Source organism: Pseudorca crassidens, chromosome 2 (assembly GCF_039906515.1).
Source record: "Pseudorca crassidens isolate mPseCra1 chromosome 2, mPseCra1.hap1, whole genome shotgun sequence".
In the NCBI taxonomy this organism is placed as follows: Eukaryota; Metazoa; Chordata; class Mammalia; order Artiodactyla; family Delphinidae; genus Pseudorca; species Pseudorca crassidens.
This window is the reverse complement of record NC_090297.1, coordinates 20,364,404-20,504,524: the sequence shown is the minus strand read 5'-3', so window position 1 is coordinate 20,504,524 and position 140,121 is coordinate 20,364,404. Positions and strand designations below refer to the sequence as shown.

Genomic DNA, 140,121 nt, shown 5'->3' with positions numbered 1-140,121 from the left:
CCTGAATGAACACGTCAAGAATTCCTATGAGTTTCACGAACTCATCTCCAATGCATAAATGCATTGTTTCATTTCAACAAATATTTTCGCTTCCATGTGAATGTATTCACCAACCACATATTAAGTTGCTGTCAAGACATTTGATCATTTTACTATGTCTTGCAACTTGTCTCATAATTTCAGCTTGTGACTGTGATACTCAGTGCTTACTGTCTATTCAAAATAGGAATCAATTTTTGATCATTTCTTGTAGCAGTTAATTTGACACCTCTGCTGTTTTGTTAGAGACTGGGCTGTCTCCTTTAATCTGGAGGTCATGACCTCCTGGTAGTGTTCTGCTAAAATATCCTTACTTTATAAGTGTTCCATGGGAAACTTTGGGAAGAGCTGGCCAGAACCCGTCTTGAATGAGCGTAACTTCTCAGCTCCTGATGCTGCTCCGGGCAATGGACTTTACACAGCTCCTTCTGGCTGAGGGCAGAGCAGAGTCTGGTATTGCCATAATCCACAGGGAACAGTCTTCCAGAATCTGTGCCTGCCCACCCTGTCCAGAAAGGAGGACACTCAGTTTTGTAAGCCACCTCTTGTTGACCCCTTTGGTCTCCCTTGATGTCTTAAGAGTGACCAGATCTAGAGGTGATATTATCATTGGATTCCTTGAGCGTTTTGATCAAGATGAGGAAAATATTTTCAAGTTAACTCAAATGGTGTCTTTAATTTACTACGAATGGTGTCTTTAATTTCTCTTGTATGCTTTCCAAAGTGTTTTTACAAGTTGCTCATTTAGTTTTTAAAATGACTCTGTGGTTCTTAGAGCACAGGCTCTGGGGTTGGGTCTGGGTTCAAATTCTAGCTTGTTTTGTGACCTTGAGCAAATCATTTAAAATCTCTGAGCCTCATTTCTTTTTCTGTGAAATAAAGCTGCAGGATGAAGTGAGGTCACATACACTTTGTGGTGGCCTGGGCAGGGGCTGTATCAGATAAGGCCTCATAGGCTAAACTGGGGATCTGAGGAGCCATGGAAGCATTTTGAGTCGTTAGTGACACAGTGAGATTGCCTTCCCTGGTCCAGACAGGAAAAAAAAAAGACTCCCTGCTCTGTGCTCCTGCAACAGTTTCTCTCTTTGTCTCTTAAAGGCTTTCATCATTATCACTTATTGGAGTCTTTTCTACCCAGTCTGGGAGATTTTGTGTGGCCAGAAGCAGGTGTGGAGTCTGCTGAAGTTCAGACATTAGGGGCTGACATGGACCCCTGAGGCCCACGGGTGCGAGGGCTGAGGAGTTCCCTGGGCAATGAAATGGCCGTGATGCTGAGCCAGAGCCACGGGGTCTGGATGATCAACAAGCCCATTTGTCAGAGTCCCAGGAGCTGCTACCATGATGGGCTCTGATGTATGGGAGAGCAAGAGGTGCCTTTTCAGCTCCCTCACCCTCTGCTGACAAAGCGGGATCTGGGGCATGAGTGGGACACCCTTCTCATCACTGAGAGCAGAACACGTCCTAAGAGTGACTTGCTGGCCCAGTGCTGGAGGAGCTCCGGAGGCAGCATCCTTGGCTTACCATGGAGGCAGTTGCTAGTATCCCTCAGGTGGCATGATTGAGAGCCCACCAAGCCGCCCCCAGAACCTCTCAGAAAAATCCTCTTGGCAGCTCCATTCATCCTGCCCTTACTCTGGGCGAGGTGCTGGGTTAAGAACTTTCCATGCACTGTCTGCTACCATCTTCCTAACATCCCAAGACCTCGGTCTGTTACAATTCCTATTTTGTAAGTAGGTAAGCAAACAAACAGAGGCATGTCACAGAACTTGCTCAAGGTGCAAGCTAGAGTGGCAGAGACAGGATTTGAACTTAGTCTGGTTGACTTTAGGGTCTTGGTCTGTTCACCAAAATACTCAACTGCCACAGGAGAAATAATTGAGGGCGGTTTCAAGGTTGGGTTGGAGTGAAATTTAAGTCGTTTCTATTAACATGCCCTCATTTATTCCCAATAAATGGGGAAGCCTGGGTGTTTGGGTTACATTTACATCCCAGCTGTGCTTGGCACCTAGGCATCTGTAAGTGTCTGTTGTGTGACAGCTATGGCAGCAGGAGAAGCTCTGTGTCAGAACCGTGGGCCTTCCCGGTACCGAAAGCCCTAGACTCTGCTGCCAGGAGAAAGCTGTCTGACCTTGGCAGTGCCTCCTGGCCAGGGCTCTGAGGTCCTCCTGGCCCCCAGCATGAATACAGCATCATAGCATCACACCTGTCCTATATCCTTTGCCCTTTGTAGATGAGCAAAGATGGTAAAAAGCTCAACAGACTTGGCTTATGATTCAACTCTACGACTTACTGGTTGTATGGCCTCAAACAAGTTAATTAATCTTTCTGAGCTCAGTTTTTTATCTGTTAAATAGGGGGAAGAATACCCACCTCACAGGGTTGCGGTGAGGAATAAATGAAAGAATAGTTGTCTAGCACTGAACTTACTAAAACAAAATGTATCATAACAATAGAAAAGTTCTACTTCTCCTCCTCCTCTTCATCATTACTATTATTATACCGTCTCCATTCTCAGGACCATGATCTTCCTCTACTGCCTGCTGAGGTCCCCTCTCTGGGTTTGAAGGTTGCGACACCGAGCTCAGCTGAGCACCGCAGCTTGCACTGAGTCCTGCCCTCGGGGAAGCAGGTTAGAGCCAGGTTTCAGAGCCAGGAGACCTGAGTTCTCCTCTCAGCAAGGCCACCAATTTGCCATGGGACCGTGAGCCAATCACTTTTTCTCTCCAAAGATCAGTTTCCCCATCGGTGAGTAGGGAGAGTTGTATCTGCCCTGCTCACCTCACTGGGCTATTGTGAAATGGACACAGGGATATGAGAGCCTTTGAGAGGAGCAGAGCCCTGTATGGGGTTATGGTGTCCCTTGAAAAAAGAGCAAGTGATGCAGGAGTCCAGAGGAGCCAAGCAGTCTCCTGCCTCCGAGCCTCTGAGCAAAACTCTTCTTCTTTGCCTGTTTCATGCATTCATTCACATGTACTGATCAAGCATCTGCTAGGTACCAGGTAGTCTTTCAGGTGCTGGGGACACAGCAGGGAACAAAACAAAAATCTCTGCCTCCATGGTACTTCCATTCTAATGGCTGGAGAGACACAGATACTAAATGAAGTCAGACAAGGCCCCACCTCCTCCAGGAAACTTCCCCTGACAACTTTGTCCCCACCTCCCCAGGTTAGACATTCCCCACTGGATGCCCCCAGCTCAGTGATCACACTGGACTATAATATCACGCATGTCTGTTTTATCATAGCCTGTGGGCCCCTCGGGTTTTATATCCTTGGCACCAAGCACAGGGCTTGGCACCTGGTTAAGACTCAAGACACTTCTGTTCAACAAACGAATGAATGAAACAAATGGAGTGGTGTAGACCATAAGCTTCTAGTTGTTGACTCATTTAACAGGTTTTGTCAGGCAACATCTGGGTGCGGGTGTGGCTGTGGATAAAGAGATAATAAGGTCCTGCCTCTGCCCTGAAGGATGGTGTAATCTGAAAGGAAATAGCAGGAGAGGGGCCAGGAGGAAGGAACGACCATCTACTGAACAGGAGCCCCAGTACATGCTTACCTCTCTTTACCTCTCCAGCAAAGTAGGTATTAGTAACCTTGTTTTACACGTGAAGAAAGAGGTTCATAGAAGCTCAGTAACAGGCCAAGGCTACACAAGTACAGTGGGACTGATGTAGGTTTGAGGTCAGCCCAGACCCCCTATTCTTCCCACTGTAATCATGACACAGGGCAGGATTTGTTGTGTCCCTGAGGAGCGGTCTGCCTGAAATGAGGGCTGCAGACCCTCAGAGGTGGGATAGGTTGCTGAACTGGGGTCCGGTCTTAGAGGAGGAAGTTGCCCACTGAACCTTAAAGGTGGGCAGTTGGCGGGATGGGGGTTGGGGGCCCTCTCTGGAGGTGTGAAAGTCCTGGGGCCCTGGGAACGGTGTCCTTGAGAAGGTCTGAGGCCTGCTGATGGGCAGGCAACTAACAGACCCTGCCTGGGCTCCCTGCTACAGCACACGCTCCCACAGCCACCGTGGCACCTCACACATAGCACATTTTAGGTCGACGTCAGCCTAGTGACTAGATCTTTCTCTCCTGACTCCTTGGGTGAGCACTTAGAGTTGTCATCTCAACTAGATCCTAGCGAAGGACCTGCTGCCTCCTGAATGCTCTTCGTGGTACCCAAATTGCCCCAGTTTCCTGGAGTCGTGTCCTTGCCCACAGGGGGCCGTCTCTCGAGGTAATTTCTCATTGAAATGAGGTTGCCACCTCCTTTCCTCAAACACAGTGGGGAGTGGATCACGTGCCAAAAGTAACAGGTCTGTGTAGTGTGCTGCACAAAGGCCTCACACTGCAGTCCGACAAAAGTGCCTTCAGATCCATCCTCTGCCTCTGTGGCTTGTTGATCTTAAGCAAGTCCTTTATCTTCCCTAAATGTCAGCCTTCTCATCTGTAAAAGAAGGCTACTGGCACCTACATGGTCCAAGCCCCAATCTGGTGGTCTCTCCCCTGCCCTACTCTCTCATACCTGACACAACGGGACCTACACCACTTGGCTCTGAGTTTTAAGGATGCAGAGATAGGAAATGTCGGGGTGAACTTCTGGGAGGAAGGAGGGTGTAGCCTGAGTCTGTTTGTTACCTCACAGGAGTCCAAGCTACAAGGACCCCTGAACTGAACCAGAGAGCTTCAGTTCATGAAACTGTTGTCAAGTAATATGCTACTTAAAATACTTCATATTTAAGCCTCAGTGGGGTATTCTTACTTCCATTCTAAAGATGAGGATACAGAGGCTCAGAATGATTACATGTCTTCATGCAAGACAACATGGGTGAAGCCGGGGTATTCCTTAAGGCTAAGCTGCAAATAAATAAACTGCTATCGGGACTTTCCTGGCGGTGCAATGGTTAAGAATCCGCCTGCCAATGCAGGGGACACAGGTTCGATCCCTGGTCCGGGAAGATCCCACGTGCCACGGAGCAACAAAGCCCATGCGCCTCAACTACTGAACCTGCCCTCTAGAGCCCACAAGCCACAACTACTGAGCCCGCATGCCACAACTACTGAACCCCGTGCACCTAGAGCCTGTGCTCTGCAACAAGAGAAGCCACTGGAATGAGAAGCCTGCACACCACAATAAAGAGTAGGCCCCGCTCGCCGCAACTAGAGAAAGCCCGCGCGCAGCAACGAAGAAGCAAAGAAGCCAAAAATAAATAAATTTATTTTTTAAAAAAAGCATATGATGGTTTAAATAAATAAATAAATAAACTGCTATTGCCAATTGGAAAGGGGTGTCATACAGGGCATTAAATCTTCCAAAATAACAAGAAGGGACTGGGAGCTGGTTCTAGACTAGGCCTCCAGGAGTAATTCCAGAACAACTTTACGGAACTGACCAGGCTGGGGGGCTGCTCCCTTTGCTTCACTCAGAAAGGTGGAGACTCTGTAAGGGCTGTCTCCAGACCTATGCCAGATCCACAAGGAAAAAGAAAACAAAAGATGCTCCAAACTTTGACTCTGGTCCTGCTGCTGATACTGTTGTAAAAGAGGCTGACCTAGAGCCTTTGACCTCTTCACTTTCACCTTCCAAATCTCATCCAAATGTGTCTGGATTAGCACAACCATATTCATAATCAGTGTCCTAGCTGCAAGGGAGTTAGGGAAATGTAGTTTTTTCACGTTCCTCCTGTGCAGTACAGGAAGGCATGCTAGGAGGGAGCAAGGGATGTTGAGTGCCAAGCCGCCATGTCCATCACCATTTCTGCCAAAGCAGAGCTTGTGTGTGGAAATACTCTGCTCTGGGCCTGCTCCTGTTCACATACCATTAAGTTGAAGGTGTGGGGAGCCTGACATACAGGGTCTGTTGGGGTTTTTTTTGAATTTTTATTGAAGTATGGTTGCTTTACAATGTTGTGTTAGCCTCCACTGCACAACAAAATGAATCAGCCATACACATACAGATAACCCTTCCCTTTTGGACTTCCCTCCCATTTAGGCTACTGTAGTGTATTCGGTAGAGTTTCCTGTGCTATACAGTACGTTCCCATCAGTTGTCTATTTTATACATAGTATCAAAAATATCAGTCCCAGTCTCCCAGTTCCTCTCACCCCATCCCTTTCCCCCTTCGTATCCATACATTTTGTTCTCTACGTCTGTGCCTCTATTTCTGCTTTGCATATAATATCACTATACCATTTTTCTAGATTCCGCATATATGCTATTTTTAAAAAATATTTATTTATTTATTTTTGGCTGTGTTGGGTCTTCGTTGCTGCGCGTGGGCTTTCTCTAGTTGCGGCGAGCGGGGGCTACTCTTCATTGCGGTGTGCGGGCTTCTCACTTGAGGTGGCTTCTCTTGTAGATCACGGGCTCTAGGTGCACGGGCTTCAGTAGTTGTGGCTCGCGGGCTCTAGAGCGCAAGCTCAGTAGTTGTGGCGCACGGGCTTATTTCCTCTGTGGCATGTGGGATATTCCAGGACCAGGGCTTGAACCCATGTCCCCTGCATTGGCAGGCAGATTCTTTTTTTTTTTTTTTAACATCTTTATTGGGCTATAATTGCTGTACAATGGTGTGTTAGTTTCTGCTTTATAACAAAGTGAATCAGTTATACATATACACATGTTCCCATATGTCTTCCCTCTTGCGTCTCCCTCCCTCCCACCCTCCCTATCCCACCCCTCCAGGCTGTCACAAAGCACCAAGCCAATATCCCTGTGCCATGCGGCTGCTTCCCACTAGCTCTCTACCTTACTACGTTTGTTAGTGTGTATATGTCCATGACTCTCTCTCGCCCTGTCACAGCTCACCCTTCCCCCTCCCCATAACCTCAAGTCCGTTCTCTAGTAGGTCTGCGTCTTTATTCCTGCCTTACCCCTAGGTTCTTCATGACATTTTTTTTCTTAAATTCCATATATATGTGTTAGCATACGGTATTTGTCTTTTTCTTTCTGACTTACTTCACTCTGTATGACAGACTCTAGGTCTATCCACCTCATTACAAATAGCTCAATTTCGTTTCTTTTTATGGCTGAGTAATAGGCAGGCAGATTCTTAACCACTGCGCCACCAGGCAAGTCCCTAGATTCCACATATATACGTTACTATATGATATTTGCTTTTCTTTTTCTGACTTACTTCACTCTGTATGACACTCTCTAGGTCCATCCAGGTCTCTACAAATGACCCAATTTCATTCCTTTTTATGGCTGAGTAATATTCCATTGTATATATGTACCACATCTTCTTTATCCATTCATCTGTTGACGGACATTGCTTCCATGTCCTGGCTATTGTAAATAGTGCTGCTATGGACATTGGGGTGCATGTGTTTTTTTGAATTATGGTTTCCTCTGGGTATATGCCCAGTAGTGTGATTGTTGGGTCATATGGTAGTTCTATTTTTTTTTAGTTTTTTAAGGAACCTCCATACTGTTCTCCATAGTGGCTGTATCAATTTACATTCCCACCAACAGTGTAGGAGGGTTCCCTTTTATCCACACCCTCTCCAGCATTTACTGTTTGTAGATTTTTATTTATTTCTTTCTTTATTTTGCGGTACACGGGCCTCTCACTGCTGTGGCCTATCCCGTTGCGGAGCACAGGCTCCGGACGCGCAGGCTCAGCAGCCATGGATCACAGGCCCAGCCGCTCGGCGGCATGTGGGATCTCCCCGGACCGGGGCACGAACCCGTGTCCCCTGCATCAGCAGGCGGACTCTCAACCACTGCGCCACCAGGGAAGCCCTGTCATTGTAGTTTTGATTTGCATTTCTCTAATAATTAGTGGTGTTGAGCATCTTTTCATGTGTTTGTTGGCCATCTGTATGTCTTCTCTGGAGAAATGACATGTAGGTTTTGATGGATACTTCACTAGAGCCCTCATTTCATGGAGCTCCCATTCTAGCAGGAGGCATTTATGGAAACCCCAGGAAGGCATTCTAGTGTTAAGAAAGCAAGAATAGGGGCTTCCCTGGTGGTGCAGTGGTTGAGAGTCCACCTGCTCATGCAGGGGACACGGGTTCGTGCCCCGGTCCAGGAAGATCCCACATGCCGCTGAGCAGCTGGGCCCGTGAGCCATGGCCGCTGAGCCTGCGCGTCCAGAGCCTGTGCTCCACAACAGGAGAGGCCACAACAGTGAGAGGCCCGCATACCGCAAAACAAAAAAAAAGAGAAGGTGGCAAGAATATACTTATCTCTCTCTTTTTAAGAGCTTTAATATATAATACAGTGTATACTGTACTATTCATCCATTTAAAGTGGGCAATTCAGTGGTTTTTAGTATATTCAGAGTTGTGCAACCACCATGATCATATTATTTTTTAACCATGTCCTATTTTATTTTTAAATTTTTCTAAATTTATTTATTTTATTTATTTATTTTTGACTGTGTTGGCTCTTCATTGCTGCGTGCGGGCCTTCTCCAGTTGCGGCGAGCGGGGCTACTCTTCGTTGCGGTGCACAGGCCCCTCATTGTGGTGGCTTCTTTTGTTGCGGAGCACCGGCTCTAGGCAGGTGGGCTTCAGTAGTTGCAGCATGTAGGCTCAGTAGTTGTGGCTCATGGGCTCTAGAGCACAGACTCAACAGTCGTGGTGCATGGGCTTGGTTGCTCCACAGCATGTAGGATCTTCCAGCACCAGGGATCGAACCCATGTCCCCTGCATTGGCAGGCGGATTCTTAACCACTGTGCCACCAGGGAAGGCCAACAATGACCTGTTTTAGAATATCTTCATCACACTAAAAGCAGACACTCCCAATTTCCCCCACCCAACCCCCAGCTCTAGGCAACCACTAATCAAATTTCTGTCTCCGTATATTTGCCTATTCTGGACATTTCATATAAATGGAATCATACAATATATCATCTTTGTGACTGGCTTCTTTCATTTAACATCATGTTTTAAATGTTTACATTGTAGCATGTATTAGTACTTCATTTTTATAGATGAAGACTATCCCATTGTATGGATATACCACATTTTGTTTATCCATTCATCAACTGATGGACATTTGGGTTGTTTCTTTTTTTTTTTAATTGAAGTATATTAGATTTGTGTGTTGTTTCCACTTTTCAGCTATCGCAACTAAAGCTGTTATGAACATTCATATAAAAGTTTGTATATGAGCATATGTTTTCAATTCTCTGGAGTATATATTATCTAAGAATAGAATTGCTGAGTCATACGGTAACTGTTCAAATTTTTGAAGAACCACCAAATTATTTTCCACAGTGGCTGCAGCATTTTGCTTTCCTGCCCACAACGTATAAGGGTTCCAATTTCTCCATATTGTTACCAACACTTGTCTTTTATCATATTTTTAAAAAAATTATAACCATCCTAGTGGGTGTGAAATAGTAATTCATTGTGGTTTTGATTTGCATTTCTCTAATGACTTTTAATGTTGAGCTTTTTTTGCTGTTGTTGAGAATTTTTATATGTTTATTGTCCATTTATATGTCTTCTTTGGAGAAATGTCTGTTCATACCCTTTGCCAATTTTTTGATTTGGTTATTTGTTCTTTATTATTGAGTTGTAAGAGTTGTTTATATATTCTGGATACAAGTTCCTTATCAGATAAATGCTTTGAAAATATTTTCTCCCATTCTGCGAGTTGTTTTTACCTTAATAATTTATTAAGGTAAAATTCACGTAACATAAAATTAACCTTTTTTTTTTTTTTTGCCATATGCGGGCCTCTCACTGCTGTGGCCTCTCCCGTTGTGGAGCACAGGCTCCAGACGCGCAGGCCCAGCGGCCATGGCTCACAGGCTTAGCCGCTCCGCGGCATGTGGGATATTCCCGGACCGGGGCACGAACCCGTGTCCCCTGCATCGGCAGGCAGACTCTCAACCACTGCACCACCAGGGAAGCCCAAAATTAACCATTTTAAAGTGAACAATTCACTGTCACCAGAACGCTGTACAACCACCACCTGTATCTAGTTCCAAAAGACTTCCATAACTCCCAAGTAAAATCCCTTACCCTTTAAGCAATTTCTCTTCATTCCCTCTTCCCCTCAGCCCCTGGCAATGACCAATCTGCTATCTCTATGAATTTATCTATTCTAGACATTCATATAAATGGAATCATATAATATGTGACCTTTTGTGTCTGATTTCTTTCACTTAGCATAGTGGTTTGGAGGTTCATCCACATTGTATAATATTCCATTGCATATATATATAATATATATATATATATATAATTTATTTATCCATTCATCTGTTGATGGACATTTGGACTATTTCTACCTTTTAGCTACCATTAACAGTGCTACTATGAACATGCGTGTACATGTACTTGCTTGAATACCTGTTTTCAATTCTTTTGGTATATGGCTAGGAGTGAGATTCCCGGCTCATGTGGTAATTCTGTAACTTTTTGAGGAATCACGAAACTGTTTTCCACAGCAGCTGAACCATTTTGTATCCCTATCAACAATGGATGAGTGTTCCAATTTCTCTACAACTTTGCCAACACTTCTTTTTTTAAATTACAGCCATCCTAGCCTTTTCATTTCTTGATGGAATCCTTTAAAGCACACAAGTTTTAAAGTCTAATTTACCTTTCTTTCCCATTTTTTGGCCTATGTTTTTGATGTTGTATCTAAGAAGGCTTTGACTAACCAAGGTCGCGAAGATTTGTTCCTAGATTTTCTTCCAAGAATTTTATGGTTTTAGCTCTTATCTTTAGGTCTATAACTCATTCTGAGTCAGTTTTGTACACAGTGTGAGAATTTTGTGTGCACACAGATATCCAGTTTTCTCAGCACCATTGGTTGATCTTGTGTCCTGCAACCTTGCTGAACTCATTTACTAATTCCAATACGTTTTTGTGGATTCCTTAGGATTTTCTATATATAAGATCATGTCATGTGTGTATAGAAATAGTTTTACTTTTTCTTTCTAATCTGGATGACTTTTACTTCTTTTTCTTGCCTAAAATTGCCCTGGCTAGGGCCTCCAGGACAATGTTGAATAGAAGTCGTGAGAGTAGACATCCTTGTCTTGTTCCTGATCTGAGAGGGAAAGCAACAAGACTTTCACCATTAAGTGTAATGTCGGTCACTTGCTTTTTGTAGACGTTCTTTGTTGGGATGGGGAAGTCCCTTATTCCTAGTTGAGTGAGTGTTTTTATCATGAAAGAGTGTTGGATTTTGTCAAGTGCTTTCTTTGCGTCTACTGAGATGATTGTGTGGTTTTTATCCTTTATTTTATCGATATAGTGTGTTACATTAATCAATTTTTGGATGTCAAACCACTTCTGGTATAAATCTTACTTGGTCATGGTGTACAATCATTCTCTTGTGGTGCTGGATTCTGTTTGCTTATATTTTGTTGTGATGTTTGCATATATATCCATAAGAGATATTTCTCTGTAGTTGCGATGTCTTTGGTTTTGGTATCAGGGTAATATTAGCCTCATACAACGAGTTGGGAAGTATTCCCTCCTTTTCTATTTTTTAGGAGATTTTGTCAAGAATTGATATTCTTTGAATGTTTGATGGAATGTGGGTCATATCCTTTGGAGACAGGAAAGAGCTAGGGCTCTGGGACCTTGGACAGAGGCAGCTGAATCTGACACACAGATCTGTTCTGATTGGTGGGCCCATTATTTTAAAACACTTGAACCAACTTTTAAAAAAAAAATCTAGAGATTTCACGTAAGAATCCTGATTTTCAGATTCTCTAGAGAAGTCAGAGCCTTTGGCAGCACTGGCCTCTAATATGCTGAGTCATGATGAATGGCCTAAGCTCTCTGGTTTACCTCAGTCTCCACCTTTCCTTGTTAATCCTGACACCAAGGCTGTGTGTCAGGTACCATTTGCATCATACTTATTCCTGGACCACTCTTTGTTAACTGCATGGCCACTGTAGGTATTTGAGTGGATGCTACCTGGTTTACCCTTGTTGAATCTTTGTTTGCTTGTCTATAAAATGGAGACATTAGAGTTCTTACCTTGGAAGATTTCAAGGAGGATTAAATGAGATGACTATAAAGAGGTTTACCACACAGGAGGCACTTAGTAGATTTACCCTTTGCTTTTTGCTGGCTGCATAGTATTCCATTGCATGTATGTACATAATAGGTACAATTCTTCTAATGGCGGGCATATAGGTAGACTTCAATTTTTCTCTGTTTCACACAAGGCTGGATAGGACATCCGTGTATATGGTAGGCAGTGCTATATGGTGGTTAAGAGTATATTAGCGCTACTGGATTTGAATCTCAGCTGTGTGACCTCTTTTTGTCTCCTATCCTCTTGAAATGGTTGAGATAAGGGGATGGGTGGGATGATCTCAGATGTCATTTGAAGATATATCTACAGTTTTGTCCACAGAAGGACTGGAAGTTTACGGGTGGGTGCAGGGGAAGATGCAAGAATCTCGAGGCCCTTTCTGCAAATGTGAGAGCTGACGAGCCCTATCTCAGGATCTCCCCGCCCTGGGGTGTGAAGCCAAAGGCCAACTCGTTGCGTCTGACTGACAGCTGGGCTGTCTCGGGAGATGAGATAAGTGGGTGTCAGGCAGAGGGAGGGAGGTGTCAACAACAGAGCGGGGGCAGGTGAGTGCACTGTGGACTAGGCTGAGCTCTCCACCCTCAACCCTGTCAGAGTCACAGAGCTGCTTAACCCTCTGAAGCAATGATGGTCCCACACCCCCCTCCTGACCTGGCTGATCTGGTGCCCCCTCAAAATTATGCATGCAACAGAGTTCCAGGACCCTGGCACTGAGCCAGCCAGGAGCTCAGCTGACTGACCTCAAGGTGGGAGGTGGCAGTGGTTATGGACTGAAGAAGTTTTTGAGGATTTTGAAGAGGAAGTGGGGCTTTTGCTTGTGGTTCCACTGTGTTTCTCTTTGTACTGCACAAGCTAGCCCAACACTCCTGGCTCTACTTTGCTTCCCAAACTGTTTAATGATAATAAGCTTTGACAGTTGCATACAACTTTTTATTTCAGCAACATCCTGCAAGCCTTCTGATAAGTGGGCTGTAAATTGCAAGGTCTGTGTCATGTTCCTATGGGCTTTATTCCCAGCAACTAGTCCAATGCCTGATACATAGTTCACAATTAATAAATATGTGAATGAATATGTGAGTGAATGAATGAATGACAGGTTCTTGGGGAACTTGCACGGTGCCAGATGCTAATTCTGCAGCACACTTCCCCAGTCCTTTACTTGGGTCTCTATCCATCTTTACTTTTCCGAGGGTCCTTTGGCCTCTGGAGGGAATCCAGACTCTACTGCACCACATTTGTGGCCCTTTTTGTCTGGTCATAGGTGCCCCTGAATTGCCCCAGGAATTCTTCCCTGAGGTCTCCTTCTCTTCTGGGACATCGCAGCCCCAACTTGGGTCACGTGATCTTGGGCCAGTCACTTTCCTTCTCTGAGTTTCAGTTTTCTTGTCTGTAAAACAGAAATAATAGCATGCATCTTACCATTGTGTTGATGGAGTTAGATAAAGCTGGTCAAAGTGCTCTGCAGGGTTCCTGGCACATGGGGAGGGCTCGAATGCCAGGAGCTACTGTTGCTGTGGTATGTGGACTGGTGTGAGGGCAAGACTGCATTGGAGGAGAGCAATGGTCTCCAACCAGGGCTTAATGAATAAAGCAATAAAACTGAATGTAGTTCATGTCTCCAAGTGTGCTGCCCAAATTCTGGTCTTCCGAAGTGAGCCAGGAACATTCATCATCAGCTTTTAGGAAGCTGACTTGCAGATACTTGCCTAACTAGGCAAAGATTGATATACAATATTAACAGTAACCCACATTTGTCAGGTGCTTGCATTGGGCCCGGCACTGTCCTTAGGGCTTTACATAAATTATCTTGAGGAATCATTGAAAGAACGCTGTGAGGCAAGTGCTATTATTATCCCCATTTGACAGATGAGGAAAGAGGGACAGAGGTTAAGTGACTTGCCCTAACGTCACAGAGCTGGGATTAAATCCAGCAGAGTTAACATTCTTTAAAAAAAAAAAAAAAAATATATATATATATATATATATATATATATATATATATATATTCCAATTCGTTTCCATTGTAGGTTATTACAAGATACTGAATACAGTTCCCTGTGCTATATGGTAAATCCTTGTTTATCTATTTGATATATAGTGGTGTGTATCTTTTAATCCTATACTCCTAATTTATCCCTCCCCCTCCTCTTTCACGTTTCCTAACCGTAAGTTTGTTTTCTATGTCTGTGAGTCTGTTTCTGTTTTGTAAATAAGTTCGTTTGTATTATTTTTAGATTCCACATATAAGTGATATCATATAATATTTGTTTTTCTGTGTCTGAGAGCTAATATTCTTAAACACTCTGCATATTACCTCTGCATGGAGATTCTTTCCAGCCTTGTGTGGAACAGGGAAAAATTGGAGTGCACCAACAGAGAAATGCTACATATTATGTCCATCAGAGGACATATAGGTGGTCCTCTGCAATGGAACACTATACGGTCAGGAAAAAAACAGGAGGCAAATGATGTGTACATTCTGGCATGAAATGATGGCCACAGTAGGTTGTTGATAGACAGAGCTTCAGAACAGTACTATCATATAATTCATTTGTGTATAAAAACAAAATTTTAAAGTCCATTTACTTATTTGTAGGTTCATGGATAAATGTCTGGAAGGATGAACACCAAACAATTCACACTCACCACTGGGAAACCATGAAGGAGGGGAGCTTCCATTTTTTGTCTTTATATTCTATGTTGCTTGAATCGTTGACCACTCATCTGTATTATTTTGTAATTAACAGAAAGAAGAAGAAAGCAACTGCACAGTGAGCCAGGAGCCTGAAGACCCCTGTCCACCCCTCCCGCCTTTCTGCTCCAGACGCTGATTCTTTTCTGAGGCCTCCCTGGTGTTTTCCGCTCAGCACTGAAGGCTCCTCAACCCTGCTTCCCCTCCACGATCATTTCTCAAGCCCCCTCTGGTCTCCAAGGACTTGCCTTGGCCTGGGTCTCTCATCTGGGTCCAGGCATTGGTCCAGGTTTCCCAGGAGGCCATGGTCCTACCCCTTGTGCTACCCCTCAGGGAGATGTGGGACATGGTGACATCACAGTTAAGCTGGTGACATCACAGTGGACCTGGAGGCTGACAAGACAGAGGACCTGGCAAGGCCCAAGAGAAAGGAGCAAGGAAGGGATTGGCAGGTAGAGGCTGTTTCCAGTGGGAACTTGAGGGATTGTGTCCCCAGCCCTCCTCCTGGGACACTCCTAACCAGGTCTTTCCGGGATTGGAGATCTGGAAATCTCCAAGGCCATTTTCCTTTTTGTTCCTAACCAAGAGGTTGTACACTTTTCTGTGAGCTGGAAGCAGAGTGTGATGCCAGGAGGGGGCGGAGTTGGCAGATGGAAGCCAAAGGTGTGTGTGAATCCGCCTTCGAGATGTGGGTGGGGCCTTCCACAGGTACCCAGTGAGGCTTTTGCACCCTTAGATTCCAGGCAAGGCTGGAGGGGAGGCAGGCTGTGTCCTGGGAGGCTGGGAGAGCTCCAGCTTTGGGGAGTGGAGTTCTGGTTGACCAAGATGGCAAGGAGTGCCATGGGAAGGGCTGCCCGCTAATCTGAAGGATGCTGAGAGGGCAACTGGTATGTGCAGGGTTGGTTGGGGGAGAGGATGGGGAGGGTGGTCTGGGCCTTGGGAATGGCACTTCGGAAGAGAGTATGGGGGGCACAAATGAAGCAGTGGGGGTGGCACTGGGGGTGGGCTGACATTGCCAAGAGACAGTGGAATCTGAGGGTTGGCACTAGAGAGCTCTTGGCTATTTGCTGTGTGACTCTGAGTGAGTTGCTTACTCTCTCTGAGCTTCTGTTCCGTCATCATGGGGATAATAAAACCAACTGCACAGGCTTATTGTGAAGATTAAATAAGATAATGTTTACGAAGCCCCTAGCACAGTGCCAGGCACATAGTAACCGTAAAGGTAGCTATCTACTCTCTAACCCTCGGAGTATTCCAACCTGAGCCTGGTGCTTCATCTATTCTGGACATGTATAGTGCAGGATTCTTGGTTGTAACCTACAGAAACCATTTCAGGAGGATTTAAGGAGAGAAGGAGGGAATTCCCTGTTGGTCCAGTAGTTAGGATTCTGTGCTCTCACTGCTGAGAGCCCAGGTTCAATCCCTGGTCAAGGAACACAAACCACGCAGTGTGGGCAAAGGAAAAAAAAAAGAAGAAGAGAGAGTGAAAGGAAGAATTCACTTAAAAGATGCTGGGGGGGCTTCCCTGGTGGTGCAGTGGTTGAGAGTCCGCCTGTCGATGCAGGGGACACGGGTTCGTGCCCCGGTATGGGAAGATCCCACATGCCGCGGAGCGGCTGGGCCCATGAGCCATGGCCGCTGAGCCTGCGCGTGCGGAGCCTGTGCTCCGCAACGGGAGAGGCCACAGCAGTGAGAGGCCCGCGTACCGCAAAAGAAAAAAAGATGCTGGGGAAGCTCAGAGAAGGTTTGGGAAGGCTGCAGAGCCAGGCTTGGAAAGCAGGGCCAGGACCACACCCCCAGTACCAGCCCTGAGAGGACTGGTGACACCCTCTGAACCCCTTTCTTCCCTCTGCTGTCCTGGAGGCTGGGGCATCACCATCTACGTACAGAGTGGGCTCCACCGACCTGCCACCTCAAGGCCACTGGCTTCTTTTCCTTTTTCTTTAATTAAAACAAATTTTTTTATTTATTTAGTTTATTTTTGGCTGCACTGGGTCTTTGTTGCTGTGCGCGGGCTTTCTCTAGTTGCGGCGAGTGGGGGCTACTCTTCGTTGCGGTGCGCGGGCTTCCCATTGCAGTGGCTTCGCTTGTTGCAGAGCACGGGCTCTAGGCGGGCGGGCTTCAGTAGTTGTGGCACACAGGCTCAGTAGTCGTGGCTTGCAGGCTCTAGAGCGTAGGCTCAGTAGTTGTGGTGCTCGGGCTTAGTTGCTCCACGGCATGTGGGATCTTCTCTGACCAGGGCTCGAACTCATGTCCCCTGCATTGGCAGGCGGATTCTTAACCACTGCACCAGCAGGGAAGCCCCAGGGCCACTGGCTTCTGATCACAGTCTGGATGGGCACATCTGGTCGGTCTGGTCCATGCCATGTGCCCGCACCACGCGCTGGAGCAAGGAGGTAGGAATTCAGCATGCGGCCATTTTGGCTTTTATAGTGGAATGTGCCTTCTGCCTCCCTCCAGACTCATGTGGGAGAAAGTTCCAGATGCTGGGCATCCAAAAAACCTGGCAAATATCTACATGGGAAACAAGAATGAGTAAAGAGTGGTCCCTGACCTTGAGATACACACAGACACGTAGGGGTCAGTTTTATGGGCAAATGATTATTACAGGAAGCGATGGGGGCCAGAGTGGAAGTGAGTACTGACCAGGGGCTGAGCTGGCAGAGTAATATGTCCCTTGCCTACAATGGAGAGTTCGAGATGTCCCTGTGCATTCCATGCCACCTGGGTGGCATGGCCAGGTGGAGTTTGAGGCCTGGATGGGGCTGCCACACTGGGCCAGACACTGCGGACACACCCACCGGGCAGAATTTGTGTGAGGCCGGGGGGTGATGCACCTTCTGCTCACAGGAACGATGAAATTGCTCAGCCTAAAGCTGTTTCTGGCCTAAAGGGTCTCCCTTTTGATATCTAGTCATGCCTTACAAGCATTTTGCTGTGTCTTTGAATTATCTCTTGCCGGTGGGGGCGGGGCCCTCAGCATTCTATCTAAATTAGAGAAAGGATTCCCCAGAACCGAGAAATCAGAGATGGGACAAAGAGGAGGAAGATGTACTCGTTGCCTCCTAGGCGCCTGCTGTGTGAGATCGGATTCCTGCTTTCTCCCCTGCCTCACCCTACGTTGCCTGCTCTTGTCTCTGCCTGTTTCTGTCCCTGCCACCACCGTCACTGTCTTCCCTCTCAACATCATTGCCCGTCTCTGTCCCCGTTGGGCCTGCATCCCTGGAAGGACCCCAGCTCCAGCCTCTGAGCCCTGCTCTGTCCCCCTCCTGCTCAGCCATCTGAGTTCTCTGAGAACCAGAGTTAACCACACCCCACTCCATCCCAGCCCGCACACTGAAATCCCAGTAGCTCCAGTTTACTGTGGCCCCAAGCTCTGGCAGTGTTGTCTCAGGTAGGTAAAGGCAGGTGGGCGGCTCGCCCTTGTCAGGTCCCATAGGGCCCCCGCCTGCCTGCCTGCCCCCCCTTCCTATTTGTGGCAACTTCAAATGTAGCGCCTTCCTGTCACCTCTCACACCCACGGGGGCTGCAAACACAGACAGAGGCTGGCGGCCCACCTGCCCACCTGCTTCCTTCCCCAGCCAGAGGGGACTTCTGCCGAGCCAGGTGAAGAGCCTCACCCAGGCCGCCTCTCCTTCTAGGGTGTTCTGAGACCCGGGGCAGGTTGGGAGGAGTCAGGGAAGAGGGAGAGGAGACCAGGTTTTGGAGGAATGAGACACCCGCGTGAGGGTGCCAGGCTCCGAGGGGCACTGGGGGTTAAGGAGGGTTACGGGGGGGGGAAGGGAAGGGCCTCGGGACACTTGCCGAGCTGCATGGTCCCTGGGCTGCGTGGGCCTCAGTGAAAGCAGCAGAGAAGTGAGGCGCTAGCCGAGTGGCAGGACATTGGGGCTTCCTCAGAGGCCCAGAAAAGTTGTGTGGATGAGCTGGGGGACAGGGGCGCCCCTCAGTGAGGAGCCTGTGTTTGGTAGAGTCTTGGAATAGCTTCTCAATTCCCTGTGGCCCTGAGGAGGTCTGGAATGTTTCCTCAGATCTCTGAGCTTACCTGGAAGTACCTCCATGAGGACCTTCCTCTCTCCTCTCTTCCCCAGAGATGGGATTCAGGCCAGCTGTGCTCTTTGCCTCTGATTGGCCAGTCTCCATTCAATCCTCTTCTTGCCCCTACCAGGAAAGCATCATTGGCTTTCATGTCATCGCTGAGACAGTCCTTTCACATCAGCCAGTCCAACCCTCCCAGTTTGCAGATGGGGAAACTGAGGCCAGGAGGGGCAGTGACTGACTCAAGGTCACACAGTGGTTTCCTGGGAGAGCCAGTCCTCGAAGACAGGCTCTTATTTGGAGGACCTTCACTGCTCACCTGTGACTGACCTGTCTTCCCAGCAGGTAGTGGGGGCATGAAGGGGGAACCCGCTCCAGAGTTGGGTTGTTGCCACAAGACTAAGCCCCTGGGGAGCACAGGAGACTCCCTGTCCCCCCACTCGGACTCCCAGCTCTGCCAAGGCGATCAGGTAAGATGCGGTCCCATCCCCAATTTTGAGGCCAGGCTGCTTCTGGAAGGAGGGGATGTTAGGAAGAAGTAGGGGGAAAATCTGAAGGGACCTAGATTCCCCTGGTCCTGAGCACCCGCACCCCGGCACATCATGGGAATGTGCCTTTGGAAGCGCCAGAGACCCTCTCCCGTGCCCCAGGGGCCCAACTCTCCTGTGAGGCATGAGAAGGGACAGGGCCATGCAGGAAGCTTGGCTGTGTGACCGTGGCCTGGGCCTTAGAGGGAGGAAGCTCAGGGCCCTCCTGCGGGGTACACAGTCTTTGATGAGGATTTTCTCTAAGTTCACCTTGGCTCCATCCAGGTAGTTAGTCTGAGGGTGGTCAGGAAGGAAGGGGAGGAGGAAGAGCAGGGCTGAGTGAGGGGTTCTGGGGCAGGGGGAGGGTAACCCTGGGGGTGGACATGTGAGTCCCTTGGGAACGCGGATGAGGGAAGGGGAAGCCATTTGAGTGACAGACAGGGTGGAGGCAGGTGTAGGTTGGGGGTTGGTCTTAGCTTCTCCTCCCCCTTTGGAACCCAAACTAGGGGTGGAACCATCCCAAGGGACTACCCCAGGGGGCTCCCAGTCCCTGGCCCCCAAGCCCCTTCCCCCTGCCTTCCAGGTCTTGCCAGGCTCCAGGCCACTTCCAGACACAGTGGATGCCCATGGCCCGTCCTGTGCCAGCTGGCTGTACCCCTTGCCACTGGCACTGGCCAGGTCTTCCCTGCTGGCCTGCCCTCAGGGCCCGGACGTATACCTGTGCACCCTGAAGTCGGCACCCCCGGGCACAGCCCCGCAGGGTCTCAGAGAGGATGCCTCGAGCACAAGTAAGCCCAGGGCACGGGGCTGCACCTTGGTGGAGGCTGGAGGTGGGAAGCACTGTTAGGTTTGGGGATGAGAGACATTGCGGACCCAGTGTCACTCGTGAGGACAGTGCCTCAAGCACGTGTTACTGCCACATTCTGAGCTGGAGCTCTGCCTGGGGGTGCGAGGGGCTCTCAGGTGGTGACACGTGAGCAGAGGTGAGCAGAGGAAGTGGCCAGTGGTTCTCTCAGGCGTGGGTATGGGATCTGGTGTAGGCGTAGCTATTCCCGGCGGTTGAGAGTGGCGCTTTGTCTGCCTAGAGTGTTTGAGCTAGAGGGGCCTATTTTATAAGACAGGAGCCCTGACTGGGAGTCAGGGAGTCGTGGGTGGAGTCCTGGTTCTGCCCTTTCTGGCTCTATGACATCATGGAGGCCAGTTTCTTCTTCCACAAAAGTACAATCTCACTAACCTATGTTCTACGTTTATTGCTTACGATACCCCATTTCCTTATGCAACTCGACCTGGAGGGCAGGGACCATGCTGCTGTGTCCTTTATTTCCCCAGCACAGAGTAAAGCAGCTCAGTAAAGCTGGTTGAGTGAATAAATGAGGATCCAAGCAGACAATCTACTTTTTAATCTTTATACATATTTAATAGTTTACTTTCTATCACTCCCAGTTTAACTCCTACCTCACTGGCTGTTGCACCTCAGTCTCCCTTGCTTGCTCTCCACTACGTACCTCCTAAGTCTCCCCCTGCTCAGGAACTCAGTCCAGAGCCGCCGCCTCATCCCTCCCCTCCCCTCTCCTCCCATGTTCCCATCTCCTCTCTTCTCCTCTCCTCTCTCTTCTTTCCCCCCTTCTCTCCTGTTCTCTTTATCTAGAGTAGCAGTTTGATAGAACTTCCTGCAGTAATGGAAATGCTCTGTACTTGTGCTGTCTGATACCGTACCTACTGAGCCTTTTAAGTGTGGCTAGTGCAAGTGAGGAACTGAAGTTTTTACTGTACTTACTTTAATCAATTTAAATGTGCCTGGTGGCTACCACTTTGGACACAGCAGATCTAGGACCACCTTTTATGGGATCTCATTTGGGCCCATGGCACCCAGATTTATGTCTCCAGCTCGGGCTGCTCTGTTAATCTCCAAACCAATTCACCCAACTGCCCACTTGACTTCTCCACCTGTACGTCTAATAGGTTTCTTGAATCGCTTTCACTCTCTGAAATTATTATGCGCTGCACAAATTCTAGCCTCTTTTATTGGCAAGGGCAATTGCAGACCAGGAAAGCCCAGAGAGGGGAGGCGCCGCGCAGGCTAGAGCCCTCTCTCAGCTCTGAGCCAGGCAGGTTGATGAAGAGCAGAACTTTACCCAAGTCTGTGCGGCCCTGACCGTCTTCCCTTTCCTGCTCAGGGCACCAGCCACCAAGGCGGCCCGCCGGCTCCTCCAATGGCGAGAAACTCACAGCCAAGTACCCTCTGAGCAGGGACAAGATGGGAAGCCAGCGGGAAAGAGCTGGCGAGGGGTCCCCCAGCCCATCCTTCTCTCCTCACAACAGCTCTTTCCCAAACCCGTGGCAAGATAAAAAGAGCCCCAGCCCCTTGGCTTTCTGCTCCTGGCCCCCACCCACCCCCATTTCCAAAGAACTCCCATCCCACCTCTGCCCGTTCTATCCTGTGTACCCACTTCTCCTGCCCTCACCTTACCTGGTCACATGTGGGGGCCTACCTTCTGTGCAGTGTCCCCCCCTCTTCCTGCTGCACCAGAACACCTCCTGCACCACCATGGCTGTGCCCACCTTGCTGATGAATGTCTATGAGGCCGGGCACTCCAGCACTCAGGGGGAGACCCTGCACCCCTACGCAGGGGCCTCTCAAGCCTCTGGCCAAACCCAACCCTCCCAGGCCCGGAATCCAGGCTCTGCAGCTGCCAGGACCGACTCCACAGGGCTGGAGCATGCTGGCCGGGTGGTTCCAGCAAAGTCGGCCCCACCGGGCTCCCAGGCGGGCTCTTCGGCGCTGCCTTATCCGCTGAAGAAAAAGAATGGCAAAATCCTGTACGAGTGCAACGTGTGCAGCAAGAGCTTTGGGCAGCTCTCCAACCTCAAGGTATCTGCCTCTGCGCTCCGTGGCTCCCCTCGGCATCCTTCAATGACCCCCCTCCCATCCTGCTTCTAGAATCAAGGACCTTACAGCCAGAAGGAACTCCTGGGCAACCTCTAGGGCCTATGACCTTGGCTGGTTCATTTGGCCCCTCAGTTTCACATCCGTAGAGAGGAGTCCTCTCCACACTAAAAGACTGGTTATGAGATCGTCTCATTTAAGTTAAAAATAGGGAAACTGAGAAAAGATTTGCCCAAGGTTGCCTTGATTTCATGGTGCAGTCAGGTCTTGATCTCAGTCTCTCAACATCTAGGGCAAAGCCCTTTCTGGAACAACCATCCTCTCTGATTCCCAGTTAAGCCTCCTCTTGTTTACTTATTTGAAGTTCAGGTGGGGGAACAGGTAGATTTTAGTGAGTCTAGACCACAGACCTGACAACCAGCCTTTTTCATGTGGGATCCTGCACATCAGCGCCGTGCTGTAAGCATCATTATAGGCATCGTCCAGCAGGGGGCAACCATGGGCACATCTCTGTGTATCAGCAAAGACCGGAAGCTAGGCGCCAGTTGGCACCTGCTGAAGTTGAGGAAAAGTTACGGTTATTGGAGAACAGCCCTTCTGCATCCTCTAGGGCATGAATTCTTAAACTTTAACGAGCCTCAAACCACCTGGAGAGCTAGTAAACATGCATATTCCTAGGCTCAGCCCCAGAGAATTTAATTCAGCTGGTCTGGGGTGGGGCCTGAGAATCTGCATTTCTAACACCCTCCCAGGTGATGCTGATGCTGCGGGACAATACTTCGAGAAGCACTGCACAAGATACACACACACACACACACACACACACACACACACACACACACACGGGGTACCCCTCACCTGGCCCGCTAACCACAGCCATCTCCCCTCTTGCAGGGCAGCAGAGAGAGAGAGGGGATCCTGGGGAATGGTAGATTGGCCTTCAGGGAGGTGATACAGATGCAGGGGGATTGAGAGGCCTTGATGCCAAAAGGGGGCCCTATGGGGATGTGGGTAGAGATTTGAAGAGGATCCCCGGCTCTGCTGGAGGGCTCTGGGCAGTTGGCAGCATTTCTCCCACACCTGGCTCAGGTCCATCTGCGTGTGCACAGCGGGGAGCGCCCGTTCCAGTGTGCCCTGTGCCAGAAGAGCTTCACCCAGCTCGCCCACCTGCAGAAGCACCACCTGGTGCATACTGGGAAGCGGCCCCACAAGTGCCCGGTGAGACCATCCTCCCCCTCCCCTGTACTCCTGCAGGCTGCGGAAGAATTCTAGGCCCCTGGGGGATGGCACCCGTGGCCTCCATTCCCCAACCATCCTGAGCAAGTGGAGACAGGACAGGAGGCAAGGGTTGGGGGAAAGAGGGAGGAGGAAGGGAAGGGCCAGGACGTGATATTGGAGGTCACCTCCTGGGCCTGGAGGGGAGAAAAGAGATGTATGTCTGTGGGGGGAGAAGAATGAAGTTAGGAGTCCTGGGGATACCCATTGCCTACTTCCCAGCATAGTTGGAGGAGTTAATGCTATAGTGTGTGCAAAGTATATAAACACTACTTATAACATCAGCTCAATGTTAGCTCCCTCCCTCTTTGAGCCTCACCATGTCCCTTGGGAGGTCAGAAGGGCCCAGACTCTTTCCCTGTTTTAAAGAGGCAGAAATAAAAGCAGCATAGTGGTTATAGTCCGGGCTACCTGGGTTCAAATCCTAGCTCTGCCTCCAACTTGCTGTGTGAGCTTTGGCTAGTGGCTTCACTTCTCTGAGCCTCTGCGTTTTCACTGTAATATAGGAGTAGTACTTAGTCCTGCTTCTCCAGAGTCCTGGAGAAGACTAGTACACGAGACCAGTTCCTGGCATGTAGCAGCTCCCAGTAAATGTTAATTACGCCCACTGAAGCTTCAGCCCCACGCATAAGGGTTCTATGTGATTATCTCATTCAGTCCACCATACCTATGAGGTTAGGTATTAATACTCTCATGTTACCAGTAAGGAGAGCAAGGATCAGAGAGGGGAAGTCACCTATACAAGGTCATGCAGGGAGTAAAAGAACCAAGATACCAACCCAGTCTGACTGGCTACAATCTGCCAGACACTGTGGGTCCCAGGGAGGAATCATGGGGGGACAGCTTCCAGGCTTGCATTACAGGGAGGTGGTAGGGGGTATTTTCAAGATGGGGAGAGGGAGCAGAGATCCTGGGTCAACCAGGTGGGCAGAGCTGACGCCAGTGCCCATTCCCATCAGATGTGCCACAAACGCTTCAGCAGCTCCAGCAACCTCGACTCACCTGCGCCTGCACTCAGGGGCCCGGCCCTTCCAGTGCAGTGTCTGCCCAAGTCGCTTCACGCAGCACGTTCACCTGAAGCTGCACCATCGGCTGCACGCACCACGGCCCTGCAGCCTTGCTCACACCCACCTGCCCCTGGCGTCTCTTGCCTGCCTTGCCCGATGGCTCCAGGGGGCACTAGATCTTGTGGTGGCCCCATCAGAGAGGCAGATAGACTGGGACGTGGACAAGGTCAAGGTGTCCTCAGCATCCCGGGGAAAGCAAGGGCAACCAGCCTGAGCAGTGGTGCCAGGACTGCCCTGGGGAGGGGGCAGGGGCAGAGCAATTAAAGGATTTTCTCTATGATGAGTTGAGGCCTCCTGAGCTTCAATAGTGGAGGGGGAGGTCACCATGTATTTGCCAGACTTCACACCCCACTCCACCTGGCAGTTCAGGGAACACAGCCAGGAAGAGACTATGCTGCCCACCGCGTGGGGTGGGTGCCTGCGGCCATCTACTCTGGCTGGGTTTGAGTTCCACTCTGTTTGGGACCTATCTGGGACCAGCCCCACCATCTCAGCTCGCCGATGGACAGTCCAGCCTTCCAGGTCGCTGCAAGGTGCAGACCGTGCTGCCAAGTACAGGACACACTGCCCTCTTTTCTGAACAGATGTTCCAGCACCTGCCCAGATGCCTGTCTGCTGCTTGCCGCAACATTCTTGTCTCACAGTTCCTACGTGCTCCCTCAGCTGGTACTCCCTGCCGTGGTCAGGTGCAGCATACTCCTCCCTCTGTACATGCCAGGATCTGAGCTCCCTGTGGGAGAGGCAGGAACACAAGGATATCAGTGTCCACTCATGACCCACAAGCAAGATGTCCCCCTGTGTGTCAGGACCAGTCATCACAGAGGACAAATGGTTAAGGAGGCACCAAGCTCGGTGAAGGGGTGGAGGTCCTACAAGGACTGCCGGCAGGGAAGAACTGGCAGAGAGCCTGGGGAACTGGGACCCTCTGATGGTCTTTCTTCCTGCAGTCCCAGAGGATCCCCCAATGTGCAAGGTACCCCCCCCGAGAGTTAAGAGAGGTAGCATCAGGTGGGAAAGGGTACTGCCCTTTGGGGGTACAGGAGGCCCAGGTTATAGTCACAACAGTAGTAGTATTAGTAAATCATAATAGTTGGCCAACTTCCAGCAGGAGTCGCCGTTCCCATCCCTGTGGGTTTCGGATAGGCTTCCCCACCAGGGGAAGATTCCCCCACAGGCGAGATTCCCGCTGTGTCATAGGGTCTCCAGGACCGAGAGAGAGAACTCTCATAAGGGCCCACCATGGCAGGGTAAGGGCAGGGTCGGCGTCGGTCCCCACCAGTATCGAGGTCTAGGTTCCAAGCCCACCCTGTCACCCTTTTGGCTCCGCCCAACATGCCAACCAATCAGGCTAGCCCCCAATCACGCCCATTCCCGCCCCTGGCTCCGCCCCTGCGTTCTAGCCCCTCCTTCTCCGGGGGGGCGGGAAAGACGCTTGGCTCAGTCCAGCCTCTCGGCCCCTTCTAGCCCCAGGACCCTCCTCTCCGCCCTACTTTGTGCAGGCCCAGCTTGAAGGCTTCCAGCACCGGGACCCGGTGGGCCCCTGGCGCTTCCGGGGGCCTAAAGAAGTAGCGCAGACAGGGCCGAGAGCTGGAGCGGGGCGGGGGTGGGGTGGGGAAAGCGGGGGGGGGGGTGGCCCGGGTGGGGACGACCCCTGCAGAGCGCACCCCCTGCCCTGGGGCTTGGGCAGCATCTGGATCGGTCCTCACCCCGCGCCCGCACTGCGGGCCGGGCGCTGTTTGCTCAGGGGGGCGGGCCGGAGGAGGCGTTTCTCTGCAAATGAGCTGGATCCGGGAGGTCCCCGCGGCCCGGGACCGGTCAGGTGTTCTGACGCCCCGAGCCTGGAACCTTGCCCTTGCCATCGCCGAGCGGCGCGGGGTCCTGGGGGCCCGCCTGGCTCGCCGCCTGGCCGGGCTAGGGGTCCGGAGGGAGTGCAAGGGGAAGCCGATCCCGGAGGAGGCCAGATCCCGGGATAGGTGAGGGGTTTGGAGGAGGGCCGCTTGGGGCGCCCCTGGGCCCAAGGGTGTGGGTGTGCGTCTTGGAGTGTACCTGATGTTCAAATAAGCCTGTATGAGTGTCTGGGAGCATAAAAATATACCTGTCGGTGTACCACGATTTTGGTTATGTGGACTTTATATTATAAAGTTCCTGTGCTTTTATAAAACTTTACAACAAATTTGCAATTTCCTAAGTCTGGCAGGTGGCATGCCAGGGATCTCCTGATTTTTCTCTCCAGAGATAGTTGAAAGGCAAATATGGGGATAGGCAGTCCTCCTGCCCCTGTGGACTTTGATTCTCTCATCACAGGACAGTTTAGCTCTGGTCTTCACGTCCCTTTGTCATGAGTATGACAGGTTCCTGAGTCGGCTTAGACTGCACTGCATTCGCCCTTAAATGCCATGGAGAGGTTTCCCCCTGTCATCTCAGATTGTAATAACATTAAACTTTTATTTGTCACTTGCTTGGTGCTGTACCTGGATTATCTCATTTAATCCTCACAGCAGCCAGACAAGGTGGGTATTTTGTGTGAGTCAGTTAAGGAAATGGAGGTCCAGAGAGGTGAAGTCACCGCCCCAGTCACACAGCTGGGAAGTGGTGGGGCTGGGACACAGGCTTAAGCAGTCTGACTCCAGGGCCCGCGTCCTGAAGTACTGGGCTGCTCTGTTTCTGGAGAGATTTCGGGACTGCAAGCCAGGGGGCCGGAGCTCTGTCCTAACCCTAGATGCCTCTGGCCACGTGACCCTGAACAAATTGCTACATGTCTCCCAGCTGGTTCACTCTTACCTGATGTCTGAGAGAAAGGGAAAAGGCTCTGTGGGTGGCCAGGCTGAATGGCTGGGACGGGCATAGCGAAGAGGACCCCAGTAGCTCACAGGCCCTATATCTGCAAAGAACATGGCGTGTGCTCTCAGGCACGGGGTGTTTGTGTCTCTGTGCAGTGACTGGGCACTTTGTTCTGATCTTATCATGACAGGGCTGTCTCCAGCCTACCCTGGGAGGAGTGGAGGCGGTCGTGGTGGGGCCAGAGTGAGGGGAGGAGTTTGTGCTGCTCTCTCACACCAAAGAGAGAAGGGAGGGGAGGGCCTAGTCACCCTATACCTGGAAGCCTGGGTGGCCGCCGGGGGTGCCCACACCCTGCCAGTGCCCTCTCTGGAAGTCACATCCCCTCCCTTTACCCTGTCTGGCAGGAACCTGCCCTATAGGCCCAGATGGAACTGCTCCTCCCTTTCTTTCCCCACTTGAGAGGAGGCAGGGCTGCGGGTGAGTCAGGGACAGGAAGGGCAGGGTAGGGACTTCACATGCTCCTGGGCCAGCGTGATGATACATCCCATGTGTGCACTTGGACTTGGTTCTCACTGGCTGTGGGAATGGGACTCTGGCCCTGAGGCACAGGCCTCCGCTCCCTGCTGATTGCCTGGGTGGGGGGCAGAGTGTACGGAGAGGGCAGCCAAGGCACTTCCTCATCTTGCCCCCATTAGCGTGGTGATGCCCAACCAACCTTTGGAGTGATACCATCCTAGTGTCTTAACTCCAAGGCTCACTAGCTGTGTGACTCCAGGCAAGTCACTTTACCACTCTGGACCTCAGTTCCTTACCTGAAAAATGAGGACAATAATATCTACCTTTTAGGATTATTTGTGAGGCTTAAAGGAGATTATGTAGGCCTGATACCTAGTGCTAAACCTGGCATAGGGTGGGCCTCAGCAAATGGCAAGCTTTTGAATTATTAGGGTACTGTCCTTTTTCTGTATTCTGGCCCTGATACAGGCCTAGTCCCCATTTTGGTCCCAGGCCCATCCCATCCCTGTCTCTCTGTCTCTGGAGGTGGAGTGGACAGCTGGGGGAGGGAGCAGAGAGGAGTCTGCTGCATAGACCTCCCCTGCCCCGGCCCCCCGCCCCCCAAGATTTCAGGTGCTCATCCTGCCTGTGTGGGCCCTGAGAGAAGAGGGGGGAGAGCCACCAGGTCCAGTCTGGGGGTGGGAGAGGAGGAGGCTACTTCATTCCTTTCCCTGTGCTTCCTTCCCAGGCCCTGGGGTGGCCAGAGCTGCCCTGACCTGGCCCAGGGCCAGGGCAGCACCAGCAGAGTCAGCCTCAAGGTAGGAGAGAATACAAGGGTGGGGGAGTGTAGGGGAGCAGAAGCTCTGGGAGGGGCTGGGCCGGCCCTGAGAACCCTGACTTACAAGTTAGGCAACTGGAGTTCTCTCATCCCTCCTCTGCCACGGATTCACTGTGTGACCCTGAGCAGATCACTTCCCACTTCTGAACCTCAGCTTCCCCATCTGCAAAATGGGAACAGTAATGCCTCTTAGGGCTGTTGTGAGAAATAACGTCACAGACGTAGAACCTCCAGTGCAGGGCCTAGATGCTCAGAAAACAGCTTCCTAATGTCGGGGCCCCTGGGGGAGGCATGTAGGGGCAGTACCTGTTCTCAGGACCCCTTTCCACACTCCCTCCTTTAGCTTGACCTTCCCCATCTTTGACCCCTTTTCCCCACTTCCTGGCATTGCCCCCAGGGGTGACGCTGGGCCAGTGCCTTAACCTTCTGCCTGCAGTTTCCCCATCATCAGTGGGAACCTGAGCCATGGATTGGACAGAGACAAGGTCCCCCACTCCCCACCCCCTGGAGGAGCAGACGGCTTCCTCTGGAGGTGGCTCAAGCAGCCATGTGTCTCTCTGTGATCCTGAATGCTATCGATCGTTACTAGCATTTAACTGAGCACTGCTGGTACTCTGCATGGATTATCTCATACAATCTTCACAGCACTCCCAGGAAGCAATAGTTTTATTATCACGCCCATTTACACATGGGGAAACTAAGATGCAAGAGGTATTGCAGCTAGAAAGTAACAGAGCTGAGAATCAAGCCCAGCTTGCCTTGCTCCGGGCCCCCAGATGAATCATCCAACCCTCCTGTTTCTTGAGATGTTCAGCCTCTGGGGAGTGAGAGGCTGCATCGATTTCATAGATGAGTAAATGAAGGCATTTGGGATCAAGGGCCCCTGCTAGGAGGAATTTGACCCCAGACTTGCCTCCTCTGTTGCCAGGGACACAAACCCATCCCTGAAAACTGGTGTTTTGGATGGCAGTGTCCATTTGGGTCTGTGGTCCTGAACCCTCTCCCCTCACACACACAGCTAGGCTGGGCCCCAGGGGAAGACAGTGGACAGAAGTCAGTGTTGCCCCACTTAGGCGAAACCTCTTTCCAGGCTCGCTCTTGTCCCAAGAACATCTCTATGCCCAAGTACCTCCTCCCAAGTGTGTTTGGGAATCTTGGGCTGGGAGGGTACTGGGGAGTTGGCTGCAGGCTCTCTGGAAGCCAGGAGCGGGCAGAGGCCACAGGCATTTGTGGCAGGCATGCCCACAATGCCCTTAAGGCCCAGGGCAGCTGGTGCCAAAGGGCTGGAGGCCAGAGGATTCCTGGGAAATCAGCAGTTGGCCTGAGAATCAGGAGCCCTCACTGTGTGACTTAAGTCATGTCAGTGTCCACTCTGGGCCTCACTTTCCTCGTGTGTAGAATGGGAAGGGGTGAGTTAAATGCTGAAGGGCCTTTCCAGAGCTCTGCCTCTTGGTCCAGATCTTGTGGCTTAAGAGGCAGTCTCTCCTTAAGGCAGCTCTGCTTGGTGTCAGAGCTCTGCTCAGCTTCTTCTGTGACCAGGAGGGCAGCCGGGGTGTCAGGGGTACCCAGAAGGCAGGGGAGTGATGCTGTCACCCGGTCTCTGCCTCTGCTTTCCCTCAGGCACAAGCCCAGAGCCTCTCAGAGTTGGACCTTTGGGCAGGGAGCCGTGGCTCCTGGCTTTGGAAGCGACGACACAGCTCAGGGCGGTCTGCTGAGCCACCGGGGCGCCTACAGAGGCCAGCAGTGGGCAGCGCCTCTGACCTGGCCAACTCTGCCTCTGTGGGGCCAGAGAGCCTGGCACTGGCGGTGACCTCAGCAGAGCCTGCTGGGACCAGGTGTCCCTCATGCCCACCACCAGCTCCTGGATGTTTGGAACAAGGATCTCCAGGCTGCACCTGCCTGCAACCCCCGTACACAGCCCAGGAGATTCCTCTGAGGCCTGAGCCACCCAGCAACCCGGAAGACGTGCGGCCCCGCCCAGCATCCTCCCCCAGGGCAGAGGGGGCAAAAGGGTGAGCCTACCAGCGCAGGGCCAGCCCTGCCCGAGCCAGCCCAGACTCTACGTGAGTGTCCCTCTGCTACCACATCACCAGCACCCTGCAGGGGCGTGGGCAAGCACCTGGGGAGGAGACTCAGGAGCCCAAACTGGCCCAACCAGCTCCCCACGCCTGCGGCCCTGAGGAATCCAGGGGCTGGCAGGAGCCTCCCCAGGGCCCCCGCCCCATCACAGGGTGCCTGGTGGACCTGCCTCAGGAGCCCCGGCTGAGAGCCCCACCACATCAGGGGAGCACGGCCCAGCGGCAGGAGCTCCAGGCTGGCCAGATGCCTGGGTCTCCGCATAGATGGTGAGTCCGACTTCGCCCCACGTGAGGCAACGCGGAGAGGGGAAACCGGCCTGGCTGACCCCTCTTGGGTCTCTATCTTGTCTCCGGGCTTCTCCAACTCAAGGCCCATTCATTCAGTTCCCTGGGGGTGAGCTGACTCTGCCATCCCCTCCCCTTCCCAATTCTGCCCTCCTTTCCCTCCCCTCATCCAAAGGCTACATCCTGGGGCCCAGTGCTTCCCTATTCCTCTGTCCGACTGAGGAGGGGGATATCCTGTCATGGAGAGGATGGGGGAGGGGTCACCTTATCCTCAGCAACACACCCTCATTCCCTCGTTCTGTTCCGGAGACCACATTCCCGGCCTGAGAAGAGGCTCTCAGCCAAAGTGCTGTATGTCCTGGGGCAAGTTGCTTAACTTCTCTGGGCCTTGAGTTGTCAGGTAGATTTGGTAGCTGGAGATGAGGAAGGAGGAGGTGGTTACAGGAAAATACTTTGAACTCTAGAGAGTTGGGCTGCTGAAATAGCACGGATGATTTTTTTTTATAAATTTATTTACTTATTTATTTTTGGTTGCTTTGGGTCTTTGTTGCTGCACGCGGACTTTCTCTAGTTGCGGCGAGCGGGGGCTACTCTTCGTTGCGGTGCGCGGGCTTCTCACTGTCGTGGCTTCTCTTGTTGCGGAGCACGGGCTCTAGGAGCGCAGGCTTCAGTAATTGTGGCATGTGGGCTCAGTAGTTGTGGCTTGCAGGCTCTAGAGCTCAGGCTCAGTAGTTGTGGCGCACGGGCTTAGTTGCTCCGCGGCATGTGGGATCTTCCCGGGCCAGGGCTCGAACCTGTGTCCCTTGCATTGGCAGGCAGATTCTTAACCACTTCGCCACCAGGGAAGCTCAGGGCTGCTTATTAATAAAGCTTCAGTCGCAGCAATAATTACCCCACATGGTTCTGTGTTGGCAGCCACGGAAACAGGCACTGAGTTTCCCAAGCCTCCGTTTTTAATTTGTGTTGAAATTACTCTCCTGAATCTGCCTGGTGGGCTCAGAGGTGGAAGGATGTGTCCCCTAAAACTCACTGAAGAGGGGATGAACATGGGATCTCTCTAGAACCACCAGGAAGGGCACTGGGCCTCAAACAGGGCTCTGAAAATTTCCTAACGATGATGGTGGCGGCTGTCACTTATGGTTCGTTTTCTAAGCATAATTCTGTTTAATCCTCACAACAGCCCCATGAAGTTGGACTAATCCTGCTCTCCACCTTTCCGCCCCAATTACAATAGGGAAACTAAGGCTCAGAGAGGTTTCATCACCTGCTCAAAGTCAACTAGAAAGTGAAGGGGCCAAAATTTGAACCCGGGTACCTGTGTTCTAACTACTTCTCTCTCCTGCCTCTAACGGAGGCCTCAGTGGCCCTGTGCAAGCAGTGGAGTGTTGAGTGTGGACTGCAGAGCTTTCTGTAACCTCGTGGAGCAGATTTGGCAGTACTGTGTCAGCAGAGGCAGCATCAGGGATGACCAGGCTTCTGGGCAGGAGTCAGGGTAATGATTCTGTGACAAGGAAGAGGGACATGTGCGACCCAGGCTGGCTCAGAGACCTGCTGCCGGGGGAGGTTGTGCTCCAGCTGGGGGAGAAGGGCTGCAGAGAGAGGGAGGGTGAGTGGGAGGGGCAGTCCTTGGAGAGGGGAAAGGAAGGAGCAGGCGGTTCATCTGGGGGACTTGGGCTCCATCTTCTACTCCGACTATTTTGGGCACAGGTGGATAATGACAGACTCGCAGGAGGCAAGCGCTCACTTAGAAAGGAAGGAAGAGGACCTCCAGGGCTGTCATCCTTCTCTGTTCCCTTTCTGGGGGAGGGTTCTCTGGGCCAGGATTGGCAAATGTGGGGGGTGGGGAGGCACAACGCAGTTGGGTCTGGAAATGTAAGATGTGTATGCATCCAAGTGTGTGCATCTGTTCAAATAAGGGTGAATTTCAAGGGGAGGAGGGCTGGGGGCTGTGAATAGACTCTGTGTGTGTGTGTGTGTGTGTGTGTGTGTGTGTGTACTGTTAATGTGTGTGCATGTGTCACTGTGTTTGTGTGTTTCTGTGTATGTCTTGTGTGTCTGCTGTGTCCCTGTGTGTGTATCCCCGAGTGTCTGTGACTGACTCTGTTTGTGTGTCTGACTGCGTACGTTGGGGTAAGCATCTATGTGCGTTTTTGTGCCTGTGTGACTCTGTGCGTCTGTGCCGTGTGTGTCTGCGTGTGACGCAGCACGAGCTTGTACGCCTGTGGGCTGGTTTGACCTAGTTTGTGGGTGACTCACAGGTAAGCAGGGAGAATCCAGGACGTGTCGGGTTAGATGAGGCTCTTTCCCACACTCCCCTCGCCCCCTCCTCAGCCTCTCCCTTTCCCAGCCCCACACACCTGATTTGGAAGGCACAGGTTAACCTGTGACAAATCCACCTATGGTCCTGGGCCCTGAAGAAGAGAGGGCTCTGGAAATGGGCATCTCTGCTGGCCTGGGAGAGGCATCCTGGGTCATTGGGGTGTGTCTTCAGAGGAAGGACAATATGGGGGAGGGCTATAGGCAGGCAGATTCCTGCATAGTTTGAAGAACATTCTAGCCATCACAACTATTCAGGGATGGGACAGGTCAGCTGTCAAATTGCGACCTCCCTGTCGCTGGCTAGAGGTATGCAAGCAGAAACAAATGATCACATGCTTGTGGAATGAATGACTATCGGGGGTGTTGTCCAGGGGTTGGGTTGAGAGAAGCATAGAATCATAGGTCACTGATATATCTGATCTGATTACCAGTGGCTTCCTCTGAAGCTGCTCTCCTGTTGCTTTGCCAAAGCCTATGGAGGCTTTCCAAATGTGGTTCCTGTTTTTATGTCTAATTCTTTGACTTCTGGACTCCTAGGATACCACCTCCAAGAGAAAATTGGCTTTGGATGAACCTAACCAGGGCCTAGCGCATCACGTGTCACGATTAGTGCTGAATGAATGAATGAATAAATGACTTAGACCCCAGGCTTTGACCCTTACTATCTGCCGTCACGGACAGGGAATCTCAGCGAATGGTAGTTGTTATTGTTCTTCAGAAATGGAGATTAGACTTGGGACAGGGGCTCGTCAAGGGGTGAAGCTCCATGTGTGGGGGAGTCTCAGCAAGGAGGACAGGGGAGAGGGTCAGGCCTCAGGGAAGGGCTGCAATTCAGGGCCTCAGGTGTCTGAGTGTGTCGCTCTCAGGAATTCTGGCCCGGGGAAAGGATTGGGCATCCATCTCAGCCCCTCACCTCCCCCATACACAAGGCTTTTCTGGGGCCACTCAGACCCCGTCCTGGGCCAGGCCACATGTTGTCACGGCCACCAGTGGTCCCCAAGTCAGGTCAGGCTTCCCTGGGCCTCATCCCCATTCATCTCTGCCCATCATAAAACCTGAGTCACTGATGGGGCCACAAGACAGGGCCAAAGTTCTGGGTTCTACCAGCCTCTCAGGAGGGAGGAAAATAGAGAGGGAGGAGGGAAGTTGGGGGCATGGGTCCATTTCTGGCCTTAACTGCCCTTATAATGGTCTGGGGGCTGCCTCACAGAAAGGAGGAGCTGAAGACAGGCTGGTACTGAGGCTGATGTGGAACAAGCTGACCTTTTGGGTCCTTGAGGCCTGAGAATAGGATTGCCCTGCTCAGTGCAGCCTGGAAGTCTTAGTAGCTGACTGGCCCCTCCAGTCACTGTATGGCCTCCTTTAAAAGTAAACCCCCAGGGGCTTCCCTGGTGGCGCAGTGGTTGAGAGTCCGCCTGCCGATGCAGGGGACACGGGTTTGTGCCCCGGTCCGGGAGGATCCCACATGCCACGGAGCAGCTGGGCCCGTGGGTCATGGTCGCTGAGCCTGGGCATCCGGAGCCTATGCTCCGCAACAGGAGAGGCCACAACAGTGAGAGGCCTGCGTACTGCAAAAAAAAAAAAAAAAGAGGTGAAATAAAAGTAAACCCCCAAACCACAGAGTCTAAGTTTACCAGATACATCAGGGAATTTGATTTGGTGGTTAAGCACTTAGGATTGGGTTTAACTCTTGCCTCTGCTACTGTGTGACTCTGGGCAAGTTTCCTAACCTCTCTGAGCCTTCCCCCCCTTCATGTGCAAAGTGGGAATGTTTGTTTATAACTTTTTAAATTATTTATTTATTTGGCTGCGCTGGGTCTTAGTTGTGGCACGTGGGATCTTTTAGTTGCAGCATGCACATGGGATCTTGTTCCCTGACCAGGGATCAAATCCAGGCCCCTGGAATTGGGAGCACAGAGTCTTAACCACCAGACCACCAGGGAAGTCCCTTGTTTATAATTTATAAATAATTTATTCTGTTTTTTTAAATTGAAGTGTAGTTAATTAATAACAATTTATAATTGTTAGTTTCAGGTGTACAGCAAAGTGATTCAGTTATATGTATCTTCAGATTATTTTCCACTATAGGTTATTACAAGATATTGAATATAGTTCCCTTTGCTATACAGTAAATCTTTGTTGCTTATCTGATTTTTTTTTTTTTGCTTATCTATTTTATATATAGTAGTTTGTATCTGTTAATACCATACTCCTAATTTATCCCCTCCCCTTCCCCTTTGGTAACCATAAGTTTGTTTTCGATGTATGTGAGTCTGTTTTGCATATAGATTCATTTGTATTATTTATTTATTTATGTATTTATTTATGGCTGCATTGGACCTTCGTTGCTGTGCACGGGCTTTCTCTAGTGGCGAGCAGGGGCTACTCTCCATTGCGGTGTGTGGGCTTCTCATTGCGGTGGCTTCTCTTGTTGCGGAGCACAGGCTCTAGGTGCATGGGCTTCAGTAGTTGTGGCTCATGGGCTCAGTAGTTGTGGCACACGGGCTTAGTTGCTCCGCGGCATGTGGGATCTTCCCCGGCCAGGGCTTGAACCTGTGTCCCCTGCATTGGCAGGCGGATTCTTAACCCCTGTGCCACCAGGGAAGCCCCTGTATTATTTTTTAGATTTCATATTCAAGTGATATCATATAATGTTTGTCTTTCTCTGTCTGACTTACTTCACTAAGTATAATACTCCATGTTGCTGCAAATGGCAATATTTCATTCTTTTTTACGGTTGAGTAATATTCCATTGTATTTACATACCACATCTTCTTAAGCCAGTCATCTGTTGCTAGGCAATTGGGTTGCTTCCATGTCTTGGCTATCGTTAAGAGTGCTGCTATGAACATTGGGATGCATGTATCTTTTTGAATTAGAGTTTTCGTCTTTTCTGAGTGGGATTGCTGGATCATATGGTAGCTCTATTTTTAGTTTTTTAAGAAACCTCCATACTGTTTTCCATAGTGAATAATTTGTTCTTTATGAGGAAGCTTATGAGCCAGTGTTTTAGTTTATAAAGTGAGTTTTTTTCTTTTAACATCCATTTCTTTTTTTAAAATTTTAATTGGGGTATAGTTGCTTTACAATGTTGTGACAGTTTCTGCTGTACAACAAAGTGAATCAGCTATATGTATACATATATCCCCTCCTTCTTAGACCTCCGTCCCTGCCATCCCACCCATCTAGGTCACCACAGAGCACTGAGCTGAGCTCCCTGTGCTATATAGCAGTTTCCCACTAGCTATCTATTTTACACTCGGCAGTGTATATATGTCAATCCCAATCTCCCAATTCATCCCACTTCCCCTTCCCCCCTCCACCGTGTCCACACGTCCGTTCTCTACGTCTGTGTCTCTATTCTTGCCCTGCAAATAGGTTCATCTGTACCATTTTTCTAGATTCCACATATATGCGTTAATATACGATATCTGTTTTTCTCATAGAGTGAGTTTTTATTCTTTCTCTCTTACTGGATGCTGACAATAACCCTGTGAACCCAGCACATACTCTTGTTATTCCAGTTTTGTGGCTGGGGGCCCTGAAGCTTGCCGGAGAGAAGTGGCTGCCCAAGGTCATCCTGCTAGTGAGTGACAGGGCCAGGGGGAACCCAACTTTGCTGGAGGCCAAAGCTGTCTTTCCTTACCTTCCTTCCTTTCCTTCCTTACCTTTCCTTACCTACCTTCCTTTATAGTGATCAGAAACACGGTCAGACGTCACTTGCCTAATTCTCAGTTTTTCGGTTTTCTAGTTTTCAGCTCCTGGAGGACTAGCCCCAGGGCTCCTTGGGCAGAGTCCCAGCCCCATCCACAGACCAGTGGGTCAGACCCATATGCCTTTCTGCTCTCTCCCTTCTCTCTCCTTCTAGGCTTAGCCCTTAGCTTCACCCCTTGAAGGACCCTGGCAAAGGAGAACACCTGAAAGTAGGGAGAGGGGTGGGAGATCTGAGAGTATCGTGCCCAGTTTACAGATGAAGAAACAAAGGCTCCAAAGCTCACATGATTTGCCTGCGGTTACTCAGCCTGACCTTGGCAGGGGGAGTGATTCTGCACTGCAGACAGCCACCCTGACCACGCCCGACCCTGTCTCTCCTCTTCCCGGCACCCTCTGCAGTGAGCTGGACCACAGTGAGCCAAGGACACCTCAGGATCCGTTGCTGGGGCCCAACAAGGAGGAGGCCAGTGGGCCCCCAGCTCGGGCCAAGGCCCGAGTGGTGAGTACCACACTGACATGGCGGCAGCGGCCCCCTGCCCAGGAAGAGAGCAAACACCGTTTTCACAAGGTGTCCCTGGTATCAGGGCCCCAGCTGGAAGTCCGCCAGGAGGAGATGTCTGAGTATGGCCACCGTCGGGAGGAAGTCAATGGCTTTGCTGCGCTGGAAGAAGAGACTATGAATCACCGGGGTCCCGGGGATGGGGTTGGCTCCAAAAGCCTCCAGAGCCATGGGCCCATCTTTTCCAAAAAGTACACGCTGCCCCCCAAGGAGAAAAGGCCAGTGGGAAGGCCAAAGGAGGCTGTGGACCAGGGTGATGGCAGTCCCCAGGACCCCAGGACTGAGCCACTGAGCCCAGGAGCCACGGCCAAGACTGAGTTTTTGGCGCCGGTGCATGGGCCCCATGAGCCCAGGCCCAGCCCGGGTGTGAGTCTCACCGGCGGGAGCTCCCGGAGCCTCAAGGAACGGCAGGTGACACGCACTGTGCGGGCTACCATGGTGGTGGGAGGACACGTGCACCGACAGGTGAACAGCTCTGTGACGAACTCTGTGGGGCCAACGCTCCCGAGCAAGGCCCTGCCCAGGGGCCGCAATGCTGCCCGCATGGTGCAGGCAGCGGTGGTGAGCCCCCGAGCCGAGGACTCACCCAGCCGCAGCCAGGCCCTGGAGCTGCTAAGTAGCCTTGTGCCTGCTGGGTGGAGCCCACCCGCCAGCCGGCTTCCCAGGCCCCTGGCTGCTGTGACAAGGAGTCCAGGTCTGGGCAGCACAGAGGGTGCAGCCCCGGGGCAGCCGCCTGAGACGGGGACAGCAGAGCCAGAGGACGGATCTGTCCTGGCTCCCGCAGGCTTCCCGGACTACGCCCACCCGCCTCAGAACCAGGATGTCCCTGCAACCCAACCGGACCGAGACCAGGACAAAGCCCCAGATGCCAGGGTCCATGAGGTCCCAAGCGTGCAGAGAGCGTCCAGCCCCACCCAGCTCCCTCTCCAGACCTCTCAGGGTCACACACCAGTACCCTCTTCTCCCAGACTCCAGACCCAAACCCCCTCCCTGGGCCTAGGTCACCCCCCAGAGCAGCCAGAAGTACCTACTCATGCTAGGGCCCAGCTGACTCTCGAGCCCAGGGGACCCCAGGCCTGGCCCTCCGTCGAAAGGGAAGGGCATCCAGATCCCCCTGCTGCCACCAGCCTGCCCACGGTGAAGCCTGAGGTTCTTATAGTCCCTGGACAATCTCTTGCTCCATCCTCTACAAGAAGGAAGGCTGTCACCAGCCCAGGAGGTCTTTCTGCTCCATCCTCCCCAAGGAATAATGTTGTTCAGGACTCTGAAAATGTCCCTGTCTTCTCCCTTACCCAGAAAGAGGTAGTGCAGAGCCCTGGGGTTCCTGCTGACTCATCCCCTAAAGCAACCAAGGTTGCCCAGGCCCCAGAAGGCAGCCCTAGCACCCAAAGAGAGGTTGTCCAGAGTACTGAAGGCAGCCTTGCCCTTCCTCTCACCAAGGAGGAGGCTGGTCAAGGCCTGACAGCTCCTGCTGTCCCACCCCCGAAAGAGGAAGGGGAGGTTCAGGAATCTGAGGAGAGCCCCATCTCATCTCCTACCCAAAAAGAGGTTGTCCAGGGCCCTGGTGCTTCTACTGTCCCATATTCCACCCAGAAAGCAGTTGTCCAGGGCCCTACTGCTTTCATTGCCCCCTCCTCCTCAGGGGGCAAGGTATCCCTCAGCCCAGGAGGCCCCCCTGCCCCAAGGCTGATAGGAGCAGAGGCCAGCCTGGAGTCCCAGCTTGTCCCTGACTCCACCGAGGGCAAGACGTTCCCGGAGCCATCAAGGGAGGAGGAGGAGGTGGCCCTGACCGCTGACCTGGAGATTTTCCTGGACACCCTGCGGAGTATGGAGCCCCCCGAGATCCTCCGCACTCACCGGCTGCCACGATCCCCCCGCTCCTCCTCCCTGGCCATATACGCCACGCTGCCTGCCATCGAGGAGGACCAGCCTGGGCCGTGGGTGCTGGGACCCAGCCCCCAGGGGGTGCCCGCACTGGAAGCAAATGAAGAGGAAAAGGGAGAGGAGGAGGAGGAGGAACCACAGAACCCCTACCTGAGCGACAGTGAAAATCTCCAGCGCAGGCAGGAGAAAGCCAGGCCCGGCCCCTCCTGGGACTCCCACCCTGCCCGACCCCCCCAGGTCTCTTGCTCTCTTCTGGAGATGATGAAGAAGCACACAGCAAGTGCCAAGGACGCCCACCCAGAAGTCGGGCCAGAGTGGCAGGCAGGCAGCCGGCCCACTTCCCGTCTTGGAGGCAGCCTTCTCTTTGGGGGCCTGGTGCCTGCCCTCAAGGAGGCCCCCACTTTGGAACCACTGGACACAAAACCACCCGCTCTACCATCCCACAGGGCACCAGGGCTCAAGAAGGTGCCAGGACAGCTGCCCCTGCTCTACAGGGAAAGGCCACCTCCAGAGAAGCCCGCATGTGCCCAGTCCCCGGAGGGGTGGGTAAGTGAGGCCTTGGGTGGGCAATGGAGGGGGCCTGGCCTCATCTGGGCCAGGGTTTGGATGGTGTGAAGACCATGATACTGGGGGCAGAGTCTCCAGGGGCCAGGGGCATGGGTCTGAGGTCTAGTTCAGTGTGACCACATTTCTCTGGGCCTCCGTCTCCCTATCCAAACAGCAGATTTGCACTGTAGATTCCAAAGGGCTTGATATCTTGGAAGCTGGGGAAGGGGACAGCTTCCAGGGACAGAGTGATGAAGGCACCTGGGGGTTGGGAGCAAGTGTAGCATCCTTTGTGGGCCAGCTCTTTGGGGGTGGAGGGCCATAGAGAGGATATGGGGTTCCTGGAATGGCAGGTTGGGGGAGACAGTAAGGAGGCAACCCCATAAGATCTATCACCGCTCTCCATTCCAGAGCTCAGCATTGAAGACCCAGGGCAAACTGAACACCAGGCCTGGAAAGGTAGGGAGTGGGGGGCAAATGGGTGGGGCAGCAGGAGGTGGGGGATCTGTGGACAGGGCCTGAGGACCCCCTCTGTGCCTTCCAGATGACGCTCTTCTCGGAGCCTGGCTGCCAAGGCAGCAGCAGGGAGGTTTGGGAAGACACTGCTGATGCTTCCGGCTGGGCCCGCGTGGCTTCCATACGGGTGGTACGAGGCTGGTGAGTCCGGAGTTCCTGGCGGGGTCCTGCGTGTGAACCTGGGGGATGTGAGGGCAGTGGGAAGTGCCCAGTGAGAAGTGCCTGGCAGAAACCCCCTCAGCTACCCAGAGACCCTGTCTCGTGGGTACATTGTCTCCCCACTCAGTGACCCTAGGTCTTTGTGCCTGCAGCTGGGTGCTATACGAAGAGCCGGCATTCCGGGGCCAGAAGCTGGTCCTGCCTGAAGGAGATGTGGAACTTGGAGCTCTGGGGCCAGCATGGAGTACCCAAGGCATTGGCTCCCTGAGGAGGGTTGTCCGGGTGAGTGGCTGGGTGTGGGGGACCAGGTTTTGCCCATCTACCCTAAGCCCCAGGCCCTGAGGAGGGAGACAGCCTCAGGTACCTAGAGTTGGAATTTCTGGGAGAGATCATATGGGATCGGTGCCTGGACAGGGTTTATCATGTTCTCCCCTGTAAAGTCCCGACCTCGGAGCCAGTGGGGAAGAAAAGGATTCTGGGTGTGCTCAGCCTGGCTTGGGGAGGCAGGGGCCAGGCAGAGGCCAAGCTCCAGTAGCTCCAGCTAGTGCTGGAGAAGGATTCAGTTAGGGCAACAGAAATGGGTAGGGGTGAGCACTCACCTCCCCACCCCGGCCCAAGCTTTCAAGCCCACGGCCAGAACCAAGGTGCCATGGATGTATGTCGATTCATGTGCTCACAGATGCTCTTTCATGTCAGCTGTGTGCCGGGCACCGCGCCAGGCAATGAGTAGGTTGGGAGATCTGCTCTCTGCCCTGTAGGACTCACGGTCAAGCTAGGGTGTGAGGGCTGGGTTTGAAGCAGAAAAGCCATATAAACAGATTAGAGATTTAGAAACATCCCCCTGGTTGCCAGGAGGAGAAAAGACAGGGATTCTGGAGACAGGAAGACCAGGAAGGGCTGTGATTTCCAGCCAAGGGGAGCCTCTGAATTTTGAGGGAGGGGTATGTGGTTTGAAAAGACATAGTCTTATTATAGTTACACATCTGTAAAGTGGGGAAAAATAATATTGTTTTCATAACACAAATTTACAAACTGCTAAAATTAAGCTTGACAAAGCCGTCCTGGCCACTAGGGAGACCCAGATGAGAACACAAAGATCTAAAAGCAGGGTCTAGCCGACGTTTTGGTTTTTTTTTTTTAATTTGTTTTTTTTTGTTGTTGTTTTTAATGGAAGGACAAATAACCCTGAGTTCAGAGCTGTTGAAATCCTCCCGGTAAGAGAGGATGAGAATCTTAACTAGGGCAGTGGCCCAGCCACGCAAAGGAGGGGACAAGAATTTTCAGGGCCTCTCCAGAAACACACAAATATTTGTGGACAATTTACTGTGGGCTTCTCACAATAAAGTCATCTTCACGTGGGAGGTAATGAGGTACAAGAGAAAAACAAGGGCTTTGAAGTCCAGTGGACCTGGGTACCTTTGATTCATTCAGCACTGATTGGGTGCCTAGTGTGTATCAGGCACCTGGGACGTGCTGGGTTGCAACGGTGAAGAAAAACTGCAGTGCTCTGTTTTTGGTCTTGCTACTTACAGGCTGTGTGCCCTGGGGCGGCCCACTTAACTTCACTGAGCCTCACTTTCCTAGCCTGCGAATGGCGCGTAATAACTCTCGTTGGGAAGACCAAATGAGAAGGGGTAGGACAGCCCCTTATATATGTCCTGCACCCAGTAGGTGCTTCATAAACATTTGATGGAGTGAGTGAATGAAAATGGCCCTAGTGAGGAAGAAACACCCAGAATGCTGAGAGGACCTGCAGCTTCCTGGGATGAGGTGCAGCTTCCTGGGTTAAGGAGGCCAGTCTGGACAGGCATAGAGATTTGTGTGCAGTCTGGAATTGTATACAAAAGAAGGGTCAAAGTGAGACCTCAGGAAGTGGCTGTCTATCCCGCCCCTCCCGCCACCATTGCCTTTCAAGGCAAAGGGCATGGCACTTGGCAGGCTCCTACTGGGAATTTTGGCCTCAGGTCCCAAAGGGCCAGTGCGGGACCAGTGAGGGCTTTGGTCCCAGGCTTGTCTGGCTGACCTTCAGAGAACACTCTAGTCATTTCTGGCTTCTGGGGAGAAGTCCCCAGCTGGACAGACTTGGGAAGAAGGTGTGGGTGTGGCTGGTCTCTGAGGACTGTTGTTTTATACTTCACTTTTCCACCCCTTTCCTTCCGTAGGACTACATTACCCCAGAGATCAGCCTGTACTCTGAGGAGGGCCTCAAGGGGGAGCAAGTGAAGCTAAGCAAGGCCTTGGAGGACCCCCAGGGCCTGGAGAGGCCTCTGCAGGTGGCATCTGCCACTGTCTCCGCAGGACTGTGAGTCTGGGCTGTTCTGGGAACCCTACATTTAACATTCACTGTGCTGGGTGCTGGGGACACAGAGGTGATAGGACATGGTTCCTGCCCTCGAGAAGTGCTCAGTCTACTGGTGGGGCCAGGCAAGCAAGCAGACAGTGGCAATCCAGAGTTCCAGGATGGAGAGACACGGGGCTGTGGGAGTACAGAACAGCACCAAACCGGCCTGAGGTCAGAGAAGCCTTCCTGGAGGAGGAGACTCCTCAGCTGGGACGAGTCAGCCCCAGAAGAATCTAAGCTCCATGAGGGCAGGGACTTTGTATGTTTTGTTCACTACTGTATCTCTGATGCCTGAAACAGGGCCTGGCATGGGGTAGATGCCCCTAAATATTTGTTAATTGAATGAATGGGGAAAAGAGTATACTAGCATCTGCAAAGGCCCAGAAGTGAGAGACTGACTTTGAAAGTTCACTCTGGCCAAAGAAAGCAGCAAGTGGGGAGACGTGAGGTCCAGGAGGAAGGCAGGGGGACAGGACAAAAGGCCTCTTTGTGTAGCTGGACTGTATTGTGAGGCTAATGGGGAATTACCAGGAGTTTTTAAGCAGGTCCGGCTGCTGGAAAGAACTCTCAGCCGCTGTGTGCAATTAGAGAGGGCCAGGTCGGAGGAGGGGAGATCAATGGAGTGGCTGCTGCAGGAAATTATGGGGGCCTGAAATGTCCTCCAGAGTCCCCTTGATGGGGGCCTCTCCCTCAAAACTTCTTTCCCCCCTCTACCCCTTCCACCCCATCCACTAATCTGTGTTCCCAGGAGTCTGGGGTGCAGCTGCCTCTCTGCCTCCCCTCAGGTGGCTTCTATACCCCAAGCCCTTCTTTGAAGACACTCCCTGCATCCTGGAGCCTGGAGAGTACCCCACCCCAGAGGCCTGGGGTGCATCAGATCCCAGTGTGGGCTCCCTGAAGCCCATGAGATTGGTAAGGAGCAGGTGGTCCCAAACAGGCTTGTCCTGTAGTCTGGGTGAAGAGGCTGGGCCTGGGAGCTCCTATTGGGAATGGGATTGGAGGAGAGGGAGGATTAGTCCAAGGGTTGGGGGAGAGGGAGGACATGGGGTTGGCCATTTTTAGGGGCTCCAGGAACAAGTAAACCCTAGGTCACCAGCCCCATCTGTCTTCCCGCACCTCTGGGCTGGTGTCTCAGCTCTGTCTCCTCTGCAGGGATGCCCAAGTGTGGAGAAGCCAGGGGAGCCCAAGGTAGGCATCTGGGCCTCAGGGTCAAAGAGGACCTTTGGGTGGGGTGTTTGTATGTGTGTGGCTATCACGGCCTGGACTAGAAGGTGGGAGAGGTGGGAGCTGGGGGCTAGAGGCTGGGCTGGGGAGGGGCGGGGTGGAAACCCGATGGGCTAACTGGGAACTGGCTTTTGATGTGTAAGGACCAGGTCAGAGGTCAGAGAAGAGACAGGAGTTAGGTAAGGGCTTGGGGCTCAGTGAGGGAGTGGGAGGGCTTAGCTCTGGGTTGATGCTGGGTAGAGTCATCCTGGGGTGGCTGGGTGGGTCTGGGTCCAGATCACTCCCCACCAACCTCACACAGCCCCTCTCCCCCGCAGGCTGTAGTGTATGAGGCCCCAGGCTTTCAGGGCCAGAGCTGGGAAGTGAGCCGAGACATCTACAACCTGCAGCAGCCAGAGGACGGCCAGAGCCCCAGCTTGGCCTCTGTGGGGTCCCTGCAAGTTCTTGGGGGCTGGTGAGGACTCAGTACCCTTCCTTCTACCTCATCCTCCCCACTAGCCTCTACCCTCCGGGATGGGAAGTGACCTGGTCTGCCTAGGGGTGGGGTCAGCTCTCTTACACATCCATGGGCTTCCTGTAACTGAGTCTGTTTGTCTGCCTCCCCCTTCCCCCAGCTGGGTGGGCTACGAGAAGGAGGGTTTCCGGGGTCACCAGTATCTGCTGGAGGAGGGAAAATACGCTGATTGGTCACATTGGGGAGGCTATAACAAGGCGCTGACCTCCCTGCGAGTCATCCGGACGGTAAGCAAGAGCAACTGGGACATCCCTCTGCCTCTGGCCGCAGCCATACTTACCCCAGCACAATCTGTTGAGGGAAGAATTTGCGCCTCCTCTCCCTGTTCTCGAGAGCACCTGGAAGTGTTCCCTGAGGTCTAGCCTCTCTCCCTCCTAATGCCTTTCCCGAGCCCACACTGATCACCTCACCGCAAAGTCCCTTGGTGGACTGCGTCCTTGGGGTCTGGGCACTCCCAGGGGTTTCCGTCGGTGGGCGGGAGCAACCTGACTGTCCCTGGGGCCCAGGACTTCGGGGACCCGGAGGTGGTGCTGTTTGACGCCATGGACTTTGAGGGGCATGGCGTGGAGGTGAGCGAGGCATTGCCGGATGTGCAGCTGGCGGGACACGGCCCCAGAACGCAGGCCATCCACGTGCTCAGCGGCGTGTGAGTGACGGAAGCTCCGGGAGCTGGGCCGGCCGGGGGCGGTTCCAGCAGAGGTACTGGCTCCTCCACGCTGACCCGCGCCCCGCCCTTCCTGCAGGTGGGTGGCCTATGAGGAAGTGGGTTTCTCCGGGGAGCAGTACGTGCTGGAGAAAGGCGTGTACCGCAACTGCGACGACTGGGGCGCAAGCAACAGCGCCCTCGCCTCTCTGCAGCCGGTCCTGCAGGTGTGTGCCCGCCGCAGGAGCGGGGCCTCTTAGAGGGGAGGGGCTTGGCGTCCCCCAGCAGTGGTGGGCGGGACTGGAACAACAGGGCTTGGAGCTCCTGGGGGCGGGGCCTCCTGGAAGGGGCGGGGCTAATACGGACCTGGAGGGTGAGGGACCTGCGGAAAGGGTCGGGAATACTGAAACCAGAGGAATTGAGGCTGGGGGCTAGCACACCCCTTAAATCTCGAAACTTCGGTCCCTCCTTTCAGGTCGGGGAGCACAGTCTGCACTTTGTCTCAAAGGTAAGGAGCTGGTGGGGGGGCCTATGTCTCCTCTTCCCTCATTTCAAATCTCTCCCCCACTTCCCCATTCTCTCTGTCCCACTCCATCACCCTCCTTCACTCTCATCTCTTTCCGTGTCTGCCGCCAGATTCAGCTTTTCTCCGGTCCGGACTTCCTGGGCGACCACATCTCCTTTGAGGATGACCAGACCTCTCTTCCCCCTTCCTTCCAGCCCCAATCTTGCCGGGTCCACGGCGGCAGGTGAGAAAGTGGGGAAGGGGAGACGGGGGCGGGGGGCACCTGCACAGAAGCACTTAGCTCAGCTTGGAAATCGAGGCTGTAATTAGAGGTCTTTGTTGCAAATGATTTCCCTCCTTTGGCTTTCTTGAGATTAGCTATTCTATCCCAAATCATTCAATCTTAAAGCAAACAAAGCAAAATAAAGTTTTAGTAGAAAATGTAAAAACTGTAGACAGTATAGTGTAAATTAACAATAATTTATTATTACCTAATACCCAGTCCATGTTCGAATTCCTCCCATTATCTCAAAAAATGCCTTTGTGAAATTGGTTTGTTTTTCTCAGGATCTAGACAAGGTCCACACATTGCATGTGGTCCATTTGATCTATAATGTGTAACAGTACCTTTCCCTTCTTTTTATTTTATACCATTTACTCGTTTAAAGAACCCAATAATTTGCCCTGTAAGTTTCCCATCTTCTGTATTTACCTGATTGCTTCCTGGTGGTGTTTTAATTTTGTTCCTCTGTGCCCCATACTTCCTGTAAACTGGTAGTTAGATCTAGAGGCTTGATGAGATCCAGGGTTTTTTGTTTTGTTTTGCTGGCAAGAAGACTATGAGAGGTGGTATGTATACTTCCCACTGCATCACATCAGGAGGCGCATGTCTAGCTGTCCCATTTTTAATGATATGAAGATCCCTACATTATAAGATTCCTCTCTGACCTTTCACCTAAAGATTTTTAGCATCCATTGATGATAATTGCCTAGACCCATTATTTCTTTAGAGGTTACAAAATGATTTTCTAAGTTTTGTTATTCCCTATACATATATTGGCTGGAATACTTCTATAAAGAAGAACTTTCCCTTTTCAACTATTTGTTTACCTGAAATAGTTTATACAAAAAAGGCCGTTTGATCTTTTCCCAAGAATCAGTGTTTGCCCCTTTCTATCAATTTTCAGAATAATTTCTGAATTGGTGCCCTAGCAACCTCCAGAGCTGACCAATGAAGATTTTTTAAAGTATTGTTATGAACTCACAGGTTTTTTATGTATATGAATTGCTCCAGGCCCTTGGAGTCACTTGTTCTTTTGTGTACTCAAATTGTTTCATCTTTGGCAAATGGGAGCACCTCCAAATTGCTTCCTGGGTATTTTTTATATGACCCCAATAGTTTTTTTTATAACTTCCTTGTTTTTCTGGTGCAGTAAGATGTTCCAGGATCATTTTGTACATTTTTTGCCTCAAACCGGGAATCATTTCCCAAAGAATCCTGGTTGCTTTTAATGCATAATGCTCTTTGGAGACCAAAATCTGCACGCTAGGTGTTTCAAAATTATAATACTGATATTACTACTAACAGTAAAAACCAGTGAAAGCTGTTTGAGGTCTCTCTGTTGTTCTTTTTGTCCTCAGAACATTCACCTACATCCCATTAGGTATGTACAGTTCAAACTATTGTGTTTTTAAGACATTTGAAATAATACTTTTTCTCTGTGCAGTTATGCCACCAACCTGATACACAGTTAGGTTCATTTATTTTGTTTATTTTAATTTTTATGAATACTTCTCATTTTTACTTAATTCTGTTTTCTAATTACATAAAATATTTGTAGTGTTCCTGTCTTAGTCAGCTTGAGCTACTGTAACAAAATATCATACATTGGGTGGCTTAAACAACAGGAATTTATTTTCTCACAGATCTGGAGGCTGGAAGTCCAAGATCAAGGTGTTGGTTGATTTGGTTCCCTGGTGAGGGCTCTCTTCCTGGCTGGCAGATGGCCGCCTCCTTGCTGTGTCCTCACATGGCTGAGAAAGAAAGCTCCTATCTCTTCCTCTTCCTATAAGGACACTAATCCCATCATGGGGTCTCTAACCTTTTGATCTCATCTAAACCTAATTACCTCCCAAAGACCATCACATTGGAGGTTAGGACTTCAACATTGGAATTCTGGGGAGATACAAACATTCAGTCCATAATATTTCCAAAGTCAAGACTTAAAAAAACAATAGCTTTCATCTCTGTCCCTGCTACCTTTTCCACTCCCTTCCCCTATAGGTAATCTTTTGTGCGTGTGTGTGTGTGTGTGTATGTGTGTGTGTGTGTGTGTTTAGTTTATTCATCCATTGTTTCTTTTTGAAGATATGAGCAAATATGCACTCATAAATTTACATATAATTATAGAAACCAAATATGTTTGGTTTTCCTCCTCCTCCATTTTCTTACACAAAAAGAAGCATACTACAACCTGGTGAATATACTAAAGACCACTGAATTGTACACTTTAAAAGAGTGAATTTTATGGTTTGTGAATTATATCTCAATTTTTTTAAAAGGAAGCATACTGTAAACACTGTTATGCACCTTGATTTTTTTTTTTTTTTTGCGGTATGTGGGCCTCTCACCACTGTGGCCCCTCCCGCTGCAGAGCACAGGCTCCGGATGCGCAAGCTCAGCGGCCACGACCCACGGGCCCAGCCGCTCCGCGGCACGTGGGATCCTCCCGGACCGGGGCACGAACCCGCGTCCCCCACACTGGCAGGCGGACCCTCACCCACTGCACCACCAGGGAAGCCCCACCTTGATTTTTTTACTTAACAGTTTGGATATCACTTTATATCCCTTTAAGAACTCTTCCTCATTCTTTTTGACTGCTATGGTACACTCCAGATTCTTAGTTTATTCAACTAATCCCCAACTGATGGACATGTGGCTGCTCCCACTCTGCCACTGCAAACAGTGTGTAATCAATAGCCTTATGTATGTGTCATTTCATGTTTTTGAAGGGTTAGATTCTGACCCTTGGGATAGATTCTGAGAAATGGGATTGCTGAGTAATTGTGCATGGAGTTTTGCTTGATGTTGCCAAATTTCCCCCGAAGGGCGGTATGATTTCATTCAGTCCTTTTTTAAGTCTGACCTTAGTCCCTGCTGCTGCAATGCCCATTTATCCTTGGCCTCCCCTGGACCGGGGGATCCCCGTCAAGTCTGCATCCACTCTGCTGTATCTCAGGGGGGCCTGGGCAGGCCAAGGAGAGGGTGGGCTCAAATATCTACTCACATCCCCCCACTCTTCCCCTTCCTTCCCCAGCTGGATCCTGTTTGATGAGAAGAACTTTGAGGGTGAGCAGCACATTCTCTCTGAGGGCGAGTTCCCCACTCTCACAGCCATGGGCTGCCTGGCCTCCACGGTCCTGGGCTCTCTCCAGAAGGTGCCCCTGGTAAGTGCCCTGCTCCAGTTCCAGGCACCCCTGAGGCAGGGGTTGCTGCTGGGGGAGCCCACACAAAGAGCCTCTTCTCCCTGCTGAGTGGGCTTTGGGGCTTAAACCCAGTCTTCAGAACCACCCCAGGTCCCCTTGACCCCAGGGCTTCAAAGCCAGGTCAGCTTACTAGGGATTTATTGAGCCCCTGCTGAGATAGGTCCTGGAGCCCTGCAATATATCAGACATAGCCCTGCCTTCAAGGAACCCAGAAAGATTACAGCTCAGAGTGCTGTGTCCTGAAACTGAGGTGGGACAGGGCCAGGAGGGACTAGCACTCAGGGGTGGGCTGGGAGCAGGGGCGACCGATGAGGTGGTGATTCTGGGCAGGGAGGAGTGGAACAGCAAGGTGGCTTTGCTGCGTGGGGGGAACGGTGGGCGGGAGGAAGGCAGTGGGGCTGCTGCTACAGTGATCCAGGACAAATGATGATGTCCTGGACTAGGAAGATGTGGAGAGAAGTGACATGGGCTGATGAAGGACCTGGAGTCTGTAGGACTTGGTTATGGACTGGGTGGCCAGTGGAAGTGACACAAGCAGAACAGCTGGTGTTTGCTGTACCATGCTCCGGGCAGTGTGTAAAAGGCTTCCCATGCACTAAGGCATTTAATCCTCACCACAGCCCTATGAGCCATATAACTATTATCTTCTCCCTTTTTCTGACGTGAAAACTGAGGCACAGAGAGGTCACGTGACTTGCTTCAGGTCACGCAGCTGATAATAGACAGAGCCAGGTTCTGTACAACTACATGCTGGGCTCTGAAGACAAACAGACCTGGTTCTGAAGCCTGGCCTTAGGGCCTTGAGCAAGTGATTTACCTTCTCTAGCCTCAGTTTCCCTCTAAGTGGGGATAATAATATCACCTGTTTATAGGGCAGTTGAGAAGTTATAATAAGATCAGGTAAAGCACTTGGCACAGAACCTGGCGTGTAGTAAGCCCTGAATACATGAGAACTGCTATAATGACCAGTATTATTCTTGGCACTCATCTTAGAAGCGCCATTTGCTGGGGAGGAGGTTTGAGGGGCAATGAGGGTTCTATCTGGCACATGCTACATCTGAGAACCCGGGGGCCACCCAGCTGGAGGCATCCAGGAGTCAGGGGCCCTGTGGGGTGGAGCTCAGGAGGGAAGAGAACCTGAAAGACCATTCTGGGAGTTGGGGTGTCTGGAACTAGAGGGACTGAGTCGGGGACTCTCGTGGCCTCACCCCTTCTCTGTGCCCCCGGCCGCAGCACTTTTCAGAGCCATCCATTTTCCTGTATGGCCTGGAGTGCTTCGAGGGGAAGGAGATCGAGCTCAGTGGGGAGCTGCGGAGCCTGCAAGCCGAGGGCTTCAACAACCACGTGCTGTCTGTACGGATCAAGGGGGGCTTGTGAGTGTGCCGCGGGGCTGCGGGGGCTGCGAGGGAGGGAGGGAGGTCGGGGGCCTCCAGGTCTTCCCCCACTTCTACTGCACTCCCCTCCACGCCAGGAGGGAGAGGGGGGAAGGGTCACTGGCCCTCAGGGCTTGGACCCCAGCCCGAGGTGCTCTCCAGGACCCTCCTCTGCCCTGCAAACCCCAGAGCTCCCTCCCAGCCTCCCTCTCTACCCCCTTCCGGGACCTGAACCCCAGGCAGAGGAGTCCGGGCATGAGAGAGGAGGAGGTGGAGAATGTTCTGACGGCTGCCTCTCCTCTTCTGCCTGCCTGTCTGCCTGTCTGTCTTCCTCGCTGTGTCTGCGGCACTTGCGGGGCCCAGCTGGGTGCTGTGCCAGCACAGTGACTTCCGGGGCCGCCAGTGGCTGGTGGGCAGCTGCGAGATCACCAACTGGCTGACGTACAGTGGGACCCAGAGGGTGGGCTCCCTCTACCCCATCAAGCAGGTAGGTAGCATGTCGGGTTGAGCACGTCTGGGCCAGTCTGTCTGGCTGTTTGTCTGTCTGTGCGTTTCTCATGTTTCCCAGACTCAGCCTTTGTGTACTTTTGTCACAATTTTTGTCACACCATCATTCCTTCTGAACCATTGTCTCCTTAATATTTTCCTCTAAACCAACTCACTTTTTTTTTTTACTTTATCCTACCCTAAGGAGTCATGTCTATAAGATCATGGGTTTGATGTGTATGTATGATTTTTCCTTAATAGACATTGTGATAAATTCATTACCGTTAAATTTTTAACAATAAGGCTTATCCACATAAGCCTGAAAATTATCTCCTGTACCACCCACCAGTGGTAAGCACACTTCACTTTGAAACACTGTGTCTGTACTTGTGTTTCCGTATGTCTGTGAGTGCATGTCTGGACATGTGTCTCATTTATGTGCATGTGCATTTATGTGGAGGCATGGCCACAGAGGGGGGTGTGTGTGTGTGCGCGCGCACACGCGTGCCCATCTGAGGGCGTTTCTGCGTCTGTGATATCACTTGTATGCATGTGTCCTCTGGAGGTGATCTGTGGGGGGATGTTTGTCATCCCCTCACCCTGTACATCTGTGAGAGTATATTTATGACTGCACGTGCCTGTACTTGTGACACCGTTGAAAGTGTGTGTCTTTGTGTGAGGAAACTTGTGTGGTCCCTATTTCAGACTCTTATAACATCATTGCTAGAAGGAATCTTGGAGATTATCTCCAACCTTCACATTTTACAGATGGGGAAATAAAGGCCCAGAGAAGTGGACAAGAATTTGCTCTGCAATCTTCACAAGTATTTCACCTCCATGGGCCTCAGTTTCCTCATCTTTAAAATGGGGGTGCTGTGTACGATAGAGTTGTTTAGAGGATTGAAGATAATAATGATGTAAAGCCCTTAGAACAGTGCTTGAATGGTTAGGCAGTCAACAAACGTTAGCCGTGATTATTATTATTACTATTATTACTGTCACCACCATCCGAGACCCCCAGGTGATTTGGGGCCGAGCCAGGTCTGATGTCTGACAGCCCAGTGTCCGCCCTGCTGTGGTACCTCTTCAGCATGGGTAGTGCGTGCATTTCTCTCTGTAAGTGTGTGTGCACATCTGTATTCCTATACACATCCAAACTTTTGGCAAACATAAGCGCCTGGCATGGAGTCGGCTGGGGGAGCAAATAGTGTGAGCGTACATTTCGATGTGTATCCATGTGTTTGTATCTGCGGCACTCTTGTACAACCATGTGGATCTTGGGTGTATCTGCCAGTGTTTCTGTGTGTCTCTCTACAGATGTGGAACTGTGTGCGTGTGCACTGTGTATGTGCCCCCGGCATATGTGTGAGAAAGAAGGGGTGACTTAGAAGCAGGGTCGAGGATGGTTTGGGGCAGGAGGGAGAGCTTGGGAGCTTGGGATACTGGAGGGTCCAGAGTTGAGGGCCTTGGGGGCCCAAGTGGGAGCATCCCTGCCCAGAGACCTCTGACTCTCAGCTCCCCCCACTCACCAGCGCCGGGCTTATTTCCACCTCTGGAATGCGGCCCTGGGGGGATTCCTGGCAGTGCCGGACCACGTGGAGGACATGAAGGCGGGCCGCGTGGTGGTCTCTGAGCCCCAAGCTGGAGGCAGCTGTATCTGGTACTATGAGGATGGGCTGCTGAAGAACCAGGTACCAGTTTAGGGACTGGGACAGGGTCACCAGGGCCCCAGACCCTCACAAGCTTACCTTTGGGACTCCCAGCCTGTTCCCAGTCAGGAACAGGCCCCAGCCTTTGGCCAGAGAGACAGAGAGATACACAAACACCAGGACCCTGGTGGAGGTGGAGAATGCAGGCTGTGTACCCCTGGGCACTTTGGGCTCTTCTCTGGGCCTGTCTCCCGTCTGCAAAACAAGAGCGTTGAACCAGATGCTTCTAAGGGACCACTCAGCTCTGATATCCTGTGACAGATTTGGATCCTATTAATAATGATAGATCTACTCCACAAGCATTTCCTGAGCACCTGCTACGTGCCAGGCCCTGTTCTAGGTGCTGGGAATATAACAGTGAGAAGACAGAAACAACTCCTGCCCTCCTGAAGCTTGCATCCTAGTGGGGAGAGAAAGAAACACATGAGTAGAATATCTTAGTACCTTAGGTGTTAAAAAATGCAATAGAGGAAAAATACAATAAGAAAGGAAAATAGGAAGTATCAGTAGCTCTGACAAGGGGAGCCCTTCCCGAGAAGGTGGCATTGGAGGGAGGCACCTTGCAGGTTTCTTCATGTGAATGCCTCATGTAATCCCTAGAGGGCACTAGGGAGCAAGTTCTATTATACTTCCCATTTTATAGGTGAGGAAACGAGCACAGAGAAGTTAAGTAACTGGCTGAAAGTCACATAGCCAGTAAGTATGTGGAAGCTTGTCTGCTGCTAAAGCCTGTGCTTCAGGAGTCAGTCATGGAAGACTTCCTGGAGGAGCTCATATTTTTCCAGCCCCTTTATGGTTTCTCACATTAAACCCTCACAACAGCCGTCCCCAAGGAAACCAGTGCTCAGAAGGATTAGGAGATTTGCCCAGAGTCACAGTCCATACAAGCCAGGGTTCAAAGCTGGGTGTGTCAATGGTGTCTTGGGTTTGGTGGAGTCTCTGTGGGGAAGGCCAGTGCCTGACGACCTCCTGGGGCCTCAGGTGGCCCCCACCATGAGCCTGCAGGTGATTGGCACCCCCAGCACCGGCTCCAAGGTAGTGCTGTGGGCTGAGAGCCGCCTTCCCCGCCAGACGTGGAGCATCAGTGAATCAGGCCATATCTGCAGCCAGATGTTTGAAGGCCGGATCCTAGATGTGAAGGGTAAGTTGGGCATGTGTGTGGGAGAAGGCCCCTGCAGGCAGCAGAGTCCCCAGCTCTCTCTGACCATCTCCCCATCTCTTACCCCCTCCCCCAGGTGGCCAGGGCTACGACCGGGACCACGCAGTGCTGTGGGAGCTGGCCAAGGACAGGGCGTCCCAGATCTGGACTGTCCGTGTGCTTTGAACCTCCCCCCAACCCCCAGCCCTGGAGGCTCTCCCTGGGATGAAATGTTTTTATAGGGTTTTTTGTTGTAACATAAACTTTTATAATATGCTCCCAGGTGTCCTCATCTCTGTGCGCCTTGGTATTTGGGGGTGGGAGTGAGGATTTGTTCACCTGCCTTCTTACTTGCCTGCACTCAGGTGGGCTTCTTCCCTCCCAGCTCCAGTTCTGGGGCCCAGGTAAGGCCCCCGTCTGCCACAGAGGGAACAGTGGGACCAGGCTAACCGCTGAGTGTGGTCTTGTATGCAGTCACCCCAAATGATGTGTTCTCAGGTCCTGCTCTGAGCCAGGTTTGGCACTGGGCTGTGGGGACACAAATATGAACCAAGCCCCTTGGTCCCCACCCTCAAGCCACTCAGAGTCCAGTGGAGGATCCCGATGGGAACGGTGATACACTCAGTGACTGGGTGAGAATGGAAGTGGAGGGATGCACAGGGGAGGAACCTAAACCTTTTAGGGGCACAGGGCAGGGAACACTGCTCGAAGGAGGGAACCCTCAGCTAAGATGTGGAGGATGAGAAGGAGTCAGCCAGGCTAGAGGGTGGCAGAGGGATGCAGACAAGTCCAGGGGTGGAAACTGGGAAGTGCAGTGCGGTGGGGACTCAGTGGGTGGGGTGGGAAAGGCAAGTGGGAGCCACAGCTCAAAGGGCCTTGCCCACCCGGGCTCCTCTCAATTTCCCCAACTCTGGTCTCAAGTCCTAAAGGTTTGGCCCCCAAGAAGCCAGAACAGGGGGTCTTGGTCCCTAACCCAGCTCAGAGAGGGCAGGACATAGTCTTTCAATCTGGTAGACACTTGTCCCCTTGGCCAACGCCCTCCAGGAAGAGGCAGATGGTCGAGGCCCTTGGGGGCTTCTCCAGAGTTCCCTTCCTACTCTTCAGCTCCCAGTTCCACTAGCCCGCACCCAGGAGGGTTGTCCTTCCTGCCTTCCCAGCCCATGGGTAGGCAGGGAAGAAATGGACAGTGGCCTCTTCGTCTTTTTCAGTCCCCAGTGGTTGGGGACTTGAAGACAGGAGGATGGCTGTGAGGCTGGGAACCCCTATAGGCTGGTGGGGGAGGGGGGCTTCTCTCTGAATCTGTCATTCTGAGGACACTGAGGCAGTGGAGTGGGGGGCTCTCTGAGCCTCCGCAACTGGGGATGTCCAGGGTCTGGGAGGGGGTGGGGGTGGGGTCCTGTGGGACCATCATTCCCAAACTCGCAGGGACAGGTAAGCAAATGCAACTAAAGGGAGGGTGAAGATGGCAGGTTCTGCGTCGTGTCCCTGCAAGGGGATTCGAAGGGGAAGGGCCTCCGCATTTGGACTTTGGCGCAAGGCAGGTGAGGTGCGAGCTCGCTGGTGCCACCTCGCCTGCTGATGGGGCTATAGGTGGCCCCTTGGTGCTGCTGCAGACCTGGCTCTTTGGGCCTGGTGACGTCCAGTGACCACACACGGGACCCCACTCCAAGTACATGACAAGTTTATTGAACCCCGGCTGGGTGGTGCTTGCCCCTCCATGTCAGTGTCTCGCTGTGTCGGCCATGGCCCCCCAGGCTCTACGTGTCAGTTCCCACAACCTGCTCATCTCTAGCATCAGCCCCTCCCAAGGATGGGGCAGGGAGGGGCTTCTCTTGCTAGTGATGGTGGCAGCTGTCCTGAGGGCACGGGGCTAGGGCTGGGCTGGGGCATGTCACCTCATCTGAGGTGGAAGAGCTGGATGACGATGTTAGTCAAGAAGACAAGGGTGCTGCCGCCGCCCAGGCTGCCGAGGGCTGGGGCCCCATTCCTGGGTTTCTGGGGGGTGGTCTGGTTTCCCAAGACTCCAGTTTGTATCTGCAAGAGAAGTGTGGCAAGCTCATGGGGGGTTGAAGTTCGTGTTCGTTGTTTAGAGACAGTGCCCCCACCCCAAGTAGTTCTCAGTTCCCTGCCCCAGTGACCACAACTTCTACCACAAGGTCCCGTGAGGATGGTTGGCTGCTTCCTGCCTCAACACAGGCAGGGTCAGAGGCGGTTACTGGTCCACGTCCCACAGAACCTTCCTTTCACGTCCACCAGACCACCAGCTCCTCCAGCATGTAGGAGATAGGGGAGCCTGTGCCCCCAGCCCTTGACCGTCCAGGGCCTGAGCCTCCCTGAACCTCAGTTTCTTCATCTTGTGAATGGGGAGAAGAGCCCGTCACAGTCATGGGGGTCACATGAGACAGGGCTGGCGAGAAGGCACCTGGCAAAGTGTAGGTGGGTGGGGAGGGTGTGGCTTCTCCCCTGAGGAGGTAGCAGATGGTGATCAAGCTGTTCTCAATGCTTGATCAGGCTGCAACCAGAACTGCCCCTCATGGAGATTAAGCTGTTCTCGACGCTTGATCAGGCTGTTCCTGATCGAAAACTGGATGGTTCCCATGCCCCGCACCGACTAACGTGTGAGATGCCGCCAAGCTGCCTCTTGGAATAGCAGTTGGTCTCGAGCCTCTACCTGTTTCCGGAGTGGGAGATTTCTATCTTAGCATTGCCGAACGCGCGGGCTCCTCTCCCGGGGGGTTTCCTGCCACCTCCAGAACCGGATCAGGCTCCATTTGAACGTTTCCCGGCCCCCTCCCATAGGACCGTTTCCCCAGGTTCCCTGTGGGTTGATGCCATCCTCTCTTAGGGCCGTCTTCCCAAGCCTCTTAATCCCCTGTTATTCCATAGCACCCCTTGGGTGCCTCAGTATGCCTGGCACCCTGTAAGTGCTCCCCAGCCTCGGGTACAGAAGACAGTCCTGCTCAGGGGCAGCCCTCAAACGGGCTGCTCCCAACCAGAAGGATTGGAAGGCTGGGAGTCAGGCCCCCTGAGCCCATGGTTCCCCTGCTGGAGCCTCTGCTCCCGTGGAAGAAGGCTGGGTGCCCAGGAGCCTGCATGCCTTCTCCCCCATGCCGGGCAGATCTGGGGAGTCCTGGGTGATGGTGCCGGGGGCTCTGGGGTGCTGCTCTTACCTGAATCATAATCAAGAGGCTGACGGTGAATAGGAGGAAGAGGAAGCCTTTCATCTTGGGAGTCTCTCAATGGCCCTCTTTGTAGCAGCTTTTGGAGATGAACGCAGGGCTGTCTGCAGGCCTCTTCTGGCTTGGCTGCTTTTGAACGAGAAGGAGGCAGGGAGGCGGGGTGGAGGGAGAGGAAGGAGGGCCTACAGGGTGGGGTGGGGTGCTACTGCTTTTCTACAGACCTTGGGGTGGAGCGTGCCAGGCCCTAGGCTCTACAGCCCTGGCAGATGGTGGGTTCTGGAGAGGGACTGAGGCACATCCCAGGGGATGGGAGGTAGGCATCCACGAGGCACCTGTGGGGCAGTAAATAGAACCCTGGGCTTGGAGTCATGCATAGCGGGGATTGAATCTTGGTTTAATCACATATCAACTCCGAGACCCTGGGCCAGAAACTGTCCGTCTCTGAGCCTTTAACGAAAGAGCTGCCAGAGAATTAAATACAGTATAATTAAAAGGAGATTGGGGCCGGGGATAGGCGCTGAAAGAGGAAAGGCTGCGATAAATTTAGGTTTCAGGATAAGGTTGTAGACTGTTCCACAGGTTCAGAATGAAGGCTTGGGGAGCATGAAAATTTGGGGTGGTGGGGGAGGAGAGTCCTGTGAAAACAAAGGAGCACTGTGTTAGGAATCCAGAAACCTAGCTTCTAGGTAAGCCCATTCCCCCTGGGCCTCAGGTTTCTCATTTCAAGTGAGAGGACTGAAGCGGATTATTTCTGAAGTTTATTAAGACCTAGCATCTTGTGATTTGGATGAAGAAAATAACAGATTGTGTATGTCAATCTCAGATGGATAGGAGGAGGGCTAGTGGAGGGTCGAGAAGTTAATAAACTGCTGGGGAAGGGGTTTGGGGTGGGGTGGCTGTGAAGTTCTAGCCAGGGGTGGGGGGTGAGGTGAATCACAAAGGTGCCTGGACAGTGCTCCATTCTTTATACATTTTATTCTCTCAGTGGGGTTCTGCAGTAGGTTTCATAATTATCCCCATTTTCCTGATGAAGAAACTGAGGCTTGGATATTAAGTGACTTGTCCAAGGTAATAAAAGGTGGAGCCAGTTTCATGTGTAATTGAATCCAGGTATGTCTGAAGCTGCAGCCATGTATGTAACCTCTGGGGCTTTCCTAGAAGTCACCAATTAAATCTTGGTTCCCTGACTGGCTCCCTCCTGGAGGACCCAGGGATTGGCTCTACAGCCCAGCTCCAGCCCCACTTACTCTCCCTTCCTTAGTCTATTCTATGTCTCATTTGCATGCCAGATAGTGAAAAAAATAAAACCTTTCACTTCCCTTCTGTGCTTTTGTGTCTCATGTATCAAGCCTCAGAAAAACCTGTGTGGGCCTTTAGGGCCTCCAGCCCCGGCTAAAAAGAAACAGAAAAGAACTGAAAGTCAAGGCTGGAGAGAGAAAGCCAGGAAATGGCGAGAGAGAGAGAGGGGTAGGAATCTCGCCCCGGGGAGGTGGGTAGGGAAGGAAGTGGGTGGAGCCCTCAACTACCTGTCACTGCCCACCCCCATCAGCTCCTTCACCAGAGGCCTTTCCTGACCCTCTGTTCAAGTCTCAGCTGCCTTTGGTGCACCTGTTGGGGTGGGTGATTCTGGGGGTTCATGAGAGTCTGTGAGGCAGGGATACCAGAAGGGCACTGGCCCAGGAGACAAGAGGCCCATGTTGAAGTCCAAGATTGCTCTGCTGAAAATTGACGCCATCATACTGGGCAGTCTTCTCCCTTCTGACAAAGAGGCAGGTAAGGTGGGCTAAACCCTGGGGCCAGCCAGGATGCCCTTTCTCCAGGCTGTGGATTCTTGTGAGGATACTTAAGTGCCAAGCTCATATTTGCAAAAATATTCTTAGAAACCTGAGAAATTTCTTTTCCACGTCCTGGGTCTCTGCTGTCATTTGAGCTTGAGCTGCTAGTCGTGGGGGGATCTGGGTGCTGGAAGGGTTTTTAAGGTCATCAGGACTTGGGGCATGAAGGGATATCTGGAGTCTGTCAGTACCTGAAAGAAGTGTGGCTTCAAACCTTTTCCTCTCCTGCCCTCTGAGCAGTTTGATTCTGTCTTGACACCATCTGGATAGACAGAACCCTGGTCGCAAAGCTTAAAGAGTTTAGAGAGACCCCCATTTTACAGATGGGAAAGTTGAGGGCCCAAGAAGGGCAGGTTAATGGCAGAGCTGGAGATAGAACCTAGTCTATTTCTTGACTTCCCTGTCCTACTGTACACCTTCTCCAAACCTGACTTGATGGGAAATCTCAATCCACACCCCCTCAACGCCTTCAAAGAGAGCGAGTTCCTCAGTGTTCCAAGAGCTCCTTCTCTTGGTCACTGCACTAAAGGTTGTGCCTGCTAAGAATATGGTCTAGTAGTTTGACCCAACACCAGGTCCCTCTAGGTCTCATCACCTCTTTAACTCAGCAGAAAACAGAATATGGGACTTCCCTGGTGGCGCGGTGGTTAAGGATCCGCCTGCCAATGCAGGGAACACGGGTTCGAGCCCTGGTCTGGGAAGATCCCACATGCCGCCGAGCAACTAAGCCCGTGCGCCACAACTACTGAGCCTGCACTCTAGAGCCCACGAGCCACAACTACTGAACCCGCATGGCACAGCTACTGAAGCCCGTGCGCCTAGAGCCCATGCTTGGCAAGAAAGAGAAGCCACCAAAATGAGAAGCCCGCGCACCTCAACGAAGAGTAGCCCCCACTCACTGCAACTAAAGAAAGTCCAACACAGCGAAAAATAGATAAATAAATGAATAAAACAAAACAAAAAAACAGAATATGGCAGTTAGGCTAGCTGAATGAATGGGTGAATATAAGGTGATCACTCCCACCTCCAAGCTGTGCATACCTGTATTCATGCAGTCAATAAATGCTTATTATGGGCCAATAGCAGACTAAGTACTGGGGAGTTACCAACGAAGAAAAGAATTAAGGGGAACAAAGAGGTGAGCCCTTTGGGGCTGCTTTTCCCCTAAAAGTATTTGCCACTTCCAGAAGAGACAGCTGAGAAACTGAGCAGAGCTTTCTACAGATTTATGGGGCTGGGGGAGAAAAACTGTAGTTCAAGACCTACTAAGAAATGGGGGCCCTGGTAAACTCCCCCACCCTCCACTAGGCTTTGGGTTGGGACCATGAAAGGTTACACCTGAGGAGTAAGAGTAAACAGGAAACAACAGCCCAGCCCGTCATAGAAACTGAAGACAACGTGATCAAAAAACAAAAAACACCTCGAAAAAAACAAAGAGGAACAACAGATAATAGAAACAATTACACAGAAGATCCAGATAATGGCATTATCAACCAAACTTTTAAATAACAATGCTTAGTGTATTCAAAGACATATAAGACAAGACCACAAACTAGAAATTATAGAAAAGAACCAAATGGAGGGGCTTCCCTGGTGGCGCAGTGGTTGAGAATCCGCCTGCCAATGCAGGGGACACGGGTTCAATCCCTGGTCTGGGAAGATCCCACATGCCACGGAGCAACTAAGCCCGTGCGCCTCAACTATTGAGCCTGTGCTCTAGAGCCCGTGAGCCACAACTACTGAGCCCGCGTGCCACAACTACTGAAGCCCACACACCTAGACCTCGTGCTCCACAATGAGAAGCCACAGCAATGAGAAGCCTGTGCACTGCAACGAAGAGTAGCCCCCACTCACCGCAACTAGAGAAAGCCCACACGCAGCAATGAAGACCCAACACAGCCAAAAATAAATAAAATAAATTTATTAAAAAAAAAAAGAACCAAATGGAAATTCTAGAACTTAAAAATACAATAATAGAGGGCTTCCCTGGTGGCGCAGTGGTTGAGAATCTGCCTGCTAATGCAAGGGAAACGGGTTCGAGCCCTGGTCTGGGAGGACCCCACATGCCACGGAGCGGCTGGGCCCGTGAGCCACAACTACTGAGCCTGCGCATCTGGAGCCTGTGCTCCACAACAAGAGAGGCTGCGATAGTGAGAGGCCCGCGCACCGCGATGAAGAGTGGCCCCCGCTTGCCACAACTAGAGAAAGCCCTCGCACAGAAACGAAGACCCAACACAGCCAAAAATAAATTAATAAATTTTAAAAGATACAATAATAGAAATTAAGAACTCAGTGGATAGTTTTAACATCAGATTAGACACAAATGAAGAGAGAGTTAGAGAAGTAGAAAATGATACTAAAATATTACAGCATAATATAGTTGTTAAGTATGTGCTGTGTGCCAGGTACTGCACACACTGGGGCTACAGAAGTGAAAAAAAAGGACATAGTCCCTGTTATTATGGAACTGACATTTGAATGGGGGAAAACATTAAAGATTATGGTAATTTAAGATTTCAGTAAATGCTGTGAGGAAGTCAAAAGGGTGGTGTGAGAAAAGAGAAATGGGAAGAGGACATATTATAGGTTAGTGTTCAGGGAAGACCACTCAAAGGGAATGTTTGTGCAGAACGAGAGGGACCTGGGTGAGCAAAACACCTCAGGCCACTCCCTGTCCCAGTTTCACAGTGTTCTTTAATGACTGTTCCCAGGGCCTTGCACAGTCTCACACTGGGCAAGTGCTCAATATGTACTTGAGCTCAGTGACAGAACGGAACACAGCAAGGATGGGAAGAAAGGAAGGGGGTTGCAGCACATATTACAGTATGATCTGCCCTGAGGCTTTCACCCCCACTGAGAGAGGGCTGTGATCCAACAGCGCCACAGAACATTCCAAGGGAAATCTTCATCTGTTTGTTCATCCATCCATCCATCCATCCATCCATTCATTTCAGACAATTTATTGACACCTACTGTGTATCAGGTAAGATGAATGAGTAAAGATCCCTTCCCTTGAGGAGTTCATAGTCCAAGAAGGAGACACATACAGAAAAAAATCACAAAAAGGAATAAGGAATGTGACAATGGCAGCAGGCCTACTAGAATGTAGAGTGTAATTCTATTTGGGGGGAGTGGGGGTATTCATGGAGGAGGGGACATTTGAACTAGTTCTTGAAGGATGGAGGGGGATTTTCCCAGGGGGAAAAGGCAAAGGAGGATGTTCCCATTGGAAGGAGAGGCCTCAACATAGGAGAGAACATGATAGTTTCTGGAACACTGAGAAGGGTGAAGGGCAGGACACATAATATGAAGGTCCTAAATGTCAACAGGATATAGGGAGGGCTTGACCCAAGGCGCCTGTGATGTGGGTGGAGAAGAGGGGGAAGGTGGGAGAGATAGCCAGGTTTTTATTCTGAAGGAATGCTTGGACTGAGAGGACCTCTTTCTCCATTATTATTTACCTCTCCCTCCTGAGCTGCTAGGAGTTGATAAACTCTTTAGCCCCAAAGGGGTCATAACTGATAAGGGTTTTTCAGGAAATGACCTAGAAGCAAAGTGGACTCCATTCTCAAGAACAGAGGCCTCCAGAACCCTCTAACACTCTAACCCTGTAACCCTCTACTTCCTCATCCCACAGGTGAGGAGCAGACCCAGAAAGAGCCTCCCTCCTCCCATTCCAGGGCCTTTGCACCATTGTCAGGCAATGAGCATCCACCCCAGGATGGAATCAAGAAGAGGCCAAGTGGCCCCCACCCCAGAAGTCCAGAGGGAGTCCTGGGTGAGCTTGGAAGCTGGACAAATTTTCCTCCAATGTCCTTCTAACATTAAATCTTTTTTTTTTTTTTTGGCTGCACTGGGCAGCACGCGGGATCTTAGTTCCCTGACCAGGGATCAAACCCGTGCCCCCTCTAGTACAAGCGCAAAGTCTTAACCACTGGACGGCCAGGGAAGTCCCTAACACTCAAATCTTATGTAAGTCTGGAGACCTTGGAAAGATTTCCAGAACCATCTAAGATGGGAGATAGAAAAATATAAGTCAGAAAAATAACTATTAGGCGAGCTTAGACTCTTGTTTCATTTTCATAACTTTGTTTTTGGAAAACATCTTTTTAAAAACAATATGACAATATTATGAGAAATTTAATTTGCATGATAAGGGTTATCATGCAAGGTGGGTTCTATTAGAATCTCTATTTTCCAGATATGGAAACTGAGGCTCAGTGGAGTAGCTGGAGCAGAAACAGCCAGCTAGTAAGTGACAGAGCCCAGCCCCACAGACTTGTTAAGTATTGGTGGCCCATAATATTTCCTCAATAAATGATGGCCATCACTATTTTCCAAGTTTCTATGATGAAAATGTATATTTTTATAATAAGGCCCTGACTTCCCCCAATAAATGTTTTTTAAAAAATAATAAACTGGGGACTTCCCTGGTAGTGCAGTGGTTAAGAATGTGCCTGCCAATGCAGGGGACACAGGTTCGATCCCTGGTCCGGGAAGATCCCACATGCCGTGGAGCAACTAAGCCCATGCGCCACAACTATTGAGCCCACGTGCCGCAACTAACAAAGCCCGTGTGCTCTGGGATCCGTGTGCCGCAACTACTGAGCCTGCGTGCTGCAACTGCCGAAGCCCAGGCACCTAGATCCCGTGCTCCACAGCAAGAGAAGCCACTGCAATGAGAAGCCCACATACCGCAACGAAGAGTAGCCCCCGTTTGCCGCAACTAGAGAAAGCCTGTGCTCAGCAATGAAGACCCAACGCAGCCCAAATAAAATATATATATATACATATAATAATAATAAACTGCCCGCCAGGTTAGAGGGCTCCCACCTCCCTCACAGGAACGAGATATTTGCTGAATGTCTGCCTACTGCAGAGTCTCAGGCCATGCTTCCGGCCCTGGGTAGGAGGGAGGTACGTTGTAAACTCTGATGCTTGGGTAAATGCCAGTTCACTCCCCAGTCTTGCTGAGGTGGGAGGCAGCGGGCACACCAGGACCCATGAGGCCAGAGCCCCCTGCCTCCCATTGCTGTTGGTCCTTGCTTATCTTTAAGAGCAGAAGGAACATGAGCAAGGTGACAGTAAAAGGTTGCTAGTCCCCTGACTATGGCTCCAACCCCCCAAAACACTTGGCCCCAGCATGACCTCGAACTTTCTCATCTATCTCAAGCCTCTGAGAACTTTCTGGGAGCAGCTTAGTGGCAAGAGAGCTCTCCCACCTCCAACTTCCAATCACACTTTCCACCTGAACCCTTCGCTTGGCCATAGACCTGTACCACCTGCACCTTGGCTTACCTTTGCCTGCCTGTTTTACTAAAGTGGGAGCTTCTGGAAAGAGCACAGATTCTGGAGGCAGACAGTTCTGGGTTTGAATCCACTTTTCTGCTTTCTACCTGCATAGTCTTGAGTAAGTCACTTTACTTCTCTGAGCTTCAGTTTTCTCATCTGTAAAGCTCATAATTTTGGCATCTGGCACTTGCAAGACACTCATTAATTGGTAGCTTCCTTCAGTCTTCAATTGGTGCGTAAAGAATGCCTCAAGGAGCCTGCCCTCCCCTAAATGCAGAGGAGAAGGTCAAATGGAAAATATTAGTAAGTGCAGTTTGAGACACGCAGAGAAAGGGCTTTGGTGGTTAAGCCGAGGCATAAGGAAGTGGGTGCCAGAAATCATAGACACCCAGATCACAGCTGGAAGACTGAGATAATGATAATGCTAGTTAAAAGCAGGAAATGTTTTGAAAACTTATTCTGTATGGGTATTGTGACAGGTACTCTGTATGCATTATCTCATTTAATTCTCATGGCAACTCTGTGGGGGTGGGTATTATCCCCATTTTACAGAAGAAGAAATTAAGGTGAGGAACTTGCCCAAGGACGCACAAGTCAGGATCCACGACTCCAGAGGCCTAAGTCCATGCTCTTAACTAAACTATCTCTAGTTTTGTTTGTTTGTTTTCGGTACGCGGGCCTCTCACTGTTGTGGCTTCTCCGGTTGCGGAGCAAAGGCTCGGAACGCACAGGCTCAGCGGCCATGGCTCACGGGCCCAGCCGTTCTGCGACATGTGGGATCTTCCCAGACCAGGGCATGAACCCGTGTCCCCTGCATCGGCAGGCGGACTCTCAACCACTGCGCCACCAGGGAAGCCCACTCTAGTTGCTTTAATCCAACACCTTATTTTTTCATGTGAGGCTCAGGAGGGGAAATGTTTCACCCAAAATCACACAAAGTGTCTTATCCAAAGGCAGGGGGAGTCTCACCCAAATTTTAACACAAAGGAAATAGAATATGAGCGTCCCTTCAGGGCGCCGTTTGGTCAGAAGTTAGCAGAGAAATTCAGATTTAAGAAACATTTATTAAGTACTTGCATCATTTCCACTCATGCTTAAAAGAACTGCCCCCTTAGTACTGTACTGATCAGATGAAAAAACAGGCTCAGAGGGATAAATGTAATTTCTCCCAAAATCATTGGGAGGATTGGCATTGTCGGGATTACAGATTCAGGTCCAGAGGCTTCCAGCAGCTTTGTGAATCTTATCCCAGGTTCTCCGCTTTCTGTGCCTTGGGTTGACATGAACGGGCCCTCCATTTCTCCAGACCCCGAGTCCGCTCAGAGCGGTGGATTCTGGGACTTGCAGTATCCAGCGATGAATTGAGACTCCGTGGGCCAATAGAATTCGAGCACAGACGGCTGTACCCGCCTCCGCTGCCTGCTGGTTGCTCAGGGACACCCCTCGAATTAGCCAATGAGAAGCGCACGGGTCCTGGTCGCCTGGGAAACCGTGTAACAACAAGATGGCGGCGCCGCAGGCGGCTCTGCAACCCTGTGTGGTGAGTCACGGCCCTAGACCTTTCTGCCCATGGAACCACACACACAGGCTGGGGCCCTCACCCCGAGAACCTCGAGGACATGCGAGACCCGCGGCCCGGCTCCCCCAGCAGACCCCCCCGCGCCCTGGGAGCAGATTCGGGCCCCCGCCTACCGTGGCTACGCGTGGAGGCAGGGGGGCAGTGACGCGGCTCCTAGGGCGGGACTGGTGGTAGAAGTCACGTGGTGAGCGCTTCCAGCTGGGGATTTAGGGGTTGAAGGTGTACAGCCTGCTGGTCCTTGTCGGCGCTGGAGAGCACTGGGACCTGTGGGGGGATAAATCTGACTCCCAAAGATGTAGAGGCATAAGACAGAACTTTCCTTTCAAAACTTGAGTCTGAAGGGGCAGACAGCCTTTTAGCCGCCTCCGGCTTGAGGCGGAAGACACAGTCCTCCCAGGAGGACCCCAAAGTGAAGGGAGTAGACGTGGCTTTGTCCTCAGGGTCCCCGGTCTGAGGGAGGAGACACAGCCCTGCGCTCAGGAGTCCCCAGGCTGATAGGAAGATACAATCGTCGTCCTCACGGACGACGATAATCCTATAATCCATGGGAAAATGGATCTGGAGACAGTGTGTTGGATTGGCCTGGAGTGAGACTGGAATGGGGAAGTCGGTTTGGGGCCATTTGACAGCCCCAAAGAAGGGCAGTGAGAGTCCCACTAGGATGGCCAACAATGGTCATGGAGAGGAGGAGCTATGTGTGAGAGACTTGCAGAGTTTAACCTGCAGGATTTAGTAACTGATGGGATTAAGAGGGAAAGAAGGAGGGAAAATTTTTGTGTTTGCATGATGGGGTCCCATTAAGAAGGGGGAAGTGGGAGGAGCTTATTTTGAGGGAAGATGTTGGTTTTGGTTTGGAGACCAGGTCCTTTTCTTTCCTGTGATAGCTTTATTGAGATAAAATTCATATACTATACACTTCACCCCTTTAAAATGTAAATTTCAATTGTTTTTAGTATTCATAGAGTTGTGCAGCCCTCACCACAATCAGTTTTAGAACATTTTCATCAGCCCAAAAGGAAACGCTATACCCTTTAGCAGTCCACCCACACCCTCCCCGTCTCCCTTTAGCACCTCCTACCCTAGGCAACCACTAACCTACTTTGTCTCTATGGATTTGACCATTCTGGACATTTCATATAAATGGAATCATAACAATTGGTGGTCTTTTGTGACTGACTTCTTTCCCTTGGCATAATGTTTTCAAGGTCCATTCACATTGTAGTATGTATTTCATTCCTTTTTTGTTGCCAAATAATATTCCATTGTAAGGATATACCATATTCGTTTATCCATTCACTGGTTGATGAACACTTGGGTTGTTTCCATTTTTTGGCTATTATGAGTAATGCTGCTTATGAACAGATATACAAACTTTTGTGTGGATGTAAGTTTTCATTTCTCTTGGGTATATAACTAGGCATGGAGGCCATAAGATAACTCTGTTTAACCTTTAGAGGTACTGCTAGACTGTTTTCTACAGCAGCTGCACCATTTTACATTCCAACAAAGGTTCCAGTTTCCCCTCATCCTTGCCAATGCTTATTAATTTCTGTCTTTTTGACCAGTTTCTTTTGAGGGGTCATTATGGTGATGAGAATTTGGAGAAAGGAGGGATAATCAGGTCTGGTGGGAGTTCATGCAGGGTAGTTTTCACTACTAAAGGCACAGTGCCTGGGGCTTTTTAGTGTGATGAAAATGTTCCAAAACTGATTGTGATGGTGGTTTCATAACTCTGAATTTATGAATATACTAAGAACCAGTGAATTGTATACTTTAAAAGAGTTAAGTGTGTGAATTATACTTCAATAAAGCTGTGTTTTTTTTAAAAAAAGGTCACATGCTATTTGATTCCATTTATATAACATTCTTGAAGTAAGAAAATTATAGAGATGGGAAACAGAGTAGTGGTTGCCAGGGGTTAGGGACAGTGGTGAGGAAGAGGATGAGTGTGATGCTAAAGGAGTAGCACAAGGGAGATCTTTGTGGTGATGGAATAGTTCTGTACATATCGTTTTTTAATATAAATTTTTTTATTTTTGGCTGCGTTGGGTCTTTGTTGCTGTGTGCGGGCCTTCTCTAGTTGCGGCGAGTGGGGGCTACTCTTCGTTGCGGCACGTGGGCTTCTCATTGCCGTGGCTTCTCTTTGTTGCGGAGCATGGGCTCTAGGCACGCAGGCTTCGGTAGTTGTGGCACGTGGGCTCAGTAGTTGTGGCTCACGGGCTCTAGAGCACAGGCTCAGTAGTTGTGGCGCATGGGCTTATTTGTTTCACAGCATGTGGGATCTTCCCGGACCAGGGCTTGAACCTGTGTCCCCTGTATTGGCAGGCAGATTCTTAACCACTGCACCACCAGGGAAGTCCTCTGTACATATATTGATTGCAGTGGTGGTTACACAGAGTCTATACAGGGGATGAAATGGCATAGAATGACACACACAGATTATACAATGTCAATTTCCTGATTTTGTTACTGTGTACAATAGTCATGTAAAATGTGACTATTGGGGAAAACTGTGAAGGATACACCAGACCTCTCTACTATTGTCCTAATTTCCTGTGAATCTATAATAATTTTAAAGTAAAAAGTTAAAATATAACTAAATAAAAGCAAAAAAAAAAAAAAAGAAAAAGAAAAGGAGTTAGCCAGCCAAGGGAAGGGTGTGGGTAGGAGTAGGGAGACCATTTTGGGGGATCGGGTTCCAGGCCCGAGGAGCCATGTGTGCAAAGAAAGCCCTGGTGCATTTCAGGGCCGACAGTTCAGAGTGGCTCAAGTGGAGGGTGGGATGTGGGGGGACCGTGGGTGATGATGGGTGAGGTCCAGAGACACAGGCAGCGACCAGATCATCCATGATTTTTTTTTCTGTGGGTGAGAAGGAGCCACTGGGAGTATTGAGCAGGGAAGTGACATGTCAGCTTTGGGTTTAAGAAGATTCCTCTGGCAGTGTGTGGAGACTGGTGAAGGGAGCCACAGGGGCCGTCACACTTGGCCACACATACCCTGAGGATGCCCGGACAAGACGGCAGGAACCAGGCAGGCTGGGGGCAGGTTTGGGAGGCTGGATGCCGGATGATGGAGATCAGGAAACTCTGGACCTTGTCCTTGGAGGGCACCTCTGAGAAAGGGGCGGGGCATGAGTCCCAAACTCCAGAATTAAGACCAAGGGAGCTGCCTCCTGGTGATGCAGGTCCCCTTGCTGGGCAGATTCAGGGGCTGGTGGAGGCCAGTGCCACACATCTCCAAAGTGGAACGGAAGACTTGATTCAGGCCCTGATGGAGGTCGTTTGATTCTTTGATTTCTAGACATTAGCCACGTGATATTTAATTCACTGAATAGTGACCGTTAATTGCATCCCTGATGTTCATTCATCTTTCCAGAAGGAAGAGGAAAGGAAGGGAAATCAGCATTTATGAGGGTCTTCTGTGTGCCAATAACAGCGGCAGCCACAATTCACATTTTTGAGTAATTCCTTCGAGCGTTTCACTGGGCTAGGTGCTTTACGTGTGTTACCCCTACCTGGCTGGTACTATTACCATCCCCACTTCACGCTAAAGGAAACTGAGGCACAGGCTATACTGGAATGGCAGAACCTATCCAGGGTCTGGGCTCTTGACCTCCCTGCCATGCAGGTGGTGTCTTGGTAGAATCCTGCCTTGGGGTTGCCCCTCTCTGGCTCTGAGAAGTTGGAGGTGGCCCCTGGTTCTGGTAGGAGGGGAGGGGACACCTGGGCATGATGACCAGCTCCTTGGTAGATAGACAGAAGCCCCAGGCCTGCTGGGTAGTCTTGTGCCAGGCTTGAAGTCTGGGGAAGTCCCAGGCTTCCGGCCCACCTCTGCACCCCATCCTACCCCCATCGCCCTTTCCCAAGCACTGCTAGGCCAGAGACCTCCAAGAGCAGAGCAGAGAGCTGGATATCCAGCGGAGCAGGTGGACATCAAGCATAGGGATCCTGAGGCCAGGCCGCCTCCAGAAACTTCTGCAGAGGCAGTAGGAAGAAGTGAGGGGTGCCACTCCCTGGACAGTGCTCCCTCCTGGGAAAAGTAGCCAGGGCAGAGGAAGTTTCAGGCCACTCCCTGGTCCTGAGTGACTGTCCCCAAGGGCTAACTTCTTTCTTCTCAGGGAGTTCCTGACAGCTAGAGACTAGAAGTAGAATTATGAGCTCACCTTTGGCCTCCCTTGGCAAGACCCGGCGAGTGCCTCTGCATTCGGAGCCTGTGAATCCGGGGTAAGGAGCTGGCCTCGTGGGATCTTTGTGTCCGTGCCCCTGCCTCCTCCCGGCTCCTCCCGTGGACTAGGAGATTGACTCCTAGTGTCCTGAGGAAAACGATAAGAAGTTATGTATCTCTCTCTGATCACCTTATCTTTCTCGAACCTTCTTCTGGGAGGCTCTCCATGTGTCTAAGCACACACTGGGCTGTGCCATTTAGCGAGGTGGCGGCATCCGTCTGTTTATTCACTGGTCATGAATTAGTTCTTCAAACACTGCTGGCCCACCTGTTCCAGGCCCCGCCGCATGCTGGGCTCTCAGTGAAGAGAATCCTGTTTGTTCATCTATCAGTTTCATCTTTTCAAAGCATTTTTTTACCTCTCTCCTTGCTCTTCTGAAGCCCACTTTGAGTCATTTGCATCATGGCCAAGGAAGTCCAGAGAGGTTAAGTGACAGGCCTGGGGTCCTGCAGCCATTTCAGAGCAGAGCTGGGGCTGGGCTCCTGGGCTTGGGGACTCTTGTAATCTTCTCTCCAAGGCTCTGCCCTTCAGCTCTTCACCATCCTTCTTTGTTGGGAGGAGTCGGACACCCTGAAGCCTGCCCCTTGGCTCACCCCTGGGCCGGGATGGGATTTGGGGGTGGATGTCCTCAGGAGACACCTTCTTTAGGATTGATGGGGGACCTGGTGCCAGAGCCTCCCCTGAGGGCAATCCAGGGGGTCCTAACTTGTCTGTCTTCCTTCTCCTTCCTGCCCCATTCCCAGGAGGCGAGATATAAAAATGTACGGAAATGGTAAGTGTGGGCTCTGCCCTTGTGTCCTCCTCATGTCCTTGCACTTGGGCAGATGGAGAGAAAGAGCGTGATGAGCTCCCGTCAGCCAGAGTGGCTGGCCAACTGCAGTGCTATCTGCAGCTCTCGGATTTGGACACCCCACACCCTTAGTGGAGATGTCCTCACTAACATTTGAACCCCTCCACTCACCATGGGGTGGGCCATGAGGGGGGCAGACCCCAGCCCTCCTTCTCCGACAGCCACCTGCAGCCCATTACAGCCTTTTCTCCCTGAAGCCCAGTCCTCACGTTGCTGCCCTGCCTCCCGCAGGCTCAGACCTTTGCATCCCAGCCCTCCTTTAGCCCCCACCGTGGTGCTGGCATTGGCCACCCAGGTCCCCTCAGGGAGCCGGGTTGGGAGAAATCCAAGAAGAGGCCTGTTCTGGTTGGATCCTTGCTCTCCAGCGTCCCAAGTTTTCTATCCTCATATGCTGGGGGACAGAGAACAGGCTGCTTCATCTTGACCAGGGCCCAGGGCCCCCATTTCGCCTGGGCTTCAGCCCCAGAGCAGTGACCTGGGCATCCCTGTCTGCAGAAGATGAGGTGGACGTGCTGAATGACGCGCACGGCTCAGAAGAAAGGATCTCTGTTCCTTCCTGCTATGGTGGCATAGGTGCCCCTGTGAGTAGGCAAGGTGAGTGCAGAGGCCCGAAGGGGTCTGTGTCCCTGGCAGCAGGAGAGGCCCCGGGGAAAGGGAGGCCCTGAGAGGCATGGCACCTTCTCCCACCTGCTGGGTCAGAGGAGCTGCTTCTACTCCTGGCTGACTGTGGCCCTGGGCCTGCACCCCAGACCTGTTCAGAGCCTGGCTTGGCGTGAAGCCACACGCAGGTCCGGCCGTTAGCTCAGGAGGTCTGGCAAAGCCCCAGGGCGGGCTGTGGCTGGCACCTCTGGAGTACACCTGGCTGGAATCCCCATCAAGAGTGATGTCAGTGGCTCTAGGATTCAGGGTCCAAGAGGAATGAAGGGCCTGAGTGGGAAGCTCAGCCGCCGGGCATCTGCTTCCTCCTTCCGCAGGGCTCTGGACAAGGCCCAAGTCCCCTAGACAGTCCCCCTAGCCTGACGCACACCATCCGCCAAGGGCTGTGGCAACACTGCAATCGTGGAGGTGCGCAAAGTAGGATGGGGCTCACTGGGGCGGCTTCCCAGAGGAGGTAGGACTGAGCAGTCCTGCGCACAGGACTGCTCATGGGCTGGCAGGGTGAGCTGTGTGGTGCACTGGGCAGGGGCAGGGTCTGAGCTGGGAGTCTGGGGGAGCTGGGGATGAGGTGAGAGTTTTCCACTAGCTGTGATATCTTGGGTAAGCAGCTTCCTGTCTCTCTGTCTCCGTTTCTGTCTCTGATCCTCCACCGAATGCCCCCTCCCCTGTACAGGTAGGGAGGGGTTGAGGTGGAAAAGGAGACCGGAAGAGCCCGGCCCCACAGCCATTCGGTCACAAAGCCAGGATCTCCATCACCCCAGGGGGGATGCTTTCAACAGCAACCACAGAAACTGGCTGTTCCCCAGGTCTCTCTGCCTCTCCCCCGCCACCACCCCTCAGCCCGCTCTCAGCCAGGGGTTGCCCCTGCCAAGCTCACAGTCAAGGTCTTGCCTGTCCTGTCTCACTTCTCTGCAGGGAAACATTCCACACAGTTCCCTGATCCCTCTTCTCAGGACACCCCGGGCTCTTGGCCTCCATAACACGGCCTCCCTGCCATCCTCCTGCCTCCTAGGCTCTTCCCTCTCGGCTCCCTGCCAGCTCCAGCTTTTCCATGTGATGTTCCTCCTGCCTGGGATCTCCTCTCTCTCTCCACTCTGCCTCAAACATGTGCCGTCATCCGTGTGCTGACAGTTCCCAAATGTCTATATATCAGTTAAGAAGCTTTTGACTAAAGTCAACGAAAACCCTGATTCAACCAAGGAACATCAGGGGGCTTTATTATCCCACATACTAAGAAGTCCTAGGGAGACAACAGCTCAAAGACATTGTCAGAAGTTCAGGTTTCTCCAGCTTTGCACTGAACCATCCTTGGGCCTGTCAGCTCCACATGGTCACGTGGTTACAGCTACACTTCCGGCTTCACACAGAGAGAGACAACATCCAGGGGAAGAAGGGGGCCTGTTTCTTCCCATGTGTCTCTCTTGTTTTCTTTCACAAATGTTTTAATTTGAAAATTTGTCAGCAAACAGAAAAGTTGAAATAATAGTACAGCAAACACCCATACGTCCTCAGCCTAGGTTCAACAGTTAGTGACATCTTGCCATATTTGCTTTCTATCCATGTACACATATGTTATGAACACAAGTGTATTTTTTGGATGAGCCATTTAGAAATCAGTTGCAGATATCATGACATTTCAGCTCTAAATACTTCCCTTTGCATCTTCTAGGAGTAAGGAAGTACACAACCACGATGCTGTGATCTCACCTAAGAATATGAACAATCCAGTAACCCTCTCTAACATCCCAGTGTTCCAAAATATCTCTCATAGCTTCCCCCCCCGCCACGATTTAGGTTCTGATTGAGGGTCATGCACTGCATTTGATTGTTATACTTCTTTAGAGCAGAATCCCTGCCTCTTTAAAAAAATGACACTTTTTTGAAGCGTCTGGGCTACTTGTCCCGCAGGATGTCCCCCATAGTGATTTGTCCGGTGCTGTTTAACTTGCTCCTCTATCCACCGTATTTCCTGTGAATTAGGGGCGAGATTAGAGGAGTGATTCAACTGAGAGTGAACTTTTTTTTTTTTAATATTTATTGGAGTATAGTTGCTCTAAGGGTGAACTTTTTGACAGCGTTTCAAGGTGATGTAACCCGTATGTTGTACCACTCCCTCGTATATACATCTTCGGTGCATTACAGAATCTCTGTGCCTCAGTTTCCCCAAACAGTTCATTTCCTCAGAAAAGCTGACATATGAAAAGTGTAGAACTGTCCCCATTATCTCGGTGGCAGCAGTTGTTACCACCCTTATTTCTGCTGCTGGGGAGCCCGCTACCTCTCCCCTCCCCTGGACCCCCCTTCCTCTCCCCTCCCCTGGACCCCCATACCTCAGCCTCAGCTCAAGGCCCAGGCTCTAGGACTTTGTCTGGTTGGCAGTCCCTGGGTACCACAACTCGGAGTTGATGGCCACCATGGCGAGGAAAGTGCAGGATCTGGAGCGGCAGGTGAAGGCCCAGGCGGATGAGATGCTCTCCAAGGTGGGGCCCCAGGGGGGAGAGGGCCAGGGTCTGGTCTGAGGGGTGGAAGGGCCTGGGCTGGGGAGGCCAGTGAGGCTACTATTGCAATAGACCATGGTGGATGCGTTCTAGAACCATCTCCCTGAGCAAACCGCCCAACTCGAGGGCCAGGTCTGGCCCGGGACTGACCTGGGTCCCTGTGACCTGAGCAGAGAGGTTAGGGGTCTTCTCCACACCTGAGCAAGGCCCGTAGACCTCAGATTGGGTGGCAGCGGTGGCTGCTGAGTGCTGGGCACTTGGGGGTGCCCACCCCCTGCCCCCACCTCAGTGGGACCACAAGGGCCATCTGAGCACCGGAGCAGTGCCAGAGCGGGGCAGGGGCTTTAAGCTGGGTCTTCCCATCTGGAAGGGGCTCCCTTGGGCTCTGGGAACCACCAGGTCTGCTCCCCTCCTGTCTCGTTGCTGCAGGATCAGAAGATACGGGCCTTAGAGGAGCTGGTGGAGACCCTCCAGGAGCACCAGGGTAAGAGGCCCTCTGTGGGCTGGTCAGCCCCCCTTTGTACCCCCTGGGCCGGCGACCTCTGGGTATCAGGGCTTCGAGAGCATCAAGCTGAGTCCTGTGGTGGAGTCTGGGCAATGGAGCCCAGAGAGGAGCAGTGACACCCAGGGCAGTGCCCTTCTGTGTGGGACTGAGTCCCCCGAGCGCAGCCCTAGCCCAGCCCTGAGCACAGGGCCTGCCAGCCAAAGCCTGGAGGAAAGGCAGCCCCGTCAGGAGCCTTGCTCGGTGGGCTGGTGGCCTCCCGAGAGTCAGGGCCTCCCCTCTCAAGGTCAGGGCGAGAGGCCAAGAGGTGCTTCTCCGGGGATCCCTCGAGTTCTCGTGGAGCAGCTTCTCCAGATGACCCTCGGGCCAAAGCTCTTGTCATGGCCAGAAGTGGCCTGGCAGCCTCCATGCGGGGGGCACAGGAACCCCTCCCCGTCTTTTCCTGAAGGCACGGTGACCCTGCAGCGGCAGGAGGAGCTGGAGACCACGTGCGCGCAGCTGCAGCGGCAGGTCGGGGAGATGGAGGTGAGGGAGGTGCCGGCCCAGGGCTGTCTGCCCCCAGGGACTGGGTCAGAGCCCACCTCTCTGGGGTCTCCTCACCGCACATCCCACACAGGGGCCCGGGGCACCCCCCATCCCATTTCAGGCTTGGGCTAGCCCCTCCCCCTTCCTCAGTGTCGGCTTGAACTACTCTCCCCTCCAGCCACGGGGACCTGCCTCTGCTTCTTTGACCACATCAAGCTCTTTCCCACCTCAGGACCTTGGTCCGTGTTGTTCCTTCCACCTGAAATTTCTTTTTCTACCTTCCCCTGGCGAGTTTTCACTGATCCTCAGTCTCAAGTCAAGGTGGGAGCCCTTTCCCAGGGGACCCCCTTCACATGTGACCAGGGCAGGTGCTCCACTCTCTCTTCCTCTGGGGACCGTGGACCCCACGAGGGAACGAGGGAGGGAGCACTTTTCTCCTGCTCGTTGCTGCGCGCCCAGGACCTGGCAGGGGCCTGGCTGTGCGTGTTTACTGCGTTGGTCATGGCCATTCCCTGCCTCTGGACGTGGCATCTCACTCACCCAGTGTCACCTTTGTTGCCATCGTTCACACAGCAAGGCTTGAGCTGGAGGGACCCCAGGCTCAAGGGAGGGTCCTAGGCATGCATACATCCTCAGGGCCCCCCACTGCCTCACCGGCCCCACCAGGGGTTCTAGCCTCCTGGGGTTCTAGCCTCTCCCTCTCCACACCGAGTTGCTTTCCAAAGCCCCAACCTAATTTAAGACCACAGACGCAAACCCCCAAGCAGCAGCTGCAGCTGAGGGCCCTTCCCACCCAGGCCTGTGCATACCCCAGGGCTGTGGGTAAACAGCTGCTCCCTGAGTGGCCTGCTAGGACTGCCGGCAGCCCGTGGGGCTTCTCTGAGCAGCTGCCACAGGAGTCAGGGCTGCCCCCTCAGGGCAGAGGGCATTGGGGCTCCCACGTTCACGTTGTTCACATGTTTATTGCTTCGTTAATTTAGCAAACTCAGACAAAGTACCTCCTGTGCGCCCGGCACCCTGCCAGACACTGGGATGCAGAGAGGGTCCCTGCCCTCATGGCACTGACAGTCTAGAGGGGACACACATAAACAAGTACACAGGAAGACACACAAGTACGGAATATGGTGAAATATTTAAAAGGGTAACACATTAGAGACTAGCTGGGACGTGGGCCACTCCCCGCCTTGGGAGGTGGGAGCAGGGAGGCATGACTGTTTGGGCCAAGTTCATTTTGAGGTGCCTGTTGGACATCTAAGTGTAGATGGCTAGAAATTTGAAACTGGAAAAGAAGAACATATGTTGCAAGAGATGAAGGCAGAAGTGTGCCCGCTGGGTTAGGCAGCAGGCAGGTTGCGGTGGCTGCTTGTTAGCCGTTGTAGTCAGTTGTGGAGATGGAAGCCGGGCTGGAGTGGGTTGAGGGAAGGAGTGGAGGTGAGGAAGCAGCAACAGGAAGCATAGACAACTCAGAAGTTTTCCTGTGGCAAAGGCGCTGGGCGGCCAGCCCTAGAGAGGCCACGTGTGGGACATGTGGGGGGACATGTCCTCTCAGACCTGCAGAGCAGGTGTCCCTTCCTCTCCTCCCACTCGGGCCAGACCCACATGGCTCCCCGCCGCCATAATGGCTGACTTACGCGAGTTCCTACTTGTGCCAGGCCCTGTGCTAAGGACATGACGTGAATTACCTTAGTGAGTCCTCACGAGCTTCATTTTACAAGGAGAAGCCTGAGGCTCTGGGAGGTGAGGTGGCTTCCCAAGGCCACAGCCAGGAAGTGGCCAAGACCCCCGGGCCCATCGCCCCATCCAGTGGGCTGGGAGCGGAGGCCTGAGGCTGGGGGCTGGGCTGATGCCGCCTTTTCCCCTGGTAGGGGCTGAGCTGACAGTGCCCCCGACATCTCCCTCTTCTCTCCCCACAGCGGTTCCTCGGTGACTACGGCCTGCAGTGGGTGGGTGAGCCCATGCATGAGGAGGACTCGGAGGATGGCGAGAGGGACTGGATGACAGCCAAGAAGTTCTGGAAGCCAGGTAAAGTCGGGGTCCACCCTGGACCCTCCTGCAAAGGGAATTCCCCTACAGCTCCCGATGGCCCACAGCTGTCCAGAGGCCAGCTCATTCATGCCCCTTCTCCCAGCACAAGGTGCCCCAAGGCCTCCCACAGCTTGCCACTGACACGGGAGCAGGAGGGAAAGGCCTCAGCCTCCATCCCTGACCACCTAACCCTAGACTCTGCCTGCTCATCTTTCTAAGGCTCCAGGGACCCAGGGATACAAAACGTAACAAGACTTCATTTGTCTCAGGCACCATAGTTTACAAAATGTCACCCATTTAAAAGCTGTGGCCTTTAGAAGCAATCCCCCTGCTTTGGAAGCTGGCCCTCAGGCCAGGGGCTTGGTCCCCTCTGTGGACTCCCTTTCCAGGTTCATTTGTAGCAAACTATTGAAATCTACCTGCGTCTCTGGGCCTCCACCACGTTTTATTTTTAACTCAACTGCTAATATCCCGAGGGATGCACTCCAGAGATTTGGGGCCATAGAACTGGCTACTTCCTTTATATATATATATATATATATATATATATATATATATATATATATATATATATATATATATACTTTTTTTTTTTTTTTTTGGCTGCATTGGGTCTTCGTTGCTGTGTGCGGGCTTTCTCTAGTTGCGTTGCGGCGAGTGGGGGCTACTCTTCGATGCGGTGCGTGGGCTTCTGATTGTGGTGGCTTCTCTTGTTGCAGAGCACGGGCTCTGTGGCGGGCGGGCTTCAGTAGTGGCTCGTGGGCTCAGTAGTTGTGGCTCGCAGATTTTAGAGCACAGGCTCAGTTGTGGCACATGGGTTTAGTTGCTCCGCGGCACGTGGGATCTTCCCAGACCAGGGATCGAACCCATGTCCTCTGCATTGGCAGGCAGATTCTTAACCACTGCGCCACCAGGGAAGTCCCAGCACTGGCCACTTCTGAAAGCTGGGTCCATTCCCTTCAAAGAATGGAGGTCATTGCCTGGAAGGTAGTTCTCCAGGCTCTGTTGGTCACACCTGGGTCCTGATCACCACCGCCTAACCCAGGTGTGACTTGGGTACTCAAGTTCCGTTCTCTGAGCCTTCAGTTCCTCGTCAGTAGATCAGTAGCTCCTCATCAGTGTATTCTTTCCCATGGAGTTACTACGAGTCAGTGGGTTGGACGCAACACCTAGCACTCACCTCGCATGTCATCAGCCCCGCAAGTGGGAGCTCTCATTGTTTTCCATGGTCAGAAGGCAGTGGCAGTCTCAGGGGAACATGAGCTTGGCTCCCAGGGGACTGTTTGGAAGACAACTGTACTTTCTTAATTTCGTAAGTTTCCTGCTGGGTAAAAACCCAGCCTGGAAACATGAGAGTCCCACCTGCTGCACATTGGCTAGCTCCCCCTAAATCTCAGGGGAAAACCCCCTCACCCTTGTTTCAAAAACATCACTTTCCATTTGCACCAAATTTGCCACTTTTAAAGCATTTTCACAAATAGCCTTGGCACAGGCCAGGGGTTATTCCATTTTACAGATGGGGAAACTGAGGCACTTAAGCAGTCTGTTGAGTGAAGGGGGCAAGACTTAAGGCTGGGAGCCCACTGGGAGATGGTTACAGTCATCCAGGCCAAAGATGAGATGATGCCCAGCATAAGGGTGATACTGGTGGGGCTGGTGAGAAGGGACAGAGCAGAGAAATTTAGGAGGGGAATCCATGGCCTTGGCGATTGCTCGAACATTGGGGGGGCGGTGGGAGGAACCTGGGATGACCCTGGGGAGCACAGCTGTCAGGGAAGATGTCCCATTTAGGACACGGCAAAGCTGGGGAGCTGTATGGCACCTGGGCCATGCCAGGAGCTGAACCCTGGGCTGAGTGCTATGGGAAGTTCTCCCTGGGTGAGAGGCGAGACCCTGCTAGGCAACTGCCAGAAGCTGTAAGGATGTCCCTTCCTGGGGTCCAGGGCCAGAGGCCTGCCAGCACTATGGACACACGCATGCACGCACTCACACACACACACACTCACACACACACACACACACTGCCCCTGTGCGGTGAGCTGGGCTCAGGCCTCATGTGGCCTTGCTGACTAGTTGGAGGGCAGACTTTCTTCTGGCCAGTGGGGCCCTCCCTGCTCCTTTGGGGAAGGGGTGAGACCAGACAGCTGGTTTCTGGACCTGGTTCTGTGGATTCCACCCCCTCCTCCCAAAAAGAGAGCAGCCCCCAACTGCTCTGTGTTGTTTGTTTTTGCTCAGAGTACGGCTGTTCTCAAGCCCCTTGTTCTAAAGCCTGGCCACAAGTTCCTGATTTGTGTCTTTTTCTTCTTTTGCCTTTTGATTCTTCAACATGGAGGGGGCTCAGTTTAGCTCTTCTGACAGATGAACAACATGTTTTTCATTTCTAGCAGCTTTTCCTCCTGGGACTGCCCGCCCCCCTTTCCTGGCTTTTTCCCTTCCTCTCCCTATGGCCTTGTCCCCACGTGCCAACCTGCCCCTGCCCCAAGGGCCCTTGGGTCCATGAAGCCAGCCTCTGGCTGACCCTGATGCTCTGGCTTGTTTCTCTGGATCTCCCTCTGTTGGGTACCACTCCCCACAGGCCCTGGGGCAGCAGGCCAGTGGGTTGGTGAGCTGGGGCATCTGTATTAGGCAGACTGGGGCTGATTCAAACATTCTAGAGCCTGGGACTCTTAGGGAGGAGGGTCAGTTGGGCCCATGAAGGGGCTCAGGGGAGAGGAAGCCTTGCAAGGGCTTGGCCTCAGGCCAGATCATTCACCCCTTCCCACCAGTATGTTGAGTAGCAAACAGGATGCCGTGCCAGGTGCTTCAGGGTATGCGGAGACATGAAAGGGACAGTTCCGGCTCTGGTCCTACCACCTTCGGGTCAGGTGTTGAGCCTCAGGGCTGAGAGCTCCAGCCAACTCTGAGCTCCCCCCACCCTTCACCTCTGAGCTCCTCACCCCCCCCACCCCTCATCAAGTCCCTGCCCTCTCTCTACATCTCCCCTTCCCACTCCCAGCGCCCACCTCCCCAACCCTTTTCCCCAAGCCCAGGCTCCGGCATCTGTGTGGGAGCCTCTTCCCTCCCCTGCTCAGGAAGCCAGGCTGACTCCTCCATGGGCTGTCCCTGGGCTGCCCTTGGGCCCCTGGAACTGGCCTGGCCTAGACCCCAGGCAGGCTGGACTCCTGCCACCCACCCTCCCACTAGCTCGGTCCTGTGCTGTGTCCCCCAAGTGCCTTGCCCCCTTTTCTCCCCTCCTGTGAAGCTCAGCTCAAACCCCACCTGCTCTAGCACATGTGCGTGGAGTGCCTTCTCGGCGCCAGGCACTGTGCCGCCCTGCAGCTGCCCCGGGCGCGTAGTTAGGGGCTCTGCGTTGCAGTGAAAGCCTTAAAGGCTCTGGCTGAAGAGGGGGGCCTGGGTCAGATCGTACCCTGTGTGGGGAACCTGCCTCACCTCTGAGTCCACATCCTCCTCTGTGAGGTGAGGAGATGGTACGATTGACCCCTAGGCCCTGAACTGAGAGCACTGAATACCACAGTGTAGAGTACGTGGAGTGTTCTCTCAGGCGGACATGCGGTCGGTGAATGATGACCATGTCCATTTACTGCTCCGCCCCTGCTGCGCTCCAGAGTGCCAGCACAGGGCGCGACCCGAAGGCCAGGGCACGTGCACATGCAGGCGATTCGCAGGCATTGCCTGGGTGCCCTTGGCCTGGATGGTCAGAGCCCCCTGGGACGACCCTCTACAGGATGAGGTGGGGAAAAGCAGCGTGATGATCAAAGCAAGGGCCAGAGAAGTCAGCTCCTGCCGAGTCACAGGCTGGCTGTGGCCCTGGCGGTGACCAGACTCTCGGAGCCCGTTTTCTCCCCGCCGGCTCCTCTGAAGAGCAGAGTGAATGTAGGTGAAGTCCCCAGAGCAGGGCCCGGCGTGCAGGTGGGTGGAAATAGCAGGCCTGTTTCCTTTCAACAGCATTCGCCTGCGGTGCTGGGACGGGCCAGCTGGGGCACGTCGGACACTGCCAGGATTTCACGGCAGCAGGTTGTCCTCCCGGTGAGGGTGCGAGGGGCCAGCCCAGGGCAGGCTCACCACTCAGCTGCGCTAGGGGCAGGGTCTGGCCCTCCTCTGGGCCCTGCAACCCCACAGTGGCACTTAACACATGCCACTGTCACTCTTTGTCACCCTGTCTCCTTCATTCAAGTATGAGCCTGAGGAGGGCAGGACTCTGGGCATGGGCGTGGCCATGCCGCTCAGAGCCTGGCAGGGCACGGGCGCTGCGGACGTACTTGCTGGATGGCGGGGTGGTGGGGTGGAGGGACGGATCCAGTGCGTCTTGAGCACCCACTGTGGGCCAGGCCCAGGGCTGGCTGCTCTTGCCTGTGTTCAAGGAGTGACCGGTGTAGCTGGAAAGACCAATAAGCAAACAAAATGACAGCAGCCTGTGATGCGGGCCAGGAGTGGGCCCAAGGGCTCCAGAAACCCAGGAGGAACAGAGGCCCAGGCTCAGGGGCAGGGGCTCCGGGCAAGGCTTCTCCACGGAGGTGGTGAGAGGGCACCTGAGCCCTGTGATGATCAAGAGGGTGGGGTGTTAGTGACAACAACAGCTCTGTCTGCCAGGCACTTCCTGTGAGCCTCACAGCAACCCTGTAAAGTGGGGCTGTTATTGTCTTCATTTTATAGAAGAGGAAGCTGAGGCCCAGAGATGTTGGCCCATGTGCCCGGGGTCACACAGCTTGGAAGTGGTAGCCCGGGCTGTATGGCTTCAGAGTGTGAGTGGGGGAGCTTGTTGAGGGCAGGCTGGGGAGCCAGGGCTCTGAGGGTCTTGGGAGTTGGGCCAAGGAGCTTGGACTTGATCTCCATGCCTGTTCACTCCCCTTTTAAATAAAATCATGGGCTCTCAAAAGTTGGATGAGGCCTCAGAGATGATCTCCCTGCACTGTACTCCTCCTTGGAAAGGAACCCCAGTGAGCAGTATCTGAAGAACCAACACTGAGAGGCAAGCCTGCATGGTCACTGAGGACAGAGGCTTAGAGTCACCTGGGCCCTGCAAGCTGCGTGACCCGGGGCATGTCACCTTACAAGGCCCAGTTTCCTCATCTGTAAAATGGGAGAAGACGACCTGCCTCTTGGTGCTTGGCATAGTAAATGCTGAGTCATCATCACAGTCAGTTCACCCCTGGATCTTGCGGGCAGGATGAAGATTTCTGTTATCTACCCATTCCCTGGAAAAGAAAGCTGCAGCTCAGAGAGGAAATGCCTCACTTGACCTCTGACCTGCCTCATCCCATGTGACGTGGCTGCACGGGGCCAGGCTTCTGTTGAGCACTCCTGGCTGTGAGGTGGCGATGCCAGGCTCTTCCTGCCTTATTCTCTTAGCCCTGGTTTGTCCAGAGCGGCGGTTCCTTCTCCCGGGCCCCTTGTGTCACCTCCATTCTGCTGCATCTGATACCTGCCAGGCCCACCCTGCTTTCACTTCTCCACCCCCGAGCCCTGGCTGAGAGCCTTCCGGGCTGATTTTCTCCGCCAACTTTCCTTTTCTCTTTCATTGCTTCTTGGCATCCTCCCCTGGGTTTCCACCTGCCCCTTCCCCTGTCGACACCTCAGCTCCCTGAAAAGCCCAGTCCCCAGGAGGCAGCTGGATTAGCAGTCCGCGCGCCTCTGAGTCGTCCTGTTGGCCGTGCTGTGTGGCCTGCCTTGGCCGAGTCATGTGACTTTCTAGGCCTCACTTTCCCATCTGTAAGAATATAGCGATGGGGGCAGATGTTGACAGTGATGAGCTTTTCTGCTGTTATTTTCAGGTTTACCTGGGTGTTCTGAAAGTACTTAGTTAGCTGTTAAAGGAAAATAGTGTCTCGATACTGTTCTGGCTCATATCAGGGATATCCAGGATGTTCTGTGAGTTTTTCTTGGGACTCTCAGGGACTCCAGGGGACCCCAGGAAGAGGGGGGCGCAGGTGCAGCCCCTGCAGCAGTAGGAGATGTAGGGGAGAAGGGAAGGCCAGCTGGGGCCTACCGTTTCAGCAGCCACAAAGGCAACAGGAAACAGGGCCGCCCACATCTGTACTTCCCCGGTACAGCCATTGCACCACTGTGGGGAAAGGAATTGGGTCCCCAGAGTCCTGACCCACATCCTGCCTCAGCCTGGCTGTCCTGGTGAAAAACAGCTTCCAAGAAGGCCCAGAAAGTCACCAGTGTTTTATAGGGTTACACCCTAGTAGATGACTTAGTTCGGGGCAAGATCCCTTCAGGACTGAGAACAAGCTCCTGGCCTGTCCCCCGGCAGCACCCCACCTGCCCTGTATCCTTTCTGCTCTGGCATCTGTCTTGGCTGCCTCATCACCCCACCTGCACCCCGTGAACCTTATGAGCAGCTCTATGGACAACACATTTGTCAGAAGAGGAGGCCAAATACATGTGCAACCCAAGGTCTCCCATGTCCTGTCCAGCAGGTGTCCCGACCCTCACCTCTGTCTCCTGATGGTGCAGATGGGTGGAAAGAACAGACTCCAGGGTCAGTCCCCTCTTCTAACTTGCCAAGTGGCCTGAGGCAAATCATTTTTCATCTCTGTGGGCCTGTTTCCTCATGTATAAAATGGAGATAAATAACCCCTGCTGCGTGGCCTCTGGGTTGGCCTGAGGTCCATTTGTGCACAGTAGAGCTGGCAACAATAACTAACACAGACAGATGCTTGTTGGAATTCTTACGTGGTCATCTTGGACCCTCACAGCCATCCTGGTCCTATCATCGTCACCTTCTAGAAGAGAATGCTGTGGTGCGGAGCGTTAAATGACGTGACCAAAGTCACACAGGTAGAAGTGGAGGAGCTGGAATTTGAGCCCAGACCGCTGGGAACTCTGCACTGTGCCTTTCAGCTGCTAACACAGTGCCTGGCACATCTGATCTGGGATCTGATCCCGCTCTTGCCACTTACTGTGTGTGTCCCTAGGCCAGCCATTAACCTCTAACCCTTAGTTTCCTAATATGGAAAATGGGGATGTTTATAGTCCCTACAGCATAGGGTTGGTATGAAGAAATGGGATAATAGATGTTAAAACCCTAGCACAAAGTAAATGCTCACTAAAAGACAGCTATTATTATTATCTAGTGTTAGCTGTCCTTCCTCCTCCCCAGGTGGTCACTTAAAGAGATGCTAAGGCCCCTGCCCAGCATAGGAGGGGGCTGTGGAAGCCAGGGATCTGGAGCACACAGCAGCCATGAAGAGAGGCTCATGGGTGTCAATCCTCTTTGCCAGGAGACTCACTGGTACCCCCCGAGGTAGACTTTGACAGGCTGCTGGCTAGCCTGAAGGATCTCAGTGAGCTGGCGGTAGACAGTGACACCCAGCTGACACCAATGCCCAGCAGAGTGCCACACTGTGTCCTTGAGCCCATCCCACTGAAGCTCTACCGGAATGGCATCGTGATGTTCGATGGGCCCTTCCGGCCCTTCCACGATCCCTCCACACAGGTAGGAGTGATGGGGAGGAGAGACAGGCCTGTGCACCCTCAAGCCACTGTGGTGGCCCACCCCCTGCTCACCATTAGTTGGAGATGATGGGCCCAGCTCACCCCCAGCACCCAGGCTTATGCAGAACCTCCAGAACCGCCCCCCCCAGCCATGTCCTGGGACTCTGTTTCCAGAGTCTGATCCAGAGAGTAATTGGCCCCACGATCCCGGGGCCCAGAGCCTGCCATCTAGACAGGAAGCAGGGTGTAGGGCACTGCACAGGGCCAGCCAGGCCTCACCCTACCTCTCCCCCTGCAGCGCTGCCTCCGAGACATATTGGATGGCTTCTTCCCGTCAGAGCTCCAGCGGCTGTACCCTGACGGGGTCCCCTTTAAGGTGATGGGCTCTCCTCAAACCACTCACTCTCAGTGTGGGGATTTTGGAGGGGGTGGGAATGCTTCCTCAGGCATCACCTAGGGGCACTGCCCCACCTCAGAGACCCCAGTCTGATGACCTCCAGAAGGAGGGTGAGCCTGAAACGGGGCTGGGAAGGGAGCGGGAAGGCTGCCGTAGCCATACTTGCCGCATCAGCAGTGGGGAAGGTATGTAGCTGAACAGCAGGCAGCGCCCCCTTCTGGCATCCTGAAAGCAGAGCCCTCAGCTGCGTGGCACCACTGCCCCTCCTCCCCAGCATTCAGGACACCTGGACAGCCTGGGGAACATGAGGAGTCCACGTAAAACTGTCCTGGCTCCCCCCAGAGGCTCCTGGAGCCTCCTGGTTAGGGTGGAAGGTAGTGCCATTGGGGGGCAAACGTTGGGACTAAAGGACTTGAGATGGAGCCGGCCCCCTGCTGTGGGGGCAGTCGGCAGTGAGATGAGGGTGCTGTGATGGGAGCACATGAGGCTGTGTCCCAGAGGGTGGTGCGTTAGTTCCACAGTGAGAGCGTGTGAGGGGGAAAATAGCGTGAGTCACGACCAGGGGTGTTTGAGGTAGTTCATGCCAAGGAGGGCTTTGCCCTCTCCTAACACCCTCATCCCTCCCCTCCTGGTCTGCTCCCGAGAGGGACTCTGTGAGGAGGATGTCAGTACTGTGGCTGCAGCTGGAGTGATGAGGGGAGCTTGCAGGAAGAGCAGGGCTCAGGTGGGTGGGAGCAGCATGAACTGCAGCTCTCCTGCTCTTTCCCAGGGCCTCGGTTTCCTCATCTGTAAAATGGGGATTGCATCAGACCATCCCTTGGGCCTATTCCTCTGTTTGGGCAAGTAGGGGTGGGCATGGAGCTCAGGGCTGAAGAGCTGTGCCAGCCGCTGTTTCCCTTCCTTCTTGACAGGTGAGTGACCTGCGCAATCAGGTCTACCCAGAGAATGGGCTGGACCCGTTCCCTGGCGAGGGCCGAGTGGTAGGCTGGCAGAGGATTCGAAAGCCCTTGGACAGGATGGAGCACCCAGGTGAGCTCGGCCCTGAGGCTGAGCCAGGTGGTGGGGGCACTGTGCAGGACAAGCTCCAGGTAGCCTCCTCCACCATCACACACAGTCTCTGCCCCGGCCAAGGCTCCCAATGCCCTCTCTGCAGGCTCCAGGATGACCGCCGAGAAGTTTCTGAACAGGCTGCCCAAATTAGTGATCCGACAAGGCGAGGTGATTGACATTCGAGGCCCCATCCGGGACACCCTGAAGGTGAGTCCAGCCCTGGCTCCCCCAGCCTTATTGGCGGGGTAGGGGGGCGGGGGGGCGGCTTTACCATCAACCCTGGCCCAGCCTACCGGAGCAGCGGCTTACCTGGAGGCTCAGGCTTGAGGGCCCCTGAGGATGGCCTGGATGGAGAGATGAGTTCCTCAGAGCTGTTCCCCTGTCTCCTGGAAACGATGGAGCTGGTGAGCTCTCAAGACTGTCTCCTGGTCTCTCTGAGCTGGGACCAGAGAGCAACTGGCCAACGCAGGAGTGTGGCTGTAAGAGTGGGAAAGTCGGGAGTCTAGGTTGGGGGTGAGCCCAAGTTCAGGCCACCCTCTTGAGGTCCAGACCGAAATACACCTTCCTGGCCTTCACAGGTCTCATCATCCTCTCTCCTCACTCACTATCCTGCTACTCCTCCCTCGTCTCCACCTGTGAAAGATACCAAACCCCTTTCCCAGGACTCTGCCTTCACCACAAGTGGCCAAGTCCTGTCAGATCTGTCTATCCCCAGAACTGCTCCCGAATCCATCTCTTCTCTCCATTCCCCCCGCCCACCATCCTAGCCTAGGCCCCAGAGTGTCTCCCAGACAACTGCAGTGGCCCCTCACTGGCCTCCCACTTCCACTCCCGCCCTGCCAGCCATCCTCCCCCAGCAGCCTCTGTGCTCTTTTAAAAATGCAAATTGGATCCTGGCTCTTCCCTGTTGAAACCCTCCAGTGGTTCTTAGGTAAGGCCTGTCATTCCTTTCTGGTCCTCTTGCCACCTCTAACCTTTTCTTTTTTCCAGTCCAACCTGGTTTCCAGCTTCAGCCACATGAATGCTGACACTTTCTCAAATATATCACCTCTTCTCAGAAGTCTTCCCTGACCTATGCTCTCTGGAATATCCTTGCCCCCCATCCCATTTCTAAGGACTCCTCTTCATCCTTCAGTCACAGCTCAAGTGTCATTTCCCCAGGGAAGCCTTCCCTGGGGAAGCCTTCCTAGGTTAGGCACCCAGCCTGGTCACTGTGTGGGGTTCTGTCTCCCCCACTAGAATGAGGGAAGGGAACGATGGGGCTACCTCCCAAAGCTTCCCTTCTATTTCCTCTCCTTGGGCCCCCATTTACACAGAATACCCCCTCCCGCTTTGGCTCACTGGTCTCATCCATCCCTGGTCAGGAGAAGTCCCCTGTAGGGGTTGGGGGGAGAGTGTGACCGGCAGGGCCCAGGGCTCTGTCCACTCCATCGATGCTGCCCATTGTGTGTCCAGATCCAGGAGATCGTGGTGGAGACGCCTGCCTTGGCTGCTGAGCGTGAGAGGTGAGGGCAGAGTGGAGAGGTGAGGACCCTGGGACTGGGCTACCAGGGGGTATAGACGGCCTCTGGGTCCACAGGAGCCAGGAGTCTCCGGAGTCACCCGTGCCCGCGCTCTCCACGCTGCGCATCAAGTCTGAGAATGGCGAGCAGGCCTTCCTGCTGCTGATGCGGCCGGAGGACACAGTCGGTGATGTGCGCACCCTGCTTGCACAGGCCAGGTGGGCGCGGGGCTCAGCTGGCGTCCGCAGCGGGGCTCTGGCCCCACGACCCGGCCTGATTCGTTCTTCCCTGTCCCCAGGGCCGTGGAGGCCACCACCTTCGAGATCTTCAGTACGTTCCCGCCCACAGTCTACCACAATGACGCTCTCACGCTGCAGGCCGCGGGCCTGGTGCCCAACGCCACGCTGCTGCTTCGGGCGCGCCGGGCTCCGCTGCCCGCCCCCGGCCCCGAATAAAGCGCCCACCCCAACGCCGGCTGCTCTGCGAGGCTCTCTTGGCAGGGCAGCCCAGCAGCACTAGCTCCGCCGAGGAGGGGGCGGCACCGCCCCTCTGTAACTCGAGCCCCAGCTGGCGGGCCTGGCCGCTGGGTCTTTGTCTTCTAGGTTCCTCTTTCTGCCCAGAAGGGCTAAGCTGCTCCAGGGGAGAGAGGGCCCGCCCCAGCCCAGCGCCTCTTGTACCAGTGTGCAGATCCCTGCGCACAGACACGCGCAGGGCCACAAGCACGTGGGGACACTTCAACACTATGCATCAAAGCCACTGCCCCAACGCTGACAGAACTGCATCTGGGCACCCACTTCCATGACACACCCACACCTAGCCGAGCTGTTGGGACACAGGCAGGTGGCCACGAGGCACAGCCGCGTTACTGACTGGCATGCAAACGTGCAGTATACACCAAGGTAATGGACACCATCACGTGCATGTGCACTGGAGGGTGACCCACCCACACTCTCTAGAAACCGTTGGTCCACACAGGTATGTGTGTGCTGGACATATATCCAAACACACGCACTGTCAATCGCACACAGAGGTGCCACACGGGAGCACAGCCTCAGCACAATCACATCTACCAGACTTGCTCAGAGCAGGGACCCAGGATGTCCACGCCACACCAAAGACACGATGCCAATGGAATGGAACATTTAATTGTTTCTGCGGTGCTCCCGGATGGGGATTGCGGGGCCTTTGGCAGAGCCCTGGCTAATGGAACCAAGAAAGGTGCCTATCAATCAGCCAGTGCCAGGCAGGGTGGCAGCCTCAGGGCCAGGCTGAGGACAACCAGCACTTGGGCTGTTGCTTAAGACAATTTCTGAGACTAGTGGGTAAGGAATGTTGCCTTTGAGACTAGTGGGTAAGGAATGTTGCCTTTGAATAGAGAAGAGGGAGCTACAGTTAGGGGAGGCGGTAGGTCTTGGGTTGGGGGGAGGGGCTCCAAGGTCGGAAGGTTAGGAATAACGGAGTTGTCACAAGGTCCTTCATGGGTGATGGCTGGGGGGAACGTGGTGATGGAGTCCAGGGGGCTGACTCGGCTCAGGCCAGTTTCAGGAACTCCTGCAGTGTGTTTTGCTCCACAGCCTCCACGAAGAGCTCATAGTCCTGGGGGAGGGGACAAGAGGTGGTCACCTGAGTACTGGTGCTTTGTCTCAGGTCTGACTCTGGCTGGTATCCTCCTACAACACTCCCTCCATCCCCAACCCCCAGGCCCATACCCCACAGTACTGGTCCCCGTTGACAATCTGGGGTGGGGTGGCCTTGGGGTTGCCCGCCAGGGCTCGCATCTCATCCCGCAGGGCGTTGTCTTGGGAGATGTCCACTAGCTGGTACTGGATGCGCTTCCCATCCAGGATGCGGGTCACCTCGCTCTGCTGGGACTTGATCTGGGGGCAAAGGGCGGGCAGGGGTTAGTGAGCAGACTAGAGGGTTTATGGGGGGAACCCTGGGCAGAAAAAAAGAAAGTGTGGCCAGGAGCTTTTGTCCCCCTGTCGCGCTCCACGCCCTAGGGGAGGGTTCTGGCCACTAGGAGTTGGGAGGAGGAGTCAGGATTGTGGTGGTGTGGAAGGAGAGAGGGACCACCAACCATGAGGAGGGGAGTCAGAGTGAACATAAGAGATAAATTAAGGGTGGGGAGAGCCAGGAGCTCGGCAAAGAGAAAGCAGGGCAGGCCTGGGTGGAGACGGGTAAGGCGCCACCTCCGCCCCCAGGTACACACACACACACACACAGTGGAGGAGAGGAAGGGCAAGATAAGGACATGGTCAAGGCTCAGCCTGATAGTGGGTGTGCAGACGACCCAGGATGCCCGAAGGTGGTGTTCAGGATGGGGCCGCGGAGCCTGCCCCCACCCAACTCAGGAGGCCGTGTCCAGCACCTCGCCGCCCCCGCCCTGGGGGCGGGTCCCAGGCGCCGGGTCCAGAGCAACAGGACCACCACCAGCGCTCTACCCCAGGGCGCGCACTCACTTCGCGGGAGCCGGTGACCGACGTGCTGTAAACGCGCAGGCCGCTCATGCTGCGGATGGGCCGACGGGCCGACAGGCAGACGGGGTAGTGGTGGCAGCAGCTGCACGGCCTGGAGACGAGGCCGCCGCGCTCGGGAGCGGTTTCCTTCCTGCTCAGCCCGCGAGTCATAGCTCTCGGGACCAATGGGCGGCACGGACAGGCGCGCGGCCGGGGCGGGGCCTGCGCGACCCCGCCCCACGCAGCGCCGGGCCCCCTCCCGCCCCCCTTGGGGACCGGGCGCACCGAGGACCCCTGTCCCACGCAGGGCCGCCCTTTTCAGCCCTCCGAGCTGGGGCTGACAGTGTGAGGCTGGGGAGCGAGCTGACGGCAGGAAGGGCCGGGGAGGGCGTGGGTGAGGGTTTGGCAGAGGCCTCCCCTTCAGCCTCGCGCGGGTTTGCTGCACCCAACTAACTACCCACCCCCGGTGCCACGACAGCGCTGCTCCGCTCCGGGCTTTGAAGTCTTGGGCTGTTTTCAAACCTAAAGTTCCCCCGCTAGGGAGCTTCGCTTCACGGGATGCCCCCCGACCCCAACACGCACACACTGCCCCAGGGGCCACCCACACGTAGCTAACCCCGCGGCACACCACAGCACGGAGGGCCTCTGATTAGAGATTTCCCCAGAGTTCATCTCCGCTCAGATCGGCAGGTTTAGACAAGTGAGGGTGGTGGCAGGAGATGGGGCCACACCCTCACAGAGCCAGATGGAGGCCAAGGTATGAAAGAGGTTTCTAGTTCTGGACTGGGTGGAGGTAGAGGTTGGTGTCAGGACTCCTGAGAGTCTGGGCCCTTGTTAAAGATACACTGCTGGTCTTGGGGTGGCCCCAGCCCCACCCCAACTCCTCGCAGAAGATGGCACAGGGTGCAGAGGAAGCAACCAGCCCAACATTGGACCCCCAGCCATCTGTCTGGGGTTGGACATGACACCCCTCATTAGTCCTCCCAGGTCCAGGGCTCCGAGAACAGCCCAGGAAGACAACCCTAGCTCCTGGAGGCAAACACAGAGTCCTGCCTTGCCCTGGGGAAGCCACTTCCTTACAGCAACCCACAGGCAAAGACTTCCTCCTCAGAGGATTACTGAAACTCAATGACAAACTTGCTCTGTGACTCAGGGCAGCTTCACCCAACAGAAAGTGCTGTGGGAAGAGATCTTATCTGTCCCCACAGAAAGACAGAGGAGCAGAAGTGGTAGAAATAGACTTGAGGCTGGACCTGCCAAAGTTCCCTCCTTGCTGCTGTTTGGAGAACTTGGCTAAACACCCAGGCTTTGGCTCCAACAAGCCAAAGTGAGGGGTGGAGTACGAGCTGATGGTGATGGAAAGCAATGGGAAACCGAGGAGTCTGTTAAATTTTTATTTTGTAATCAAAATAGGCAATACAAACCAGTTGACATAACAAGGATTCATATAAATAACTGCTTATAAACTTTATGAGGAAAAATACCCGTGAGCATGGTGGCTGGGCTGCCAATACAGGGTGGAGACCAACCAGGCAGCTCTGCCTTTAGGAGGCAGGAGCCCAGAGGCTGAGGGGATGGCTGGGTGGGGCTGCTCTGAATGGAAGGGATAAGTCACTCCATAAATAAAACACAAACTTGTAAAAACACTTATGAAGGAGTCTCATTCAGGCCAGGAGTGAGGTCCAGGATGCTGCCCTGCCAGCCCGAAGCTTAGCAAGAATCTCCCAATGGCTGGCTCTGGACTCCTGAACTACTCAGTGCTCCCCCTTCCCCACACACAGCCTGGCTTGGCCTGGCTCCAGATCTAGAGGAGGCCCGGGGCTGGCCCAACAACCAGATACAAACAACTACCAGATGCTCCCTCAATGAGGAGGCAAGAGAAACCAGAAAGCAGAGGGTCCAAAGGCCCCGGAGAAACAACGAAAAACACTGAAAGTTGTACCTTAAAGCTGACCTGTACTGGGTACTCTGAACTCTCAAGGAGCCCAGAGCAGGAAAGGGAAAGGACCCCCAATCCCAAACACAAGAGAGGCACAAATCAGAAGGCCAGGCACTGGCCCCAGCCCCGGGGGGAAGGGGGTGAGCAGCTTGATAGTTGCCCTGCGGTATCCTGGGGGAAAATCCTGCCCAAACCCAGAACCATAGAGGAGTGAGTTTGCACTCAAGGGGGCTACCTGGCCAGCCTGAGAACAAAGGAGAAAGGGCTGTGCTAACCACACGACCAGGGCCCCAAGGGCACAGGGCAACTAGAGTGGGGTCTCCTGTAAACGGGCATGGTAGCACAGATGAAGAAGCCCTGGTTATAATCCCTGGGCTCCCAATTCTAGTTAGTACTTTGCTAAGGAATAGATCACCCTGAGGCATCTATGAGAACAAGAGCCCTGAGGAAGAAGCAGTGGGACTGGGCCTAGGAAAACCCAGAGCCAGCTCAGGTCCCAGGAAGGCTGGCACATGGGGCCTGAGAATTCTCAAATGGCCATTGTTACTGGTACTCAGCCTTTCCTGGCCCCTCTAAGGAACTCTGGGCATCAGCACGACCAAGGTATGGAGTGGGAATGAATGTGGAGCCATCCCAAAGGAGGGAGAAAGGAGGTAAGCGGCCTGCTTGCCTTTGACGTCAGCCAGCAACTGGGAACAGTCTGTGAGGACTTCCCAGTCTACCTGCAAAAGTTAATTATTAACTCACCCTCAAAGGGTGAATCAGGATGACAGGACAAATGCAATCCAACAAGGCAAAGCCAGAGTGGGGCAGGGCAAACAAAATTCTCTAATCAGCCCTTGGCCCCAGATGCAGCGCATACCTCCCCTCCATCCCTTCTCTCTGGGAATAGCAGCAGACAGGAGGCAAGAGATTGTCAGGGCAGGACCTGCTGGACCGGGCTCTCAGCAGACCAGATTCTCCCTTGGGGAATACAGCCTGTCCCACCCCCAGCATTCCTCACTGTGTGACACAGTTTTCTCCCATGTCCTGGGCGTATCTGTCTGACATGGTGGTCCTTAAGTCCTCGATGTCACGGCGTAGCTGTTGAACCTCTTCTAGTTTCCTCCTGATCACATCCGGCTTCTGAAAATCTAGCTGAGTCCCTGCGTGCTGTGTAGCTGGGGAGGAGAGCATTTCGAGAGATTATTAGTAAATCACTCAGGAGACACTTTCCTGTGGAAAGCGCAGTATGGATATGCAGTGCCATAAGGCCTGTGGTCTTGGAACATGGCACTTTTTAAAAAGCACCTAGGAATAATGGGCTGAAATCTTGCTGCCTAAGGGCCACGTTTGTGTTTGTCCTTCACCCAGGTACCCCATAAGGATGCCTGTTTCCAAAACAGATTTACTGAACGTCTACTTTGCAAAACACATCAACTCCCAGAGGGTGGTGACCAGGTCTACGGAGCCCAGTTCACACATTACCAGTAATGATGGGAAAGGTAGATAGGGGTGAGAGGAGAATGAAAGCCACTCTCTCCTGGGTCCCAGACTGGCCTGAGGACTCACAGTGAATGCCCAGGAGCAGGGAGAGACTGGGGTCATGCCCCTGGGCCCTCTGGGTCACAATGCTACAGACAGCCTGCAGATCTTGAAGGCAACGGGCCAACTCCTGATGCAGCTCAAATGCCAGCTGGGCCGTGTCTGATGAAGATGGGGACCCTGATTGGGCCTGGCGCAGGTGTTCTTGGAGCGTCAGATTCTTCTCAATGAGGTCCTGGTTCTGTACTGAAAGCTGAGCAGACAGAGAGGCGAGCACATTAACCCAGGCCCAGGGAAAAGCAGAGTATCTGTGCATGAGTGTGGATATATGTATATATGTGCGTGGAGGGGAAGCTATGAGTCAAAGGCGATGTCCCCCCTCCTTGCACTCCCCTCTTCCCCCTCAATATCAGGCCTAGTTTCTCCTGCAGGTAGGTTGGGCCCACAGGGCTGCAGCATTGGAGGGGAAACTGCACCCCAGCAGACTGAGTCAGCAGCCTCCAGGTTTCTGTTCAGGAACCAGAGAAGATACTCCCGCCCCTCGGAACTCTATCTGAAGCCAGTCCCTCAGCCAACTCTGTTAGCCAGGCTATCAGAGAAGGTTTAACGTGAACTGTGAAATCTGAGGAGACACTGGTTTCAATCTCTCCCTGCCACCCTGACAAAAGTGGCCACCAGCCAGCCGGATCAGAGTGTGTCAGAGGAATAAAGCAGGCAAGAAAGACAACAAGACAGCTAGTGGCCACTGGGTGGGTTGGGACGAGGCAGGGCTGAAGCAGCTGGGGACCTGGAGGACATAGTGCTGAAACGTGTCCTGCCTTTTCAATCCTTCACCTCAGTGGAGTCAGGCTTCACTACAGAGATCAGCTATTCACGTCTATCTGTGTCTCTTTCCCTCCCTTTCCCAGAACAGCTTAATGCACACTCCTTCCCTTCCTACCTCTATTCTGTTTTAAAGACACTGAATAGACTTTCTCCTCCAGTCCCCACCCTTCACCCACACTGGGCCATGTGACAATCCTAGTTCTGGGAGACTCCTTCCTCAGCACTTGGGCAGTGACCTTGGCCGCCCCCTGCCGACAACTCTGTTTACTCCATGAGGATCACCAAACCTTCAATCTTCTTGAACCCTTCATCCCCAACCCCACAAACCTGTGGCTGTGGGAATACAAAATAAGAGAGAGTGATCGTCCATATCCAAAAAGCATTCCTGGGTAATTATGGCCACTCAAAGGCTTAGGACCTCTAATATAAAGGATGATGCAATGTCCCTTCTTACTCCTCTGCCAAAAAAGCTTAGCAGGGACCTCCCAAACGTGGGGGCTCCTGTGGGAGAAGGGATCGGGAGGATACAGAGAAATCAGGTTTGTAAAGACAGTACCAAGAGGCCTAGCTGTTGCTGCTCACCTCTTTCACGGCTGTGCGCAGCTGCTGCAGGGCTGTCTCCCTCCTTTGGGCCTCCTCTTTCAGGGCCTGGCTTGTTCCTTCTTCTTGAGCCACTTCCTGCTCTAGGCTCTGCATCCCATGGCAAGGAGGGTGGGAGAACACATCAGGGGTAACAAGTCTACTTCAGACCATATCGCCTCTGGTCTGGACTATATACATAGTAAAGCTCCACCCTGCCCACACACTGCTGCTAAGAGATTATTTTACAACAGCCCTGGTCTGTGACTTCGCATCAAAACCCTTCTCTAGCCCTTGACCATGTAGCAATAGAGGCCAGCTCCTCAGCAGGGCATTCTAGGCCAGTCTGGCCCTTACTTACTTTTCTATCCTTATCTCTTTCTACCCTCCACACAGCCTCTACTCCAGTCACACTGAACGACTAACTGGCCTTCATCCCCAAAGGTTACAGTTCCAATACTGTTGCTCACTCCTCTTTCCCCTTTGCCCAGAATGCCCCTCTGCTCTGCCAGAACCTTCCTTAATCTGCAAATTAGCTCCAATTAATCCTAATATTGCCCTGCTACTCATACCTCCATCATGGCTCATGAGTACATTTGTTGGCTGTGCACATGATTCCTCCCTCCACTAGACCATAACTTTCTTGAGGGCAAGGAACGTCCATTGAGTTGAGTTCAATTATTTATCGAGCAATTACTGTTGACAGGCACTGGGGATACTAAAAAGAATACCAAACAATCCCTGTCTTTGAGGAGCTCACAGCCAAATGCCCTTGACAATACTGTATATTAAATGTTTTTGACAGAGATGAGAAGGGGTAGAGAGAGCACTCTCTCGGGCACCTAATCTAGTTATAATGCGTGCGTGCGTGCGTTTATGTGTAGGGGTAGTCAGGGTCAAGAGAGGGAGGTATTTATATCTGTTATCTTCTGCCTCTCATTCTGGTTCATTCCAATTTCCCCCCAGTTTTGAAACTGACTTGAACAAATAAAGTATAAATAATATTTCTTAACTTTTCCATTTTGTATTAATAAAAAATTTAGCAGCCAAGGAAAACGTCTCACCACTATGAAACACCCAAGGTGACCATTTTGAATCCACCTAATTCCACCAAAGTCTCATCATGGGTAAATATACTATTTTAAATGCTGTGGAACCTCAGAGTTCCAAGAAACATACTTTGAGATCCACTAAAAACTACTAAAATCCTGGGATTTTAAATGGATGTAGGGAATTCCCCGGCAGTCCAGTGGTTAGGACTCTTCACTTTCCCTGCCGAGGGCCTGGGTTCAATCCCTGATCGGGGAACTAAGATCCCGCAAGCCGAGCAGCGCAGCTAATCGTCATAATAATAATAATAAATGGATGTAAACACTCACTAGGCTTGACTATCTCCTTACAGGACTTGAAATATGTGAACTAAATAGACCCACATAATGACAAGGGTAGGACTGCAGCTTTCAGTTCTTCCTCAGTGGACGTGCATCTCTCCTGTTTGGTGTGAAAACCTCTATTAGAGTCCAAAGAGAATCTGTACCTAGGATTTCTTGGAGAACCCAATTAAGGACACTCCTACCCTGGCCTAAAATAGAAACCAGGAGTTGTCTTTTTCCTTATTCTTCAACCTCCTACATTCTATCAGTCACTGATTCCTCTCAATTTTACCTCCTAAAATTCATTTAAATTTGTCCCCTCACAACTCCTTCTTGCAATGCTGCCTTATGCATCATCCTTCATCATCTCTCACTAGGATTTCTGCTACAGTCCACTGGCCTCCAGCCTTGTAACTCTCCAAGTGCCAATATTCTTCCACACTCAAGCCTGAGTTGCAAACCTGACCACATCACGCCCCAATTAAATACTAGAGTAGATTCCCATCACCTACCTAAAGAATAAAAGCTAACTTGGTTGAACAGTCCCAGCCCTCCCATAGCCCAGTTCTCCATTTACCACCTTACTTCAACAATATCAAACTGCTTGCAGCTCCATGTGCAAACCCTGCTGTTTCATGCCTTCATGTTCCTACCCATGCTGTTCCTTCTATCAGGAAATACCATCCTATCCTGTGCCTCCTCATCGACTGGCTAACCCTTCCTCCTCCTTCAAGAAGGCTCATGAGTGCTTCCCTGGTGGCGCAGTGGTTAAGAATCCACCTGCCAATGCAGGGGACATGGGTTCAAGCCCTGGGCCGGGAAGATCCCACATGCCGCTGAGCAACTAAGTCCGTGCGCCACAACTACTGAGCCTGCGCTCCAGAGCCCACGAGCCACAACGACTGTGCCCACATACCACAATTACTAAGCCCGTGTGCTGCAACTACTGAAGCCCGCGTGCCTAGAGCCTGTGCTCCGCAACAAGAGAAGTCACTGCAATGAGAAGCCTGCACACTGCAATGAAGAGTAGCCCCCGCTCACCCCAAGTAGAGAAAGCCCATGTGCAGCAACGAAGACCCAATGCAACCAAAAATTAATTAATTAATTTTAAAAAAAAAGAAGGCTCATGATCTCCAGAAACCCTTCCTTGACCTCTCTACTTCCACTGACTCTTCTACGCTCCCCCAGGATAATATGGATGCTCTAACAGTACTGTGCTAAAACCCCTTCCCAACAAGAATGTAGGCTAAAAGCACTGACTGGGTCTCATTCTTGTGCTCCTAACACCGAGTAAATTGCATGGCAGAGAATAGTGTTGGTTGAATTCTAGAAATTCCATCATTAAGTCCTGCCCACCATGTCCCGAGGACTCCAGCTCACCTGTACTTGTGAACGCAACTGATCAATCTTCTGCTGTTGCTTCTCCACAATCTGAAAGGCAAAGTGATCAAGGAAGGCTGTAAGCACATGCTGATAGTGAGGTCAGAGGGCAAGAGGCTGTACTAGGATCTGTGGTCTGGCTCTTAGCCCAACTGGCTACAGCCAGTCAATAGTGAGAACAGAGTGAAGACAAGTTAGCTCTACCTACAGAAAAATAACCCAGACTCCCTATCCTGGCTAACTAGCTTCACACTCCTGTGCTCTAGTCACAAAGAGATTTAAACAAAGAGGAATGTAGTGTGGACCTATGACCACCATGGGGAAGTCGGGTGGAGAGAGACACCCTCACCCTGATGATTGTAGGCCAGTAGAATCAACTTCATATACAGCCAGTGTATATTCTGGTTCTTTGGTAAAGGACATGACTGAAAATTCAGTTTAATGAAGCTTGTCCTATCCAGGGCTATGACAGTTATCATTACTTATAGCTTTGGTCACACTGACTGTTCGAGGAGAGAACCTGAACAGGACTAGTTTCCTGTCCTTTGAGACCTCAGGTACTCTCTGAACCATTTCTGGGTCTTCTTTTTTGCTGACCTTCAACCAATCTCACTGCTAGGCCCCGAGCTCCTTCTTCTCTGCTGAATTAGAGCCCCCTCACTGGGTAGAACTTTGCCCAATGCAAGAGGTTCTGAATAGGGCCTGAGCCATGAATGAAGTACACCAAGCTTCAGTGTACCATTTTGGAGCATATAAATTTGGATGTTCAGAGGCATGTCCTTCCCTAACGTTGCTTGCCAGTCATAAGGATGAATATCTAAAATGCAAATTTATTATGCAGGGATGACTTCTCAGAAGGAGAGAAAAACTCTGGGCAGCAGATCCTAGAGGGTTCAGGGTCAGAAATTCATGGTTCCCTACCAATACCCAATCTTTTCTTTCCTAAGCCTACCCCGTTACAGCCTGGACACCCTCAGTCACCTTTCTAAGGGAATCACATTCCTTCTGCCAGGACTCCATTTCCACTTGGGGACCTTCTCCCCATTGAGCTGTATCTTCTCCACTGGCCGCCTCCACACACTGCTTATCTTGCAGGCTGAAAAACAGTGGCCTCTTAAAGAACTCTGAAGTTAGAGGGATGTGGCTTTGATTCCTGATTCCGCTATTTACTGTATGTTTTGGGGCAAGACATTTACACCCTTCCAAGCCATAGGTGGGGATAATGTCTTAGGTCTGTATAACGTAGGGAGTGCCACACAGAAGCTGCTTGCTCAGTCTATGCTAGTTCCATTCCCTAGAGGTCAGCATCTATACAATGTGCTACCAATTCTCTACCTGCCCAACGTTTTTTTATTCTTTGTTTTGATATTTAAAAGTAAACATTCATCACATGTATTTAAATTATAAAAGTCACATGTATACAATGCAGAAATTTAGAAAATACCAAAAAAATCTTTTTTCTTTGCACATACAGTCTGGGGCAGACCCAGCTATGTCCCCTAACCTCGCTTCTGACTCCCACCAGTGGTCTCCTCCCATGGATCCCCACAATCACTTTCATCATGGCCCATCTGCTGAAATAAACAACAGGGTCACTGTGGTTGAATATGGGATGAGAAATCCAATCCATCCCATTAGCAGCTGGATTTGGTCCAAGAGGCTGCTGAAACACAGCCACTACATTTTCAGAAACTTCTATTAACATGGAGGAGGCTCCCAAGACACCCTGAGAGTACATTATGGCATCCTGTTTTGTTCTCAGAACCTGCTGTGGCAATCGAGAGCAATCCCTAGGGCTGAGGAGAAGAAACAGATGCTCCTGGTAGGCTTTACCTTGCAAGATTCAAAATGTGGATAACCTCCAGTCCTCAGCACCAGGATCTACTTTTGCAAATATAGAGATACTCATTTTCTAGTTTATGAAGTGCTCCCGTTCGTTCAACACATACATATTCAAGGATTATTATCTAGTATTATTATGCCAGGTACTGGATTGGAGCCTTCCAAAGGATACAGTGACAAATCCCACCCCACTACACCACTATACCCCCCACATTCCATCTCAAAGACATAGTCCTTGTCCATAAACAGCTTTCCTATTACTTACAATCCAAAGAAAATGAAGCTCAGAGAAGTGAAGTGATTTGCCCAAAGTCACACAGGTAATGAGTGGGGTAGCCAGGACCAGAACATAGCTCTCCACTCCTTTCCTCAACCCCACAGGGGTATTTACCTATGTCTAGTGGAGGAGAATTCTGCTTCCCTCTGTCTCAGGCTTTCCAGTTGAACCTCCTTCTCTCTGCAGGCTGCCTGGGTCTCCTCGAGCAAACTCTCCAGCTCAGTCACTCTCTCCTGCAGCTCTGTGCTCTTCAACTCAGAATCCTTAAGCTGAAAGACAGGATTCCATGCTTAGGTCAACAGGCCAAGGAAGACTCTGTCTGGGTATCTCAAAAAATTTGCAGTTCAGTTGTGATATGAGTGTGTGGACATGACTCCTTTGGGATCTTCCTTTCAGAAAGCCACAAGGTAACTGCATGCAGCAGAGGCTGAGAAAGCCCCCCTGCTTGGCCACTCCCTTCTTGCCCCAGGTATGCCCAGACATTGCTGCTACCTGCTGGCTCTGCTTCTGATGGTCTTCCAAAGTGGGCAGGTCAGCCAGGTAGCGTTCCAAGGTCTCAATACGCTGCTGCTTCTCCCGGTTCTGCTCTGATTCCTTCTGACATTTCTTTTTCAAATTATTGATATGTTTATCACGACCCTTGACCTGTTGGGAAGAAATGTCGAGAATCTGTCTCCATTGACTCCTCTACAACCCCGAACGTCAACTTTTTTTGAAGTGATGTCTTTGCCCTTAGGGCTATGAATGTTTTCCAGTACAATGAATGCAGGAAGCTGATAAAATTTTGCCATTTGAGATTAGGGCATAAAATGCAGAGTTAACACACAAGAACTTTCTAATCAAGGGCAAGGAAGGGGGGCTCCTTTGGCAGTTTTCAAAAATTGGTAGCTCTACCATATAATAAGGAATCTGGGACTTCCCTGATAGGCCAGTGGTTAAGACTCCGTACTTCCACTGGAGGGGGCTTGGGTTCAATCCCTGGATCCCTGGTTGGGAAAATTCCACATGCTGCACAGTGCAGCCAAAAAAAATTTGTCTGGTCTTTGTCCAGCTTCCTGGGAGGTAACTTCTAAACTCTTAGAATATCCCAAATAATAGAAAAGGAGTATCTTTGTTTTTCTTAATGGACCAGAGCCCACCATAAATGCATTTATGCTAATGAGATGACCCAGAATGCAGACTGGTCACTATAAAGACCGATGGAGTTGAGCCCAACTCCCTGTGAAGAGGGGACAAAGACAGGAGATTGAGTTCAATCATGCCTACATAATAAAACCCCAATTAAAAATTCTGGACACCGAAGCTCAGTGGAGCTTCCTGGTTGGTGAACACATGGATGTGCTAGGAGGATGACATGCTCTGATTCCAAGGGAGAAAAGGTATAGAAGCCCTGCTTTGAGGACTTTCCCAGACCTCATCCTATTTGTCTCTTTATTTGGCTTGTCCTGATTTGTATTTTTATAATAAAGCTGTAATCCTAAGTAATCCTGAGTTCTGAGTTGCTCTGGTGAATTACTGAACCTGAAGGGGTCATGGGAACCCCTGGATTTATAGCCAGTTGGTCAGAAGTATATAGGCAGTCTAGGGAACCCAAAACTTGCAGCTGGCATCGGAAGTAACAAATAAGCATAGTCTTTTGGGGGACCATGCCCTTAAACCTGTGGAATCTGATGCTAACTCTAAGTGGTCTGCATCAGAACTGAATTGCAAAAGTAAATATAACTGTATATACAGTAGACATACAGCCGGTCTGGTCTGTTCTGTTGAGATAGGTAATGCATTATTCCCTAAGCACCACATAGGATATAAAGCTAAGCAATCATCTGGAAGGGCTAATGAGACTCTAAACTCCTTGAGAGGAGGGGCTGTGTCCATTTTGCTTACTATCATATCCCCAACACACAGCACAATGCTTGGCACTGAGCAGGCAATCAATTAAGATTTGTTGAATGGGGCTTCCCTCGTGGCGCAGTAGTTAAGAATCCGCCTGCCAATGCAGGGGACACGGGTTCGAGCCCTGGTCTGGGAAGATCTCACATGCCGTGGAGCAACTAAGCCCATGTGCCACAACTACTGAGCCCGCGTGCCACAACTACTGAAGCCCACCGCCTAGAGCCCATGCTCTGCAACAAAAGAAGCCACTGCAATGAGAAGCCCGTGTACTGCAACGAAGAGTAGCCCCCCTTTCACCACAACTAGAGAAAGCCCGCACGCAGCAATGAAGACCCAACACAGCCAAAAATTAATAAATAAAACAAATAAATTTTTAAAAAAAAGATTTGTTGAATGGAAACTTTTTCTTCACTATTATGGCTTTTTCTTTGGCTCATGAAAAAGGAAGCTGGAGGAAGTAAGAGAAAGCAGAGAAAAGGTAAGGCAGATCTACTGATGCCAAAGAGGCACAGGCCTAATTTAATCCAAAGATAACACAGTACTGAGAGGGATCCCTGAAAATCAGTCAAAACCTTTACCCCAGGTACAATCTTTAAGCTCCATGTGATTCTCCAGATTCTCACATTTTAATATGCATCAGAATCACCTGGGAAGCTTATTAAAAATGCTGATAACCAACTGTGAATTAAAAAAATGGTAGACTGGCCAGAGATGTTTATCTTTTCTCTCTTCCAAAACATCTCTAAACAACAGGAGAAAAATAAAGTACTGACTTTTAAAAGTCAAAAGAGGAGACAAAAGTATACAAGATATTTCAACATGTTTTCAGAAGATAAAAGTAATTGGGGGGATAAATGACTTGGAGCAAAGGAGTTATAATCTGCAGTAGGAGTTACAGACAACTTGGAAAACAATGTGCCCTTCACAACCAGCAAGAACCCCTGTACCTGAAGCACCAGATACCTGAGGGAGGTATGTATCAGCCATAGACTTGAAAAATAGGGGGATTCACTAGAAGTCTATATTCAGGTTAGCTGGATACCATTCTCAGCCTAGGTTTCCCCAAAAGGAGACTGGAGATTTATTTTCTGGAGAAAGCAACTGAGAGATAGTCAAGCTCAGGGATATCAGTCACAGCAGAGAGAGAGAGAGAGAGAGAGAGAGAGAGAGAGAGAGAGAAGCACTGTGTTGAAAATCAGTATAAGTAAAAATCTATGTATAGAACTGTGGGACTTTAAACCTAATCTCCTTCTCAGTGTTGAGAACCCAAAGGCCAAAATCATTCCTGTCCCCAGTCTCTCCACCAGGCAGCAGGCTGAAGATTCTTTCCTAGACAGAGTGAGATGAGACATTCAGATACTGATATTTGAGGGTTCCCAAGTGCAAAGGGCAGACTAAGTCTGATCATCCCACAGGGAAGCCCACCGGGCAACTACCATGAACCCAGAGCTTCCACGCAGCTTTAAAATACTACTGATACGTTGTGGGGTTTTTTTTGTTTTTTTCTTTTCTGGCTGCAGCGCACGGCATGTGAGATCTTAGTTCCCCAACCAGGGATTGAACCTGTACCCCCTGTAGTGGAAGCGTGGAGTCTTAAGCACTGGACCGCCAGGGAAGTCTCTAAAATACTACATTCCTAAATATGAGCACTCTTTCGTTCAAGGATCACCAAGCCTCTAACATGAAAGACACCAAAATAAAAAGACCTGAAGGAAACAAGAAACAACACTATGAGCAGATGCAGATATCCCAAAAGGTATAATCAATATCATCAGAGAAAAGATATTGCATTCATGAAACAAAAACAGCAAAAAATTCAATAAAAGAATACTATTCAGGGCTTCCCTGGTGGCACAGTGGTTGAGAGTCCTCCTGCCGATGCAGGGGACACGGGTTCGTGCCCCAGTCCGAGAAGATCCCACATGCCGCGGAGCGGCTGGGCCCGTGAGCCATGGCCGCTGAGCCTGCGTGCCGCAACGGGAGAGGCCACAACAGTGAGAGGCAGTGAGAGGCCCACGTACCTCAAAAAAAAAAAAAAAAAAAAAAAAAAAAAAACTACTATTCAGAAATATAGAGGTATATATCAGGAGAAAGAAAGAAAACAGTTGAGGACAGATAATTCTGTGGAGTGGGGCTGGGCACAGAACCACTAATTTTTACTATAAATATGTTGATATTTGATAACATGTTGGTTATTTAACTTAGATACATGTATTATTTTGATTAAAAGTTTCTTTTTTAACAAGCCTCTAAGTCTATGCTGTACCAATGGCACCAACATCACCTGGGAGCTTATTAGAAATGCAGGATCTCAGGGCCCCCTTCCCTCCCACAACTACTGAATCCGTATCTTTTTTTTTTATCATGATCTCCAAATGATTCTTAAGCACATTAAAGTTTACGAAACACTGCTTTAGCTGACTTTGATGCAAGTGGTCCAGAACTAAACATTATTAAACTGGTCCCCCAAGAATGTCTGCATTAGTGCAACCTGTGAACAGAACCAAAAGATTTAGCTCCTTCTATGATAACCAATCTCACCCTAAGCAATTCTAAGAGCACTGGCAAAAATGTTAAAACTCCCAAAATATCTGCATATATGGGATTCTTCACCTACTTTTTAGGTAGAGTGAGGAGAAACCAGGCTGAATGATGTACCACAGGTACATCTTGCCACAGCACAATCTCGTATGACTGCCCAGGCTGATTTTCCACCCAGGCCAGCTGGTAGCCCATCACAACCTGGGACAGTGAGGGATTATACGGCTTTCCCTCTCTGTGGTAGTTTTGTGCAGATGAAGCAGAAAGGAGGGGTTCCATTTCTAACAGATCAATCCTGCATAAGAAGTCAATGTAGGGGGTTTCACCCAATTGGCTCCTCCAGGTTCCAAGAATAGGGGCCAGAAACAGTTTAGGGTCTGGCAGGAGAGGGCTGACTGCCAACTCCTTTGTGAATTAGAAAGCTATCAGCTCCTTAGCTCACCCTTTCTTCCTGTTTCTTCCCCTCCTCTGAATGCTTCTGCAATGCCACTTTGAGTGACTCTCTGATGAGCTGGACTTCAACTTCTGAAGCAGAGAGTTTCTTTTCAAGCTCCATCTTTTCTTTGCTCAAGGCTTCTGTCTTCTGTGCAAACTGTGCACGTAAGAAAGTGTTCTCTCGCTGCAATTCCTGCAGAGAGATTCTCAATATGTAACTGTTCATTACCCTGACAGTCCCATACACGTTACTTATACCTAGTATACTTTGTGGTCAAATATCACCTTTCTCTAAGAATTTCTTTAAGCAGTGCTTCTCAAAGTGTGGTCCTAGAACTAACAGCTTCAGCATCACCTGGGAATTTGTTAGAAATGCAAATTCTTAAGCCCAACTCCCAGGCCCAGTGAATCAGAAACTCTGGGGATGGGTCTCAATAATCTGTGTTTTAACAAGCCCTCCAGGTGATTCAGATGCATACGCAAATTTCAGAACCACTGGCTTAAAGCAATACTTGATGAGTTGCAGTGTAACAAAGGAATACAGGACACTGTATCAGAAGACCTGGGCTCAAGGCCTGGTTCTCCTCCACTCATTCTCTGTATGACTTCAGGCAAATTCTTCCTCCTTCTCGGGCTTCAATTTTCTCATCAGTAAATTAGAGGACCGAACTAGATTTTATCTAACGGCCCTTCTCACACTAACATTCTGATTCTACAAGATGGAACACTATCTTAACAGGCCCACTAGGTGGCAAAGCCAGTACAGTACTATAATCTGTCTAACAGACATCACTCAAAAGCCCAAATTACAGAAGAAGCTTGGCCAACTTCTTTTAGGGCTACTGACCTAAGTGAGAGCATGGTTTCCTTCAGCTGCTCCTAGACATGGAAGAATAAAAGTGGGAATGGTTCTAAATCCTGCATTACCTCTGCTTCCCCCTCCATTTGGCCAGGGCTGGTATATTAAGACTTCTCAAAACATCACTCAGTACATTGCTCTGCCTTCCTTTTCTCCCAAGTATGTCCTGATACCAAGGCACCTGGACTTCCACTTGATCTACCCTCAAGCCTTTTCTGCCCCCACAAGGGCAGAACAGGAGATACTTTATAATTAAGATGTTTACTCTTTGAGGGCAGGGACACCTTATATCACTTGGTTCATTTTCTATCTCCTGGATGCCTAACAGTGCCAAGCACAGGGAAGATACTGGGTTATGACAAGCAGAATGCCATCCTGGCTGCCAAGGCTTACCTGCAGCCTCAGCAAGCAGACATCCCCAAAGGGGGCAGGGCGGCCCAAAAGAGCACTGTGGACTTGTAGTTCGCTCTCTCGCACTTTCTGCTCCAGCTGAGAGATATGTTTCCTCTGCCTGCAAAAGCCGGAATAGAATGAGGTCCAGGGTCCTGACACAAATCCACTTGCAATATAAGCCCCCACTTCCCTTAGGTACAAACCACACTTTGTAAGCAAAGACCCTGGATTCTGGTCAGTGCTGTTTCCTGAAGGAGGAAGAGCAAATGAGAAAACTGACAGGGGAAATGAAGAAAGATCAGCTGCAAAGAGTCAGCTGCCTCCTTTAGGCACTCCCCACAGCCCCTGCAGAGATATGCAACTGGCCTATCACATTACTCACATACTGGACTAGGCTGCTTACTGACCTAGCTCTACCATGAGGCAAGGCAGGGTCCTAAACAGAGGAAGATGCACTGCCCTTGGGAAGACCTCCTTAGTGGGGGCTGGGACAGCAGAGGCTAGCCCTATGACACCCCTTGCCCCCTTACTTGTCAATAAGGAGCTCCTTTTCCTTCAGAAGGTTTTCATTACTGTTCAAGATGCTGATCCACTGTGCTGGGTCTAATGTGGGCAATGAAGGAGAAAAAGCAGCAGGATGGTGGCAGATGGCTCCATTCTGAAGCTGAAAGACAAGCAGGCCCAGAGCAGCTTAATCTTGACCTATAGGCACCTGAAAACACCTGAGCTACAGCTGGGTCTGCAGTCAAGGCTTACTTTGGCTCAGTCTGAGAAGGCCCACTGTTTATGAAATAATTTTAGCTCTGATGTATGACTGGAAAGAACCTGCTAGGGAGACTTCTGCCAGCTGGACACTCCCTGCTCAGAAAGGCTCCAGTTTCTAAGAAAAGGTCAGTTGTCTTTCATTATCTGGCAACAGAAGCTAAACAGGAGCTAAGATGTCCTCACCAACCAGGAAAGGAGAATGTGTCCTGCTTCCTTTCTTCCCATTCTTAAGCAGCACAAGGACTTTTTTTTTTTTAAACCCAGAAGTGTTATAGTGGAAAGAACCTGGGATTCAAAGATAGTTTTTGAACCCTAGAACTCTGCCACTCACCAGCTCTGTGACCCTGGACAGATTACTTATTCTAAGAAACTGGTAAATTTCTACATTTACCTCATCAGAGTGCTATAAGGATTAAATAAGATTCTGTATGTTAAAGTACCTAGCCTAGTGACTGGTACATAAATACATACACACACAGTCAGTGTTGGTGTCCTAACTCTGGGTTTCCCTTTATAACCCTCTGCTTTGGAGAAACTATCTGGTGTTTAATTAGACCACCAACAGATTTGATGACATTCACAAGACTTCATTTCCTATCTACAAACATCTTTCCTCCTTTCTACAAATGCTTTCTTTGGAGTCAAAACTTATAGGACAAAACCTATACAGTTCTATGATCAGCACAGAAACTGCAAAATCCAAGGGAAGAAGGGTCTCTACCTGCATTTGTTCCATCTGTAAACGGATCAAATCCAGCTGCTGCTGACAAGTGCTGAGCTCACAAGATCGCTCACGGGGATGCCAAGGGTCAGGATTCAGTTGCCACACCTGAGAAGGTAGAGGCTTGGAGAGCCCAGGAGCAGGCTGGAGTCCCAAAGGAAGAACCCCGCTGCCACTAGGGTGTGGTCCATTCCGCTCACATACCGCCCCACTGCCTGGTGCCTTCTTGGTCTCAGGCAACACTCTGTATAACTCCTTGTTTGTGTCGGTTCTTGGGTTGTGGAAGGAGGCTCGGTAGTGGGGATCTGAATAAAGCGTCTCCATCACTGCCGACTGATTGAGAGTAGACTCCATATTGGGAATATCAAACTTCCTTGCCTCTTCTTCTCTTTCATGGCCCACTGCTGGAAACCAGGACTGCTCAACTCCATTCTCTCCAGGAGCACCACAAAGATACATGAAATCTCTAGATAGGCCTGGAGAACGTTTCATTGCAACGAGGTCTCCATTTCTTGTCATCCCCACACTTTCAGTCAACCCTGACAAAGGAAGTTTGGAAGAAGAGGGTCCGGCAGGAGAATTTGGCTTGGCAGGAGAGGTCCCCAAAGTAGAAGGCATCACATGGGCTGTTGGAATGGTTACGTGGCTTTTGATGGGCTGGAAAGAAGGACTGCTACTCGAGCTGCAAAAATCTGCAGAGAGAACAGTCTTCCGTAAGTCAAAATAGAGGCAGCAAGCTTTCTTGACTTTGGCTGCTATGCCAGACATTCTCTGCTTGTCCTAAGACCACGCAGAAAGGGCACTGTCATCACAAGTATCAGGCAAAAAACACAGCAGCCTAAACAGGAGATGTGTGTTCTAGGACCTCAAATGCCATTCACAAGGCAAACCAACAAAAGGCAACACTGGCTTCACTTTTAACTTATACTCTGTCCTTTGTATTTGAATAAAAAATCCTGCCAGTCAACAAAGCTGAAAATGGAACTTAAAAAAAAAATCACTTACTTAAGGGAAATGGATTAGATCCTACTCTTCTAAGAGCTGGGTAACTCTAAGCTATAATCCAATCTAATAAAAATGTCTTTTCCAAGGGCTGCCAGAATCCTCTGTGATCTCCAAAAGCTCCCCTGTGAAGGTGAGCAATGAATCTAAACTATCCGAAAAATAAAGCGAACTGGATAGTGCTGCTTTGTATCTAGGGCAGGGAGCACAGCATCTGAATCAAGATTCTGTTCTCTCTCCCACACACCAGACCTGACTGCCGGGATATGTGAAGTTATTCTTAGTAACTCTCAGGTTTCATTCTAGCACAGTGAGCACTCTCAAGTGGTAAACAGTGAAATCCTCTTTTTTATATTTTGCCTTTTATTTACCCACTTGTTTGTATACAACTGTGATTTTTCACTTTCCTTCAGACTGGACTTATGTTTCCTTTAGCTCCTGCCTAGTCTTGGGAGACAACTCGCTGATTGGCCCTGCTGTAGAAGGTTCATATTTCTACATATTTCCAACTTTCAAGTGCTACTCTGAAGAGGACTACAAGGTCACAGAATTAACACAGGACAGTGGGCTGCAAGTGAAGAACAATACAGGAATATGAGGAAACACACACGTTACCTTCAGCAGGCAGAAAACTGAGTGAGGGGGACAAGGAATATAAACGTCTTCCTTTTTCAACTATGTCTAGTATTCTTTTCCAAACTAAGCATGTCTACCACGGAGAAGAGTAGACGTCCGATTTGTTTCTTTTCATTTTCCATCAACCAACACAGAACACACTCAGCTAATGAGGACAGACACTAACCTTTTCCAGAATTATATGAGTATAGATCAGCTATCATCTTCTCATATGGGTTTGTAAGCAGCTCTTTAAAAACACAGGCCAGAGCTTCCCTGGTGGCGCAGTGGCTGAGAATCCGCCTGCCGATGCAGGGGACACGGGTTTGTGCCCCGGTCCAGGAGGATCCCACATGCCGCGGAGCAGGTGGGCCCGTGAGCCATGGCCGCTGAGCCTGTGCTCCGCGACGGGAGAGGCCCGCATACCGCAAAAAAAAAAAAAAAAAAAAACACACAGGCAAGCCAAATTATCCCTTATAATATATGCATAGTCTCTAATTTCCTCTACTCAGATGATCGTGCGATATATAAAATGCCATACTAAGAACAAACAAGAAACAAAACCACCAGTAATTTTTGATGACATGCATCAGTTTCTCAGGACCAAGAAAGGACATTTCAGAGTCAAAGGACACAGTTTTTGATGTCCCAAAACTTAAATACAGAACTAGTCAACAGGGTTAAGGTAGACTGGTGGTGATGAAGACTTCTAAGACTAGTAAGGTCTCTATTTGAAATCTTCCATAATGGCACCATAATATCCACTCTCACCAAGTGTCTCCACTCCCAAAATATAATTATGGAACAGAGGACAGTAAGACTGTGGTTGTGAGGGCTGCTACTATGCTGAACTCAGCAACACCTCCTTCCATTCTCCATCCACAGCCCCACTCTCTCTAAAGACTCACCAAATTGTTTTGAGCCCATAATGCCTAGCAGTAATGGCAAAAACAAAGCCAAGAAGAAAGGTACCAGCTGCCCAAGAGAATACGGTTTTTCTAATTTTCTGGTGAGTGTGGTCCACCTACGGATGATGAAGTGAGGTCTTTGGCAGCATTTGTCACTTATCTACTGGGTTTATCTATTTATATTAAGGAAACTGTAATCCTCAGAAAGTGCTATAAAATGTCAAGTTACATCACACTTGCTAAGTCTGGTTTGTGTTTTAGAGCATTCTGAAACGAAATAGCAACACATTTTCAAAAGGGTCACTATCATCTACAATTTTCAAAGGCTTTCCAAATTTAGTGTATGGGATACGTGATTTTTATGAGAAGTTTACAATTCCCCAAATCACTGGGTTTTTGCCACTTCAAGGATATATTTCTAATTCTCTCCTTTCCTCAAACACACTCCCTGCCCCTCAACCCCCATCCCCGCCTAAAGCAATTTGTTCTTTCTAGCAACCTCCCTTTCTTGGTAAGGGTAGACTTAGCTATTGCTAAATTTTGATCACTTCTGCCTACATCACTTACTGGTTTATGAAGTATGGTAGTCTGAATTAAGCCAGTGATAATTTCAGTCTTTATCAAAAAACTGAAAGCCTTCTGAGCTCTCCAGTACCCACCTCTATCCTGTCCCTTGAGAATCTTCAAGGTAAAACACCTTAGAGAAGGGTAGAATCAAAAGCCTAAATGGGTAATTCCCTGGTGGTCCAGTGGCTAGGACTTTGCACTTTCACTACCATGGACTGGGTTCAATTCCTGGTCAGGGAACTAAGATCCCACAAGCTGCACAGTGAAGCCAGAAAAAAAAAAACCCTAAATGTCCATTGACAAATGAATGGATAAAGAAGATGTGGTACATATACACAATGGATTATTACTCACCCATAAAAAGAATGCAATAATGCCATTTGCAGCAACATGGATGGACCTAGAGATTATAGTACTAAGCGAAGTAAGTCAGACAGAGAAAGACAAATATCATGTGATATCACTTATATGTGGAATCTAAAAAAATGTTACAAGTGAACTTATTTACGAAACAGAAAACAGACTCACAGACTTAGAAAACAAACTTATGGTTACCAAAAGGGAAAGGTGTGATGGGGAAGGGATAAATTAGGAGTTTGGCATTAACATATACACACTACTATAGATAATTAATGGGCTTCCCTGGTGGTGCAGTGGTTGAGAGTCCGCCTGCCGATGCAGGGGACACGGGTTCGTGTCCCGGTCCGGGAGGATCCCACATGCCGCGGAGCAGCTGGGCCCGTGAGCCATGGCCGCTGAACCTGTGCGTCCAGAGCCTGTGCTCCGCAGCGCGAGAGGCCACAGCAGTGAGAGGCCCGCGTACCGTAAAAAAAAAAAAAAAGAATGTACTATGCAATTAATATATATATTTCCCCAAAGGAATAAAAAGCACACATCGAGTCACACACAATCTGTGTAACAATTTGACTGAATGAGATATAGCCAGTCAATTCAATGGGGGGGAAAAAATCTAGACCATTGTTTGATGTTTGTAAGTCCTATTATTTAGTCAGAATGAAAAAGGTCCCATGACTGCACATGTAGACAAAACCTTAACAAGTCACAACTACCTTGACAGTTCACACTTTTGATTACACAAGTGATGGAAAGAACAATACAGGTGGGAGATCTGAATCTGATAACTAGCTGTGTGACATCAGGCAAGTTACTTAACCCCTCAGGGAATTTTTGCTACTCACCTGCAAAAAACTGGATTAAGTCATTTTAAAGTTCTGTCTACCTTAAAGTCTATGATTCCATTAACTCAATATTTATTGACACTGGGCCCATATACACACAGCTGTCAAACTATTAAAATTAAATCCCAGGGACTTCCCTGGTAGTCCAGTGGTTAAGACTCCCCACTTCCACGGCAGGGGGCGTGGGTTCCATCCCTGGTCGGGGAACCCCGCATGCCACGTGGTGTGGCAAAAAAAAAAAAAAAAAAAAATTAAATGCCAGGTGTCCAGGAGTCAGTACTAGTAGTAGATGTAGTTGATGTGTTTGTTTTTCTCCTTTTCATTCTTCTTTTATTTTTTCCAAACATTTCTTTTTTTTTTAAATGCTTTACTGAGATACAGTTCACATACTGTACAACTTTCACCCACTTGAAACATACAATTCAATGGTTTTTAGTACATTCACAGAATTATGTACCCATCACTATAATCAATTTTAGAACATTTTCATCACCCCCCAAAGAAATGTTTTTACCCTTTAGCAGTCATGCTGCATTTACTCTAACTTCCCTAGCCTTAGGCAACCACTAAATCTATTTTCTACCTCCCTACAGATTGGCCTATTATGGATATTTCACACAATATGTGGTCTTTCGCGCCTGGCTTTTTTACTTAGCATAGATGTTTTTAAAGTTAATCCAGTTTGTGGGGGGTATTGGTACTTCATTTCTTTTTACGGCTGAATAATATTCTATCATATGGATATACCACATTTTACTCATCTGTTTGTCAACTGATAGACATGGGGTTGTTTCCAATTTTTGGCTATGAAGAATAACACTGCTACGAACATTTGTGTACAAGTTTTTGTGTGGATGTATGCTTTCATCAATTCTCTTGCGTATATATACCTAGATTTGCTGAGTCATAAGGCAACTCCATGTTTAACCTTTTAAGGAACTGCCAAACTGCTTTCCAAAGCAGCTACAACATTTTACATTCTCACCAGCAATGTACAAAGGTTCCAGTTTCTCTACATTCTCACCAACGATTGTTATTATCTTTTTGATTATAGCCATCCTAGTGGGTGTGACATCTTATCAGATGCACCAAGTACCAAGGTAACTAGTTTTGTGACTTTAATCAGCTCATTTAATCATTTTGAAATTCAGCTCTCTCATTTGTAGATTGGAAATAAAATATTTCATAGAGTTCTTAAAGGTATTAATGAAAAAATGTAGAAAAAAATTTAGCACAGTATGCATCATAAAGTATTTGATAAACAGTAATTAATTATTATCATTAGGTTTTCTGCCCTCCTAGGAACCCACCATCTAAATGAAGAAACAAAATACTCTTGTAAAGTACAGTCTGACAGTTAATACTTAAGTGCAAAAACAAGTGACAGAAAAAAATAAAGATATAAAATTGCAAAAAGGAAGATCAGTAATGGGAGGAAGAAATTGGAAAAGCTTTTTCATACGTGTCATTAAATCATAAGATAAGATAAGCATAGCTGGGAGGGGCAAGAGGAGATGAGAACAGCATAAAGGGGCCCAGATTAAAGAAGGAAAGAGCTCAAGTAACAACAACAAAAAAAGGTTCTGCACGTAGCATAGTTAAGACAACATACCTGGTGACAGTAAGAAATATGTTTGAATGGGATAGGGCCATATCACAGAATTGGGGACTCTGACCTTTATCCTCCAAGTAAAAGAAACAACTAAGGATTTGCAGGAAAGGGAAACTATGAAATCAGGCTTTTAGAAAGATTAATCTGGTAGGAGAGGGAAAGACCTGATGCCAAGAAACCTATTAGAAAGTTGTTTCAGACAGGACAAACAGTAGAAGTTGAGAGGAAGGGACCGGTTGTGAGGAGCATAGGATAAGAAGAATCAAGAAGACTCCTTGACTGAATGGATTGGCTTATGAATACTCTGGAAATGACAATGTACGTGGAATACAATTTGAAATTGACAACACATTTTGGTAATCAAATCATTAATCCAAACTTACCCTCCGCAATGTCTGAGCATGATGTGCCAATGGCTGTGTCCCCACTGTCAGCTATACTTGAACAGCGGCTGAAGCGGCTTCGAAAGGCCTCCGAGATAACTGGGGTCTGCCATTCAGTCCCCAGGGAACCACCCCTCTGAATCACATTGGAACCTGAAACAAGTGGCATTTCCCACCTTTAGTGTGAACCTGCTCAGGTAACCCCACAAGACTTTTTAAAAAATCGCTTAAACCTATTAGAGAATAGTGGCACCCCACACCTTTCTTTCTCCTGTGCCTATTTCAGCTACTCTGAATTAGTTAATTTTAGGGAGTTTTTTTTTTTTTTTAATAAATTTATTTATTTATTTATTTATGGCTGCATTGAGTCTTCGTTGCTGCGCACAGGCTTTTCTCTAGTTGCGGCGAGCAGGGACTACTCTTCACTGCAGTGCATGGGCTTCTCATTGCAGTGGCTTCTCTTGTTGCAGAGCACAGGCTCTAGGTGCACGGGCTTCCGTAGTTGTGGCAGGCAGGCTCAGTGGTTGTGGCTTGCGGCCTCTAGAGCGCAGGCTCAGTAGTTGTGGCGCACAGCCTTAATTGCTCTGCGGCATGTGAGATCTTCCTGGACCAAGGCTCGAACCTGTGTCCCCTGCATTGGCAGGCAGATTCTTAACTACTGTGCCACCAGGGAAGCCCAGTTAATTTTAAATGGAAATAGCATAAGAGGTAAGAATGTTCAAAGACAGAAATAAAAACTACCAAGAATCCAGGGGTACTGGGACAGTAATAGTTAATAGCAGCTCCATTCTTTGCAATCTAGAAGCCACAGCACTTTACAAACATGATCTCATCTACCTACTCACTGAAAAGTATTATAACCCCTGTTTTGCAGAGGACAGAGCTGAGATTTGAACCCAGGCTGTTCTGATTCCAATAACCACATTCTTTCCTACAGTATTTCCTACAGGTGCTTTTGGCATTCTGGGCCTGACAATTCTTCAATGTATAGTCTACATATTACAGGATGGTTAAGCATTCCTAGTCCCTCCCCGTCAACTAAATGCCAGCAGCAGCCCTCACTCCATCCCACCATCACTATAAAACCTGAAAACATCCCATATGTTCCCAAATGCTCTGCAAGGTAACAGGCAATCCAGTCCCCTGCTGAAAACCACTGCTTTGACTGCATCAGGGTACCCTTGTGGTTAAGGTAAATCCAGATCAAGATGAGTCTTATAAGTTAATCTGAAGAGTTTGTGGGGCAGGGGCAATGCAAAGAAACTACTAAAGTTTCTGAGCAGGTAAGATGAAACAAGACTGATGAGATTTATTTGACTTTATCAGCTTGCTGTTTGAGGGCTGGTAGATACGAAGTGTTCAATAAATACTTGATTTACTAATATACTAGCAAAGAATTAAATTCAAATTATTTTTTAAAAACCACTGTAATTTTTCTAAACTTTATCTGATGATCCATGTAAACAAACAGGTAATGGTAGCTACTTATCCATTTAAAGCATCAGAGTTTGAGCTGAAATCAGAAAATGTGGTTCTACAGACTCTATGATTTAGCGGGAAGCAAATGATATTTGAATTTAGTGCTTCTCTCGTCTTTTTTTTTTTTTTTTTGTGGTACGCGAGCCTCTCACTGTTGTGGCCTCTCCCATTGCGGAGCACAGGCTCCGGACGCGCAGGCTCAGCGGCCACGGCTCACGGGCCCAGCCACTCCGCGGCATGTGGGATCTTCCCAGACCGAGGCAAGAACCCGCGTCCCCTGTATCGGCAGGCGGACTCTCAACCACTGCACCACCAGGGAAGCCCTTCTCCCATCTTTTGAACCTACTTTCTTCTACAGTTGCTCCTTTTTTTTGCTACCCTTACTTCTGCTTTCTACTGAAGACAACCTCACTTTCCCCAAGAACTCCTTTTATTCTTTGGGTCTCAGTGGACTGCCTGATTTGAAAGAATCTATATACACACAGTAATTGGTAACAATTTCTTTTTTTTATTAAATTTTTTGGCTGTGCCGCGTGACATGTGGGATCACAGTTTCCCCACCAGGGATCGAACCCGCATCCCCAGCAATGGAAACCCGGAGTCTTAACAGGTGGACTGCCACGGAAGTCCCTGTAACAATCTTTAATAGAAAACACAGCCAAAAATCAGAGCATCTGATCAGCGTAAGATTAGCCAGTGTTACTATACTAAATTAACATAATTCTAGCGAGAAGCAAAGAAATTTGACCTCCTGGTGAGTCTATATGGCATTATCTCTCCAGTCAGTGTACAATTTGTCAGGTCTTTTGAAATAGTGAAAATCAATGGAGGGTCTCGACTACCATGTTCCTGGCCTCCTACTGGAAATCACTCCCTGTTACTACTACTAATCTTCACCACTACCACTTCTCTGTTCACCCACTCCATACATCAATTCTAAAAGTGATATTTGCTAAAATAAAAATATGTTTTGGTGTAGTTATAGAGACTATGATTATTTCAAAATTCAAGTCTGAAAGCTGGTATCACGTCCTATCAGCAGCATCCTTATCAAATATTAAGACCATTATCAATCAAATGAGAGACTACTGGGCTTCCCTGGTGGTGCAGTGGTTGAGAGTCCGCCTGCCGATGCAGAGGACACGGGTTCGTGCCTGGTCCGGGAAGATCCCACATGCCGTGGAGCGGCTCGGCCCCTGAGCCATGGCCGCTGAGCCTGCGCGTCCGGAGCCTGTGCTCCGCAATGGGAGAGTCCACAACAGTCAGAGGCCCGCGTACCGCAAAAAAGAAAAAAAAAAAAAAAAGTAGGAAATGAGAGACTACTGAAAACAAAGCCATCAGAAAAGCAGTAAGCTTTGTTAGGAATTTCTACATTCCAAGAAGGTGCACTATACACATAAGTGTCATAAGAAATTGCATAATTCAATCCTAAGACAGTGCGTGGCACATAGCAATGTTCAATAAATATTTGCTGAATGAACCTTGAATTGATTCAACAAATGCTTTTACAAGTGCTTATTATATGCAAGGCAGTATGCCTAGGAGAACATATCTACCAAATGTCTGCTATAAGGCACTGTGGGATTTTTCAAGTTAAAGAAAACATACCATTAGTTCCATCAAATGTACTCTTTCTTCATAAATCCCCCCAAATTCAAAAGTTATTTTTCTAAAATGCTACTTCCTATTTGAATATACCATATCTACTTAATATTGTCTATTGAGTATATGTATATATTTACATGTTTTAATATATATATTAAATACATACACAAACTTTTAACATATCAACTTAGGATATCTACTGAGCTTTCAAAACCCTGTAAATCCATTCTAGAGATAAATTCCTGAGTCTCTAGTGACAACACAAGTGAGACTGTTGGCATCCAAGAAGAATTCCAATCTTTGTGGGCTAACAGATGACTGACCCACCCACAGGACTACAAAGACAACATAGAACACAGTAATTTATGCTGTGTTTTTCTGATTTCAAATGGAACTATCTTCCAAAGTCACTTTGTTCCAATCCTTTATGTGTCCTCCTCTCCCAGTCAATCACGTGGTCTTGTTGGAAGCTACACAGGACCAGAGATAAATAGTTGTTCTCTCAGAGAGACCTATTTTTCTATTCAATGTAGCCCCATGTCATTTTTGTTCTTTAAGCGCCAGCCTTTCAGTGAATGCTTGTTTGTTCAGTATTTCCTTTTAAGGAAATTTCTGTTATAAAATAATAGAGCAAAGGTCATAATTTAACCCAGAAAACTCTGACTACTCACCTGGTGATGTGGCATGAGAGAACCGCTCACTTGGGTATTTCTCCTGCATGGCCATCAACAGTTATTTGAGCCAGCTGTAGAATGAAGGAACCAGTCAGATCTCGCCACTACCTTTTAATTCCCTGTAACTTGTTCTCATTCAGCTGAAACTGTCAAAAACACACAGAATATTCTAGTATTCTTCCACATGTTTTACTCCTGAGGATGTTTTTTTAAGGCAAAGCAACTCCCAATATTCCACTCTACTTCTCCTGAAGCAAGAAGAAAAAACCTAGAACCAAATAGAGATTCCCAATACTGATCCTATTAGGTCTAGAGCCCATCCAATCGTTGCAAAAATTTAAAATAATGTTACTTTTAATTAACAAACATTGCCATGGATCTACTTACCCATGGGAACAGGATGGAAGAGTGAGGTGGGAAAAAAACTAAATAACCAAACCAACAGTGAAGTATTATAACTTCAATTATGATTAACGTAAAATGAATTCCCCGATTCCTTCCAGTATTGAAAGTTAGTCATATGATGTACAAAGATAGATTTTTTGGTCATAAGCAGAACCTCAATACTCAGCTGGGAACATGAGGTTTTCTTCCCATTACCTCATTCCTTAAAACATTTATATTTATTCTAATGGTAGGTTCTGAGAATTCAGCATAAGTCTGATTACTATCTATGTAAACAAAAGCTTTAATTAACTGTAACTAATAATAGCAAATAATAATATCTTGTAAATGCACAGTAACTGAGAGGCAGTACAGAGTAAGAGAAGTGGTTCAGAGTATTGACTTTTTTTTTATTATAAATTTATTTATTTATTTATTGGCTGCTTTGGGTCTTCATTGCCGTGCGCGGGCTTTCTCTAGTTGTGGCGAGCAGGGGCTACTCTTTGTTGCAGTGTGTAGTCTTCTCATTGTGGTGGCTTCTCTTTGTTGTGGAGCACAGGCTGTAGGCATGCAGGCTGCAGTAGCTGTGGCATGCGGTCTCAGAAGTTGTGGCTCGCGGGCTGTAGAGCACAGGCTCAGTAGTTGTGGCACAAGGGCTTAGTTCCTCCGCAGCATGTGGGATCTTCCCGGACCAGGGCTTGAGCCCGTGTCCCCTGCGTTGGCAGGAGGATTCTTAACCACTGTGCCACCAGGGAAGTCCCCAGAGTATCGATTCTTGATCAGACAGTTCAGGTTTGAAGCCCGACACGAGCAACGTATTAGCTGTGTAACCTTGGGCAAATTTCTTAATATCTTTGTGCCTCAGTTCCTTCATATAAAAATGAGGATAGGGGCTTCCCTGGTGGCGCACTGGTTGAGAATCTGCCTGCCAATGCAGGGGACACAGGTTTGAGCCCTGGTCTGGGAAGATCCCACATGCTGCGGAGCAACTGGGCCCGTGAGCCACAACTACTGAGCCTGCGCGTCTGGAGCCTGTGCTCTGCAACAAGAGAGGCCGCAGCAAGTGAGAGGCCCACGCACCGCGATGAAGAGTGGCCCCTGCTCGCCGCAACTAGAGAAAGCCCTTGCACAGAAACGAAGACCCAACACAGTCAAATAAATAAATTAAATTTAAAAAAAAAAAAAAAATGAGGATAAAGCCAGGACCTAATTCATTCTAATTCATTTATAATTAACTTACAATGGTGCCTGACACATATTAAGTGCTTAATTAATGTTTTTGTTATACTTGGCATATTAACAGTTTATGTTAATAAAAAGTGACACAGTACAGTCCTCAGAAGATAAAGTACGAATTTAGAAACTCTGAATTTATAAGAGCCCCAGAAGAGTTTGGGATAAACCCTGTCAACAGAACACAATTCTGAGAGGTGAAATTTAACTTTGGAGAGGTGGGGGGGGGGGGCGGAAAAAAAAAGCTATATGGTACTATTTCTCTGATGTGCTTTACTGACCTCTATAGTCTCCTCTTAGTAACAACAACACAAACCCTCACTAATTCACTGTATCTACAACAGAAATTGTACCATCCCCTGAAATCCCAGGTCTCTACATACTGGGTAAGAGAAACTTTGTTCAGTTAAAAAAAGATTCCAGGGGCTTCCCTGGTGGCACAGTGGTTGAGAATCCGCCTGCCGATGCAGGGGACACGGGTTCGTGCCCCAGTCCGGAAAGATCCCACATGCCGCGGAGGGGCTAGGCCCGTGAGCTATGGCCGCTGAGCCTGCGCATCCGGAGCCTGTGCTCCGCAACAGGAGAGGCCACAACGGTGAGAGGCCCACGTACTGCAAAAAAAAAAAAAAAAAAAAAAGATTCCATTTATGGCTAGTATTATTCAGTGTTTTATTCGTGACACAGAAGGATGCCCTACCTGCTAGTCATACCGAATCATCAATATCAAAATGCTTTTTTTAATCCCTTTGTTTTTTCTAAAGGGTTTTTTCCTCCAGATGTGATTAAATTAAGGATCTTTTATTTTATTTTGGTCTGGCTGCACCGTGCAGCATGTGGGATCTTAGTTCCCCCACCAGGGATCGAACCCATGCCCCCTGCATTGGGAGCGCAGAGTCTTAACCACTGGACTACCAGGGAAGTCCCCCTTTCTTTAAAATATAACAAAATGGTAGGCGCATTGGATTCTGAGACCTTTCCAAGTTCAGAGGGGTTGAAAATGGGATGACAAAAGAACTCTCAGTTAAAGATGGAGTTGTCCTATGACTCTAGTTCCACTCCTGGGTATATATTCAAGAGAAATAAAAACATATGTCAACACAAAATCTTGTACATGAATCTTCATAGTAGCATTATTTATAATAGCCAAAAAATAGAAAGAACTCAAATGTCCATTAGCTGATAGATAAATAAAATGTGGTACATCCACACCATGGAATATTATTAGGCAACAAAAAGGAACGAAGTACCTAGGCAACAAAAAGGAATGAAGCACTGATACCTGCTACTGAAAACATTATAGTAAGTGAAGGAGGACAAATACCAAAGGCTACATGTTGTATAATTCCATTTATATGAAATGTCCAGAATTGGCATATTCATAGTGACAGCAGATTAGTGGTTCTCAGGGACTAAGAGGAGGGCAGGGAGAGGGGGAAATGGGGAGCAATTGCTAATGGTATGGGGTTTCTTACTAGGGTGATCAAAATGTTCTGAGATTAGATAGTGATGATGGCTTGTGAATATACTAAAACCTCTGAATTGGGCATATATAAAATTGAATTTTATGGTATGTGAATTATACCTTAATTTAAAAAAAAAGAACTCCAAGGAGTAAAACAGTACAGAATAAATAATTTTAAACTTCTTCCTCCTTAAGTTCAGAAGTAGATGGCCTACTGGTGGAAATTTTTAGGACCATTTGAAGGAGACAGACTTCTGGAGATAAAAGTGAGAGAAATGAATGTGTAAGAAGTAACACAGGGACTTCTCTGGAGGTCCAGTGGTTAACAATCCGCCTTCCAATGCAGGGGATGCAGGTTTGATCCCTGGGTGGGGGAACTAAGATTCCACATGCCGCGGGGCAACTAAGGCCACGTGCCACAACTAGAGAGCCCAAGTCACAACAAAATACCCCACAGGCCACAACGAAGATCCTGCATGCCCCAACTAATATCCGATGCAGCCACATAAATAAATTAATTTAAAATAAATAAATAAATAGCAGTAACACAAATAACCAATTATACAGCCAAGAAAGGTAAGAATAATGGAGGCAGACAGAAGAAAAGCACCCAACATTTGATAGTTTCCATTTTCAAAGCTGTTTAAACTACAGAACTATGCATTCAACGAATTTAACATGTATTAAGTCCAAGCATACATCTTTTTATTGAACTTCACTTTACTGAGCTTCACAGATTGCATTTTTTACAAACTGAAGATGTGCAGCAACCCTGTGTTAAGCAAGTCTATGGGTGCCATTTTTTCCTACAGCATTTGGTCGCTTCGTCTCTGTGTCACGTTTTGGTAATTCTCGCAGTATTCCAAGCTTTTTCAACATTATTACATCTGTCATGGTGATCTGTGCTCTTTGATGTTACTACTGTAACTGCAGATGTGGTGGAAATAGCAAGAGGACTAAAATTAGAAGTGGAGCCTGAAGATGTGACTGAATGCTGCAATCTCATGATACAACTTTTAACAGTTGCTTCTTATGGATGAGCAAGGGAAGTGGTTTCTTGAGATGGAACTACTTCCAGTGAAGATGCTGTCAAGACTGTCAAAATGACAACAGAGGATTTAGAATATTAAGTAACTCTGTTGATAAAGCAGCAGCAGGGTTTGAGACGACTGACTCCAATTTTGAAAGAAGTTCCACTGTGGGGAAAATAGTATCAAACAGCATTGCATGTTATAGAAAAATCGTCTGTGAAAAGAAAAGTCAATCAGGGCTTCCCTGGTGGCGCAGTGGTTGGCAGTCCGCCTGCCGATGCAGGGGACATGGGTTCATGCCCTGGTCCGGGAGGATCCCACATGCCGCGGAGCGGCTGGGCCCGTGGGCCATGGCCGCTGGGCCTGCGCGTCCAGAGCCTGTGCTCCGCAACGGGGGAGGCCCCGGCGGTGAGAGGCCCGCGTGCCGCAAAAAAAAAAAAAAAAAAGAAAAGTCAATCAATGCAGCACACTTCACTGCTGTCTTGTTTGAAGACATTGCCACAGCCACCCCAGCCTTCAGAGGCCACCACCCCGTTCAGTCAGCAGCCGTCAGCATCGAGGCAGAATCCTCCACTAGCAAACTAGCAAAAAGATTACGAATCACTGAAGGCTCAGATGATGGTTAGCAATTTTTAGCAATGAAGTATTTTTTTAATAAAGTATTTTTTAATTAAGGTACGTAGATTTTTAAAAGACATAATGCTATTGTATACTTAACAAACTACAATATAGTGTAAACATAACTTACATATGCACTGGGAAACCAAAAAAATGTGTGTCTCACTTTATTACAGTGGTCTGGAATCCTATCCACAATATCTCTGAGGTATGCCTGTCCTTACTACCCATCAAGCATTGTGCTAAAGGCTCTCAAGTATCATGTGTTATGCTGAATGCTCATATCAAACCTATGAGGTAGTTACTACTATTACCTCATTTTATGGATGAGAAAATAAAGAATTAGAAAGGTGAAGACTGTACAGTTAGGAAGAGGTTTCAAAGCCAGGACTGTGCTCTAATGCTACAGAAGTCTAGTCAGCATTCTGGCTGTGACAAAAAGAAATAAAGGAAGTTACCAAGGCACCACAAGTTGGAGTTTCTATGCCTCAGACATAGCCAGAGCTGCAAGCCCTAAAGCAGTTAGGAGCAGGGGCAGCTCATGTAATTTCTTCACTCTGCCCCTGGTCACCACCCAGGCTCTATTTCCCAAGCTGCTACCCGAGAATTAGATTTTGGCTGTTATTAGTTCTCCCCTTGAAGAATTATAATCTTAATGGTGTGGAACACACTTGGCAGCTGTTGACAGAACCACATCAGGACAGGAGAGGATTTGAAGGGAAACACAGACAGCTGACACAGACACACTAAGAACCTCACACCATCACACTATTTTCATCACCTCGATCATTCATTAAACCAAACCTAAAGAAAGAGAAGCCAAATCCTTGCCAAGATGCTGCCTTTACAAAGAACAGGTCCTGAACACCACCACATAATAAAACAGACAAGGCCTAAGGGCAAGTAATGAAACATGGTTCTCTTAATCGTCCTTGTATCACTACTCCTCCCTTCCTAGCACACAGTACTCAATTCATCAACCAAAATTTACTGAGTGCCTGTTTGCCTGGCTCTGTGCCATATCGTGGAGGTAGACCGGTGTAAAAGACAAACAGGGCTCCGATCCTCCCGGTTTAATGTGATGAAGTAAGTTCTGAACAGCTTCTATTGCATACATAAGCTCTAACACACTTTCTGTTCATCCAGAGAACCAGCTCCTCCCTGTCTATAGCAGGGTGCCTCATGCTCGGTACTAACGACATTGGAAGTCGGGTAAGTCTTTGATGTGCGGTTGTCCTGTACACTGCAGGCTGTATAGCAGCACCCCTGACTTCCACCCAACAGATCCCAGGAGTAATCCCCGAGTTGTGAGAACCGAAAATGTCTCCAGACACTGTCAAATATCCCGTGGGGGGCAAAATCGCGCCGGCTGAGAAACTCCAGCCTAGCGCCTTCACACGGGCTCTCTGTCCCCCGACCTTCCTCCTCTATCTTTCTCCAAATCTCGGCTCAAACTTCACTTCCTCGGGGAGGGCTCCCCGCCCCCTCAGACTCCGTCGGCGCGTTGGGTTCCGCGTTCCCATACTTCTCCACCCTGCACTACTGAGTGCTGGCCGAGCAACCATCCGCGGGATGTCTACTCCTCTCCCGGGGCTGCGAGCTCCTGAAGGGCAAGAACTTCCCTCCCGCCGTGCCCTGGCGACCAGCACTGGGCCCGTCCATCGCAAAGGTCCCGCAACTGCTGCGGAGTGAGTGACGGGGAGAGAGCGAGGCGATGAGGACGGGAGGCCGCTGAGACCGAAGGAGGCGAGCGGGGGGCATTATTTCAGAAAGCCGGGGCGTCAGAGACGCAAGGCGAACGGCTCAGTCGCTCTGCGCATGCTCTTCGCTCTCCCGCGGCCCTCCCCACCACGGCGGACGGTCGAGAGTGTCTGAGGCTCCGCCAAGGCTCTCTAGGCAGGGGACAGGGTCTGTCAGTCCGACGGGGGCCCCCGAAGGGAGGAGGACTTACGTGAGCTTGAAAGCGGGCAGCGAAATCCCTCACTCAGGGACACCAACCACTGCGACCACGTCGGCTGCGGACGGCGGTTCAGCGCCTCAGCTCGCCTAACGGCCGTTACACACCCGCCAGGCCGCGCGCCTCAGAGCGCGCACCGCCCTGGTCCCGCCCCTTTCTTCCCTCCTACGACCAATCAGAAGTCGGGCCGCGCGGGTGTCCCGCCCCTGCACGCCGCCCTCGGCGCAGAGAACCGACGGATCTCTCTGCGCATGAGCCCGCCGCCGCTCTCTGCCGTTGCCTCTACCCCTTGGCGGGTCTCGCCTCTGGGCGGAGCCCTGTTCACCCCGGCCTGAAGTGGCCTGCTTGGCCTGTGCAGATCGAGAAGCTGGCAGCCAGCGCAACTCATTCCGGGATCCCTCCTAACCTGCCCACCCTCCTCCCATTCCTCACCATCTATAGTACTCCCACTTGAAGCAGGGGGTGACGTTGTGACCAGGAGTTAGGGTGTGGCCAGAGTCACTGTCTTATCAGGGTCAGGGCTTGGTCTGGATTAGAGTCAGTGGTCAATCTGTGATCAGGACACAGGTTGAAGGGTAAGGGATCAATCTTGCCTCCCTGCTCAAACTCGCTCCCTAGGAAAAGGAACTAAGTTTATTTGCATTAATACATACTTGAAAAATCAGACTGAAATTGTTTAAAAGGAGGAACAAAGCCATCAGCCAAAGTACAGTAAAATTCCAGGTATCTGGAAACTCGACTTGGGAGGGAGAGAGGCATTAAAAAGTTGTGTGATACAACATGATAAATATAATTAACGGTGCTGTATTTTATATATGAAAGAGTAAATTCTGAGTTATCACAAGGAAAATATATTCTTTTTTATTTCTTTACTTTTGCATCTGTATGAGATGATGGATGTTCACTAAACTTAATGTGATAATCATTTCATGATGTATAAGTCGTCATTATGCTGTACACTTTAAGATTATACAGTGCTGTATGCCAATTATAACTCAACAAAAGAAAAATAAAAGTTGTGTGATTTCTTAACTTTGAAGAACCAGACATAAAGAGTTAATTACCGGACCAAATTCACTCTAAAGGAAGGGCTCTGGGGTTCTATTACTTGCCCTCTCTTATAGTGTTTTAAGGTAAGAATATAGATGGCAGAAAATAAGATTTAATTGATAATGAATCTGGGTATGATATGATAGATGAACTTAGGGAGTATTCTCTGAAATTAAGACCAGAAGTCTTTTATTAAAATATAAATGGTAAGGATAGGTGTGTAAATTTGTGGGCTGGTGGGTGGTGGGAACACCCACTTGATGGCTTCTATTTCTTTGGTGAAAAGCAACTGTAAGGAGGGAGGGAACAGAGGCATGTAGAGGGCTGAGAAGAATGGGGAAGATTTGAAAAGCTGATGTGGAGAATGGAAGAAAAACCAGACTGGAAACAGTGGAACTGCTGAGATTTAAATTTACAATTGGCAAACAGTACATTTGTACAGTTTTCTCCAATGGGTATCTATATTTTAAAAGTAACTCCAGGGCTTCCCTGGTGGCGCAGTGGTGGAGAGTCTGCCTGCCGATACAGGGGACACAGGATCGTGCCCCGGTCCGGGAAGATCCCACATGCCGCGGAGCGGCTAGGCCCGTGAGCCATGGCCGCTGAGCCTGTGCGTCCGGAGCCTGTGCTCCCCAACGGGAGACCGCAACGGTGAGAGGCCCACGTACCACAAAAAAAAAAAAAAAAAAGTAACTCCATTATTATAATACCAATTTTCAAATGTGAATGACTCCTCATTTATATTTTAACGAAAAATTTTGGCACTAATTTCAGAGAACATTCACAATTTTTAGTTATGACATAGTAAATCTTCAGTTACTTTATTATTTTAAAACACTTGCTGCACACTATTTACAGTAGCCAGGTCATGAAAGCAACCTAAATGCCCATCGACAGACGAATGGATAAAGAAGATGTGGTACATATATACAATGGAATATTAGCCATAAAAAGGAACGAAATTGGGTCATTTGTAGAGACATGCATGGATCTAGAGACTGTCATACAGAGTGAAGTAAGTCAGAAAGAGAAAAACAAATATCGTGTATTAACACATATATGTGGAACCTAGAAAAATGGTACAGATGAACCAGTTTGCAGGGCAGAAATAGAGACACAGATGTAGAGAACAAACATATGGACACCAAGGGGGGAAAGTGGCAGCGGGGGGTGGGGGGTGATGAATTGGGAGATTGGGATTGACAAAGACACACTAATATGTATAAAATGGATAACTAATAAGAACATGCTGTATAAAAAATAAATAAAATAAAATTCGAAAAAGAAAAAACACTTGCATATTTCAGTAAGATATATGAATGGAACTGAAAAAAGACTAGAGTTGGCCAGTTATGTCCCACCCTAATTTAACCAAGAAAAGTGAGAAAATTAACTGCATCTTCGTAATCATGTAATTAGAGCTACTTTCACATGCATTAAGTGTTGTCTGGTGGATTATTTTATAAGCATCTATTGTTACACAGCACAGAGGCTTCTTTAACATGATCAACTAAATATAATTTAAGTTCAATAGCTTCCTTGTTAACTTCATTTTGTTTCATTCTATTTTCTTTTTGAGATATTTAAGCATAATATAGTAAATGATATTTTTCCCTTATCCTTTAGGATCTATTTTAAATACAGGCAAGGGTTAATGCCTTTGTCAAGAGGGATATTTAAACAGTTTCTACTCCAGACTTATAAAGTGAATATGAATTCCCAATGAAATGTAATTAATTGTACTGATTTAATAAGTGTGTGATTTTTATGTACATGAAAAAATAATATGGATTAATCATTTGACTTAATTTTTTCTGGAGCTATTAAACCATTAAATGACAAGAAAAGATTTTGTAAATTAAATGTTGAGACTGTTGAATTTAATATTTATTTTGTTGCTTGGAACAACATATTTTCCCAAGAAATTAATTTCTAAATGATCATAGATATCAATAAAAGTAGTATTTCAAAAATGAAACAACAAAAAGAGGCACAGGGCCTTCTTGTGATTTTGTGAAAGTGCCACCTCTGTCAACTTCTAAAGCCTGTCCTGCTTCCCAATCCACACCACCTGCTTCCTGAACTCAACTGTCCTCTCTGTAAGGTCCAAGCCTGTGTCTTGTGTAATATTGAATCTCCAGGGCCTAACATAGTAGATTCCAACCTGTTTCTGAATGAATAAATGATAGCATACTGTTGCCTGTATCCACCCTTTATTAGGAAACAGGAGTTAATGAAGTTGGAAATAATTAATGGTCAGAACAATATTATATGGACACATTTAATCCTAATTCTGAAATTAAATAGCTCTTGCCCATTCTGCAGAAGAAAGGAGATTTGGAACCAGTTGGCCAAGGCCCAACAACTTACCCTAAAATGAGAGTCATGGAGTCCCCATGTTGAAGCAGAGATCATCTGGTCAAATTCTTTCGTTTTACAAATGGGGGAACTGAGACCCATAGAGAACAAAGCAACTTCTCACATGCACACATGCACACACACACACACATACACACACACACACACACACACACACACCGTTTCTCATAAAGCCTTGAAGCTTTGTGGTCTGATAACACAGAAAAGGAGTCAAAGTAGGAAAGTTCCCTGCTGTTTATTGGCCATACCCTCTGCCCTGCCCCTTATCATATTGAGCTGCCCAGTCCCACCATTGGAAGAGTTCCAGAGATGGGAAGGGAAGGTGGGATGAGGAAGCACTGCCCAAGGCTCAGTGGTCCCACTCCTAACCAGACAGTAGTTGGGTCACACATGGATTCCATCTTCACCCTCAACCTCTCTGGTCCCTAACAAGAGGACAGACTACTTGTCTCTCCCTAAATCTTCCTCCACCCTACCTTTGCCTCAGGCAACTAAACTAAAGGCTAAGGACTAGAGTTGGGGCAGGTATCTGGGCAGGATTTTATCCTAGCATCCAGCCTATTGCCATCAGAAGAAAGATGGGCATCCAGGATCCTGCAGGAAAGAAAGAAATGATTATAAAGCAGAATTAGGTGGCTTTGAGAGCCTGGGAAACTTTTTAGGCTTAGATACTCCACTTTGGGGATTGTTTTGTAAGTCATTCATGCATTTTTTCAACAAAGCCTTCCTGGGACTCACCATGTGCCAGTTCCTCTGTTAGACTGGGGGGGGAGGTGGTTGGAGACACAGAGATGAACTCTCTATCTCGGTGTGGACCCCACTCAACCCCTCTCACTTGTTGTTATCTTCATGGCCCTCTATCTTGAAATCTCAACCCCTACCCTAAATCATTTCTGGAAAGCCTCAGGTTCTGATGAGGGATAAAAGTCTAACTATGACTACCAACAACCTCACAAATGACAACTCTACCATGTACAGCTGAGGAAGCTGAGACTTAGGGTAACTGACCTCTCCCAAGTCACATACTGTTAAGCAGGGACGAGATCCAAGACCAGCACCCTCCAGAAGCCAGTGTGCACCCCCAGACCCTGGCGCAGTCATCAGAACTTTATCACAGCAATCGCTGTGTACCAACCTGCCAAACTCCTGCTACTGGAGGCACTGGGCTGTGAAACCACAAAGGAAGAAAGATTAAGCTTAAGGAGGCATCCTGATAGTACCAGGTCAGCACACTCCCATCATTGAAAGATTGGGCAAAAAGAACCCTTTGTTGAAGCAGGGACTCAGAAAGGTGTGATGATGAACCTTCTGCCTCTAAAGAATGGAATTACTAAGAAGATAGGCTTTCCCGCAAGGGTCAGAGCTTTGGAAGGTTGTCAGGGAATAGAGAGAAAGGAGAGATGGTTTCAGACCAGCAAGGAGGATTTACAAAGAGCATACTGGCACAAGGGACAAACAGACTGGTAGAAGATTGGTCTGGTGTGGCAGGAAAGATGAGAATGGGAGGAGAGAAGCTTAATGAGTGAGACTGGAACCGGGACCGGGTGAGGGGAGGAGACCTCTCCAGAGCAAAGGAGGAGCCAAGGAGGATATGGGCTTGGGGAGGACATGGACTAGAATTGAGGGAGGAGTCTGAGGACACACAGGTAGAAGGAGGCTCAGTGAAGGGTCGGGGTCTCAGAGCAGGTCAGTGGGAAAAACTGGAAGAGGAGTCAAGGAGGCCCCCCATATGATCCAGTTACCACTTGATCTAATGGGCCCGAACACCATCCAGCCAGCGCCGCTCTCCAGACCCTCCCGAGCTGAGATCTCCCAGGCTCGATTCCTCCCAGGCGGACTCTTCTGACTACAGGTCTGCAGGGACACAACAGAAGGGTAGCGAGGTCTCTTCCCGCCCCAGCCTGGGCGGGCCTTTGTCCGAGACCCCCAGGTAGCCCCAGTGAGGTCTCCAAAATCTTGCCCTTAATGTCAATCCACAGGCCCCTCGCCCTCGGCCCCGCCTTCAGCCCCGCCTCCGGAGGGATAGGCCAATCCCCAGCACCGCCGCCCTCCAGGCCCCTCCTTAGTCAGGCCCTTATTGGTCCCCCTCTCCTTAGTCCCTGCAGGCCCCTCCTTAGTCCCTACCCGACTGCATTGCTTGGAGTCCGGCTCCTCAGCTAGCCACCCGGAGCTGCGGCCGGCGGAGGCTGCAGCGACTGCCCGGAGCCTCTAGGGCTGCCTGTCTGCTCACCGGCGGACACGGGCGTCCCGCCCGCTTGTCACACAGGGTCACTTGGCTCTGCAGGTAGAGCGTATCGCTAGTCGAGAAGCGGAACAGGTTGAAGGCCAGCGTCAGCTCCAGGGAGGCCCCGTTGGCCCGCAGGCCCCACGAGCAGCCTGTTGCTGACTGGGCAGCTGTGGGGAGAGGCAGCGTCACCCACTGCTAGGAGCCCCGGCAAACACTGATTTCCCATTTTTTGCTTGTCCTGTGGGTGTAGATGCTGGGTCTCATAATGAAAATTTGCATGCATTATTTCATTTCATCCTCACATCAGTGCTAGCAGGAAGACAGTTTTGCCCCCGTCCTCTTTCTTCCTTTCTTCCTCCCTCCCTCCCTCTCTCTCCCTTCCTTCCTTCCTTCCTTTCTCTCCCTTCCTTCCCTCTTTCCCTCTTTCCTTCCCTCTCTCTCCCTCCCTCCTTTCTTTCTCTTTCCTTCCTTCCTTTTTCTTTCCCTAACACATTTTCTCTCCCTCTGTCTTTTCCTTTCTTCTCCTTCCCCTCTTCTATTATTATTTTGATGGTGTGGTGGTAGTAAATCATGACAAGATGACCTTTAATTTTCTTGTTTGTTTGTTTTTCTAAGACTCTCCCCTTCGATAAAGTTTGCTTCTTGACTGGGCATAGCTTATCAGTGATCACTTATTAGCAGTAACTTCTCCACATTAAAAAAGGAAACTTTAGTTACTGGTGGCAAACTCTGGTAGACATAGAAAATTCTGAGCTAAGAGATTCGGAGGTAGGCTTGAACTGTTCACGTTATTGTCATGGTGACTTTTTTTGAGGTAACAATAACCTAGATGTAACCCTTTCACTATAACTGGTAGTATTTGGATAGACCTGTGGTGTAGAGTCCATGGGCAGAAAGAAAGTCTTATTATACATAGGCCCTGTTCTAGGTGCTTGGGAGAATTAGAAAACTGAGTGAACAAAACAGACCAAACCTCCTATTCTCTTGTGGGTGAGGGGAGACAGACAATAAATAACTTAATAAAAAAAATAAATGATCTCATGTAATGTAGTATGAAAGGAGGTGATAAGTAGATAGAAGAAAGAAATAGGGATCTAGACTGGATGAGTGCAGGGTAGTTGCAATTTTACATAGCATGGACAGGGTAGGTTTCATTGAAATGGTACCATTTTAGCAAAGACTAAGGAGATGAGAATTTGCCATATGGGTATCAGGGAGTTGAGGGTTCCAGGAAGAGAAAACATCCAATGCAAAAGCCTAAGGGACAGCAAATTATCTTCCCACTGAGTTACCAGCCACACAGACGCTACCTCCTGTGGGCATTAGGGAGTCACCTCTGAACTCTGTCTCTTGTGCTTCCTGAAGCCCATTTAGTCTTTTTTACCCTGTGATCTTTATTCCAGGAATCAAACTCACCATCAATAAGTTCATTCTAGTTTCCCCCCTTGATGGTCTTTTTATTTTTTAAAGATGAGGAAACTGAGGCTCAGAGAAGTTAAGTAGGTTGTCCAAGTTTCTTCAGGTAGCAACCTGGCTGCAGTGCCCTCCCATACCCTTAATCACTAGGTTCTCTTTCCTCCTGACAAAGGAAGAATTGCACGCTAGGACTGTTTTTGAGGTATTTCAGAACCAGGACTCTGGAGCATGAGTAGACCAGCATTATGTCCTTGGTCTAGTCATTAAACTCTGTACCCTCTCTAATCCCCTCATCTTTAAAGTGGGGGAAGTAATACTTCACAGTGTTGTTTTCAGGTATAAATGAGGTAATGAATGATTCACTGTGTTCTGCGAAGACTTGTTAATATTAATGAAATACAACCAGAAGACAGGAGACACAGCTCCTTCCCTAGACCATGAGCTGTTGAGGGTAAGGACTTGGCCCAGAACTTAGCAAGATCTCCTACTTCGAGTTGTGAAGTTTCTCTATCTATAAAATGGGAACAAAAATATACCTATCTCGTAGAGTGTGTTGTGAGGCTTAAGTGGGTTAATATATGTGAAGTGATTTGAACAGGGTCAGGCATGGAGTAAATGTCAAATATATTATGTAGTGTATAGCACCCTGAAATGTTAGTTTTGTTTTTGTTTTTTTACTTTTATCACTGTAGGTCCTCAGTAATTGTTTGAGGAAAGAATACAAGGAATGAGTATCATTAATTGGCTGTAATGTTGGACAGACCTTAATCTCCCAACGCCTTAATTTACTCATCTGAAAAATGGGAATGGTAATAATACTTGAATATTTTTCAACAAACATTCACCCAGCACTTACTTTCTCCCACTGTCTATGTACCAGTGATACAGAGAAGAGTGACAGGATCTGTGCTCATAGGTACAAAACCATCCAGCACAAGCTACAGTCCAAGAGCTAGTGTGGCACTGAAAAGAGGTTACCAGAGTCCAACAGGTACTTACCTCTCCTTCACAAAGTAGTAGGTGGCCTTAACAGCACCTGTCCTGGAGAAGCTGGTGCTGGTAAAGACCTCATTGGCCACCAGGGCAAATCTGTCTGGGCCACTACTTGTGGCTCTGAGGACCACGTAGAGAGGCTTGCCAAGGGAAACTGGTCTGTTCTCAAGTGGAGATGAGAGCTGAGGGTCTGTGAAGATGCCCAGGATGACAATGGTGTTCCCAGTGCCCATAATACGGATAGTGATATATCTGGAGAGGGACGGGAATGAGACCCTCACCACAAAACCCTAGAGGTAGGGGCATCACTCGCATTCTGCCTTGCACCCTAGGTCACTGAGCACTGGTAGCCATAGAGAACTAGGGGAGGGAAGGAGCAAAACTTCCAACTTTCCTCCTGGACCTCCTAAAAAGTGAGGGGCCACATCACAGATCCCCAGACCCCAGGACCCTTGAAGCCATCTGAGCCATCCTACCTCAAGGTAATTTACATAAACAACCCATAATGCATTACTTCACAGAACATCTTTTTCTTCCAGTAATACTCCGAGTCTCAATCTAAGAGGTACCTATGATGGGTGGGCATGGCGGGGCAACATCCTGAGGGTGTTGACTCCTTTTGCCTGGATTATAGGTAGCAGTGGGAACTCGAGAGCCTCCACAGGGTCCAGCCCAAGAGGCAGCTGACAGAAAAGAACTCACAGGAAAAAGACCACCGGGTAGGTGTGGGTCTGGCTGACATTTACCACCAGAGGGTACGTGCAGCTGAAGTTGAGCATTGTGGAACCAGCATTGGTATAGTCAGGGTGAACCTGCAGAAGCTGCGCCTCCAGAGAATAAAGGGCATGGCTGTTGTTGGTCTAGAAGACACAGGGAGGCAGCCATTACTCTCAGATCTCCAGGGGAATCACTTTCTTCCATAATCATTTGCTTCAAGTTGTTGATTTAAATAAGAGTAATGACTAAAGTTTACTGAGCGTGGGTTGTATTCCAGGCACTGTGGCCTGACCACTACTCTCTGAGGAGGGTTCTGTTATTAGTCCCATTTTACAGAAGAGTAAACTGAAGTTTGTTTTTTTTTTTTGGCCGTGCCATGCGGCTTGCGGGATCTTAGTTCCCCGACCAGGGATTGAACCCGGGCCCTAAGCAGTGAAAGCGCAGAGTCCTAACCACTGGACCGCCACGGTATTCCCTGAACAGTAAACTGAGGCTTAGAAAGTTAAAAGATTTGCCCAAAGCAACTAACAAAGCCAGAATTCAACATCTCTCTGATCCCAGAGCCCATGTTCTTAAACTCCGTGCCAGTGGTTCTCAAATTTCAATGTGCATTTTAGAATCTCTTGGAAAAAAATAAAAGAATCACTGTGGGGCTTGTTAAAATTGCCAAGTCCTGGTCCTTATCCCAAGATTCAGATATCTTTTTGGTATTTCATTGTTTCCATAGGATTTTAAAAAAGGAATCAAAATTTGTTTTATTGCTATAAATCAAGCAGTTTATTAAAAAAAGAACACTGATAGAGAATTCTAGGGGCAGAGCCAAAGACTTAGCTATTACATGTTGAAACTACCGATTCTGTTCTATGACTTAGGCAAGAGAAACCATGACTCTGTGGGTGGCAGAACAAGACACTGGAGGAACTAAATCACCCACCCCACCCTGCCGTTAGAATGAACTCTAGTTTTCAAAGTGAGCATGGGGAGCTCCAGAGCCTCTTTGAAGGGGCATTAAAGCCCACCTATGTGCTAGGGGGAAGCTGACCCAGCAGGGCACTCTTCCTCCCACTCCATTCAATCAGACCTGCCCTGCTTTTATATATTTATTTTTATATTTGGCTTTTATGTAAGATCCCTTCCAAGGAAAGGAAGTGACAGCACAGTGAGCAGTTAGGAGCACAAACCTGCTCTGTTAATAACTAGCTGTGTGACTTGGGAAAATCCCTCAACTTCTCTGAGCCTTAGATTGCTCATCTGTAAAATGGGAACCTCACAGGATTATTGTGAAGATTTAGTGAGATAGTGCACGTAAAAAAGAATTTGACCCACAGCACATGGTACACGGTAAGAAATTTATAAATATTGGTTGTGGTTGCGGTAGTTATTATTTTAAAGGATTATTTTATTAGTAGTTATTATTTTAAAGGATTATTTTAAAGGATTCTGTGGCTGACAAGTTTGGAAACCGATTTCCCAGTCCATCAATCATGGCACCATTTATAAAGGCATTCCCAATCTGATGGGGGACAACGTGGTCTCTTCCCCAAAAAGACTGGTCTGACTGCCAAGACTGGACTCCATTCCAGATAATTATTCTTCGGTTAAATGGAAATAAAGTCACAACTGGTGCCCAATCATTCATTTCCCAGTCCCACCCCCAAAACACACATACAGCCCAACTTCCTATCAGAGGGCCCCTCCCAGATTGCTCACAGAAAGGCGGAGTCCACAGGTACCCTCCTTCTTCTCCATTGTGAAGACCTGGACACTAAGACCCTCCTCTGTCTTACTGACACTGGAGCATCCTGAAAAGGCACCTTCTTCCAGGATCCAGTGGCGAGTCTTCAGGAAGCAGCTGCTCAGGACCACCTCAATTTCCTGCAGCTGGCAGCGCAGGGCCACCAACACCCTGGATAGTTCTGCAGGAGGACAAGAGCCGGGGCAGAGGCCTCCTGAGGCTCCTGGGATGACGCCATGGGCAAGGGTACGCATTCTAATCTGGGTGGAGGAAACACTGTGGGGATATTAGCCCAACCCATAACAACTCGCTTAAACGAAGACTCTCCCCAGCGGGAGGTGAGACCCCTCTGCCATGATTGCACTGGGGGACCCTGATTCCTGGACTTAGCTGATCCACTCAGAACCACTTTCCCAGGAACAGAGCCTGAAAGGAGGCGGTATAAAGCTTGAGAGTTGTGAGGCAGCCCTTTTCTGCCACGTGGGCTGAGAGGCAGGACAAGCCAGTGTGTGGAGAAGGGAACAAAGCAGGTACAGGTGCAGAAGGGGAGAAGCAAGATTGAGAGAAGAGAGAGGCAACGCCCTGGGTTCCACCACATGCATGGTTCCAAGTCCCTGGAGACCCTGGTTGGAGGCTACCCTTGGGCTCCATGAGATGCCCTTGTAATGAGTTCTCCTGTTTCCCCTTCTCCAGCCCCGTTGGTTTCTGTTACTTGCCTGGCAGATTATTTTTGGAGATATTAATTTGTTTTGTTCTTTGATTTCCTTCTCATTCCAGCAGGTAACCTGGGCCTTAGGGGTTTTTGAGGGACCTAAACTGTCTGAAATCAATGGCTCTTTCTGTCTTATAAAAGCCTGAACTCCCAAAGAGACATTACTGAGGGAGGAGAGGGAGGGAGTGCCTTTGAGAGCCATGAGGGAGAGTCTTCAAGTCCTTTTTAGGATTTCTTAGTTTCATGAGGCAACAAATTTTGTTTTATTTTGTTTAATGCTTTCAATTTTTATAATTAATTAATTTTCCTCAGGCCAGTTAGTGTTGATTTTCTGCCCCTGGCACCACATGGTGCCCTGATACATGTCAGGCACCAGTGGTTTCGGGTGATGAAGGAGAAGCTAATATCAATATTTAACCCTTCCCTCTTTCTATGTCTGCTCTTTCCACACTTGCTGTTGAATTTGGGATGAAATGCTTATAGTTAGTCATTAAAAAGTAAAATGTTATGGAAATACTAAATATTTCTGGACTTGTTTTATTACTTTGAATTTAAAGATTTTGTTTTCCTTTCCGTTTTTTTAAAAGCTCACTGATTCTATCTTGGAAGGCATGTTTGGTCAGAGGGATGGGCTGCAATATAAGAGCAGGTGCTTTGGGAGTTCCCTGGTGGCCTAGTGGTTAGGATTCCAGGCTTTCACTGCTGTGGCCCGGGTTCAATCCCTGGTGGGGGAAGTTTCCCCCCCAAAAAAAAAAAGAGCAGATGTTTTGTACCAACCTGAGTTGGTGGAAGGGGAGCAGTATAAGTCAGTCACATAACTTTCTGCTATTGCAATCAATAGTATATTGTGATATGGAATGCCAAATAATAATATCAGTAATAGCTAACACTCAAAAACTGATGCCCGGAAGTTAATGTGATCATATTATCTCCAGCAGAAGAAAATGAGTCATGATTCAAACCCAGACAGTCTATCTTGCAGAGTCCATGTTCTTACTCACAGGGAAGAAAGTTAACACGAAAAGAAAAGGTGTCTCATTCTCAGTGTGTGAAAACACAATGATATACTTCCTATATTCTGTGGAGGGACACATGTTGCATTGTACAAGTGGGTACATAACCCTGGTCTCCCCAGGAGAGTTTGTTGAGATGGGGACAAACCTCTAATGAGCCAGAGTTTGACTAAAGCCCCCCTGGGTCAGACTTGTCATCCTGGTCACTTCTACCTTGCCCAGCCTGCTCAACTTCATCTGAACTCCCTCGTTGGCAACAGGGTATATTCCAAGGTACTGCTTAAATGTTCCTAAGAATGAGGTTTCTGGGGACACTCTTGGAAAATGCATGCCATAATCTGTTTTAAAAATCTGACTTTGAAAGGAGTCACAGTGAACAGTGGAATACTAAATATTAAAGGCTCTGAAAAGTCCTGCAGTCAAAAAACAGTTTTGTTTAATCCAGTATTTCCAAAATATACTTGACAATACAACCCTTTTGTTTTAGTGTAATGTCTATTGAAATCCCATAGCATTGGTGTCCCACAAAATACATTTTGGAAAATACTGGCCCATAAGTTAAGCACCGCCTAGTTTTAAATGTAATAGGAGCTTCATCCTAAGGCTGGATTATCCAACAGACCAAAGCAGGAATGCCAAGGAAATATTTTTTGAAGAAATTTGATATTTTAAAAAGCAGGGTAGGACTTCCCTAGTGGTGCAGTGGTTAAGAATCCGCCTGCCAATGCAGGGGAGACAGGTTCGATCCCTGGTCCAGGAAGATCCCACATGCCACAGAGGAACTAAGCCCATGCGCCGCAACTACTGAGCCTGTGCTCTAGAGCCCACCAGCCACAAGTAGTGAAGCCTGTGCTCCGCAACAAGAGAAGCTACTGCATTGAGAAGCCTGCACGCAGCAACGAAGAGTAGCCCCCGCTTGCTGCAACTAGAGAAAACCCATGCAGCAACAAAGACCCAACACAGCCAAAAGAAGAAAAAAAAAAACAAACAGGCTAGTCATTTTAGGAAAATCAGAATTTTGCTAACTTGAAATTTTTTGGGGGTTAGATTTATTTCAACTGTAGGAGGCATATGTGTGGGGGACACCATCATCTTTTTCGGTTCCCAGGACCCAGCTTCTGCCCTGCCAGAGGGTGAGCCTGGGAATTAGTTGTACTGCTACTAACACAGGGAGACCCTGTGAACCCAGCCACACTGGTCTTGCCTCAACAAGATTTTTGCCTCCGTTTCCCTGTCTAGCCCTCCAGGCCTGTGTTGGGGCTACAGCCTTTTTCTTTGGTGGATCATCATCTACTCCCCCCAGGAAGGCTTAATCTCTAGTCAGTAATTAGAATCCTGGGGGCTGGAGGTTGATGAATTGTCCGTTCTACCTCTGCTATATACTGAATATTTGCACACACCCCCACCCCAAATCCATATGTTAAATCCTAATGTCCAATGTGACAGTATTAGGAGGTGGGGCCTTTGGGAGGTGATTAGGTCATGAGGGTGGAGCCCTTAAGAATGGGATTAGTGCCCTTATAAAAGAGACCCCAGAGAGCTCCCTTGGCCCTTCCATCATGTGAGGACACAGCAAGAGGACAGCTCTCTATGAACCAGGACGTGGGCCCTCACCTAATAGCAAACCTACCGGTGCCTTGATCTTGAACTTCCAGCCTCCAGAAATGTGAGAAATGTTTCTGCTGTTCATAAGCCACCCAGTGCATGGTATTTTGTTATAGCAGCCTGAATTGACTAAGACAAATTCATATGCTCAGCTACCTTTCCTCTCACTAGAAATCACCTCTGCCCAGATGGACTCTTTAGATGTCAATGTCTGACCAAACCTCACTGGCCCTCCCACACCCTTTGGACATGTGTTCATCTGGGCCTTCAGATGTGAAGAGAGTTGTGAAGAGTTCTTCGCTGTACTGACATGAGTTCCTCAGACTTACCTGATGGGCATAGTAGCTGTTATTGCACATACAAACTCTCCTGTCCGCCGGGTATTCATCTGAAGTACAGACTCCTGCTCCAGGACTACTGTTCTTGGTGTGTTTAGGGGAGGCTTGACTGGCTCCAGTGCTGGCAGCAGATTTTGTCATCCCCGAGGAGCTGGGAATAAGGGTTGTTGAATGAGCAGCTGTTGTCTCAGGTGACTGGGCCATTGCAGTGCCAGCACTGGGGGCTGATTCCACTGGATGGGAAGGTGCTTGTGTGATGGTGTTGTGATGTCTTCTGGACAGCATGCTCATCGTGGGGGCTGTTATTGGGGTTGGGGGTGCAGCGGTAGTTACCCCTGCCTGAGTGCCAGGCATGTCTGTCCCCAGGTGGTCATGGTTAGCGAAGCGGTATAACTGCACTGCTTGTCACAGGTAAAGATTCTTTCACATCAGTGATTTCGTCCAATGTTGCGGGGGATAGCGTTGTAGCTGACTTCTCAGAGACAGTGGTTCTCATGGACCCCGACGATGTGACGTCATTGCCTGGTGTGTTTAAGGCCGTTGGAGCTGTGATCGTGGCTGACCTTTGGAGAGTCAGCGACCACTGATGACTCCAATCCATTGGCTCCGGAGCTTGATGCGAATGGGGATGCAGCTGGAGCACACTGGTTCTGTTTTGAGGGGTTTGCTGAGGTGGCCATGCTGGATGAGGCTGTGCTTCTGGTTGTCCCTCCCTGGTCCTTCAATGTAGAAGTCACCATGGAATTTGGCAGCGTTGTGCCCTCAGAGGTTGTGGTGATAACTGTACTTAATCTCTCCTCTTGAGTCTCATGTGCTGGGGTTGTCTGCTCAGTGGACCCAGCAGAGCTGCTGGCTGGTAGTGAAACTGGAGGAGCAGTTGATGTGATATGCTGCTGGGACTCAGACGGTTCTGTTTTGCCAGTTGTTGGTGAGGTGTTAGGTGGAACTGCAGGGCCATTGTCTCTCCCATTGTTGGATGGAGATGAAATTGTGGAGGAACACTCTATAGTTCCCACAGTTCCATAGTCTTTAGTGGAAGATGTTGTAGCTGACCCCAGGTTGTCATAATGCCTGTAAAACAAACAAAAAGAAACCTATATACCCATTCCCTCCACCAATCCAGAGTTCTTCTCAGATGTTCTCACTTTATCAAATATCCTTATTGGAAGATTAAAAAAAATGATATCAACACCAACTACATGGGACTTCCCTGGTGACGCAGAGGTTAAGAAACCACCTGCCAATGCAGGGGATACGGGTTTGAGCCCTGGTCTGGGAAGATCCCACATGATGTGGAGCAACTAAGCCTGTGAGCCACAACTACTGAGCCTGCGCTCTAGAGCCTGCGAGCCACAACTACTGAACCCACGTGCCACAACTGCTGAAGCCTGCGCGTCTAGAGCCCGTGCTCCACAAGAGAAGCCACTGCAATGAGAAGCCCGTGCACCGCAATGAAGAGTAGCCCCCATTCACTGCAATTAGAGACAGCCTGCGTACAGCAACAAAGACCCAACGCAGCCAAAAACAAAAACAAAAAACAAAACACCAACTACATTATTACTGGCGCGCATTCATTTATGTGCCAGCTCTGTGCTAATAGATCTCAGCTGATGCATGCCAGGGAGAGCGAATTTAACTAAATCAGGCAACTATGTCTCATTCCACTCAAGAATTATTACAGAGACAGAGTCAGAAAAAGATGGAAATCTATTATCACACTTGATCTTTGA

At 50.0% G+C, this 140,121-nt stretch overlaps 5 protein-coding genes and 1 long non-coding RNA gene across 13 annotated transcripts; 3 read left to right on the top strand and 3 right to left on the bottom strand.

Annotated features, from left to right (window-relative positions):
* Positions 1-16,731: 16,731 nt before the first annotated feature.
* On the bottom strand, positions 16,732-22,736 carry LOC137210150 (uncharacterized). Its single transcript, XR_010936281.1, has 3 exons — positions 22,595-22,736; positions 18,778-18,893; positions 16,732-17,249 (listed from the first exon to the last, which is right to left on the bottom strand). It is a non-coding gene; the product is annotated as an uncharacterized lncRNA (long non-coding RNA).
* Positions 19,127-24,790, top strand: ZNF683 (zinc finger protein 683). The gene is given in 7 exon segments (XM_067711754.1): positions 19,127-19,240; positions 19,881-20,085; positions 21,475-22,169; positions 23,274-23,402; positions 24,419-24,453; positions 24,455-24,711; positions 24,714-24,790. Coding segments are annotated over 7 exon segments (1,512 nt in total).
* Positions 24,791-30,546: 5,756 nt separating this feature from the next.
* Positions 30,547-54,396, top strand: CRYBG2 (crystallin beta-gamma domain containing 2). 2 transcript variants are annotated; one of them, XM_067724929.1, is made up of 20 exons: positions 30,547-30,985; positions 37,191-40,025; positions 40,437-40,484; positions 40,570-40,682; positions 40,853-40,982; positions 42,863-43,002; positions 43,827-43,953; positions 44,194-44,229; positions 44,583-44,719; positions 44,880-45,006; positions 45,286-45,425; positions 45,523-45,649; positions 45,898-45,930; positions 46,059-46,171; positions 49,245-49,374; positions 50,647-50,786; positions 51,150-51,273; positions 52,805-52,963; positions 53,963-54,122; positions 54,217-54,396. In XM_067724929.1, the coding sequence occupies exons 2-20, from the start codon at positions 37,293-37,295 to the stop codon at positions 54,303-54,305; spliced, it is 4,806 nt and encodes a 1,601-aa protein (XP_067581030.1). In that variant the 5' UTR covers positions 30,547-30,985; positions 37,191-37,292; the 3' UTR covers positions 54,306-54,396. The 2 variants fall into 2 exon arrangements, with proteins under 2 accessions (XP_067581030.1, XP_067581034.1); XM_067724933.1 differs by having other exon boundaries at positions 30,708-30,985; positions 37,436-40,025.
* An 11,511-nt stretch (positions 54,397-65,907) lies between these two features.
* On the top strand, positions 65,908-89,200 carry UBXN11 (UBX domain protein 11). Of its 3 annotated transcripts, none has more exons than XM_067724925.1 (15): positions 65,908-65,965; positions 70,122-70,227; positions 70,973-71,001; positions 71,575-71,673; positions 74,116-74,216; positions 74,664-74,718; positions 75,185-75,261; positions 77,175-77,283; positions 84,513-84,727; positions 85,025-85,102; positions 86,035-86,152; positions 86,277-86,380; positions 87,629-87,678; positions 87,753-87,867; positions 87,974-88,144. In XM_067724925.1, exons 2-15 carry the CDS (start codon positions 70,157-70,159, stop codon positions 88,034-88,036), a joined length of 1,284 nt encoding a protein of 427 aa, XP_067581026.1. In that variant the 5' UTR covers positions 65,908-65,965; positions 70,122-70,156; the 3' UTR covers positions 88,037-88,144. The 3 variants fall into 3 exon arrangements, with proteins under 3 accessions (XP_067581026.1, XP_067581025.1, XP_067581024.1); XM_067724924.1 differs by having other exon boundaries at positions 87,753-87,893; XM_067724923.1 differs by having other exon boundaries at positions 87,753-89,200.
* Positions 88,799-90,317, bottom strand: SH3BGRL3 (SH3 domain binding glutamate rich protein like 3). The gene is made up of 3 exons (XM_067724927.1): positions 90,135-90,317; positions 89,385-89,552; positions 88,799-89,271 (listed from the first exon to the last, which is right to left on the bottom strand). Exons 1-3 carry the CDS (start codon positions 90,300-90,302, stop codon positions 89,206-89,208), a joined length of 402 nt encoding a protein of 133 aa, XP_067581028.1. The 5' UTR covers positions 90,303-90,317; the 3' UTR covers positions 88,799-89,205.
* A 1,194-nt stretch (positions 90,318-91,511) lies between these two features.
* CEP85 (centrosomal protein 85) lies at positions 91,512-124,347 on the bottom strand. Of its 5 annotated transcripts, none has more exons than XM_067724918.1 (14): positions 124,201-124,347; positions 117,519-117,592; positions 113,764-113,916; positions 107,478-108,169; positions 106,522-106,655; positions 105,992-106,109; positions 104,747-104,932; positions 100,363-100,515; positions 99,985-100,139; positions 98,733-98,847; positions 97,752-97,802; positions 95,002-95,109; positions 93,622-93,847; positions 91,512-93,230 (listed from the first exon to the last, which is right to left on the bottom strand). In XM_067724918.1, the coding sequence occupies exons 2-14, from the start codon at positions 117,571-117,573 to the stop codon at positions 93,070-93,072; spliced, it is 2,307 nt and encodes a 768-aa protein (XP_067581019.1). In that variant the 5' UTR covers positions 117,574-117,592; positions 124,201-124,347; the 3' UTR covers positions 91,512-93,069. The 5 variants fall into 5 exon arrangements, with proteins under 5 accessions (XP_067581019.1, XP_067581020.1, XP_067581021.1 ...); XM_067724919.1 differs by having other exon boundaries at positions 117,519-117,667; positions 124,201-124,334; XM_067724920.1 differs by lacking the exon at positions 95,002-95,109.
* Positions 124,348-140,121: the final 15,774 nt, after the last annotated feature.

Bases quoted from the DNA above. Each gene is read 5' to 3' on its own strand.
- UBXN11 (XM_067724923.1), top strand. From the start codon at position 70,157: ATGAGCTCACCTTTGGCCTCCCTTGGCAAGACCCGGCGAGTGCCTCTG. The intron at 71,002-71,574 runs GTAAGTGTGGGC...CCCTGTCTGCAG, and splicing joins TATAAAAATGTACGGAAATG to AAGATGAGGTGGACGTGCTG. The intron at 85,103-86,034 runs GTGATGGGCTCT...CCTTCTTGACAG, and splicing joins CTGACGGGGTCCCCTTTAAG to GTGAGTGACCTGCGCAATCA.
- CRYBG2 (XM_067724929.1), top strand. From the start codon at position 37,293: ATGAAGAAACAAAGGCTCCAAAGCTCACATGATTTGCCTGCGGTTACT. The intron at 45,650-45,897 runs GTGTGTGCCCGC...CCCTCCTTTCAG, and splicing joins CTCTGCAGCCGGTCCTGCAG to GTCGGGGAGCACAGTCTGCA. The intron at 49,375-50,646 runs GTAAGTGCCCTG...CCCCGGCCGCAG, and splicing joins CTCTCCAGAAGGTGCCCCTG to CACTTTTCAGAGCCATCCAT.
- SH3BGRL3 (XM_067724927.1), bottom strand. From the start codon at position 90,302: ATGACTCGCGGGCTGAGCAGGAAGGAAACCGCTCCCGAGCGCGGCGGC. The intron at 89,553-90,134 runs GTGAGTGCGCGC...CTTTGCCCCCAG, and splicing joins CGGTCACCGGCTCCCGCGAA to ATCAAGTCCCAGCAGAGCGA. The intron at 89,272-89,384 runs GTATGGGCCTGG...CCCCTCCCCCAG, and splicing joins ACGGGGACCAGTACTGTGGG to GACTATGAGCTCTTCGTGGA.
- CEP85 (XM_067724918.1), bottom strand. From the start codon at position 117,573: ATGGCCATGCAGGAGAAATACCCAAGTGAGCGGTTCTCTCATGCCACA. The intron at 108,170-113,763 runs GTAAGTTTGGAT...TTCTCTCTGCAG, and splicing joins ATGCTCAGACATTGCGGAGG to ATTTTTGCAGCTCGAGTAGC. The intron at 97,803-98,732 runs GTGACTGAGGGT...TTTGCCTTTCAG, and splicing joins AATGTGATTCCCTTAGAAAG to ATTGTGGAGAAGCAACAGCA.